Source organism: Marmota flaviventris, chromosome 11, assembly GCF_047511675.1.
Source record: "Marmota flaviventris isolate mMarFla1 chromosome 11, mMarFla1.hap1, whole genome shotgun sequence".
NCBI lineage: Eukaryota > Metazoa > Chordata > Mammalia > Rodentia > Sciuridae > Marmota > Marmota flaviventris.
In genome coordinates, this window is record NC_092508.1 from 94,005,415 (window position 1) to 94,149,593 (window position 144,179).

Below are 144,179 nucleotides of genomic sequence, written 5' to 3' on the forward strand. Positions count from 1 at the left end.
AGGATTAATGATTACAGCAAAAGCTGTGCCCTCTGAACCTGTCTGCAGCCAAATAAAACTGTTTCCTGCTATCTTTGGTGCCTTGCCTCGTCTGTCCCTACAACCGTCTTACATGATTTTGCCAATTTATATTAAAAATATACTCCTTTCTCTCTTCCATCCCTAGTGGTCGTTTTTTCTTGTGTGTTCTCTTTGCCACAAGGCTTTCATTTGTATTATTCCCTGTGCCTGGAATACTCTTTCCTCTACTTTTAGCTCTTGCATGTCTAAGGAACACTTTTGAAAAGTCCTTCCCTGACACTCTTATAGGATAAAACCCTTATATTAAGCTTTCTACTAGTGCCCTTATACATAGGTTTTCTGAGAACTGATACAGTCCTGAAACACCGCCCCCCGCCCCCCCCCCCCCGCCCCATTCTTGTGATCATGCCATAAATATCTTGGGTATCACTCAGTAACAGATGTGAGTTTATTACGAGCAGTAGGAATAGAGAAAAGGGGATATTTTCAAGAGAGAAGGAGAACTTTTGAAGCCAGATTTAAAGTTAGGTAGTCAGTGTAGTTAGATAAATCGGGTCTAATGAAATCTAAAATGGAGGCCATGCTGGCAATGATTCCGGGAAACGCAGGACAACTCATGGAATGTTAATGAAGTCCTGAAAAGGCCCTAGGCCAAAGTCCACCTCAAAGAAAGGTTAATGAACAGCCCCCAGCAAAAAGGTGCTGACTCAGAAGTCCTTCCTGACCAGATTACTTCTTTGGCCCACCTGTGTCCCACCCCTCGGTCCTTCCCACCTACATTCCATCACTGAAAGAACTATAAAAAGGGGAGACAACATCCCTTCCACGGATTCCACCTCTTGGGTCCCCTTCTTCCTCTGGGAGAAGTCTTTTCTGCTGTCCTTTAATAAACTTCTAATTTCTACTCTGACCTTGCCTCGGCGTGCTTCTTTGGTGTTATTCTTCAACATTGGGGAAGCAAGAACTCGTCACCGGTCAACAGCGGTAACACTTTCAGAGAGAAGGATTGCCCTCCAATTTTATTGAGAGTCCCAGGGAAGTTTCCAGAGTCCTGTCCAAATTTAACTTCTGACTGTTTTTAAACTTCTGACTTTTGACAGCATAGGAACTGCAGGAAGAGTCCCAGAGAGAATGTTATGGGCTCAGAGTTTGAGTTTTAAGGCTATTGAGTTCCCCAGTTTTTGTCTCAATTTCCTGCCCGCTTAATCGGTTCATTATCCTTTGAATATCCCTCATCAGGTTTTCTTTGTAAGGGTCCTGGCTATTGGGTGATGGGGGTATGACATAGTTTGGTGATAAGGGAGAGTCCTGCAGACTTGTTCAAGGAGAAATGAATGGTCCAGAAACAGTAGATTTATTTATTTATTTATTTACCCACCCACCCCTTGGGTACTGTTGGGAAAAGTATAAACGGCAGCCATACCCCAGAGAAAAAACCCCAACATGGCGCCTAAGCACCTCTTCTTCCTACCTTCTTCTTTTCTGCAGTGGCGCGAAAAGTTCCGGCCCGTGTGAACTCTCCCGCCGGCGCCAATTTCAAATCTCGCTGGCGGGGAACCTTAGCCCCAATGAGAACTAATTCCTGGGCTCCGGAGCTGATATCTGAAAGAACTTGCCAATAAATGGGTTGCCTGCCATTTATCTAAACCCTACCATCTCCCCCTTAGTTCTATATAAGCACACTGCTTTTTGCAATAAAATTGGAATTCTCCCGGCGAAGTGTCTTTGCGTGGGGAATTCTTTCAGGTACCAGGGATTGAACTCAGGGGCACTCAACCACTGAGCCACATCCTCAGCCCTATTTTGTATTTTATTTAGAGACAGGGTCTCACTGAGTTGTTTAGCACCTCGCCATTGCTGAGGCTCGAGATTCTCATGTCTCATCTCTCCAGCCGCTGGGATTACAGGCGTCGGCCATCATGCCTGGCAGTAGTTTTTCTTAATTAAGACTGGGGGAATGATGCACGAATGGTGCCTCTCTACATCGTGTACAGCTAGAGAATTGAAATATTGGGCTCCACTTATGTACGATGAATTGAAATGCATTCTTCTGTCATGTACAACTAAGTCAAGAAAAAAAAAAAAAAAGACTGGGGGAAGTCCAGAGTGTTGGTGCACACCTGTAATCCCAGAAACTCTGGAGGAGGATAGAGAATTCAAAGCCAGCCTCAGCAATTTAGCCAGTACCCTGTCTCTGAATAAAATATAAAAAGGGTTGAGGATGTGGCTCAGTGGTTAAGTGCCCCTGGGTTCAATCCTCAGTAAGTTAAAAAAAAAAAAAAAGAGTCTGGGGGAGGTTTTGACATACCAAGCCCCCATCTTCCAGGTGCTTATTTGTTAGGTTTTCAGTTGTTCCCCCCACCATTGTCTTTCCCCTGCTCACTCATTTCATGGCTGACTGATTATATACTTACCACCTCTTCTTCACACTCAGTCTACCACTAAGTGCTGTTTGTTCTACCTCCAAACACAGCTCACCATCCCTATTCTATTATTCTTGCCTAAGTCACCATCAATTCTTGCCTAGTCTCCCAACCTTAATTCTTGACCTCCTTTAAATAATTTTCTATGTAGTTAATACATTTTTATTAAACATAAGTCAGAACATGTCACAGACATATTAAAAAATTTCCAACAGCTTTCTGTGAAACAATGTAAACATGTAAACTCTTGACTATCATCTGCTAAACTGGCCAAATTTTTGGCTTCATCTCCTACCTCTCTCTCCCTTGCTCACAAACTCCAACCAGAAGTTCTTCCCTGCCTCAGTGCCTTGGTACTTTTTGCCTAGAAGGAAGGCTTTGTAAGGGTCCCGCGAAACGTCGGAGAAAGAGACCACCAAGTGACCACTCATGCAATTGGCAGAAGGGGGGATTTATTGAACCAGCATGCTGGGGCTCCGTGCCCACTCAAGAAGGGAAAGCAGCCCAGAGCCCCGAGCAGGGGCTGAGCACTGCTTAAGTACACTTTTTGGGGAGGGCGGAGGGCTTTGTATACATCAGAACAAATCATCATGAGGCGCGGGGAAAATTGAATAACAACTCCTAAACATGATTGGTTCATTCATTGGCAGGAACAGGTCAGGCTGGAGTGATAGGTCATTCCTAAGGAGAGTACACATTCAAACTGATTGGTTCAGGCCCTGCAAGGCCTGCGTGCAACCACACAGACCCCTTCAGTTATTCAACAATCAGACAATCAGGGGAAATGTTTACTGGGCGGTTCTAAGCATTGTCTTAACAGCTACAGAAATTTAACTCAGACCTTGCAGCTTAGAAACTTTTACAACACCGGGTCTTTTACCCTTTAACTTTTACGCTTTAACTTCAATTTCTTTTACCCTTACAGCTTCTCCCCTTCTAGCACTGGAGTCTCAGTTCAAAGTCCTCTTTATTATTATTATATTTAATTTTTTATTTTAATATCAAACCCTTGTGTGGAAGGCTCACTTCAATAGATTGCAGCCAGGGAGATGCTCTGCTACATACAATCCCCCTTAAACCCAGAAGCAGGTTCCCTTTAGGGCAACCACAAACATGGGTTGCATGATGGCAAGAGGGCAACCCCCCTTTTCAGCTACACCCTAATCAAAGTCCTCTAAAAAGAGGTTTTCCCTGGCCCTCCAATTTATTATTTTATCTCTGATCTATTTCCCAGTCCCTATCACATTTCCCTGTTTTATTTTTTTTAGTGCTTACCAATAAGTAAAAATTTCCTTCTTCCTTCATTCTGTTCATTCACTGTTTTTCCTCCCTCCTACATTTATTTATGTTTCTCACCCTCAAGATGAAAAACCAGCCTCTATCTCAGAGCAAAGCCTGTCCAAGGAAGGGACATGACCTTTGTCCTTGGAAAAACCCACAGAGCACTCCTAGGCACATTCCCACCCTGCTAAGTTGTTTATCTACAAATAACAGGAGAGATCTGCTGTGCCAGGTGTCCCTGACTCAGTCAGGCTAGGTGGGGATCCATAGCAGCCCCCTAGCAGCCACCAATCAGCATGAGACAGGGAAATACCTGGGATGCCTGATGACCCTCCCAGTAGTTTATGGTGGTTGATAACAAGTTGGGAAACCAAGTAGTTCAGCATGTACACCCCTCTTGGCTTAAACCAATCAGTTCAAATGAATACTCCTTTTGTACTGACCAATCACCCCTACCCAACTTGTTCCCGCCAGTGAATGTGCTAATCACGTTTTAGAGTTGTTATTTGATTTTCCCACGGTGTGTGATGATTTGCTATGATGTATGTGAAGTCCCTGCCCTCTTCAAAGAATGTATAAAACTGCTGCAAACCCTGGGCTCGGGGCCTCTCAGCGTCACCAGTTGCTGTGTGTGTGCGCGCGGAGGACCGAGCTAGCTCACAATAAACACCTCTTTGCTGCTTACATCGATCTTGGGTCTGTGGTGGTCTTTGGGGGTCCCGAATTCGAGCATAACAAAGACTGTAACCTTCGTTAGAGAAAGAATTTTATCCTTTCTGTTTAATTCCATATCCCCAGTGAAGGATATGAAAAATAACCCCATGAAAAAGGGGAATAACCTCCAGGGAGAAAAGAGGACAATGTGTGTGTAGAGGGGAGGCAAACAATGGACTCTGGGCTCTGGACTTTCCCAGGAAAAATGGGTTTAGAACTTTTGCAACTGTTTCCCCTGATTTGAGCTTTGAACTTGCACAACTGTTTTCCACTGACTACCCAACAGATACATTTTTGCCATTATTTAAGTCTCACTTGTTATGATTCCAATCTCACTTAAACCCTATAAAAATCAGACCCTAGTTGTAATCAATCGTCATTTTCTCCCCTGAAAACGTGCCATTCTGCTGCTTAATATAAGAAGCTTGCTGATCTATTGAGGTCTGTTCCCGGTTTTGGTTATTTCTTCTACCCAGTGCCTGTAGCATTCCTACAGACCTGGCATATTAGAAAATACTTTTGTGAATATGAATGGACCCATTCACTATATCATATGTGATATTGAATAAAGTTACTGAGTCCCTCTTTTAAAAATTTTATTTATTTTTTGTTAGCTACACATGACATTACAATGATCTTGGCAATTCATACATTTGAATCATTGGGGTATAATTTCTCATTTTTCTGATTGTACAGATTGCAGAATCACACTGGTCATAGAGTCACCTTACTGAGTCCCTTTTTATAAAACAGTCACTAAGTACTATATTCAAGTGGTTGAAATATGAAATATTTGAAAAGGAATAGACATTTCTCCCAAAGATTTGGGGATGAAAAAAACAAAAACATGCTTCATGCTGTTACTGTTACAGAGCATGGGCCCTCTGGGAAATTGAGGCAGCAGGAATCCCCCCACCCCCATACTTTTGGTGAGGCCAGAAAGATTTCAGATATGTTGCTCAGGAAAGGGGAAAGGGACACTCTGAAGGTAGGAAAAGGGTTCTCTCAGAGAGGAAAGGGATATCGGGCCTCTTCAGCCCTCCTGTTTTACTGGAAGTCCTAGGGGAAGTTTCCAGAGTTCTGTCTAAGTCCACCTTCTGACTTTTGACTGACAGCACAGGAACTTCATGGACCACCATCAAGAAAGGTATGGTATTCAGAGTTGAAGTGTTTTAGGAAATTCCCATAAGAATGGGAACTTCCTAAAGGAAGTTCCCCTGTTTTTGTCCCAATTACTTGTCCCCTTAGTGGGTTTGTTATTGATCCAGTTTTTGCCTCAATTTCCTGCCTTCTTAATCAGTTTATTAGCACTTGAATAGCCCCCATCAAGCTTTCTTGATGAGGGTCTTCTTAAATGTTTTAGTTGTGGTAGAAGGCAATGGAGTTGTGATAGGGTCCAGATACCTGGGAGGGAGTGACTTGGACATGGAACAAGTTTTACTTAAAGGAATGTAACTTTGGCTGGGGGAGGTTTTAACACACCAAGTCCCATCTTCCAGGTGCTTATCTGTCAGATAAGGGTCCCTGTGGCTTTTAGTCATCCTTCATTGTCTTCCCCTGCTTATCCGTGTGACTGACTAGCTGTCTAACATTACCTTGTTTAACCTTATTTTTCTTTTTAGACAGATTGAAGTAATAAGCAGAGAGGTTGCTGGGCAAAATCCTAGAAAGCTACAGGAGGTTGGAGGAGAGAGAGGGAGAGGGAGATGGATGAACTATATAAAGTAAAAATAATGGAATGGGAAGTTTAGTAAGAATTAGATCTCTTCTTCACCCTTAAGATTGGTCAACACAAATTATATGGCAATACTTTTGATTTTCTGTACTAAGGAAAGGGAAAGGAAGTATGAATGAACCCAAAGCAAGAAGATCATTTGGAAAAATTTCATTGATTTGATTTTGAAATTCAGCCAGATTTATATGAACCACAGTTGTTCATCACCCTTACCAGGATCTTTGCAACGGCCCAGGTGGGACCATAAATAGAATGAGTAGAACAAGGATACCCTGGTATTGGCCAGCTCACTCTTCATGGCTAGCTTTATACATTTTGATCAGTATTTTAAATTAAAAATTAGCCAAGTATGGTGAATTCCAGCTACATGGGAGGCTGGGGCAGGAGAATTTCAACTTCAAGGTGAACCTAGCAATTTAGCAAGACCCTGTATCAAAGTAAAATAAAAATGTAGAAGTGTAGCCCCATGATAGAGTGAGTGCTTGCCTAGCATGTGTAGGGTCCTGAGTTCAATCCCCAGTCCTTGGGACAGGGGTATTAAAAGAACTTCTGGTAAATTTATAGACTGGAACTTTTCTCCAGAATAGATAAATTTCATCTGGTCTGGAATCACATCTATGTTCCTGCAGTTTGCTTTTCTACCTGTTTCCTATCCTGTAACCCTAAAATAAGCCTTATCCATCCTGCTACACTCAACCAAAATTCCACTTCTATGAAGATTTACCTAACCATTTAAGACCAAAATGAATTATTTTTACTGAAATCTTTTTGACCTTCATGTTGCATTGCTCAGTAATTATTCCATGAACATGTACTTTGCTTCTTTAATTGGGCTGTAAGCTCTTTGATGGCTTGAATATCCTGTATGAACATCAGTTATTTTGTGGAGGCTAAAGCATTCCCAGCCAAATTATGGGCTAGTGAAAAGTGTTAAAAAGTGAATAAAACAGGTTATTTGGGCCCAATTTACATATCCTTGATCAAAATGAAGACCCCACCTGAGCCCTCTAAAATAAATCTGGTGTTAGTCTTTCTCTGTATAAATAATTAATGACATTTATTTTTTATCTCTTCCAGATTAATTAAAAAGGCATTGGAGGGCTGGGGATATAACTTAGTTGGTAAAGTGCTTGCCTTGCTTGCACAAGGCCCTGAGTTCAATCCCCAGCATCACAAAAAAGAAAAAAAAAAAGGCATTGGAAAAATAACTTCTGATTTTCATGTGAGATAATGTACTGCCTTTCAGAATGAAAGCATTTGTGAATCATTTTTGTTATGAATAATTTAGAGTATTTGGGATATTCTATTTCTAGGTTAAATAATTCAAAATAGGATTTTAGTAATGCATATGTGATACATATTTAAAAAACAAATGTGAAATATCTTCTTGAAAGTTTGTTTTTGTAGTGAATTCAGTCATTCAAATTGTTTTCTCTCAAGATCCAAAAATGCCAGGGCATTACCAGCTTTGAGTTTATCCTAAAAAAAGAAGAGAATATATTAAAGCATTATTGGTTGTTTTTAAAGTATTTTATTAAATGTCCTCATTGGGTTTTTAAATTATCAGTTCTCCAGTAGGAGAGAAAATTATTTGCAGGTTATATAGTGAGTCTCTTACCAAAATCCTCTGACCCATGTTTTGCCCCACTATATGAAATCTGAATCTGAAACTTAATGGATAAAGAAAATGTGAAATACACACACACACACACACACACACACACACACACACACACACACACACGGAATATTACTCAGCCAAAAAGAAGAATGAAATTATTGCATTTGGAGGGAGGATGCGAATAGGAAAGACAGTAGAATGAATTGGATATACCTTTCCTATGTTTATATATAAATACACGACCAATGTAACTCCATATCATGTACAACCTCAAGAATGAGAAGTTATACTTCATGTATGTATAATATGTCAAAATACACTCTACTGTCATGTATATCTAAAAAGAACAAATTAAAATTTAAAAAAAATCTGAAACTTGACTGTAGGAGTAGAGGAAAAGACTTATAAGGGGGAAAGTCTTTTTAGGGGAGTGCCCCTCTTTGGAAATCCTTATTGGATCTCCAATAGGTTTGAAGGATTATTTTGAGGCAAATGCAGAGAAAATGTACAATTTAGGTCTATGGGACAAGAGGGCTTGAAAAACAGTGTTGAGAAGTAAACTAGCCATTCCCTGGCTTCTATATATTGTCCTTTTATATTGCCCTAAATAAAAGGTGGGGTCTAGCCAGGTGAGGTGGTGCAGTCCTGTAATCCCAGTGGCTCAGGAGGATAAGGCAGGAGGGTCACGAGTTCAAAGCCAGCCTCAGCAAAAGTGAGGTGCTAAGCAACTCAGTGAGGTCCTGTCTCTAAATAAAATACAAAATAGGGCTGGAGATGTGGCTTAGTGGTCAAATGCCCCTGAGTTCAATCCCCAGTAACCACCCCCCCTTCCCCCTGCCCCCGAAAAAAGTGAGGTCTTTCAGAATAAGAGAAGTTTTTTTTTTTTCAATTTTTTTTTTTTAGTTTTAGGTGGACACAATATCTTTATTTTTATGTGGTGCTGAGGATCGAGCTCAGTGCCTCATATGTGCTAGGTGAGCCTTCTACCACTTGAGCCACAACCCCAGCCTGCAACAAAATAAGTTATATAGATGAAGGATCTCAGATTGGAGTACAAATCTGTACATTTTATAAATTTCCTATGAGGAAAGGATTCTGTCATTTTTTTTCCTCCACCTCTTTCCTGGCCATAGACTATCAACTCTGTAGAAAGAAATGATTGAAGGACAGCTTACTTTGTGATACCCTAATTGGTTTGTATCTAGTTTGCAAAGAACAGACATGTAGCTGAGGGTAGAGAGGGTAGAAGGAAACATGTATGACAGTTGTGTAACATCCATACTACTAATATATGGATGTCACACAGCTTTCCATATCATGATTACCTTGGGGCTCTTGAACAGCATTAATTAGTGGGTGATTTGGTATAAGGACCTCTTACGCAGAGTTCTTCATTGACGCACACTTGGGTTATCTTCCTTAAAGCTACATTTTAGAAGTGACTTGCTACTTAGAGAAATCATCTCTTTATCTTTTAAAATATGCTAGTTCAAAGTATGCTTCAAAAGTGTTACCCTTTTGTGTATTACTGAGTCAAGGGATTTGGGGTTACCTCTATATGCTATACCCCAAGTTATATCACTTTTGGCAAATCACTGAACAACTAAATTTTGTTTTCCTCTTCCGTATCTTCTTGGTGGTACACATCTGCCTGTATACCTCTCAGTGTTGTTGAACTCATCAAATGAATTTATTTATTACACTTTAAATTTGCCTTAAACTTAAGGGTATTTACCTGCTTGTGGTTAAAAAATTAAAAGATATAAAGGGAAAACATTTTTCCACTACTGTCACTTTACTACCACTTTTTCTTCCAAGAATTATCACTTTCTTATTTATTCTATCAGAATATTTTATGCATATTCAAGCAAATACTTTTACTTAGGTATATAGGTATTCTTTTTCATTAAATGGACAGTATAGTATCTACAAGTGGAAATATATAAATCATTTTGCATCTTGCTTTTTAAAATAATATCTTCAATATTGATTTCTAATATTTTTATGGCTGTATAGATTTTATTGTATATATTACTTATTTAACCATTCCCCTAAAGTTTGTTTTCAGTATTTTATTACAGTGTTGCAATGAGTACCCTTATAAAGAATGTCATTGTGAATTTGTGATAGTATAAAATTTTTATGGAAGTTATTTTAAAACTTCAAAGCAATAAACACCAAATAATAAACTAAAAGAGGCATAAAATAATAATTATAATTCCATTAAAGTCTTAATCAGGATACTTGTAGTAATATGATTTCTTTATAATTTTGATTAACATTATAAAAAGTTTTTCATTTTTAAACTGTTGTTAAAAAACCCAAAAACTAAAAGAAAGAAAGAAAAAAAATCTTAGCTTTCTACTAATTAGTAGTTTTTTGTTTTGTTTTGTTTTTGTGGTGCTGGGGATTGAACCCAGGGCCCTGTGCATGCGAGGCAAGCACTCTTCCAACTGAGCTATATCCCCAACCCCTCAAGAATTAAAAAAAAAATATTTTGGTTGTAGATGGACACAGTACTTTTATTTTGTTTATTTTTATGTGATGCTGAGGATCAAACCCAGTACCTCACACATGCTAGGCAAGTGCTCCACCACTGAGCCACAATTGCAGCCCCAACAATTCAAGGTTTTACTACCTCAAGGTAAATGCCAAAGGGGATACATCTTTGTTAAACAGTCTAAGGTTTCCTAGTTAATAACTGGCAACTAGCATACATCAGAATGAATTATCCACATCTGTTAATGTGCTTCAAGTCCACTCAGAAGATTTGATAAGTTATGTAAGGTAGAGAAACCTTGAGGAAACTTTTGGATTTTACATTAGAAGTCAATAAATATGCAAAAGGATTACGATTGAGACCTTTGTAAGTTTTTTAAGAGTTTATTCATCCCCTAATTTCAAATTTTGGCCATCCCTGACCCCTGGTAGTGACAGGTGGTGAAGCCCTTGGGAAGAACTTTCATTTTTAGAAGATGGAGTGGCAAGGAGATAGCAAAGAAGAGGAAATATGAGGACACTGTGTCTCATTTTAAACTCATCTTGATTCAGGAGTCTAAGGGATAGATTAGGTAGATATATTTTAGTATTATATACCCACCTTTAAACACTGAGGAGAAAAAAATCCAGTTACTTTAGGACTCTTCTTTCTCCTTGAAACCTTGACTTTAGTCTCAATAGCTGAATAACTAGAATCATTACAACTTTTGAGATTGGTAGATTTGTAACAGAAATATTAAAGAAAAATATTATTTCCCTTTCTAATCCACTTAACATGTAAGTTTTATTATTATTATATGCTTATTTACAGTTTTCTTTCATGGCTTTATGAATTCAGTTGTAGTAGGCTGACTTTCAGCTTTTTTAATGTTCTTTTGCCCTTTAATATTTTAGCTAGGAGGGTGTCTCAGTGGTACAGCTCTTGCCTTACATGCATGAAGCCCTGGGTTTGACTCCCAGAACCACCAAAAGAAAAAAAATAGTTTAGCTATTTCTGAAAATGAGTAGTAGTTATAGGAACATTAAGTTCAGTGGTTCCTCTGTTCTTTTTTATCGTGTGCCAAAGTGCTCTCAAATCAAACTCAATTGAACAGGAAAGCTCAGGAAAAGACTATGAAATGAAAGATACATACCTTTGTTTCTTCATCAAATTCTTCAATGGACTCTATTAATTTCCCAGGTTCTAGTTCACCTAGTGGAAAGGGGTAGTCAGTTCCCAAAATAACTTTATCCTGAAAAGAGAAGATGTATTTTCATTTGTAAATTTGTAAAACTTGATCAAAGATCCTCCTATAAAATATTTTGCATTTGCTTATTATAAACGCTCTTATTAATAATAAATTAATAAGTGTCTTTCTGATTAATAGAACATGAAACTGATCTAAAATTTTAGATTTTTGTTCAAATTTTCTTTTAACATTTTTCCAGCAGGTGTCGCTGTTAGATCTCCTAAAGTTGCAAATCAATCCTTTTTTTTAATTAATTGAAATGCAGAGCACTGAAATTTAAGACATTTATATAATAAAATTTATATAATAAAATAGACACATATTTGGATGAAATTAAGGATTATATCTTTCTTTGAATGATACATTGCAATCTATCCCACAATTACTGAAAGCATACTAGAGTTGAAAAGCAAAAATGAAAAACAACTGTATAAAAAGATTCTAAAAGTATGTGATCCCACTTGTCTAATAGCACTTATTAGACAAGTGGGATCACATAAAACTTAAAAAATTCTGCTCATCAAGGAAAAAATAATCAACAGAATGAAGAGGGAACCTACAGAACCGGAGAAAATACTTGCAAATTATACATCTGACAAAAAGTTAATATCCAGAATATACATAAAACTCTATAACTCAGTTGCAAAAAAGTATAATTGTACATTTTTATATTTTTACGTATCAATTAAAAATGAATTTAAATTTTAAATATTTTAATGTGTCTACCATAGTAATGTCTATTTCCAATTCTAGATATTAAGTAGCAACTCTGATTGGATTTGAATAACATTTTTGCCACTATTAATTGGAAATTGTATCTTGAATTAAATAGGTAGTTCCACAAATTCTAATTTCTGAGGCACAGAAGTTCTGGTATTCTATTGCATAGTAGGATGACTGAAGAACATGGTAAAGGACTATATATTTCAATAAGCTTGAGGAAAGAATTTTGAATGTTTTCACCACAAAGAAATGTTAAATGTTTGAGAAGATACATTAACCTAAACCTGTTTTTTCTTTTGCTCCAACACAACCCTGGAATTATGTTGGACTCATCCTGCTTCTTCACTCCTGGCATCTGATGAGTTACTAAGCTCTTGGGATCCTACTTTGATATCATTTCTTGCTTCCATCACCTTCTCTCCATTTCCTCAATTCCTCTATTAACTCAGAGTCAGACCCTTACCATCTCTTAGCTTAGTGTGACCTCTGTGGTACTGAAACATCCTACATACATTGTATTCAGAGCACTTATTATATTGCTATGAGACAATGTCTAAAAATAATAACAATATCTAACATTTATTGATTGCTTGGTATATACAAGGTGCTATTCTAAGCCCTTAGCATTTATTAACTCAATAAATCTTCACAACCTTCTTATGAGATGATTTTCATTATTATCTTCATTCAATAACTAGGGTAACAAAGATGATAATGAACTTTTCTAGAGTTGTGCAGTTAGGATGCAGTGCAGCCAGGTTTGTGCCTTCATCTCCACACTCAGCTAAGAACTGGGACAGAAACCATGTCCCTGGCTGTAAGCATGAAGCTTGGCATAGATTAGGTGTTTATTGAATTAAACTGGGCTGCTACTATCATTTTCTAATTGATCTTCTGATTTCAAACTCATTTACTTTAAGAAGTATTAATCACTGGAGAGAATTGTGCTTTTGTTTGTTTGCAATACTAGAGATTGAACGAGGGGTGCTTTACTACTGAATGAAGAATGTAACTCTGACTCATGATTGTGATCAATTTGAGAGTTGCTTTAACGTGTGTGTACTGAAGGAATAAATGCTTGAATGTACAAAGAAGGGAAGTATAATTGTAAATAGGCCTGGAATATTAACAATATTTAAAATAATCTAAATATGAGCTTTTGTGAGGGCAAATAACACTTTGATTTCTACACAAAAAAAGATTTTCCTAGGTTTTATGAATACATTCATGTGAAATAATATGGAAAAGCATATAATAAAGTTCAAAAGAAAGACATTATAGACTAACAAATCTATATTTAGATTTCTGTAATCATTACTATGTGAGACCAAGCAAATACACCTGCTGATAGAAGCCCTAAAGACCCTAAGTTATGCCTACTCGCATCTGTGCCAAGAGCTGATCTCGTTCTGAATTGTCTACTTGGCATTCTTTGGAGGTTCATTTGTCCTCATTTCTACTTCCTCTCACTAAAGCTGTTTACAATTCCAAAACACAACGTAATTTTTGAAGGTTCCACGCTTATAGTACATTTGTCAGGTACATTAACAGGAAAGTGAAATCTACAAATTAATTTTGCTTTCCGTTCAGGAATTCCTTCCCTCCCAATATTATGGCCTTCTCAGTAATAAATGCATTCTAAAAGGGGGTCTGATCTGTTTTAATGTGAAGAGAGCAAATGATTCTAAAACAGGAATGAAAATAACTCCTCTGCAATTCATCCTCCTGATTAAGATATGTCTCTGCCCCCCTCCCCAACTTGATTTTGGATGCTTACTGCAGAACATCAAATTCATAGTTTGGCAACACTTAATTATTATTTAGCAGTTATTACAACTCCTCTAAATAGGAGTTTAATTATCCACTTGTGATTATTTGATCAATGAATTTTTTTATTGATGATTTCTGGCAAATATTTGACCATCTCTAGCTTGCTAGTAATTTCATTTTCTAGTTTGTTAGTAACTTCATAGGGGAGAGGGAAGAAGGTATAAAAGGACCGGAAACGAAATTCTTGTTAATAGTGTTTCTTGTTCTGTGGGAGAAGAGATAGCAGCAAAGAGGAGATTGCTCAAGAGTTGTATGGTCCTGTAGAATGAAGGTCACACTCTTCTGTGCTTAATATCAGTCTCTAGTTAATATATTCTTAATAAATAATTGAGTTAAAAATACTCTTTCTAGTGCTGTATCTATCATCTATTATCTCATTGCAAATTGATTTTGTTTTAGATGAATTACATGAAGGATTCTGGGTTAAGAAAACATACAATATAGCCTTAGATGACTGTTGCTCACGTTTTCATGGGCCTAGGCTCCCTGGGATACTCAAGATTCTCATGAAATCTCAGGTTCTCAAGTCACAGACCTGATCCTAGTCTCTCCAAAGCTGAACTTTCTTATCTTCTTGACTGTGATCCAATATTCTATTCCCTTGGGATCCTCCATGACATGAACCGATTTTTAAAATGTACTTGTTCTAATGTGCTAATGTATCACTTCACAATATCTACATTTTGGTAGGCCCTTTGAAAGATTCTACTAAAAACAAAGGAATAATTCTAATGGTGGGCATTTTAGGTACCAAGCTGCCTCTTCTGGGATCTTCAAATTATACTTCTAGACAGGTGCTGGCTTGCCTTATTGGACAGTAAAGCTGTGGATAATCCTGATGGATTATCAGCACCAACACTATGTTCTAACATTCATTTTCCTCCCCAAAGCCAGCAATAGCGCATGTCTCTCTATGAGGCCAAAGACTTACTGAGCTGATAATAATTGTGATTAATATTCCTGCCAGAGAGAAGGTATAAACTACTCACCTGCTGGGAGTCATTCACTTTTTCACATTTTCAGGGAGTGCTACAAACACTGAAAGATGTGGCTTACTGAATAAGTTCTAATTGTGGACGAGAGTTTCATTTTTCTTTTGAAAAGGAACAATTAACTATATTCTCATTAACATATTTGATTAGTAACATTTGCAACAAATGCAACATGTAACATATCTTACTACAGAAATTCAAGTATATCAGGTATTTGGTTTGTTCCTTGACACAATTTCCTAGAAAAAGAGCCTGGTTTAATTCAATCAGTGTAAAATAGATAAGCCTTATGTCCCCAAGATTATTACACAATTTAATTAAACAAACATTAACTTAACACCTACTATTTTAAAGCACCAAAATAGATGATGTAAATCTCTGACATTTGTATAGTCCTTTGGCACAGCATTATATTGACTCTTTATATCAACTCTGACTGGTTATCAGCCCCATTTGACAGTTGTGGAAACTGGGGTGAGATGGGTAATTGACTTAATATTAAAGATCACTCACCTAACAAGTGATAGAGCCAGGACTTGAACTCTCATTGAACACAACTTCTAAGTTAAATTCTTGTCCTCAGGAAGCTTAAAGGCATCAGAGAAGTGTTCTGTTCTACTACAGACTGCAGTGCTAAGGAAGACATTACTTGACCAAAACATTTGGAGACTACCATATTAAAATAAATGTCAAGGTCAAGTTAGGTGAGAACTAGGCCAGAAACCCTGTTTGTTTTAAGGAATGTTGGAGTATTTCTAATACACATGGCATAGTCTATCTTCTTTCATAGGTCTGGAAATAGTAAAATCTTTTTTGATGATAAAGAACATTTTCAGTGCTTCCAGACTATTCTTTTAGAACCTCTTAAATAGAGTGTTAAAGATATAGAAGTCACAGAAAAGGGTTGGAGAAGCATTGGCCATTGGCCCTGACTGGCCTCCAGCTTAGGTTCACATTTTAGCCTAGATATTAAATGCCTAAGACAAAATCACATTTGTGCCTGTTGTAAAAAAAAAAAAAAGATACTTTTGCTCCTAAAACATTTACTATGAGATAAAACATTTTTACTATGAGATCAAGTATTTTCTATTTTGCAAAGCAGTAAATTCTGGTTTCTCCTTTAGCGTAAGAATATATGAATGGATATTTTGATTACAGTGCTAAAAATCTAATTTGAAGAGAGAGGCCTCTTCATTTTTTTTTTAAATTGAGGTGAAGTTCACATAATATAAAATTAAACAACTAAAAGTGTACACTTCAGTGGCATAGAACACATTTACAATGTTGTGAAATCATTTACCTCTGCCTTGTCTTAACCATATAAAATTATCTGAAAAGATCAACAACCCCAAGACTTAGAAACTAAAACATTTCACATGCCTGAAGTATAGACATGTGAGAAAAGCATTTAATTATGGAAGATTAGACTCGAAAAAAGACAGAAAATCCACTTGGAAGAAGATTTGTAAGGATATTTCCAAAAATTCTTAGTACATTCAGAGATTAAAAAGTATCCACCCAATAAGAACAGCATGTTAAAAAAAATTTAGAGTACATTTAGAAGAAAAATAAATTTAAGTTCTTGGATTAAAAAAAAAGCCAAAACTAAATAGAAGGCTTTATCAATAAAGTTGAAGAAAGTGCTGCCTAGTTTCTTCTTGATGCTTACATTAGAATGCAGAAGGAGCACCTGAAAGAAAGGGCAATTACATGTAAGGAGACAGGAATTGTTGGGTTGAAAATTCTCAATTCTGGGCTGGGATTGTGGCTCAGTGGTAGAGTGCTTGCCTAGCATGCACGAGGCACTGTGTTCATTCCTCAGCACCACATAAATGTAAAATAAGGATATTGTGTCCACCTAAAACTAAAAAAATAAATATTAAAAAGAAAAAGAAAATTCCCAACTCTTCCAATGACAAATGATGCTAAAACAAAGAAATTGCTTTCTGGTAAAGATTAAAAACAATGCACAATTGGAAAAACATAATATAAAAGTGAAGCCAAGATGTGACTATGTTTTTGTTATGACCTGAAATGACTTAGGCAGCATTCAAAGAACCATTTAAACAATAAGATCTTCTAGGGAGCTTAGTCTCAGAGATTTGTAGGTAAAATTTTTGCCCAATGGTGTGAAACTTAGTAAGATTCATAAAAGATCCACAAAGTTTTAAAGAGAATTGTAGTAACAGTTTGGGCTGAAAGAAAATGAAAATTTTTGAAAAGAGACATTCGCACTCCAAATCTTGTACAAACATGAAGCAGTCTATAAAAAGTACTCCATTATAAACTCAAGCTAACATTTGTGGAAAAAAGATGACTCAGATTGTAGAATCAAGAACCATGGTGAAACATTCCTATCCTTTGAGTTCTAATCAAGAAGATGACAACATGTTCCTGATGGGTTTCAGATTTGCTAGTGACTAGAGTCTCTGCTGAACCTCCTGTTTTCCCCCTTTTGAAACTGGAGGTTATATAGCAAATATCCTGTGCCTGTCCTATCATTTTTTATTAAGTATAGGGGGAGCAAAAGGATTTGTCTTTTTGGTTTGCAGTTCTTCAGCTTGATAGAAATTGTACATTATGAGCTTTATCTACAAGTTCTTTTAAACAATGACATTCTAGATTTCAAGGTGATACCATAAATGATCAGACTTTTGGAGCAGTCTTAGCAGGGGAAAGGATATTTTGCATTTATAAGGAATATAAGTAATTTGTGGCCAGAGGGTGGAATGTGGTGGTTTTAAATTAATACTATGTAGCTTCTGACTCTAGGTCATAAATGGATAGATTCTGTCTAGTGGGCTTTCTCTTTTCCCTTATCTGCTCCCTATTTTTCTCTCTCATTGATGGGTGAACTACTTGCCTGCCATATGTAAGGGCACTCAAGCAGATCTCCAGAGAGACCCACCTGGAGAGACACTGAGGAGTCCCACCATAAGTAAAATCTACCTTGGAAATAAATCCTTCAGTCCTAGTCAAGCCTTGGGTGACTACAGTCCTGACTGGTATTTTGCCTGCAGACTTTTAACAGACCTTGAGATAGTTATGCTTCTAAATTGCTGGCACACAGAGATCATGAGAGATAATAATTGTTATTTCAAGCTGCTAAGTATTGGAAGTGATTACTTATGCAGTGATAGATTACTAGATTACAAATGGGTCTAGCCAAAATTATGACATAATCATCATGAGTACATGAGTGACCTCTAAAAATCTGTCATTCACACACACACACACACAAACACACACACACACACACAATCATAAAAAATATACTTTAGGGGCTGGGTTGTGGCTCAGTGATAGAGTGCTTGCCTAGCATTTGTGAGGCACTGGGTTCGATCCTTAGCACTACATATAAGTAAATAAATAAAATAAAGATAAGAAAATATACTTTGGGGCTGGGATTGTGGCTCAGTGGAAGAGCACTTGCCTAGCATGTGCGAGGCCCTGGGTTTGATCCTCAGCACCATATAAATAAATAAATAAATAAATAAAATAAAGTTATTGTATCCAACTACAACTAAAAAATAAATATTAAAAAAAGAAAATATACTTTATATATATGTCTGTTTATAGATACTAAAAATGGTTGTTTTTACAATATGTAATATATATTTAGTTTTATAATATGGTTTAATATTGTGATTTATCCAAATAACACCTGTACATAGTTAAGCAAATATTACTAAAATATATTATCAAAAACAGTCCTGTGCCACTTTCTTAACTCTTATCCTTTAAAGTAGCCACTTTCACCTTTTTAACTTACATCTTCCAATAACTACATTCATATTCCCTGATAATATGCTTATCATTTTTTTTTTAAGAGAGAGAGAGAGAGAGAGAGAGAGAGAGAGAATTTTTTTTTAATATTTATTTTTTAGTTCTCGGCGGACACAACATCTTTGTTTGTATGTGGTGCTGAGGATCAAACCCGCGCAGGCGAGCGCGCTACCGCTTGAGCCACATCCCCAGCCCGCTTATCATTTCTTGATTCATTAGCTTTGAAGAATATTTACTGATTTCCCATTATGGTCATTGGAAATCTCTTCCTTATACTCAACTTCTCTATTTTCTTGATTGAATTACAATTTTAAATAAAGCCAATATTTAGTACTTATACATGTATGATGATAAGTATAGTGCTGATTGTTTAATGCTGAGTCAAATAATGTACAATGATTATCTGCCCCCATACAGATTTTTGTTTACTTGGAGTTACTTCCTTTTCTTTCATTGGTTTAATTTTCTATGTATGTACTGTTATTTTGTTCCTAACACACCAACAGTTCTATTTAATATTTGGAAATAATCATTTCTACCTCTTAAATGCATTACATAATCCATCAGTTTCATTTTTTTTTCCTTCCTGGGGACCTCATTCCTCAGGAACCTGTTTTCTTGTTGCAATCTGGATAGGTTACTCTCTTGCCCATATATACTGCTAGAACTTTTCTTAGCTATTCTCGATTTGGAGTTTGTTTTTGGAGTTTACACACACACACACACACACATATATAATATATATATATATCTTCTATGTCCTGAATTGACCAGCCTGTGAGTAAATGAGGCTACATTTACTTTTTTTAAAAATATTTTTTTTGGTTGTAGATGGATACAATACCTTTATTATTCTATTTCTTGATTTTTATGTGGTGCTGAGGATTGAACCCAGTGCTTCACATGTGCTAGGCAAGCGCTTTACCACTGAGCGACAATGTCAGCCCCAAGGATATGTTAACTTTTGATGTCCAAATTTTAGTAGTTCAAGCATTCACAATTTGAATGCAAAATCTCAGTATAATTATATTTGCAAAATGCCTTCTGAGTTTTACTAGGAGTACTACTAGAGATGTACTCCCATATGTTCACCAACTAGTCTAACCTCTGGTTATCCTAAGGTGCTTGTCATTTTCTTCCTCTTCTGCTTTGGCTCCCTGAATAATGTGTATTGCACTCAGTACTGTTTGAGATGCTAATGGTATTCCTCACTTCTGATGGTATTTCTCAGAAGATGGGCTTTGTATGTGCTAAAGGTATTTTCTTCTAATGTTTTCATTTCCAAGAATGCTAGGCTTGAAGGGATATCATGAGAATGGAACTTTCCCCAATTTCCCACCACTTTCCCTATTCCCCTCCTTCGTTGCTGAAAGTCTAGGGCCCAGAAAGTCTCTTTCAGCTTCTCTTCTGTGTGGTTTCCTGTTTACATACTTCCCTGTCAACCTCCATCCAAACGGAAAAAGAATCAATAATCACCATCAACTGCTGGCTCCACAGAGACAATACAGAAGCTAGATAGCTCAGAGGCACAGTTCAACTATGTACAGTAGTATCCCTTACCTGGTATTTTGCTTTCCATGGTTCAGTTACCCTGGTTATTTACACTAAAGTAATATTAAATGGAAAATTCCAGAAATAAACAGTTCATACGTTTGAAATTATATGTCATTATGAGTTGAATTATAAAATCTTGCACTGTCCCACTTTGTTCAGTCCAAATGAATTATCCCTTTGTCCAGAGTATCCAGGCTGTTTAGACTACTCGTAATAGTCACTTGGTAACCATCCTGTTATCAGACTGACTGCTGTAATATCTCAGTGCTTATATATAGGATTTGGTACTATGTTGGTTTCAGACATTCATTGTAGGTATTGGAATGTATCCCCCTTGGATAAGGAGGGATTAATATAATTTATTCCCAAACTAGAATTTTTAACAATCATATTTTAGTGATTTTCTTAAACCAGAGAAAGAGCATTAAAGTAGATGAAGTATCTATTCCAGAGATAGAACACTACTTGCAACTTTCTCTTTTTTCTAGAGAGCAAGATTTTTTTTTAAATAATTTTTTAGTTATAAGTGGACACAATACCTTAGTTTTATTTACTTATTTTTATGTGGTGCTGAGGATTAAACCCAGTGCCTGACATGTGCTAGGCAAGTATTCTACCACTGATCTACAACCCCAACCCCAAGAGCAAGATTTTTAAAGATTTAGATTTCAATTCAAGTACCATATTACAAATCTTTTACTATGTCCATGTACTTTTAAGAGAGTCCCCCAATTTTTTTCCATGGAAAAATTTGAAAACCTTCTATAGATAGCTGTAAGTAATAAAATGGAACTGAAATAATGGCTAGTTGGTCCTATGTATCCTTGGGTCCTATATTCTTGGATTCAACCAAGCATAGATTGAAAATATTTTGGAAAAAAAAATTGCTTCTGCCCTGAACATGTACAGACTTTCCCCATTGTCACTATTCCTTCAACAGTACAGTGTAACGACTATTTACTATATTAGCAAAGTATAACTATGCTGTTTACTTAGTATTTTCATTGTATTAGATATTATAAGTCATCTAGAGATGAGTTAAAAATATATAGGAAGATGTATGTAGGAAATATGCAAATACTAAGCCATTTTATGTAAGAGACTTGAACATCTGAGAATTTTGGTAACTCTGGTGATCCTGGAACCAATTCCTTTTGGACATCAAGGGACAACTATACTAAATAGTTAATTTTTTAAAAAATGAATTCACATTGGCCTTTACTTAACTTGCCAAGTAACTGGTTACAGATTTGTGCTCTGCATAAACCATCCAAATAGCAAACCTAGCTTACCTTTCCCATGACATCTACTAACAGCTTGAGGGATCGAGGATCATGAACCAAGGAATCTGTGTAAAAGGAGCCTAGGTATTTCTTCGGGTCAGTTGGATTGTCCAGGGCACACAGATCTGGACGCATGTTGAATCCGTGGGAAATTCTTCCCACTGTGAAAGGGAAAGCACCACCTGCAAGTAAAACTCATTACTGAGCAGCTAGCGTTGATTAAAAAGGATTCCTTTTGCTGGGTGCAGTGGCGCACACCTGTAATCCCAGTGACTCCAGAGGCTAAAGCAGAAGGATCGCAAATTCAAGGCCAGCCTCAGGAACTTGGTGAGGCCCTAAGCAACTTAGTAAGACTCTGTCTCAAAACAAACAAACAAACAAACAAAGGAATGAGCATATAGCGCAGTGGTAAAGCACCCTTGGGTTCAATCCCCAGTATTTTTTGAAAAGAATTCCTTTAAATCCTGATGTTCTAAGGAGAAGTTTCCATAGCCCAGCTGATTAGGTATTTATAAAGGACCTGCTGGGTTCCAAATGCTGGAAGATGACTTGGGAAAAATGGCATGAATATATCCAGAAATCCAAATTTCTGAAGAATTTGTGCCAAAGAGAGTAGACAAGTATGTAAAGATATAAGCTTTTCAAATTTAATGTGGTTATCATAGCAAAATATTGAGATGACCTATCAGTTGAGTGATATCAAAATCATGGTGGCATATTAGGGACTGGAGAGCTCATAGTCTGAGTAGAGGGATTTATTTATTTTTAAGAATATTTTATTAGTGCATTATATTTATACATAATAGTGGCGTTCATTTTGACATAATCATACATGCATGGAATATAATTTGCTCCATTTCAGTCTCTGGTACTTCTTCTTTCCCTCTGCTCCTCCTTTTCCATTCCCCTTCCTCCACTCTATTGGTTTCGCTTCTATTTATTATCTTTTAAATTGGTGCCTTATAGATATACATAAAGGTGGAACTCACTGTGGTATATTCATATATGTACACAATATACTTTTGTCAAATTCATTCCACGTTTTCTATTCCTCCTCTCTCCCACTCAATCTCCTTCCTCTACTGATCTTCCCTCTGTTTTCATGGGCTCTGCCCCTGCTTTTCCCCTTACTTTGCTTGACTAGAGGGATTTAAATAAAAAACAAAGTAAAATGAAAACCGTGCCAACCAAACTAAATTTGCTTACAGAAATGGAATTTGGTCCCCATACATCATATGACTAGAAAGGTGACTGGAAGGATGTTATGAATGGAAGTGTAACCCTCCAGGATTCCTGTGTTGAGGTTTTAACCTCCAATGTGATTATATTTGGAGACAGGACTTTAAGGAGGTAATTAAGGTTACATGAGGTCAGAGGGTGGGGCCCTTAATCCAGTAGGACTGATGTCCTTGTAGGAAAAGGAAGAAATATTAGAACTCTCCAATCACCCCACTCTAATCCCTGACCCATGCATGCACAGGAAAAGGGTCATGTGAGAACACTATGAGAAGGCAGCCATCTGTAACCAGGAAAAGAACTCTCACTAGACGCCAACCCTGCTGACTCCTTGATCTTGGACTTTCAGTTTTTAGGACTGTGAGAAAATAAATGTCTGTTGATTAAGTCACCCCATATATGGCATTTTATTATGACAACCTGAGCTGAGTAATGCAAACATGGTCTTACCTCCATGTGCAAAGCACACTTTCAGTTTGGGAAACTTCTCAAACACCCCACCCATGATCATGGAGCAAACAGCCATGGTGGTCTCTGCTGGCATTCCTGAAAGAGGAAATAGTCACAAAGTTTATGCTTGTCACCTTGAGCAGGAAGAAGCTTGGTAATATTAATGGCTGAGGAATAGTAGCTAATAGCCAGGGAATTATCAGTCCCAAGAAAGTCAGGGTCCTTGAGCTCCAGCATGATTTAGCTGCATACATGCCATTGCTTTGGCAAGGAGAATCATCTGAAGCTTCCTATTTACCCATTACAGAGAGAGTTGTCTAGTGGCTAGCGCTGTTGAGGACCTAGGTCTTGTCCTGATTCTCCTGACTTCACTTTTGGATGGAGTAGGGCAAGCAGAGTGAGTGTCAGGAGTCTGGGCTGAATGCTAGCTCCTGCAATTTTCTGCCTCCTGGTCTGTGATAAGTTATTTAATATTACTGGATCTGTGCTTCTTACCTGTAAAAATGAAGACCTTGCTGCCTATCTTGCAAGGCTTTTATGGAATTTTGGAAATATGATGTCAGCAAAGTTCCTGGATAGAATGTCACATTCTATCATTGTGCTCAGCAAAAATTAGTTACCTCTCTGTGTCTTAATTTCGTCATCTGTAAAATGAGGATAATAATGACTAGTTCCTGCCATAGGCTATTTTGAGGATTCAGCAGATAGCTCCTGGCATTCAGTTATTGCTCAATATTAACTATTATTGTTATTTATGCCAAATCTTTGCTGCCTTTTGGAGCTAAGGTTGAAAATCACAGGATTAACATAAGTTGTTTCAAGTGCTTTGTGCTCCTAGAAGAAAGAGCTGATCCATGTCTTATGCCTTCATCCCCAAGGAGCCAGTTTAGGCTACATTGCCAGATGACTGCTTTTCCAACTGTGATTCAAAAATATCTGAATGCTGTACAGCTGTGCCCTGCACCTTCTGAGGAAGCCTGACTTTGGCCTGCTGACTGAGGCTTCCCTGGATGCTCATTCTGCCCATTGATAAACCACAGGCAGAGATACCTCTAGCTCCCTGGCCTCCTGGGAATTTTGGAAAAATGATGGATTCATATCCATCTTGAATTGAGCTAAAGGCAGAGCTTACTGAAAGCTGGGGAATGGACAGCATTATTTCCTTCTGGTCCTGTGATTCTGCTTTCCATTAATTACTTCAATCACAGCCTCATAAGACATCCTTCATCGAGGAGCTAAAGTTACATTTACAATGTGAATTGGATTGTAATCCTTCCCGGCTGGAAATTGTACAATGCACTAACATCATTTTTGTATTCACAATAACTTTCTTGAAACTGACCTGTTTGCATGTTTATGATTGGTGTAGTTGTTTAAAATATTTTTTTCCTCAAGCCAGAATATAAGCTCCATGAGGGCAGAGGTTTTGTTCAGATGTATATCCCAAGTGCCTAGTATAAAGCTTGACATTTTTGAGGAGATCTATACACACACACACACACACACACACACAATACACATATGTGTGTTGCATAAATGAATGATGAAATGACTATATGTAAATAATGTTTTTCATGTGGAAAGTTGCAATATAAGTAAGTTTGTTGGACTTGTCAAAAGTTTGTGAATCAGGATGAGATTATCTTGGAAGCTGGACAGAACTGACTGAGCCTCTTAGGTTATCTCTTCTTCTTGTTATTCAAGAACTTGGTAGGGGTGGGTAGGAAGCTATCTTATTAAATACTTTAGTTTCCACCAGCAATCACAGGAGCATATAAAGTGTAAGGGCAGAAAGATAACTTTAAAGGAATCCAGATCAGTTTTGTTATTTTACAGATGAGGAAATGGAGCCCAAGGTGATGAAGTGATTTGCCTCAGATTATACAGTGAAATAGAAATTAAGCTGCAACAGAAATTCTGGTTTTGACTTACAATATATTGTTATTCATTTAACTCTTTATGGTGGTTGCCATTTGATTACTTCATAATTAATAATTATACTAATTAGACTGGAGAAACTGGAGAGAGAGAATGGATAATCCTCCTCTAATAAAGTCCAACACTTTTCACTGGGTTTTTTTTTTTCACTTGTAGCTCCAGAATTTTACATCTATTCTCCATCTTTCCTTCCTATTGGGACCAATACCAAGAGATTGGATAGGACAAAGGGAGGCTTCTTCTTTTTCTGTTTCCCTCACTTTCATGTGGAACCTTGAATAACTGTTTCAGGGGGAATAAAAAAGAGCAGAAGAGAGAGCAAATAACAGGGTCATCGGGAATACAGGTCTTCTATAATCTAAGGTTTCAGATCCTTGTGTGGAAGAAGTTAACTTTCTACTTATAATTCCAGGCCCTCATTTATAACAGCTGATGCTGTTAATTGTGCAATCAAACAGATATGTGCAAATTCCATTTTCTCTCATTAACTTTGTGATGCAGACAAATTACCTAACCACTCCAAGACTTAGTTTCTCCATCTGTAAAGTGTTCATTATAATATCAACCTTGTAGAGTAAATATGTTATTTATTTAGGATGTGACTTATTTATGATCATACTAGATATGATTAAAATCAAACAGTAATATATACAGCACTTCTTTGCTCAATAAATGGCAGTTGCTATTATTTTCAATCATGTTAATTATTCATATTTTCTCTCTTGACAAGAGGGTTTCAGAGATGACTGGAAAAACCCAAGGTTTGGTGTCTGTTTCAGACCCCAAGCTGACACAAACCTACAAGCCAAGGAAGCCAATATTTAGCCATCCGCCCATCCATCTGCATGTCCCAAGGGTGCACAAACAGGGAGCAGTTCAGCCGTTCAGCTGCCTTCAAAGAAGCAATGAGAAAGAGAGAGGTTATTTGAAGGAGCCAGCAAATACAAGGTACTGTTTTAGGGAAACTGTTTATCTGAATAAATAAACTGAAATATTGTTGAAATTGTTTCTTGATCTAAATAATCGAATCATTGATCAACTCTGCTCCTGTTTGGGAAATAAAAAGGACATTTAGAATTAACAAAGGGAATTGGTGGATTTACCATTGAGGTTGATGCATTTAATATATTGTTTGGCAGAACAAGTCACAGGAAATAGCCATCACTCACAAATGTTCTTTGGGGGCAAAATGTCTAGGAACTAATAATCCCACACCTCCAATGTGGGGGCACATTTCCCTGCTGGCTCCTACATGGTCCTCTCTTTGGGAAAGACAGTAGAGAGGTGATATTCTTGAAGTCAGGGCAGGAATGCTCCTTTCTTTTTTTCCACTTGGAAACCTGAGGCTATAGAAAATGAGACAATGATGATTGGAGACCAGTGTTTCAGGGCTGGGCTGACGCATGAACTACTGAGCCATTCAGAACCCAACAGTGGGTGGTGACTTCTGGGGTCTATAGGCACTCACACAGTCCCCAGAGCCCAGATGAATCCCTGAACAGTCTGCTGTGAATGAGATCACCTCAGAGAGGTAAGAGCTCTCAGTGCCTGAGCCTGGCAGGTTTTAAGATAAATGTCATGGACAAACCTGCTCCACGGACTTCTGGGAAATGGAAACACAATCTGGATAGAATGACCTTTATTCAACAGAATGTTTAATTAAGATAAGTTCCCTCAACAAGCATTGAATATTAGTGTTTACTAAGGTTCAAAACACATTTTCCTTAGAACATTTTCTTTTCAAATGTATTGGGGTGCTGGAGTGACTCATCCTATCTTCATGCATAAATATTTGTGCTAACTGGGCTGATGCAATGTGACTTGTGTACATAAGCATTTTAAAAATGGAAAAACAATTTTGGACAAAAGGGAATTCTGGAAATGGCTGACAAAGGATAAATTGAAGAAGATTTCTAACTCAACCGATTCTGGGGAGCAGAGAAATGCAAGCCTTTTGAAAGGAGAGGAGCTAATTGATTTCTGATAATGAATGCAGTTTGGAAAGAGAATAACATCTTCTTGGGGACAGTTTGGGTTTGGCAAAGGCACATCTCAGTAGTATTTGAGTCCTCATTAGATAACACTTTAATCTATGTGCCTATGATGGTTTACTTCAATTCAATTTAAATCAATATTTAAAAGATCTCCTTATGTACATAAGGCATTGTATCTCTACATAAAGTCACTTATACTCTCAAAAGCACAGCTAACATTCACTGAGAACTTACCATGTGCTGAAGTTGTTATAAGAATTTGACAATTATGGACTAATTTAATCCTTTATGAGATAAACACTCTTATTCCTCCTCATTTTACAAAGAAGGAAATTGAGGTAGATGGAGTCTAAGTAACTTACTCAGTATTCCTGGCAGAAAAATGGTAGAGCCAGGCAATCTAGTACTACCATTCCATCTGCCTTGTAGCAGTAACAATGTCATTTTTGTACCTAAAAACTGACTTGAGCATGTGTAATTTGGTTTACTCACTAGCAACAGAGATCTTGGAGATTAAGGGGACAGTTAGATGCTCTGGAGCACCAGGCTTACTTTAAAATGACCAAGCCAATTTGGCTCTCAGAAATTCCTCATTTGTTTGAGCAGGTTACTGACGCAAACTAGAGAGCAGTGAGGCAGGCAAGCCTTGCTAACCAAACAAATGTGCTGTCAACCCCAGGACATTACAAGTCCACTGGGGTCAGGATGTGCTCCTGAATCCTTCAGAGACTGGCAGCCCCTCAATATAGTTAGAATGATTGATGAGATAGTCACACAAATGAAAATATCTATGTGGACTCCAATTGGCTGCTATTACTTTCTAAGCCCCTTATTAATTCATATATTTGATTCCAATGAATAATAAAATGACTTGCAACTGAAGTTTCACTCACACTGTGCTGAAACAACTTGGATGCACAAGTAAATAAATCATTTTTCAAAGCTCATTAAGGTTTCCAGGAAACATCACTGTATCAACTATGCCACTGCAGCCAATAAGCTTCCTGGAGTTCAATATTTAGAGGAACATGAAATGTTTCAGGTCATTAGGAGGCAATTTAACAGGTAATCCCCCAACTGGTGAGCAGTTACCATAGATATTTTTGCAAGTAATTAGAGCTCAATAAATATTAAATGAATAAAAATGAATAAATGATAGTGAGTAGGGTGCCTGGTGAGTCCATAAATGTCTATTTAATACATTATTAAAGATTTTGCACTTACAATGAAAAGATTACAAAGTGAATCAGTCATTGTAATTCTAGGAGGGAAGTAAGGAATTTAGAAAATGCAATTGAGTAAAGAATCATGCATCTTGAATTCTGATATTGAGTATAGCAGGTTTAGTTACAGAAGAAACAGAAAGAAGAAGAAGAGGGCTGATAATAGAATTGTGAAGTGATACATGTTTGAAGTTGGGTTCTTCAAAAATGGATGGCACTGAATATTTGAAAGTTATTTTATTTTGAAGTAATTTAAATATAGAAAGCATAAACAATAGTTCAACAAACATTGATATTCTCACCATCTAATTTCATCAAATGTTAACAATTTCATGGCATAATTTTTCACTATGGATTTTTACTATACATTTTCAAAATATGTGGTTTTATAAGTTTCTTAATAGATTAGACACAGAAAAAGCATTTGACAAAATATAGCACCCCTTCATGTTCAAAACACTAGAAAAATTAGGGATAACAGGAACATATCTCAACATCATAAAAGATATCTATGCTAAGCCCCAGGCCAACATCATTCTAAATGGAGAAAAATTGAAAGCATTCCCTCTAAAAACTGGAACAAGACAAGGGATGCCCTCTTTCATCACTTCTATTTAATATAGTTCTTGAAACACTGGCCAGAGCAATTAGACAGATGAAAGAAATGAAAGGGATACACATAGGAAAAGAAGAACTCAAATTGGCACTATTTGGTGATGATATGATTCTATAACTAGAAGACCATAAAAGTTCCACCAGAAAACTTCTAGAACTATTAAATTAATTCAGCAAAGTAGCAGGATATAAAATCAACACTTATAAATCAAAGGCATTTCTGTATATAAGTGACAAATCCTGTGAAAGGGAAATGAGGAAAACTACCCCATTTACAATAGACTCCCCCCCGCCCCAAAAAAATACTTGGGATTCAACTTGGTGAAAGATCTATATAATGAAAATTACAGAACCTTAAAGAAAGAAGTCAAAATATTATCAAAATGACCATACTACCAAAATCACTGTACAGATTTAATGCAATTCCAATCAAAATCCCTATGATATTCCTCATAGAAATAGAAAAAGCAGTCATGAAATTCATCTGGAAAAATAAGAGACCCAGAATAGCTAAAGCAATCTTTAGCAGGAAGAGTGAAGCAGGTGGCATCACTATACTAGACCTTAAATATACTGTACAGCAATTGTAACAAAAACAGCATGGTATTGGTACCAAAACCAACTGGTAGACCAATGGTACCAAATAGAGGACACAAAGTCTAACCTACAAAATTTCAATTATCTGATATTAGACAAAGTTGCCAAAAACATGCATTGAAGAAAAGGTAGCCTCTTCAACAAATGGTGGTGGGAAAACTGGAAATCCATATGCAATAAAATGAAATTAAACTCCTATCTCTTATCATGCACAAAACTTAACTCAAAATGGATCAAGGACCTAGGAATAAAACCAGAGACCCTACATCTAATAGAAGAAAAAGTAGGCCCTAATGTCCATCATGTGGGATGGAGATTAACTTCCTTAATAAGACTTCTTTGGCACAAGAATTAAAATCAAGAATCAATAAATGGTACGGACTCAAACTAAAAAGTTTCTTCTCAGCCAAAGAAACAATCTGTGAGGTGAATAGAGAGCCTACATATTGGGAGCAAATCTTTACCCCTCACACATCAGATAGAGCATTAATCTCTAGGGTATATAAAGAACTCAAAAAGCTAAGCACCAAAAAAATAAATAAACCAATCAATAAGTAGGCCAAGGACCTAAACACACACTTCTCAGAAGATGATATATAATCAATCAAAAAACACATGAAAAAATGTTCAACATCATTAGCAATTAGAGAAATACAAATCAAAACTACTCTAAGATTTTATCTTACTCCAGTCAGAATGGCAGCTATTATGAAGATAAACAACAAGTATTGGCAAGGATGTGGGGGAAAAGGTACACTCATACACTGCTGGTGGGACTGCAAATTGGTGCAGCCAATATGGAAAGCAGTATGGAGATTTCTTGGAAAACTGGGAATGGAGCCACCATTTGACCCAAGTATCCCTCTCCTCAGTCTATACCCAAAGGACTTAAAAACAGCATACTACAGGGACACAGCCACATCAATGTTTATAGCAGCACAATCACAATAGCCAAATTATGGAACCAACCTAGATTCCCTTCAATAGATGAATGGATTTAAAAATGTGGTATATATACACAATGGAATATTACTCAGCAATTAAAGAGAATAAAATCATGGCATTTGCAGGTAAATGGATGGAGTTGGAGAAGATAATGCTAAGTGAAATTAGCCAATCCCAAAAAACCAAATGCTGAATGTTTTCTCTGATATAAAGAGGCTGATTCATAGTGGGTAGGGAGGGGGAGCATGGGAGGAATAAACGAACTCTAGATAGGGCAGAGGGATGGGAAGAGAAGGGAGGGGCCATGGGGTTAGAAATGATGGTGGAATGTAATGGACATTATTATCCAAAGTACATGTATGAAAACACGAATTGATGTGAATATACTTTGTATACAACTAGAGATATGAAAAATTGTGCTCTATATGTGTAATAAGAATTGTAATGCATTCTGCTGATCATAAATAAATAAAAAATAATTTAAAAAGTTTCTTAATTGAGGTCAGGTTAAATAAATAAAAATAAATCCATATATTAGAATATTCTGCAGTTAAAAATCATACATTAAGATAAATTTCATTTAGTTTGAGTTCTCAATTAGCATTTGAAAACACATGTGTAAAAAAATGTCAGTTTTGTTAAAGTATGGATATATGAAGTTTTTTTCTTTTTGTACCAGGGATTCAACTCAGGGTCACTTAACCACTAAGCCATACCTCAGCCCTTTTTTGCATTTTATTTAAAGACAGGGTCTCACTTAGTTGCTTAGGGCCTTGCTAAGTTGCTGAGGTTGGCTTAGGATATATGCAGTTTTAAAAAAACAAAATGTACTACAACGGTTGTTACTTTGAGTTGCAGGATTAAGGGTGACTTTTTATTTATTTATATTTTTCTGTATTTTCCATAGTTTCTTCAAATTTATTTCATATTTTTGAAATACATTAAGTATTTTTTCCCAAAGAAAACCCAAATTTTCTGGCATTGACATGGTACTATACACAATGCTTGTGATGAGGGTGATATTTAGGCTTCCAAATAAAAGATTAAAAAGAGAACAAGAATGATAGGAAGAAGAGATATGTCATCACTGAGTTAACTCAGAACTGGCTTAGGAAGTATTTACATTGCCCTTCTTCTGTAGAATGACCCATTCCTTTTTTGGGAGGAGTTTTGGTAGAGGATTTCCACATCTCCTGTCTACATATAAGTCATTTCTGTCTTCCACCCCGGTGGGAGGTGCCTGTGTCTTCCTACTAGCACCTAGCAAGATGCCTGTCCCCAGCTAGGTGTTCTGGGGCTACGCCTTGGTTGAGTGACAGCTGTGTACTCACTGCATAGACCGGGAAGAGTTCCTGCTCATTCAGGTTCCACTTATTGATGTGGGAGCCAATTTGGACCCCTGGAAACCCCAGCTCCTGCACACAGCGCTCCATCTCCTTGATGGCCAGCTCTGGAGCCTGCATGGGTAATGTCCCCAGACCCACGAACCTCCTGGGGTGGCTGGCAACAGTGGCAGCTATGTTGTTGTTTAAAAGTTGGCATAGATCCAAAGTGTCTTGAGGTTTGGCCTGGTGGAAACAGGAGAGGGAAAACTATGTTGTTCAAAACCTACTTCTTTAGTCATTTACTCTAAACAATGCCTCTCTTGGCTAAACTATTTGTCCTTCTCAATGGCTTTACCCATCATAAAGCTGAGGTACAGAATGAGAAAGGCACTCCCTACAGAAGACCCAATCTTTGTAAATATCAAAGAAAACTGCCAGTGTATACTGGTCACTTAGAAAAATTGAAGCTAGAATAGATTACTGGGACTGGCATCCTAATTACTGGGCCATTTCATATTAGAGACAAAATGAAAATGGGCCACCACCAATTGCAGACAGATTTTGATGGCTTCCTCAGTTAGGAGGCTGTATCTGGCCCAACTACCATCAGTTCACATTTTTGTCACTCTTCTTTTAGGGATGCTAGCCTTGCTCACAGACCTCTACCATCCCTGTCTGTCCTCTTATGTATCCTTTCTATTGGCTATGACACTTGGAGCTAGACTCAGCAAAAGGCTAAGACAGATAAATTTTGCTTTTGGTTTCTCTAACTCTCTCTTCTGCACTGTCTTCTTCCTTTCAACATCACCCCACTGCCAGGAATTCGGTACTCGCAATTCCAGTTGTCTTGTCAGAGTGATGCTTAGTTTGATAAGTTCAGGCATACTGAGGTTTTAAGGCATTTTATTTAAGTAGTGAATCTAAACACAGGAGCAGAGAAGGACTAAACCTCTAATACTGGATTTATGAACACAGGTTGGGGAAGTATATGGAATGGGTGGTATTTCCATTACTTCTTAAATCATAAGAGGAGTGAATATCTGCTTGACTGGGCAGGTATTTAGTACAACTTCAACTCTACACAGAAATTTCCCTCAGCAGGCTCCAAATCATGCCTGAAATTTTCAGTGCTTGAGATTTATTAACTTGAGGAAAGGGATTCAAGTTCAGGACTTTCACTTTGAATTATATATTTCCTTGGGAGAAGCAACACATTAGGCTGTGATCATCTTTTTTCAAAATCATTCTCACCTCAGAATAAACTGGCTTGTCAGTTCCCCAGCAAGGCATTGCAGGAATGAGTCACCAGACAGGTACATTCTGGTAGACATGAAGGTTGAGTTCTAGTGGAACTTTAATGTGAGTCACATACTCCTGGCTATTGTTCTGGAGCAAGGACATGGCTAAGAAGACAGGCCTGGGAGAGGATGCTGCTATTGTTGGGGGAGGGGGAGCCTTGGTCACTTGTTGGGGAGCTGGACATGAGCATTTCTCACTAGGGTGATGGTCTGAAGTTTCATACTCACCCAGTAGCTAAACATGACAGGAACGGTGGAAAGAGCTTGCACTGATACTCCTAGACACAGACACAAAGAAAAGCAAAGGTGGTGAGAAGAATAACCCAGGCACTACTGCCTTTCCCAGAGCGAAGAGACCAGCAAGCCTCTGCCCCAACCTCCTCCTGTCACCTCTCCCTGGGTGCTCCTCCCTGTGCCCCTTCTCTCAGGCCATTTCCCAGACCTACTCATCCATCAGCCTAAGATCTTGGGAGAGAGGTAAAGGTTGGACCAAAATTAGGTCATTCAAGAAAAATAAGTTGAATCATTGACCAGGAGTTTCTTCCACCCTCCTTTAAGGAAGACATTTTCCACTGTTCCCTGCCCCTCCACCCCTGCCAGGATTTTTCAACTTAGGTCATATATGACAATGTATCTCTCAGCACTCTTCCCTACCCTCTTAATTCAGCTCCTAAATCAGCCTAGTTGGAGCCTCATTGTCTGAAATATCCAGAATGGGATCCTGAGTTTGGCTCCAGAATCTAGGATGCCAAGAATCACTTGTCTTCAAGAATGCCTACCTCCCGGAGCTGTTGTAGGAATTAAATGAATCAATACCTGTTGGGTGTTCAGAACAGTGTGTGACACAAAGTAAATGTTCAGTAAGGATTAGTCATGACTATTTTCTCAATGATAGCAATGGATTGAAACAACAATAGCCAAAGAGACATGTACTTCCATCTATACTACAGCCATAAATGATTTCTGACACTAGTCAGCCAAGTCTCATTCCCACTAGTTTTCTCCTTGAAAGCATGGGCCATTTTTATCCATTCACATCTATAGCAAAGCCTTGCTTTTTATTGTAGATCTAGGAAGCATGTTCTTCTCCAGCTCTGCTTCTCTCCTAATGTACTCTTAGAACAGGAAGTGCTTCAGATTCTGAAAAGTTCCATTTAAATGCCACCTAGGGATATGTGTGTGTGTGTGTGTGTGTGTGTGTAATTTATATATAAAATTTATATAGAGACATATATATATTCCAGGAATTGGTACCCAGGGATTATACCCAGGGGCATTTAACTGCTGAGCCACATCCCCAGCCCATTTTTTAAATTTTGAGACATTTTTTATATTATTTTATATTTAAAATATTTATCTTTAAAACATATATGAAGTATTTATATTTAAAATATTTATATAAATATTTTATTTTGTTTTGCATTGCCAGGATTAGAAGTATGTGCCGCTATGCCAGGCTATAAAGGTATATTTTAAATTGTTAAAAAATATAGAAAGCAGCTTGGCGTGGTGGCACACTCCTGCAATCCCAGCAGCTTAGGAGGCTGAGGCAGAGGATTGCAATTTCAAAACCAGTCTCAGCAATTTAACAAGGCCCTAAGCAACTTACCCATGTCTCAAAATAAAAAATAAAAAGGGCCGGGGATGTGGCTAAGTCAGTCCCCCTGGGTTCAATCCCTGGTGCCAATAAACAAACAAACAATAAATGAAAAATGGAAAGCCACACCTAGACAAAAGTTTCCTATAGATTCTAACATACCAGAGACCACTTAGTCATTTTGGGCTGCCAGGTTGATTCCTTGGAATAAAATCAAAGTCTTCTACTCTCTCTCTCTCTCTCTCTCTCTCTCTCTCTCTCTCTCTGTATAAATATATATAAACTTCTAAATTTTTCTTTCTTTGATTAGGAAAATGGTAGTTCTAAACTGGTGTGTGTGTGTGTGTGTGTGTGTGTGTATGAGTGTGTTGTTTGTTTTCTGGTTCAAATTTAGATCACCAATGTCACAATTGAGGACTGGTAGTGCCAGAAGGGGTGAATTTCCCAGAATGGGCTTGGTTCGTGTAAGTCTGAAAGGTTTGATGCATTTTCTTGGAGCATGCTTTCCTCAGGGAGCATAGTCATCCAGGAAGTAATAAATGAAAGCATAATGTGGCCATCATATATTTTAGATAGTCTTTGAAATTCTTAATCGTGAGGACTTGTTTTCTTTTTAGATATAAGGAATGCAAGTAGTTCCTAGAAATTGTTAGCAATTCAGCTTTGAAACAAAAATTTCCTAATCCTCTTCTTTCAGATTCTCAGATTGCTTTCATCATAGAGTACTCTGAGATTGCACAATTACCTTTTTTTTAACCTTATACCCCTTTTGTGTCAGTAGATCTGTCTGTGTATCTATCTATCTATCTATCTATCTATCTATCTATCTGCCTACCTAACTACCTACCTAACTACCTACCTATCTAGTGCACTGAGATAAAAAGAAATTGGGTCCGAGCTGTGGCTGTGGCTCAGTGGTAGAGTATTTGCCTAGCATGTGTGAGGTACTGGATTTGATCCACAGCACCACATAAAAGTGAATAAATAAAATAAAGATATAAAAAATGTTGTATCTGTTAAAAAAAAAGAAAAGAAAGAAATTGGATCCCAAGTTTGACTAAGCAGACAATTGACATCCTTAATCTGTCATTTCTAATTTTGATTGATTCTACAATAATTTGAAGGAAAAGTTATAAATAATAAAATGCTACTATTATCTTTTTGATGATACAGTATTCTACTTTAAACAGAATTCAACTAATTGCAAAGCATTTTAAAAATCCATACTTTAAAAGCATTATAGTGGAAGCCTCTCTCTTCCCCACAGAAGCTGGAACAGCATGTCCTGGCAAAGAAAAAGATCAGAAGTTGTTCCTGGGTAGGTCATGCCAGTTAACAAACTTTAAAGGCAGACGTTGTTTTTATATCAGACACATACATTGGTAGCATTTCTTATTTTAAGTACCTTTTTGATCCATTTCTCTAATACGAACTTCTGGATCCCAACAGTTCTCTTGGACCACTCTGAAGACCTTCCCATCTTTCATCATCTTTGCTTCTCCCTGGGGCAGAAAATTCACATCAGTAAATGGGACCTTAAGCCCATTTGGATTAATCTTTCCTTTTTAGGTTTTGGAATATGTTTCTCTTCTAACATTTTTAGAGATTTTTTTACTTAATTCATTAGAAGTAGAAATTATTTATTTAATAGGATTCAGTTTTTCTTCCTCATGCTTTTCTTTGGCCTGCAGTTGAAGGGGTGTGTTCTGTGGGTATCAGCGATGGGACACAGAGAGAGCAAGGTCATGGTTATGGCCTTTCTGCCCTGCAAGACTGAGGAGAGATGATTACCTTGCTGATCTGAGCTACTGACTACAAGACCCAAGAGGATGGCCCAGTATCTGGAAAATGTTCAATTTAGAACATTTCAGAATTGGAAAGGACTTTTGAGATAGACCATCTAGTTCAACCCTTTGGCTTTATTGAGAGTAACATATGGATAGTGAAAGTAAGTGGTTTATTCAACAGAACAGGTCATACTGATGTCAACACCTGTAGAAGAATGGAGCAGTGAAATGAATCCACCTAGAAACAGGTGCAAAATTTCATGTTGAACTGCCCACTTCCACCACAAATCATGACTGCCTGTGTATACTATCTTTTAAAATACTATCTATTTTAGCCAGGCATGGTGGCATACACTTGTAATTTCAGCTGCTTGGGAGGCTATGGCAGGAGGATTATGAGTTCAAAGCCAGTCTCAGCAAATTAGTGAGGACCTAAGCAACTCAGTGAGACCCTGTCTCAAAATAAAAAATAAAAAGGGCTGGGAATGTGGCTCAATGGTTAAGCACCCCTCAGTTCAATACTGGTACAAAAAATTGTATATATATATATATATATATATATATATATATACACACACACACACACACAAACACACACACACATACACACACACTAAAAATCATAAATAATAAAATAATAAAAAGTTATAAATAATAAAATATATGTATATATATATTCTATATGTGTGTGTGTGTATATATATCCTATGGTTATCCTATGTGTGTGTGTGTGTATATACATATATATACACACACACACATATGTATATATACACATATATATACACACACATTATGTATATATATACATATACACACACACACATATATATATAAACCCACATATATATATACACACATATATATGTATGTATATAATTGGTAGATAAATATTTAATATATTTATGGCATATAATATGATGCTGTAATATAAGTATACATTATAAAATTATTAAATCAAATTAATTAATTTATCAACTTCTTCACATATTTAATTTTTGTGATGAGAACATTTAAAATCTATTCTCTTTGCAATTTTCAAGTATATAACATTATTATTAACTGAAGATACCATAAACTACAATGAGTCTTCTGAATTGTAACTGAAATTTTGCATCTTTTGATGATTCCTGTTCCTTCTTGTCCCCCACCCCCACCCCCAAGTAACCACCATTTTGCTATCTGTATCTATGAGTTTGACTTTTTTAGATCCATGTGTAAGTGAGATCATGCAATATTAATCTTTTGTGCCTGGATTATTTCACTTAACATAACAACCTCCATGTTCATTCAGGTTGTTGCAAATGATGGGATTTTCTTTATTTTTAAAGAATGAATAGCTGGGCATGGTGGCATGGGCCTATAATCCCAGAAACCCAGGAGGCAGGATGATCTCAACTTCAAGGCCAGTCTTAGAAATTTAGTAAGGCCCTAAGCAGCTTAGCAAGACCCTGTCTCAAAATAAAAAATAAAAAGACTGGGAATGTGGCTCAGTGGCTAAGAACCCCTGAGTTCAATGCCCAATACCAAAAATAAACAAATAAAACAAGAATGAATTGTATGGCAATATCTCTTCAACATACTGGTTTCATTTCATTTGGATATATATATATATCCAGAAGTGAAATTGCTGGATCATAAGGTGGTTCTATTTTTTTTTTTTTTAGGAAACCACATGACCATATCAATAGATGCAGAAAAAGCATTTGACAAATTTAAACATTTTACATGATAAAACTCTAAAAAATTAGGTATAGAAAGTATGTACCTCAATATAATAAAGTTCATGTATGACAATCCCATAGCTAAAGTCATATTCACTAATGAAAAGCTGAAAGCTTTTCTTCTAAGATCAGGAATAAAACAAGATGATACTCTTTCCACTTGTATTCAACATAGCACTAGAGGCTTTAGGCAAAGCAATTTAGAAATAGAAATAAAAGGTATCTATATCATAAAGGAGGAAGTTAAATTATCTTTATTTGTAGATATCATGATATATAATATATATAGATTCCACTAAAAAATTCTAGAATTAAAAATTAGTTCAGTAAAGTTTCAAGGTACAAAACCAACTCAAAGAAGAGTAGCATTTTTATGCAATAATTATGGATTATCTAAAAAATAAATCAAGGAAATAATCCTATTTATAATAGCATTTAAAAGGACAGAATACCTAGCAATAAAATTAACTTAAGGGGTAAAAGAGCTATATACTGAAAACTATTAAGAACTGATGAAAGAAACTAAAGAAGACATAAATGGATAGAATGATATCCTATGGTTATGGCTTAGAAGTTAATATACAGTATGTACCACTCAAGCAACCTACATGTTCAATGAAATACCTATCAAAATTATTTTTCACAGAAGTAGAAAATCCTGAAATTCATATGGATCTCATGGACTCTGAACAGCCAAAGCAATTTTGAGCAAAAAGAACAAAGCTAGAGGTACTAAAAACTTATGTGCAGAAAAAAAAAAAAATCAACAGGAAGAGACAGTCTATGGAATGAGGTAAAATATCTGAACCATACCTCTGCTAAAGAGCTAATAAATATCTTCCTCCATCATGAGTTATATCTGAGCCTTGCCACAACCCTTCTTTGTTTTCTACTCCATGGACAAGACCTTGCCCATCTCCCACAGTCCTGCAGCCCATTTCCATCTCCCTTACATAAGGAAGACCCCAGATATTCCCCAGGGGCTGGGGAACAGGTTAATGAGCAAATGACTTATGTAATTGTGATAAGGGTCCATATCCCTGAAGAGCTGGATCTCTGACACCAAAACATCAGAATTGATTTGCCTCATCTCAGATCCTCTGTTTACCATGCCAGCATCTGAACCACATTTCTAGGTTGGGCAATCTTCTGTAGGAATCCTGATGGAGGCAGGGCCTACCCTCCATCTACAAAATCCACTAAGCCTTTGCTCTCTCCACCCCAAGTTTGGCCATTCAGTGTTCAGTTTTTAATAAACAGCAAGTGATAAAAATCAGGTAAGTGAATTTATTCTGTCTAGTGGTCATGTTCATTGGCAGTAGTGGTAGTGTCCAGTGTCCAGTTGGGGGCAGCAGTTCCTGTGATGTGGCCTTAGCTGTGGCTTCAATTGTGTGACTTTCCTTAGTTTCTGCACATTTTATGAGCTTGGCTATCCAGATATTTTGTAATTTTTGACAGGCTTAAAATACTTTCAACAAACTCCTTTTCTTCTTAAACTTAACCATGTTGATTTCGTTTGCTTGTAGCCAAGAGTCCTGACTTATATGGATTACAAAAATGCGATGAAGGAATACATGTCTCTGAATTTGGCAAAGAAGGGAGTAGAGATGGGTAATGGTGAAAGAGAAAAAGTTGGGAAACAAACTTTCATCTGGAAAATTAGAGATTTTATTGTTCTCTTGATCCTTATGAGGAAAGCTTAATCACCATAAAGTACCCATATAGCAGAGTGTCAAAGAGTATCTTTGCAATCAAGAAAATCTAGGTATAAATTTTATTAAATTACTTAGGAGCAGTATAACTAGTTAATCTACGGGTACTTTAAGTTTCAGCTGTACTTTTACTATCTCTAAAATATGAACCAAAAATTTCATTTTCTGATTCTTCCTTCCTGAGGTAGAATCCAAAAATTTGTTTCCCAGTTTCCTCTTGTAGCAGGACTACTGGTAGCTACTCTAGGTGCTGCTGATCAGAAGCATCTGTCTTGGACTGGTTTGAAAGTGAGCAGTGTGAGGTGGCAAAGATGTGCAGTCTACCTGTAGACTATGGTGTTGTTTGAAGTGTCACATGTGACTGATCCAGCAAGGGCAAAGCGTCTGGTCTCTAGTCTCAGCAGCAACAATGTGAATGTAGTCTGACTGGGACTGGTGACTCTCTACAGGACCAGCTCATCAGGTGTGATGTGGGCATTGTTCAGGTAAGCACAGCCTCTGAGCTTGATCTCTGGCTTTCCCAAGAAGTCTCTGCGCTGGTTTTCTAAACTAGCTCTATTGTCTCCAAGTCAGAACAATGAGTGATACAGAAGATTCATTAATACATGTTTGTAAAGAATTTAGCACTATGCCAGATAGCATGCTCAATAAATGACAGCCAGATTTTACCATTATTTTCAATTTCAAGGGAAGAAATTGGTTTTCTCTGGGAGCTGCCAAAGAATTGATGTAAGACAAAGTTCAATTTTTGATTTTATTAACGATTCCATACATGTTGGTGACTTGTTCAAGGCTATATACTTAGTTGGTATAGAGCTCAGACAAGAACCCAAGTATATGAAGCCATTTTCCACCCCATTAGGCTGATATTTGGCAATTGATATCTATCTAGTAGGCAAAAGTTAATTACCATAATTTTCTGAAGAGTTTGATATTTTTCAGAGAAAGGATGCCCTCTTTACATGATAAAAATTTACACGGTAGGAAAATCTGATTCACTAAATTTCTTTTTCTACATTTCTAAATTTCTCTTTCCATGCTGAATCCATGGTAAGAAATGAAGGCTGTGGTTAAGTCCTTTTTTTTTTTTTTAACACTGACCTCTATATCAACTAAGATCTTAAATTAAACTAATAAACAAGCCATTCTAATTAATGTAACCAGAATCCAATCTCATTTTTTCTAAACTCTCAAAAGGAAACCAAGTTTATTTAAAGAATTTTCCCAAGCCACCATTACTATCCAGATAAACATTTAAGAATTACTTCTAATATTTTTTTAAGCTAGAGTATCATGGTATAATGCAAAGTGGGATACTATGGCCTTCAGGAGTCCTGTATCCTATGTGTGAACCCCTTATCCTTCTGGGACATCAGGTTCTAACGCTTTAAAATAAGAGCTTAGGGTAAACAATATTTAAGGTCCTTCTCAAGGCAGATGGCATGTTGTGCCACTCACATGCCTCTTCAGAAAAAAGGACTTAATTTTCTCAGATGCTGGGAGTATTGGCAGCAGACAACTCCTGACCCACATGGGGACTGCCTTGGTTTAGGAGAACTGCTACTCTTACCGTCCTGCTCCATGTCCAGGGCAGCTCAATTCCAATGACTGATTTCTGTGGAGGTATAAAGCTCCCCCCCCCCCTTTAAAAAAAAAACTATATATTTTTTAGTTGTAGATGGACACAATACCTTTATTTTATTTATTTGTTTATTTATTTATGTGATGGTGAGGATCAAACCCAGGGCCTCACACATGCCAGACAAGCACTCTACCACTGAGCCATAACCCAGCCTTAAAGGCCCCTCTCTTTTGCTCTCTCCCCCTGCCAACTTGGAACGACTCTGAATGTTAGCTTTAGTGCTCCAAGTAGGTTCAGCTGAGGCCTCTATTGGGATTACATAATAGCTCAATGTTGCCCTCTAGTTGATCCTTTCTCCTTCTCTTCCCTTCTACTGATGTTTATACTAAGAACACTTCCTGATATACTTCAGGCATGCTAATTTCAGTCCCAAAGTTTGATTCCTAGAGAGTGTAACCTGTGGAGCTACTGATTCTTAAGTTCAACTCCTATTATTATTCACAAATAAATACAAATAATGCTCTTTCAATATCTGGTACTGCAAATGTTATCAGAAATGCATCCTCAAACTCAGTATTTCACCATCATGTTTCCATTTTCCTCCCCTATCCCCAAAGTCCATTCAGGCTACCCCTCTAGACTATGCAAGCTGCCATGTTGGTGGGGCTTGAGATGTAGAGCTAGCAGGAATGGACCCAGACCCTGTCAACAGTAAGCAATCTCTAATCATTCCACCTCCCAGATACTACCATTTGGTAGGACAGCTTCACAGAAAGGCCCCACTGCAACTACCTCAAACTTGATGTGTTCAACCTGTTCATTTCTCTCTGTGATTTGCTTGTCTTCTTGGTGTGGTCACTTCTATCTTTGATGCCTGCATTATTTTTCTCAGCATTGAGACAATTTCAGTTCCCTTTGCCTGATATGCCACCACCCAATCCACTTCCCAATATCTTTGATTCTGTCTCAAAAATATAGCCTGAAGTGGTCCACATTTCTCTACTTCCACTGCTCAGCCATGGTCTAAGCCCACATTATCTATGCTTGAACAACTGCTCAATTGGATCTTCCTGCTCCCTCTTTTGACCCCTTTAACCAGTGTCCACATAACAGAGTAAGATTTTAAATCCCCAGCTTGCCACTATCCCATTTAAAACTCTTGAATAGATTCCCATTGCCCTGAAGGTAAAGTCTAAACTCATTAACCCAGCTGGTAAGACCCTGCATGAACTAACCTCTGCCTACCTCTGTAATTTCCTCACATGCCTACACCTTTACAAATAGTCTCTTAACTACTTTCAAAGTATTCTAATTTAATTGTCCCATCTGTTTTCTGTTTGGAACCTGATTGAAATAGGTTTTAAAAGAATCTAAACATATTAAAAATACTATGTCATTTCTATAGGTGCACATATATGTAAATAAAATCATAGGAAAAGATCTAGAAAGATAACCACCAAATTGTTAATGAGGATTACTTTTGAGAATGCAGAGTATTGGTCCAAAGGAATTGTAGGTTTATCTCTAAATGCTCAAGTTTAAAAAAGGAGAATTTACACAAATACTCATTATAAAATAACTTAATTTTAACAGTAAATATATGAGATGAGAGCATTGGGCTAGATCAATGGCTTTCAGTCAGTGTTGGCTGTGAGCTCACATTAAGAGATCTTTCATTGCGACCCAGAGTACTCATCCAAATCTATTTCTACAGATACAAATTGAGACAAAAATTTCATGAAACAATATTTACTCTTACCATGAGCAACGCATTTTGCTATTTTGTTTTATGACCTATTTTCCTTTTTTTTAAGCTTGCCTAACTCACTCCATTGGTATTATGATTTATTGTTGTAGTGTAACCCATGTTTTCAAACACTAGACTGGATCATTAGCACTATAGTTATATGATACTTCATCTTCCTGAAAATTGCTCCCTGCCTTGGGCTCTCCACCTTCTCTGAGCTCTCTTACTATTTATTATTTCTTTTTCTCATTTAGCACAAAGTTGCTGCTGACTATATATTCTTTATTCATGTAGGTGAAAAGGAAAATCCTGGATAGGTACCCTGTGAATGGGTTTCTTAGCTTGGGCTGCTATAACAAAATACCCAGACTGAGTGGTTTAAATGACATTTATTTCTCATAGTTCTGGAGGCTGTGGAGTTCAAGATCAAGGTGCCCATTGACTCAGTTCCTGGTGGACCCTCTTCCTGCTTGTAGATGGCTATCTTCATGACGTGTCCTCATATAGTGGTGAGAATACAAGTTCTCTGATATGTCCTATAAGTCACTAATCTCATCATGAGGGCAGCCCTTATAACCTTATCTAACAAAATTACTTTTCACTCAGATACCATGTTGGGGGTTAGGGCTTCAACATGTGAATTTGGGGGGTGGGACACAAATATTTAGTCTACAACAGTGGGGAATCAGGCAGAAGTATGTGTTTAAAAATGCTAAGTATAATGTATATTTTTATGTGTTGGGGGTGGGGTGTTTGCACATGTATATTTGTGGCCTCAGATTTCTGAGAAACAGTTGATTTTTAAGATGTTACTGACCTACAGATTTGAAATGGGCCTTATGTTTACCTTTCTGAGTAACAGCTTTTAAAATAATTTCAGGTGTTCTTGCCACAGTTTCACCTCCATCCTGTGTAGCTTCTGGCAGGTTATCATACTAATCATTGACTTGTTACTTGTCTTTTTGTAAATGTTCAACCAAAAGGCAAGTTATATTTTACAATTCTGAGCAAGGCTTTACCTCCCCTGACTTTATTCTAGGAGCACTGAAAAAACTAAAGGTTAAAAACAGAAATAGGGCAAACCAGAGAAATATTTTGGAATGATCTTCCAGAGAACAGAAATCTCTAAGGTAAATCAATCATGAGGGCAGAATATATTTGTTCACCAAAGGAATGTAGCAGCATCAAAAGAGTTTTAAAATCCTAAATACTGGATTGTCTCATTGCTCTTGGTTAATTTACATAATGGTATACATTTTCATGTTGTTTTCTAGTGACTGTCATCCCTCACTTCTGTTATTATAAAAAATATAGATTTGGCTATGTTTTGCTTTGCTTTTTCCCTGAGAGAAAAGAAAAGAGTTTCCTGTTTGGTTCTATTGGGCAACCATTGTACTCAGTTTTGCCAGAGATAAGTAGGTCAGTAGATATGACAGGAAAATATTTTCCTTCTTGTTTTCTTTTGGAGATCTGGTAAGTTTATGAAATCTCTTGACATTAAAACAAAATGAAATTAAAGTCATTCATATCTAATATTGAGGACAAACTGCAACCTGGGACATGGAGTAAGGAAAAACATATCTACAGGCTGCCTGTTCCTCCAGTGGGGGTTTCCTTGTACTCAGCTCTACTCATATCATACCTTCCCTTGGAGATACTTAAGACCAGCAGAGAGAACCAGCTCTCCAGCTAGCAACTAGTATTGGGAATGGGAGAGTGTGGCAGTGTTGAAAACTCTTTCATGATTTCCCACTGCCTTCAGGGTCAAGTACAAAGGCTTAAACCAATTTTAGGACCTAAACCCCTAAGTCCTTCAAGGCCCCGTCTGATGATGCTTCAACCTGCCCTTCTCCAGCTCATTCCCACCACTTTGTTCCCCAAACTTTTGCCTGCCTCTGTCTATGCTCCATAGAGCAAAGTTTTAAAGTCATTAAGAATTTAAAGTCATTAAGAATTTTCAAAGAATTTGCATTGTTTTGAGAATGAATTCCAGATTTAAGTCTTAAGTCCTTAAGTCCCTATATAATGGATCCATTTCCTGCCATCTCTTCCTCACACAGCATTACAGACGCATTGCCCTTCTTTCTCATTCCTTGAACACATTGACTGTTCCCCATTTGAAGACCTTTGATGTTCCTTCAGCCAGGAACATTTTTCAGGTTTTGCTTTCCTTTCTTCCAAGTCTTTTTTTTTTATTTTATTTATTTTAGTTGTTGATGGACCTTTATGTTTTATTTATATGTGGTGCTGAGAATTGAACCCAGTGCCTCACACATTCAAAGCAAGAGCTCTACCACTAAGCCACAACCCCAACCCTCTTCTAAGTCTTTAACACGTCACTGACCAGCCAGCCAGCCTGTCACTCTTTATTGAAGCATCATTTTTTATTCCATTATCTAAATTTCTCATGTCCCCTTAGAATTTTTGCACCATGAGGGTAGGAACCATCTCTGTCTTGTTTATCAGCATATTCCTATTTCCTTGGTGGATGGGCCTGGCATAAAACAGGCTTCAATAAAAATTATTAAGTGAATATATGAGCCAGGGGTACTCAAACTTGAGTGTGCAGCAGAATCACTAGGAGGCTTGTTAAAATGGACAGCCCCTTTCCCATATCCCCCCCAAAAGTTCCTGATTTGGAAGGTTGGTGGTGTGGCCCCCTGATTTGTATTTCTCCTGGGTTCCCAGGTGATGCTGAACCTGCTAGTCCAGGGACTAGCAGGTTGTGCCAGCTATAGCTTAGTGCTTAAGTTCTGGGCTTACAAGTTTAATATTTCCATGACTTTGGTCCCTGACTTCTTTTTTTTTTTATGGAAAATTGTTTCCTTTACTCATTGAGCAACCCTGCCTGTACCCCTGCTTCAAGAGTCAGGATGGGTATCACTTTCTCCAGGAGGCCGTTCCCAGTCTTTGGTGTTCAAATCTGTGCCCTTTAGCAAAGGCAGTCTTATCCTTACCACATTGCTTTGGGTTGACCCTGTGCATACTCTTTCCAGACCATGACTGCACCAGGGCATGTTAGTCATGTCCATATTCTAGCTAGAAGCTCAAGAATGTTTCCTTTGAACTCACAGAGGGCATCTGAAAATGAGGTCAGACCTGAACTTTGTGCAGGTCTGGATTCCCAGATCACTCTCAGGCCTCATTATTTGCAGAATGCTTTGCTCTGTATCTTCCCTTTTTCGTATCAATCTCAGCCCTTAATAACAGTGGCTTCTCCCTTTTGTCTCCAATGTTTAATTTCTCAAGCTTGTGCTCAAACTTAATTGTTCCATTTATTTGGTCAGCCTTAATATACTGTGATAACCCTTGAGGCATAGCAATAAATGCCAAAATTGGTTCTAGGCCAAAAGAGAGAGGGGCGGGGAAGTCATTTCTCAATGTGTTCTCGAGTTCCAATTTTATCTTCCTAAATACCACTATTTGAAGTCACCCCCATTTCTCCTAATAATTCTGAAAAATAGTGGTACTGTTTCCTTCCCTACTACAAGTTAATGCAAGGGCAGGAGAACTGAGTTCCCTGAAGCCCCAGCCTGCAATAAAGTATCTTAATACTCAGGATGTCCCTGGGTCCTGCTCATACTCATGCTTTGGGAAAAACTCACCTTGCCATGGTGTTGGAGCTGCACCCAGCCTCCATAGCCGAATCTCTGTAGTGGAGAGAAGTACAATTAGGCTTGAAAAGCAAAGAAGAGACGATTGCAATAAAGGACACATCCTCAGGGCAAAGGAGCCTAAACGCCATCCTTTTAGGCATTATCTTTCCATTTGTCCCTCCATGCCCATGTATCATTTATTCAATATTTATATTTCAAGCTGGGTGAGGTAGTGCACTCCTATAATCCCAGCGGCTCAAAATCTTGAGTTCAAAGCCAGCCTCAGCAATTTAGCAAGGCCCTGAACAACTAGTGAGACTCTGTCTATAAATAAAATACAAAAAGGACTGGGGATGTGGCTCAGTGGTTAAGTGCCCCTGGGTTCAATCCCTGGTACCAAAATATATATATATATATATTTCAATATACATTTTCCTTTAAATATATTTATACAGAAAGAAAATTGTACATTTCATTGGTTTTATCTTTTTTCCTAATATAGTTTGAAATTTTAAATCAAAGATTAACACAGAATATTTGGGTATGTACTATCAGATCATTTAATGCAGTACTGGGAGTACATGGACCATAAGGACTACTCTTTAGAACATATACTGCTCTTCAGACTGTGAGTTGCAATCCATGAATAGATCATAAAAATAATTCAGTGACTAGGGGCCTAGACATTTTAAAATCATGAGATAGTATGTGTTGCAGATACTAACGGCATCCCACACATATTCCTTCCCCTTAATACTCTGGGGTACAACAGCCCACCTCCAAATGCTAGTGTCTATACTTCTTTAAGAATCTCTCTTCTTCCCCTGAAAGCTTCTTTGATACCCCATTCTAACAGGTAGGAAGTACCAGGAAATTAGTCTACCCTTGCCATCTGCCCAGCAGCTCTCAACCAATGACTGAGAAAATTTGAATGTAAATATACTGAATACACTAGTACTCCAGTCCTGGGCAGGATAACTTTGAGGCAAGGTACACATTCTGTAATGGATAACAAACCTTTTATTGGTTTCCTGGCTTTTCCTATCTTACTTCCCCACTTGTGTTTTCCTGAGATCATCTCCAAAGTAAAGTACTTGCATTTGAATCCTTGATTCAAAGTCTGCTTCTTTAAAAACACAAGATAAGATAGTAAAGAAATGGAATAGAATGAAAAAGAATAGAATAATATCTCCCATGTAGTATTAGTTTCATAAAAATTTCCTGTTACATACGTAAATGTTTGCATGATTTATAATATACAAAATATATCTCTTCCTGGGAGTCATAAATTTAAAAAATTGAAAGCCTAATAATGTATCACTTATTCAATATTTATTGAATTCCTAAGGATGTAGGTATATATGACTCATACAATATTTTATTTGTTCACTCATTCTTTGTTCAAGCTCTCATGGAGTCTCATGACCAGTCTTACTGGGGCAAAGAAAATAAAAGTGGAGGACAATTTCTGTCTATGTGGAGCAGAGTGTTGAGAGGGTGGGGTCAAGTGGAAAAGTGATGGAACAGCTGTACAAGTGTATGAGATGCACTGTGATAGTGCTGCCCATGTTCTCTGGGAGTCTGGAGGAGGATGCTGATCCACACCTTGGGTCAGGTGGTATTAGGGGAGGGAGGTTGGAAAAGTAGACTGGTATCAGATTGGAGAGAAACTTCTTATTCAGGATTTCTATGCTCCAAAGAATGACTCATAATACATGATATAAGGAGGGAATGTGTAGAAGCAAGAGACAGCTAGATGAAAGAGCTCATCACCAGCTCCTTAGACTATCAGCAATAATAAGTAGATGAATAAAGCAAGCTGAATTTCATTTCCATTTTTCACTTGTAGTTGGGTAAGGTCAGGTAACAGTGGTTAGCTCTCATGTCATGGCACTAGAATGTTACCTGAAGAGAGTGAGGTCTTGATGGATCCCTCTTCCTAGCTTCCTTCTAACCTCCAGATTGACTGGGAAGGTCTGAGTCTGGACCACAGTATAGCATAGAGGTGTTCATCTGTGACAAGGATCTACCTCAACAGGCTTCTGTTCTTGAGGTTAGCTCCAAATAATCATGTTATCTTTGGAGATCTGTATGCTTCCTCCCTAGTGACCTGATGTTTATCAGGTTGAACATGCAAGGAAAACTGCACCAGTTTGCTCCTCTGCCTATGCCCCCAACCCCTCACTTTCCTCTCTTTGTGCATTCGATACCTTTATACCCTTCTCTTCCCTTGGAAAAAGCTGCCAAGAGACATATGTTGGAGGAGGGAGTAGAATATGACTTCTATCAGTTACACTTTAGAGTAAATTTGAGACTAACAATGTGCTCTTGAACTGAACATTTGTCATTGACATCTTATCTTCGGTGTAGAAGAAAAGGTTGTATTTCCTTCTTTCTTCTCTCTCGCTTTACTTCCTTTATTCTTCCCTCATTGTTACTGTTTCTTAATTCTCTAGAGAACCTTAATCCATATGTGACCAGGTTAGAGGTGTATTGCATTTGGAGAAGAACAGGGAGGCAGAGCAGAGGGATGAATCTGGCCACATCCAACAAATCATGTCCAAGGTACTTGACTTTGTTGAAGTAATTTAACATCTCCAAGTTTCTGTTTCCTTGCAGGTAAAATGGAGACTAACAAGCATAGCTGAGATATAGGGTGTTATGGGAATTAACTGAGATAATGCATATAAATCTACTGACATCAGGTTTGGCCTTTATCAAAGCTAATTATATGGGTGGTGATCATGGAGGTGGTGGAGGGGAAGTGGTGGCTGCTAATAGTGTTGCTAGAGTTGGCAGTGGTTGCAATGGCAGGGGTAGAGGGAGTGAGATGGTAATAGTAGTGGCAGTGGTTGTCAGTATGGTGGCAGTGGTGGTACCAGTGGTGGTGATGGTGGTGGTCATAGCAACAATAATCGCAGCAGGAGTAGTAGTAGAGGAAGAGGTGATGTGTGGCAGTTGGTGATGCTGATGGGGATGGCAGTTATGATGACAGCCTTAGGTAGAATACACTGAGGTCAGACACTAAGGAAGGTTATGAAAGGAGACTTTGTCACTCTGTGTTTTTCCCTCACTTTCCTAAAAAGCTTAAAGTATTGAAGTTATTCTACCAACCAATAACCTATTTAGGGCAACTCTATTCTGCCCAAGATCTGGGCTCCACACAGTCTTCCATCTCTCATTCTGGATTGTGTCAAATTTGGGGTCTCAAGTATGACTCTGGAAGTGGTTTAGTCAGAGCATATGCCAGGTGACATTTACAATCTGAAAGGGTTTGATTGACACTGACCAGTGTTCCATAGGTATTTATAGCATGACAAATGAAAAAGCAAGTTTTTAAAAACTAAGGGAATTTAGTTTTATGTGCAGGACACACACACACACACACACACACACATCAGAGTGGATGGACTGAATGACTTTTTTTTTTTTTTTTGAGACAGGGTCTCACTGTATTGCTGAGACTCTTGGGCTCAAGCAGTCCTCTTGCCTCAGTCTCCTGAGTAGCTGGGATTTTAGTTGTGTACCACTGATCCTGGCTCCTGAATGACATTTTCAATGTCCTTAAGACCTCACATCTTCACATGGTGAATAATGAACCTCCTGGGTAGTCAGTTACCTATTTCCTGAGAGCAGTTGTTTAAAAGTCAAATTATGCCTGGGATTTTTGTCTCTGAAATTTTTACCTTGAACAAGTGTAGTTAAATCATTGCCAATGAAAGGAGATACACATATATGCTTTTAAATTAAAGGCCAGATTTTTTTTTACCCCATTTAAAATTAGAAAAATCTTTGCAAGTCCTACTATTGCACATAGAGTAGGGGGTCAACAAAGCCCAGCTGAAGAAAAAGCCAAAACCTTACCATAATCATTGTTGTTATGAATAATCTCATTGTAGATCAACCTGAAACATCTTTCACTATGGCTTCTTGGATCAGGATCCTCCTTTTGTGACAGCAGAGAATGTGGGTCCTGATTCATCAGAAACCATTTAATTAAGTTCCCCTGAATCTATTGACTTCCCACCTCAAATTTTTAAAAAGGATCCTGACTTGTAACTCTGACTAAAATCATTGTTAGCAAGTGAAAATGAAAGATATCTTAAATCCTGGTTCTTTGTAACCATTAGTTAATCATCAGCATGAGTGTGTTTATTCGCTTTTTTAGTTTCTTCATTCCATGAGGTCAAAGTTGTGGAGGTGTGTCTATTAATATTTAAAAAAGAAAGGTAGGTTTGAAAGGAGACATTACTTTTTCTAAAGGGACTTCATCATCTCAAATAAAAATAGTTCTGGCTTTTTCTTTTCATTTTTTTTTTTATTGAAAGTGAGAAAAGATCAGAGATTGATTTTTAAAATAATATTTTCACCACTAAAAACAATTTGAAGATGAAACTCTGCTATAGTTAATATCTCATTACTACACATTCTTCTCTGATCATATAGACTAAAAATGAGGGGTCAGGGAGAAAAATCCTAGTCCCATTTAGATGTGTCTCTATTTACTTCACTGATCTTGGTTGGTCAATGTGGTTGTTTGGGGCTAGTAGTTTCATCACTAACTTTATTTTTTTTTAATGTTTATTTTTTAGTTTTCGGCGGACACAACATCTTTTGCTGAGGATCAAACCCGGGCCACACGCAGAGCGCGCTACCACTTGAGCCACATCCTCAGCCCTCATCACTAGCTTTAAACCTCTAACACATAACAGATTTAATTGCTTGACCTGGGGCTGGAAGCCAGGTTCCAATGACCCTGTGACAAAGCTGCCCTCGGTTGGTTTATGTGAAAGTGACGAGTTGCGGGGGCAGGCTGGTTGTCAAGGGGAGAAGTGGGGGAACATGGGGAAGAGTGGACATCCCTTAAAATAGTAATATGCTCCCTTTTCAGCTTTTTCAAGTTGGACGGAATGGTGATGCTCTGGAAGAACTACTGTGTTCCCATGCAGCTCTGGGTTCATTTCTGAATATCAAGTCCTTCATCTCTATCAAAAAGGGTTAATGACATAGACATCCATATGCAACAAATCAAACCTCTATCTCTCACCATGCATAAAACTCAACTCAAAGTGGATCAAAGACCTAGGAATTAAACCAGAGACACTGCATCTATTAGAAGAAAAAGTAGGCCCAAATCTCCATCATGTTGGATTAGGCCCCAACTTTCTTAATAACATGCCTATAACACAAGAATTAATATCAAGAATCAATAAGTGGGATGGATTCAAACTAAAAAGCTGGTTCTCAGCAAAAGAAACAATCATTGAGGTGAATAGAGAGCCTGCTAATTGGGAACAAATTCTTACCACACACATGTCAGATAGAGCACTAATCTCTAGAATATATAAAGAACACAAAAATCGTAACACCAAAAAAATAAATAACCCAATCAATAAATGGGCTAAGGAACCGAACAGACAATTCTCAGAAGATATACGATCAAATCAACAAATACATGAAAAAATGTTTAACATCCCTAGCAATTAGAGAAATGCAAATCAAAACTACTCTAAGATTTCATCTCACTCCAGTCAGAATGGTAGCTATTAAGAATACAAACAACAATAAGTGTTGGCGAGGACGTGGGGCAAAAGGCACACTCATACACTGCTGGTGGTACTTTAGATTGGTGCAGCCAATATAGAAAGCAATATGGAGAATTCTTGGAAAACTGGGAACGGAACTACCATTTGATCCAGCTATCCCACTCCTTCTTCTGTACCCAAAGGACATAAAAACAGAATACTACCGGGACACAGCCACATGAATGTTTATAGCAGCACAACTCAATAGCTGAACTGTGGAACCAAACTAGATGCCCTTCAGTAGATGAATGAACAAAGAAAATGTGGTATATATACACAATGGAATATTATTCAGCATTAAAAGAGAGTAAAATCATGGCATTTGCAGGTAAATGGATGGAGCTGGAGAATATAATGCCAAGAGAAATTAGCCAATCCCCTCAAACCAAATGCCAAATGATTTCTCTGATTAAGGGTGCTGATTTATAATATGATGTGGTGGGGGTGGCGGTGGGAGAATTAAATGAACTCTAGATAGGGCAAAGGGGAAAAGGGGAGGGAGGGGAAAGGAGGGGGCATGGGTGAAGGAAAGACGGTGGAATGCGATGGTCAACATTACCCTAAGTACGTGTATGAAGATATGAAAGATGTGATTCTACTTTGTGTACAACCAGAGATATGAAAAATTGTGCTCTATATGTGTAATGTGAATTGTAATGCATTCTATTGTCATATATAATAAATGAAAATTAAGAACAATATAAAAAGGGCATTAACCCTTTTAACATAAATATTATATACACGTTACAAGGTTTTATATGAATTGAATATTCATCTCTGGTCTCTGTCCCTGGAAGCACAAAGTGTCATGACCATTATTATTGTTATTGTTATTTTGATGAAGCATGTCATCTATGTGTTTGCAGCATGTGAGACTGATGGATAAGAGGAAGCCTGCATATTGGGCAAAACACCTCTCCCTGTTTCAAGGCAATGGCTGAGAACAGAAGGGGAGGCAGTGTCAAGAGTCAGCAGGACAACTGCTTGGGAAATTTTTAGGGCACAATCTATGTACCACGTGCTCTTCATCCCATTGTTTAAAGTAGTTTAAACAAGGCTTTTAGGGCCTTGCATAAGGCAGGATACCGAGAAATTGTCAGACCTAGGTGCTCAGGTCTTGCTTAAATGGAGCAGGTTTGGGAGTAGGAGGTAGGTTATGGAAAGTGAGCTTGTGGCCCAGAGTACAGATAGAAAACTTTCTCTACTCTGCAAAGAGGAGGCACCATTCTAGGCCCCTGTGAGTCTTCTAGCTGGGGAAAAAGGCCTTTATACATGTGGCTTATTTAGGAACAGCTTCCAGTGTTCAGAGGGAATGTCTCATTGGGGCCTAGTTTAGTAAGAAGACAACCATTTTTCCCAAGAAGGCTGGAGCTTATGTTCCCCAGAAAAAAATGAGCAATGATTTGAAACAGTTCAGGGGTTTCTGAAGCTTGGTTTTAAGTCCACATTCCACACTAAGAATGCGACAAGTACAGACAGAACAGACTGGTTCCTCTTTTTACGACTACCACATACTTGCCTCTGAAAGAAACTGAAAATTTTTCCTTAGTGATAAAAACATTTTAACTGTGACGAGCTAGCTCCCTATTGTCCATTTGAGCTGCTATAACAAAATGCCATCAAGTGATGGCTTATAAACCACAGATATTTATTTCTCACATTTCTGGAAGCTGGAAGCCCAAGATACATCTCTGGAAGATTTGGTGTCTGGTGAGGGTTCATTCCTGGTTCCTAGATGGCACCTTCTTGCTGAGTCCTCATGGTAGAAAGAATAAGCAAGCTTCCTTGGGCCTAGTTTGTAAGAGCACTGTTCCATTCACAAGGGCTCTGCTCACATGACATAATCACTTCCCAAAGGCCTCATTTCCTAGTACTATTGCCTTTGGAGCTAGGATTTCAACATATGAACTTGGAAGAGACACAAATATCCAGCCCATCTCACTTTCTAAGCCTCAAAATCCTTGTTAGGACAAGGAGGTGGATGCCATAGAGCTTGGGATCCCTGTTGCTGTGACTTCTCTAGGTGGATGGGTTATGCTGGTTAGTTCTCTCAGGTACAGGTGGGCAATGTCTTCTGGAGACCGCTAAGGTAACTCCCAAAGCATTTCATGTAGGTGTTCTTTGATATTAATAAAGAGAATAGCTGGAATGTTGGAGTTAACACTCTTTGGTGGGAATAGATCAAGAGCTATTTATAAAATATCACATGCTAAATACCTAGAAATTTTGAAAACTGTCAGATTAAGAAGTATAATATATTCCTTTCATTATATGTATCATAAATTAATTTATTGATTGTGCCATTCCTGGTAACTACTCATAAGTGAGGGGAAGAAAATGGCAAGCACCATAGGAAATAAGAAACTGCATCACAACTTCCAAACAATCCAGTGCTCCTGTGAAGTAGCTGAGTGCTTGCTTCATAAAAAGATTAGCATCATGAGGTGGTATTTGTGCTTTAATAAGATAGGAGGATGACAATGGCGTGGAGAACAGCATGTTCCCATGAAAGCATTTAGACTCCTTTTGTGGGGGGAAGATTCGTAGGGTTTGCTTTTACCACTAGCTGTAGTAGTTCAGCATCATTTGTATTTTTTGGTCTATGTTTCTGCTACACATTTTACCTAAGATACCAATGAACAAAGAAACACTTAAGATCAACAATCATGTAGTAGACAACTATGGAAAGATTGCTTGTACAACAGACCACATTTTTTTTGGGGTGCAGGGATACTAGAGATTGAACTCAGGGGCACTCAACCACTGAGCCACATCCCCAGCTCTATTTTGTATTTTATTTAGAGACAGGGTCTCACTGAGTTGCTTACAGCCTCACTTTTGCTGAGGCTGGCCTTGAACTTCTGGTCCTCCTGCCTCAGCCTCCTGAGCCACTGGGATTACAGGCATACGCCACCATGCCTGGCCAACAGGCCACATTTTAATTAGACTTTGGGTTAATTCATTTTTCCTCATTTGGGATAAAAAAGATGAAATGTTATCAGGGATATAAAAGTACTAGCAGAATGCTGAAGATTGGCTAACACCTGATAGAAAGCCTGAGTAAACTTCTAGCCAATTTAAAGTTTTCTTCATGTTCCCTGCTTTTCTTTTTTAGTACTCATTCAAAAGTCCTTAATCAAAAAAAAAATTTCCATGTATGGAGCAACCTAGAGAATACTCTTTAGAGATACTCTCGTGCAAAGATTTCATGTCATTTATTCTAAGGTTTTTGATATACCTACTTCCCAGTTCTTCATAACAAGAATTTACAGCTTAAAAATCAAAAAGGAAAGGTTTCAGACAGTGTCCTAAAATAGACTAAAAATTTTTCACAAAGCTATTTCCTGGTGCTTCTAAAGCTTATTTTAAACATTTTGGAAAAGAGAGAGAGAGATTTTGGAAGTCCTTGAAACTTATCACATTCCATTTTTAATAGTAATTATAACATTAGATTCTGTAATCAGCATGTATCTTTCCAGCAGCTGAATATGTGATTTAAAAGGAAGTAAATCTGCCTAGTTTAAATTGTCCAGAATGTTAAAAAAATACTTTATTTGAGGGGAAAAAGAGATATTGAGAAGACAATTATTTCATTGATCTGATGCTTTTTCAAAATAGATATGAAAGTCATTTTTTTAAAATGAGGAAATTAGAGCTCCCAAGACATTTAAAATCATCCCTAGAGCAAAGAAACACAACATCTAATTTCCCAAATAAGAGAAAGGTCTATAAATAGAGGCATTGAGAAACCTTGGAGAAGTTCCAGAAATAATTCAGCAAATTGGTTATAATTACCTTTTCTAGATCTGGCCATTCTTTTGGTAGAATATGACTATGGATGTCAATTTTCATCTTCACAGCATCAGAGGGGACTGTGTAAAAGAAGAAGAAAATTTGGTATCAAGAGATCTCCACGAAAGCGATGGAGTTGATTGATTTACTCAGTCTCTTTATTGCTACCTTCAGGTACCAGTCAAGAGGCCTGGCCAGCCCTATCTTGGTTTGTTGGAACTGCCCTATTAAAGTTTAAAATTTTGTTTACCAACCTGGCTTTGGATCAACACTCTTTGGTAAGCAGAACTCAGCACAAAATTAAAAGAAAAGAGAAAAAAAAGAATCGTACTCAACCTCTGAGTTCAAAAATACTTCAGGCTGCTCTGGGCTACAGTAAGTCAATAGTAAGACTAGTTTTATATTTAAATACTATGATTTTATTAAGGTATATGGTTAAAACTCAAATAGTACATGGTTAAAAATAACACAGAAGGCTTCTGATTCACATCTTCTTTAATTTGTTTTTACTCCCTAAAAGAAACCAATTTTACTGCTTTTGCTTTTTTGTTTAGTTATTTCCATGTCTTTAAATAATATTTTAACAAATGGTTTGTTCATGAAAATTTATCATGTTGAAAGGAAGTTTCATCTTTATTTTTAAATTATAGAAAGTATCCACTCTTCCTATATGCTTTCCCTGTATTGTTTCTTCACTCACTTGTTCATTCATTCATTCTTGCATGCATTTAACAAACATATATTGAAAGCTAACATGCACTGAGGATATAAGGCTGAAAGAGAGATAAGCTAATACATATTCTATAGCAGATAATTGTACACAGCCAAAGCACAGGGGAAAGAAGACAGTAGCTATTTCTATTGGGGGTTATCTTGGCAGCTGGGGAGAGCTTTTCCTCTTCCTGGAAAACTTAACATGTTTAAGGGAGCCCAGGGTTCCTGGCAAAGCCTTAAACCTGCTTGGAGATGTTCTCCCCAGCTCAGTCCCTATAGTATAAGACCAAGTAATCAAAAAGCCTTCCTGCTATAATTTAACTAGATTGTGGGTAAATTATAACTTATGTATTTGTAAATGATTCTCAGCTTGAAAGGAAATTCTCAAATTCCATTTTTAAAAAAGTTTGGTGATTTAAAACCCAGTGAGTGAGCCTTTAGTACAGAGGCACATGCCAAAACCCAGAGTAAGTGCCAGCACTTTTAGAGCATTTCCTATGGAACAGGCACTGTTTTAAGCATTTCAATTATATCAGTTCATTTAGTGCCCATAACATTGTTATGAACAATATCCATTTTATAGAAGAGAAAACTGAAGTACAGAGTAGTTGCATAACTCATTCATGGTCCCACAATAGTATATGGTAGAGACTGAATTTGAACCCAGTGTGGCTCCAAAATTTATATCATTAAGAATAAATAAAGAGAAATTCATATATAAAAACTTTGTAATGAAACTACAGAACACCAGTAATTAAGATAAGATCCTAGAGAGAAAGAGAATGCCTTCAAAACTGCAGCAATGATGGGAACCATGGAACAATAGGATAGTTTGTTCAAAGGCCAAGAGACATTAACTGTCAAGCTACATTGTACACCTTGTACAATTTTATATTAACAATGCGGGAAGAGTAAAGACATTTTCAGATTAGAACTGAGTTTGCTTCCAAAAGACTCTCACATAAGGAATTTCTAAAACTATGTTCCAGAAATAAGGAAAATGACTCTAGAAAGATAGTCTGAAATGCAGGATTGAAGGGGGAACAACAACAACAAAAAACCCCTGTGTAATCATATAAGACAATCTGGATAAGTTAAATACTAAAAATAATATTAATACTACTACTAATGTTTATCCTAGGCATTAGCAAAATTTTGTGCAGCCATAGCCTTGCCTTTTATTTCCAGCGCATGCTCTATTGACAGTGAATGTCCTAATATTATCTTTTACCAATATTACTAATATTATCTTTTACCAACATATCTTTTACCAATCTGAATGATCTGAAAATTTCAATCATTAAGTCCTGGTTCCTTTGGGCAAACCAGTTTTTCAGTCAATCCTTTCCCTCTTGCATTTACAATAAGCAGCAAGAAAAAACAGGAATGTACCTTTAATTATTTTGCTTGGAAATATTCTCAGGTAAACATCCAATTTCATCACTTACAAGTTCTGATTTCCACATAATTGTAGGGTACACAATTGAGCTAAGTTTTCTGCCACTGAATAACAAGGAGTCCCTCTCTTCCAGTTTCTTATGCATCTCCATTCCAATCTGAGCCCTTACAACTGTTGATATATATATGTATATATGTATATACATATATATTATACAAACATATGTATTTCTTAACCAATGATATGATTTGTGATGTTTGTGATGTAAGTATTCTCTGAGACAGTGCTTTCCCCTGTATCAAACTCCTCACTAACATTTGAGCCCTGACTGGAGGAACCTTTAACATCCACATTTAAATTTCTACTAACAGTCTGCTCAAGGCAATCTAGGATTTTAAATAAACTTGTTTGCACTTATTTTATACTAAATCCATTCCCATGCCATAAGTTTTTGTTTCTTCAGTTTCTTCAGGGGATGTCTTCCCATCCCCCACCCCCATGCAATCTCCTCCTCTGGTTTGGGACAGTTTGTCCCTTTTCAGTGAGGATCATCTCAATTTGGCTTGGGAAATTCATGTATGGATTAATCTGACCCTGAACCCTGTAAGTTTGGCAGTCATCTTGGGCACTTTGTTCACCAGATTGTGATCTATGACCAGAGAATCTGCGTCTAAACCCTTAAGTTCAACATTTCTCTGCATGTTTAAGAATGTGCAGGACAAATTCAGCACTCTTTTTGGGTCACTGACCCTGAGTTCAGCTACACTGTTTGACCTGGGTGTACTTCTCAACTGCCCTGTTGTAATGCTGAAATCACACACTGCTTCTTTAAGTGACAACTTTCAGATATTTGGTGTTTTTTCAGATATACATACCCTCAATGGCGTGGGCAGTTTCACTGGTGTTCTTAAAGTGAACGTGAAGATTTGAATCTCTCAATCTGCATGATTTTTCAGGGTTTTCTTGGTCAAGAGAGTAGCGAACCACAGATTACCTTAGGCCACTTATAGAAAAAGGTGCAATCTAGGATTTTTATATCAGGCACTCAGTATTCTTCCACTCTCTGCCCAACTCCAAAGCTGCTTGCACATATTTTAAAAAATATTTTTAGTTGTAGATAGATACAATAACTTTATTTCTTCATTTTTTTAAATGTGGTGCTGAGTATCAAGCTCAGTTCCCTACACATGCAGGGCAAGCGCTCTACCACTGAGCTCCATCTGCAGCCCTACTTGTGCATTTTTGTGTATTTGTTATAGCAGCACCTCACTTTCAGGTACCAGAACCTGTATCTGTATCTGTGTAACAAGGATCCTCTCTCCTCCAGTTTCTAATTGTCCTCATTCCCTTTTGAGCCTTCACCACTGTTGCCCAGAACCTTTGACATCTACAGTTTTCTACTAGTAATCCACTCAAGGCATTTGTTGCTAACAAATTGCCACAATTTTAGTGATTTAAAACAGTACATATTTATTCTTACATAGATCAAGAGGTCAGAGGTCTTAAATAAATGAGCAGGGCTGTGTTCCTACTGAAGTCTGTCTGTCTGTCTGTCTGTCTGTCTCTTTCAGTACTAGGAATTTAATTCAGGTGCTTAACCACTGAGCAACATCCCCAGCTCTTTCTATTTTTTATTTTGAGACAGTATCTCACTAAGTTACTTAGGGCTTTGCTAAATTGCTGAGGCTGACTTTGAACTTACAATTCTCCTGTCTCAGCCTCCTGAGCTGCCGGGATTACAGGCATGCTCCACCACACCTAGTACCTGCTGAAGTCTCTAGAAAAGAATTCATTGTTTTTCTAACTTCTAGAGACTATCTGTATCCCTGGCTTGTATATCTGTGCTCATCATCAAAGCCAGAAATATAGCATCTTCTATTCCTTCTCTGCTTCTGTCAACACATTGCCTTAAAAAAAATTATAACCCTCATGCCTCTCTCTTGTAAGGACCCATGTAATTACATTGGGCCCCCCTAGATAATCCATGATAATTTTCTCATCTCAAAATTCTTTCTTTTTTTTTTTTTTTTAGTTTTCTTTTTATTTTATTAATTTTTATCTCTGGTTGTATACAAAGTATATTCACACCAATTTGTGTCTTTATACATGTACTTTGGATAATAATGTCCATCACATTCCACCATCATTTCTAACCCCATACTTCTCAAAAGAGCACTGATGGCAATGAGACCCTACTTTTCTTAAGTGAATTATAATGGTCTCGTGTAGAATCACTTTAGTATTTCTGTATTAGCTGGGAAAACTCTGCATTAAAAAATGACAAAATCATAGAATTTGCAGAGAAATGGATGGCATTAGAGCAGATTATGCTAAGTGAAGCTAGCCAATCCCTAAAAAACAAATCTCAAAATTCTTTCTTAATCACATTTTAAAAGTCATTTTTACCATGCAAAGTAACATGCTCACAGGTTCTGGGGATTATCACGTGGACATTTTTGAGCAGGGGGTGGGAGAGCATTATTCAGCTTACCACAATTAGGCATGATGAATTTCCAGAGTAGCTACTGAAAGAATTCAAATATGGTACCTAACTTGAAAGCCAGTTGGATAGAAAGTGGAATAAGAAAAAATAATCAATCCAAAAGAAGACAATAAAAGAAGAAAAAAGAAAGCTAATAAAAAGTAAGCCAAGTAGAAAGCACAAAATAAAAATGCCTAAATAACAAAATCCAAAAACTCTGTGTGTTTATAAGGAACACATTTTAAATATAAGGATATAAGACCAGGCCTGGTGACATAGGCCTGTAGTCCCAGCTGCTCAGAAAGCTGAGGCAAAAAGACTACTTGAGCCAGGAGTTTGGGACCAGCCTGGGCAATATAAACAACAACAACAAAAAAACAAAAAACAAAAAACAAAAAAAAAGAAAGGAAGGAAGGAAGGAAGAAAGAAAGAAAAAAAATAGGAAGGATACGGAAAGTCAGAAAGTTAAGAGAACTCAGAAGGAGAAAATACTGGGCTAGGGTTATAGCTCAGTGGTAGAGCACTTTGCCTTGCAAGCATGAAGTACTGGGTTCAATCCTCAGCACTACATAAAAAAATAAACAAGAATAAAGATATTGTATCCATCTACAACTTAAAAAAATTTTTAAAAAGGAGAAAATATTAACCAACAGAAAGCTATGATATGTCATTTTGGGAACTGAATTCCTCAACAAGACTATTAAAGCACAAGATGTAAAATCAAGAATCAATAAATGGAATGGTATCAAACTAAAAACTTCTTCACAGCAAAGGAAACAATCAAGAATGTGAAAAGAGAACCTACAGAATGGGAGAAAATCTTTGCCACCTGTACCTCATAGCATTAATCTCCAGGATACATAAAGAACTCAAAAAACTTAACACCAAAACCAAAAACAAATAACCCAATCAATAAATTGGCAAAGAAACTGAACAGACACTTCACAGAAGAAGAAATACAATCGGTCAACAAATACATGAAAAAAAATTTTAACATCTGTAGCAATTAGAGAAATACAAATTTAAAACTACACTGAGATTTCATCTCACTCCAGTTGGAATGGCAATTATCAAGAATACAAGAACCAATAAATGTTGGTGAGGATGTGGGGGAAAAGGTACACTCATATCGCTTGTATATTGTTGGTGGGACTGAAAATTAGTACAACCACTTTGGAAATCAGTATGGAGCTTCCTCAGGAAGCTTGGAATGGAACCACCATTTGACCCAGTTATCCTACTCATTTTATACCCAAAGGAATTAAAATCAGCATACTACGGTGACACAGCCATATCAATGTTTATAGCAGCTCAATTCATTATAGCTAAGCTATGGAACCAACATAGGTGCCCTTCAAAAGATGACTGGATAAAGAAATGTGGTGTATATATACAATGGAATATTACTTAGCCATAAAGAAGAATAAAATTATGACATTTGCTGATAAATGGATGGAACTGGAGACTAACATGCTAAGCGAAATAAGCCAATACCCCATAACCAAATTTCAAATGTTCTGTCTCATATGTGGATGCTAACCCACAACAAAAGAGGGTGGAGAGGGGAAGGATCAAAGTCTATTGGACTGGACAAAGGGGAATGAAGGAAAGGAGGGGGATGGGAATAGGAAAGTTGTTAGAATAAACTGGACATAACTTTCCTATGTTCATATATGAATAGGTGACCAGTGTAACTCCACATCATGTACAACCACAAGAATGGGAAATTATATTCCATGCATTATGTGTCAAAATACATCTACTGTCATGTATGTCTAAAAAGAACAAATAAAAAAAGAAATTATAAAAAAGGAAAGCTATGATAGCTGTTTATCATTAACACTTCAGGGAAGTAAGAACATATATCGGATAAATGAAACTAGCAAATGAAAAGCATTTTTAGGGTAAAAGCAGATCACTACATAATAATAAAAGGATAACTAAATAAAAAGCTATAGTAATTCTAAATTTGGTAGAACAAATTGCCTCAAAATATATAATGCAGAAATATATGTGTGTGTATAACAAATCTTCCAATACATGTCTCTTAATTACTGATAAATCAATCAAGTAAAAGTTATCTATAGGGAGCTGAAGAGGAGGGTCTCAGTGCGGGGGAACCACCAAAGAACTTCAAAAGTATCCCACAAGCCAAAAGGGAGAGTTTTGTCAGTTCCAACCTGGTCCATGGAGCTCTGAGCCATCTTAACACAGGGTCAGTCAAGTGAAGACTTCCCTATAGCCCTTACAATTCCTCCCTCCCCTTGCTTTGACTTCGAAGGGAAAAAGAGATCAAGATCAGGGAGGGGAAATGCCAGTTGGGGAAGAAGGAGCAAGGATGAAGTGCCCACTTTTAGGAAGAAGAAAAACTTTACCTTCCAAAAATAATTAACAAGATTATTAACATTGTAGGGGACAGTTTTTACTTTCTGATCTGAGACTGGGCTTGCAGTTTAAAACAACCTTAGGAATTTTTATTACATGAAAGTGAGTTGAGATGTCTTGGAGGCTGTGCAGGTTTTCATAAAGAGGGAGGAGAAAGAGTACATTTACTAAGTAGAGTTAAACTGAAAATGGGGGTTTTAAAAAGTTGTGTATATGACTATACCCAATGTACCTATAACAGAGCAATGAGTTTTTAAATTTTGAATACTTTTTTTGTGTGTATGTGCTGGGGATTGAAACCAGGGGTGCTTTACTGAGCCACATCCAGAGCCTTTTTTTATTTTTTATTTTGAGAAGGGGTCTCACTAAAGTTGCTCTGGGCCTCGTTGAGGTACTGAGGTTGGTCTCAAACTTGTATCCTCATGCTCCAGCTTTCTGAGTCACTGGGATTACTGGAGTGCTACCATGCTTTATTCTTGCTCATAAAGACAGGCAAACTTTTTAGCTAAATAAACAGGAGTTTAATTACAGGGTAATTTAGAGCAAACAGGACACTGTTTCAATTCCCACTGGGGGGAAAAATCTAGAAAAATGAAAACAAAAAGGAAAATTGTATAAGATCTTATCTTCACATTTAAAAAGTGATTCATAAATCAGATGGGTTTATACTGAGCATTCCTTTATGGAAAAAAGGCAAGAAGTCCTTAAATTGTCAGTAGTTGGGTTGTATGAAAAAAAAAATGGTCTAAACCAAGCCTGAGTAAATACTTTCTCAAATGTAACCTAATCTATCGGCTACAAATCAGCTCAAATACCAAGGTTTGACTTTTGTCCACACTGCTTATTAGTTGGGTGGCTTAGGGCAAGTTACTGTAATAGGCCTGATAGTACAATAACTGACATCATAGAATTGTACTCTTAATTTGAGTGCCATAAAATGATCAGCTGTGAATTGTAACATGACACACAATCCAATTATTGCGTAGTCTACCACACACCAAGATAGGCATGGAGTCTAGTATCAGTCAATTTAAGGACCCTCCCTTTCTTGGATTATACAAGGACAGGAATTTATGTAATCCGGGAATGTTGAGTGGGGGCTGCCTTCTGTGATGGTCATCATATTGTGTTTCTTCTTGGTCAGTCTGTGTAGTGCAGTTGAAAGTGGACAGCCCCACTGGTTGAAAGGATCATTTCTGGAAATGCCTATTCCAAATGGAATTCTTTGCTCTTACATCTGCTTCTTTTCTTGTATTTTCTCTCTCAATGGGTGACACCCCACCTAAGCCAAACTCTTCCCTCTCTGCTTCTTTCCCCCACCCCCATGATTAATAAATCACCCAGTCTTTTTGTTCTAACCCTATCGCATCTCAGAACCTTGCTTCCTCCTCTCTCACTTTTAGGACCTCATTCTCTCTCTCCAGGATTCTTTAATTGTCTACTAATGGCCTGTAGCTCCAGGCATGGCTCACTGTACTAAGACTCTTGGTTGTGGCAATTTCTCCAAAACACAAAATGAGGTAATCTTCTTCTAATGCTCTTCCAACCTACCCCATTTTGAGACATCCCCTTATATCAGAGAAGAAATTATTAAAACAAATAAAAAATTATTAAAAAAATTACAACAGGAAAAACAAAACAAAACACAAAATGATCACATCTCCTTCCAGCTTAACACTTGTGTGGTTTTTCACTAAGTCCAACTACCCAAGAGAAACAAGACCCCAGATATGCTTGGCCTCTTGTGTCTATACTTTGTTACTGTGTCCCATGCCCCAGCCACGAGGAGCCCTTCATGTCTCTCCACATGTAATGCATTCCCTTCTGTCTTTATGTATGACTTCTTTCCTCTGTAATATCTGAAATGACCTTTCTCTTCCCTTTCTTTTTTGGCCACCAATATTCATAACAAGCACTCAACATTTAGCTTCATCTCCTCTGTAAAGTCTCTCTTGACGACTCCCATAGTCCAGTGTTAAGGGAACCACATTCTATTGACCACTCAGCTTGGGGAGTGAGTAATGACCCTGGAAATGACCCTAGAAAAGCCCTTTAAAGGTACCAGAGTCCTTTTTCTGATACCTTTCCCCCACACCCTTGTTTTCAGCATCCAGGAACCCTTTTTTCCCCACTTTTGTATTTTTTTTTCTTTTTCAGGATGATAATTGAACCTAGAGGTGCTTTAACTCTGGCTATATTTCCAGCCCTTTCAAAAATATATCATTTTAAGACATGATCTTGTTTTGTTGCTGAGACTGGCCTCAAACTCGTTATCCTCCTGCCTCAGTCTCTACAATTGCTGGGATTACAGGCATGGTCCACCACATCCAGGTATCCAGAGACTTCTTGATCTTTCTCTTCCTTATCAAACATTGTTATTTGAAGAGGAACTGGTTCCAGTGTTTTAGACTTGAATTTATCTACACCCAGGCACCGTTGATTTAATGAAGTTTTGAGTAAGCACCACAGGAACAGGGATTGTGTTTAACTTATTGTCTATTACATAATCAGTGAAAAGCTATTGAGTAGGTAATTGTGGTGGTTAAGTTTATATGTCAACTTGGGTGGGGCATAACAACTCAAATATTTCATCAAAAACTATTATGGATGTTTTTCTGTGAAGGTATTTTAAAAGTGGAATTAACATTTAAATCAGTAGACTTTGAGTAAAGCAGTTTATTGTCCATAATTTGGGCGAGGCTTATACAATCAGTTTAAGACTTCATTAAAATAGACTGACTTTCCTCAATTGGGAGAAATTATGCCAATAGACTACCTTCAGACCCAAATTGCACTGTCAGCTCCTCCCTGGGTCTGTCTACTCTGCAGGGTTTGGACTTCCCAGCTTCTAAAGTCATGAGAGCCAATTCCTTAAAACAAATCTCACTGTGTGCTTCTGTCTATCAACCTATTTACCCATCTATCATGCTTAATGATAGGGAAATATTCTGGGACATGTGTTGTTAGGTGATTTTGTCACTGTGTGAACATGATAGAGTATACTTACATAAGCCTGGAAGATATGGGTCAATCGAAAGACTTGGTAAACACAAGATGTAAGAGGATGCTGCTCATGTAACATGGCATACTATTTTATGGTAAATGTTTTTTTTTTCCATAAGTAGGAGTACACTGTAAAATAATAATGAAAATATATAGTGTAATACATACATAGACCAGTAACACAGTAGTTTATTACTACAGTCATGTACTCTACATCATTGTATTTGCTGTACTTTTATACAATTGGCAGCACACAAGGTTCATTTCCCTCAGCATCACCACAAACATATAAGAAATGTGTTGTGCTTTCACATTAGGACAACTACCACATCAATAGGCAATAGGAATTTCTCACTGTAGTATTGTGGGCCACCATTGCATATGTGGTCCCTCATTGAATCTAAGGTCCTTATGAAATGTGTGGTTGTACAGCCTATTGGTTGTGATTCTCTGAAAAATCCTGCCAAATATAGTGTTTATAAATGTTTCACAAATATTGGGTGAACTAGTTAAAAATAAAGTGAACATGAATAAGTGGACACAATAGCTTTTCCAGGAACATTTATCAAAGCCTCCCGTGGAACCATTACATGAAAGGCTTTGGGTTTTAGTCAATGCTAAGGAGCAACAGGTACCATTCCTAATATTTATTGAATACTTTGGCCCCTAGAGGGGGGAGTGCCCTCTACTCTGGGTGCCAACGGAGGTCCCTCTCCACGACACCCAGGTTAGAGGGGCCTCCGCATAGAGGAGGGAGTGCCCTCTCCCCTGGGTGCCCTGGAAGCTCCCCCCCACCCAGGTGAGAGAAGCCTCCCCCCTAGAGGGGGGAGTGCCTTCTACCCTGGGTGCCCTGGGAGCGCCCCACCCCACACCCAGGTTAGAGGGGTCTCCCTACAAGAGGGGGGAGTGCCCTAACCCTGGGTGCCCTGGGAGCTCCCCCACCACACCCAGGATAGATGGGCCTCCCCCCTAGAGGGCTACCCACTGCACTCACGGTAGAGGGACACTCACCCATTCTAGGGGGGAGGCCCCTCTCACCTGTGTGTCTGGGGGAGGGAGTTCCACACCTCACCCGGGGTAGAGGGACCCTCGCCCCTCTAGGAGGGAGGGTCCCTCTAAGCTGGCTGTCTGTGTCAGCTCCCCACCGCACCCAGGTTAGAGGGGCGAGGGCCCTAGAGGGGCGAGGGCCGCTCTAACCTGGTCGTCGGGGTCAGCTCCCCACCGCACCTAGGGTAGAGGGTCCCTCGCCCTTCAAGGGGGCAGGCCCCCCTCTAACCTGGGTGTCAGGGGGAGCTCGCCACACCACCACGCATCCCGGGTAAAGGGGCCCGCGCCCCTCTAGGTGGGAGGTCCCCTCTAACCTGGGTGTCGGGAGTGCTCCCCACCGCACCCAGGGTAGAGGGGCCCTCGCCCCTCTAGGATGGAGGGTCCCTCTAACCTGGACATCGGGGTCAGCTCCCCACCGCACCTAGGGTAGAGGGGCCCTCTCCACTCCAGGGAAAAGTGCTCCTCGAACCTGGACGTCAGGGTCAGCTCCCCACCGCACCCAGGGTAGAAGGGCCCTCACCCCTCAAGGGGGCAGGCCCCTCTCTAACCTGGGTGTCGGGGAGAGCTCGCCACACCACAACCGCACCCAGGTAGAGAGGCCCTCGCCCCTCTAGGGGGAAGGGCCCCTCTAACCTGGGTGTCAGGGGAGCTCCCCACCGCACCCATGGTAGAGGGGGGCCCTCGCCCCTCTAGGGTGGTGAGCCCCTCTAACCTGGGTTTGGTAGTAGTGTGGGGAGCTCCCCACCCCACCCAGGGTAGAGGAGCCCTCGCCCCTAGAGGGCTCTAACCGGGGCGTCGCCGTCAGCTCCCCACCACACCCAGGGTAGAAGGGCCCTGGCCTCTCGAGGGGGGAGGATCCCTCTAACCTGGGTGTCGGGATCAGCACCCACCGCACCCAGGGTAGAGGGGCCCTTGCCCCTCTAGGGCGTCGGGATCAACTCCCCACCGCACCCAGGTTAGAGGGACCCCTCACCCCTCTAGGGGAAAGGGCCCCTCTATCCTGTGCGTCGGGGTCAGTTCCCACCGCACCCAGGGTAGAGGGGCCCTCGCCCCTCGAGGTAGGAGGCCCCCCTCTAACCTGGGTGTCGGGAGGAGCTCCCCACACCACCACCACACCCAGGGCAGAGGGGCCCTCGCCCCTTGACTGGGGAGGCCTCTCTTCAACCTGGGAGTCAGGGGGAGCTCCCCACACCACCACTGCACCCAGTGCAGAGAGGCCCTCGCCCCTCGAGGGCGGAGGCCCCCCCTCTAACCTGTGTGTCGCGGGGAGCTCCCCACACCACCACCGCCCTCAGGGCAGAGGGACCCTTGCCCCTAGAGGGGGGAGGCCCCCCTCTAACCTGGGTGTAGGGGGGAGCTCCCCACACCACCCCCCCCAGGGCTGTGGGCCCTCGCCCAATGAGGGAGGAGGCCTCCCTCTAACCTGGGGGTCGGGGGGGAGCTCCCCACCTCTCCCAAGGTAGGTGGGCACTCCCCCATTCTAGGGGGGAGGCCCCTCCCACCTGTGTGTCTGGGGGAGGGAATTCCACACTGCACCCAGGGTAGAGGGACCCTCGCCTCTCTAGGGGGGAGGGCCCCTCTAACCAGGGCGTCGGGGTCAGCTCCCAACGGCACCCAGGGTAGAGCGGCCCTAGCCCCTCTACTGGAAAGGTCCCCTCTAACCTCGGCTTGGGGTCAGCTCCCCACCAAACTCAGGGTAGAGGGGCCCTCGCCCCTCTAGGGGGGAGGGCCCCTCTAACCTGGTGGTTGGGGGGAGCTCCCTACCACAGCCAGGGTAGAGAGCCCTCGCCCCTCTACTGGGGAGGGCCCCTCTAACCTGGGCGTCGTGGGGAGCTCCCCGCAGCATCCAGGGTAGAGGGGACCTCGCCCCTCTAGGGGGAAGGGCCCCTCTAACCTGGGTGTCAGGGGGAGCTCCCCACCGCACCCAGGGTAGAGGGGCCCTTATCTCCCTTAGGGGGATGGCCCCTCTAACATGGGTGCCATGTTGGTGTGGGGAACACCCCACCACAACCACGGTAGAGGGGCCCTCGCCCCTTAGGGGGGAGGGCCCCTCTTAACTGGGTTTGGGGTCAGCTCCACACAGCAAGAATACCCTCACCCTAAACCTAACCCTTACCCTAACCCTAATCCTTCCCTAACTCTAGGCCTGGACTTAGTCCTAGCAATTACCCTAACCGTAATCCTAAGCCTAAACCTAACTGTAGCCCTATGCTGAGCCCTAGCCCTAAACTGAACTTTAGCCCTAGCCGTAAGCCTAACCCTCCACCTAACATTAAACTCAGCCCCAAACCTAGCCCTAACACTAGCCCCAACCCTAACCCTAAGTCTCATAAAAAACCTAACCCTATCCCTAACCCTAGCCCTAGCACTAACGTTAGCCCTATCCCTATCCCCAGTGCTAGCCCTAGCCCTAGCCCTAGCCCTAGTACTAACCATAGCCCTACACTTCACCCTAAGCCTAACCCAAAACCTAACCCTAACCCTAACAGTAAACCTGAACCCTAAACCTAACCTGAACCCTACCTCTTTCATTTGCCCTAACCCTAACCCTAGCCCAAACTCTAGCCCTAGCCCTAACACTAGATCTAACCCTAATTCTAACTCTAACCCTAATGCTAAGCCTAAACCTAACCCTATCCCTAACAGTAACCCTAACACTACCATAACCCTAACCCCAACCCAAATGCTGACCCTAACAGTAACCCTAACCCTAAATTTTACCCTAACCCTAAACCAAACCCTTACATTAACCTTAAACCTAGCCCTAACTCTAGCCCTAAAATTAGTCCTAGCTCTAACCCTAACCCTAACCCTAAGCCTAAACCTAACCCTAGCCCTAGCCCTAGCTCTAAACTTAATACTAGCCCTACCCTTAACCCTAACCCTTGCCTTAACTCTAAACCACCTCTAACCCTAGCCCTACCATTAGACTTAAACATAACCCAAAGCCTCACACAAAACCTAACTCTAGCCCTCACCCTAGCTCTAGCACTAACATTAGCCCTAGCCTAGTTCTAGTGCTAACCTTAGCCCTAACACTAACCCTAGCCCTACAGTTCACCCTAAGCATAACCCTAATCCTAGCACTAGGCCTAGCCCTAACCCGAACCCTAATACTAACCCTAACCCTAATCCTAATACTAGACCTAGCCCTAACCCTGATCATAAATCTAGCCCTAACTGTAACCATAGACCTTAAATTAACCCTAACTCTAGCCATAGCCCTAACCCTAACCGTAACCCTAGACCTAACATTAACCCTAAACTTATTTCTAACCCTAACCCTAGCTCTAACCCTATTCCTTACCCTCATCCTAACCCTAGCACTACCCTAGCCCTGACTGAAGCCCTAACCCTAGCAATAGCCCTAACCCTAGATCTAAACCTAAATCTAACTCTAACCCTAATGCTAAGCCTAAACCTAAACCTAACCCTAACTATGGCCCTAACACTAGCCCTAACCCTAATACTGAACCTAACCCTAACCCTCAATTTTACCCTAACCCTAAAGAAAACTCTAATCCTAGCCCTAACACTAGCCTTGGACTTATTGCTAGTCCTAACCCAAACCATCAATCTAACCCTAGCCCTATACCTAGCCCTAGTCCTAAACTTAACTCTAGCAATAGACTTATCCCTACTCTCGACCTAATTCTAAACCTAGCCCTAACCCTAGCTCTAACGTTAGCCCCAATTCTAACCCTAAGCCTCACACAAAACCTAACCCTAGCCCTAGCCCTAGCACTAACTTTAGCTTTATTCATAATCCAAGCACTAACCCTAGCCTTAATACTAACCCTAGCCCTAACATAACCCTAAGCCTAACCTTAATGTTAGCATTAAGCCAAGCCATAACCATAACCATAACCCTAACACTAACCCTAATCTTGACACTAACCCAAAAGGTGAAACTAACCCTAACCCTAACCCTAAATTTTACCCTAAAACTAAACCTAACGCTTACCCTAACCCTAATCCTAGCCCTAACTTTAGCCCTGAACTTAGTCCTAGCCCTAACCCTAACACTAACATTAGCCCCACCCTAAACCTAAGCCTCACACAAAATCTAACCATAGCCCTAATCCTAGCGCTAGCACTAAATTTAGCCTTATCCCTATCCCTAAGGCTAATCCTAGACCTAACACTAACCCTAACCCTATACTTCACCCCAATGCTAACCCTAACTCTAGCAATAGGCCTAGCCCTAACCCTAAAATTAACCCTAATACTAACCAAAACACTAGACCTATCCCTAAATCTGACTGTAAAAAATAGCCCTAACCATTACCTTAACCATTATTTTAACCCTAACTCTAACCCCAGCCCTAACCCAAACACTAACCTTAGTCTAATCCTAACCCTAACCCTAGCCCTAACCTTAAACCTAACCTTAGCCCTAGAACTAACCCAAGATCCAAACCTATCCCTTACCCTAACACTAACCCTAGCAATAACCTTAGCACTAACCCTAGCCCTAACCCTAGCCATAGCCCTATCCCTAGATCTAAACCTAACCCTAAATTTTGCTCTAACTCTAAACATAACCCTTACCTTACACTAATCCTAGACCTGACACTAGTCCTTGATTTATTCCAAGCCCTAACCTCAACTTTAAACTTAAACCTAGCCCTAAAATTAACTCTAGCCCTAGACTTAACCTGAACCCTCGCCCTAACCCTAAACCTAGCCCTAGCCCTAACACTAATTCTAACCCTATAGCTTACCCTAACACTGACCCTAGCCCAAACCCTAGCCCTAACCCTAGCCATAGTCCTAACCCTAGCTCTAACCCTATCCCTTACCCTAACACTGACCCTAGCCCTAATCCTAGCCCTAATTCTAGACCTAACCCTAGCCATGGCCCTAACTGTAGATCTAAACCTAACTCTAACACTAACCCTAATGCTAAGCCTAAACCTAACCCTAACCCTAACTGTAGCCCTAACCCTAGCCATAACCCTAACCTTAACCCTAATGCTGACCCTAACACTAACGGTAAATTTTACCCTAACCCTAAACATAACCCTAATCCTAGCCCTAACTCTAGCCCTGAATATAGTCCTAGCCCTAACCCTAACCCTAAGCCTAACCATAGTCCTGTCTCTAGCCCTAGCTCTAAACTTGACCCTAGCCCTGGCCTTAACCTTAACCCTCACCCTAATTCTAAACCTAGCCCTAAACCCAGGCATACCATTAGTCTCAACCCAAACCCTAAGCCTCACACAAAACCTAACCATAGCCCTAACCTTAGCCCTAACACTAACTTTAGCTCTATCACTAGCCCTTACATTAACCCTAACTCTAACCCTAGCCCTAAAATGAACACTAACCCTAGACTTAATCCTTTTCCTAAACATAGCCCTAACACTAACCCTAACCCTAGCCCTAACCCTAAACCTAGCCCTATAACTAACCCTAACCCTAGTTCTAACCCTATCCCTTATCCTAACCCAACCTTAGCCCTAACCCTATCCCCAACTCTAGTCATAGCCCTAACCCAACATCTAAACCTAACTCTAACCTTAATGCTAAGCCTAAACCTAAACCTAACCCTAACTGTAGCCCTAAACCTAGCCATAATGCTGACCCTGAACCTAACCATAACCCTAAATTTAAACCCTAACACTAAACATACCCCTAATCCTAGCCCTAACTCTAGCCCTGAACATATTCCTAGCCCTAACCCTAACCCTAACCCTGGCCCTGGCCCTAGCATTAGCTCTAAACTTAACCCTAGCCCTAGTCTTAACCATAACTGTCAACCTAATTCTAAATTTAGCCCTATTTTCTAGCCCTAACATTAGCCCCAACCCTAACCCAAAGCTTCACACAAAACCTAACTCTAGCCCTCACCCTAGCCCTAGCACAAACTTTAGCCCTATCCTAGCCCCAGCACTAACCCAAGCCATAACAAAAAACCTACCCCTACACCTCACCCTAAGCCTAACCCGAATCCTAGCACTAGGCCTAGCCCAAACCCTAACCCTAAACCTAAACCTAACACCAGAACTGGCCCTAACCATGACCATAAAACTAGCCTTAACTTTAACCCTAGTCCTTATATTAACCCTAAATCTAACCCTAACCCTAACCCTAGCCCTAACTCTAGCCCTAACCCTAGCCCTAACCCTAGCCATAGCTATAACCCTAGATCTAAATATAACTCTAACTCTAACCCTAATGCTAAGCCTAAACCTAACCCTAACCCTAACTGTAGCCATAACCCTAGCCTTAACCCTAACCCTAATTCTAACCTTAATCTTAACCATAGCTCTAAACCTAAACCTAACCCTAACCCTCACCCTAATTAGAAACCTAGCCCTAACCATTACCCTAACATTAGACCCAACCCTAACCCTAAGCCTCACCCCAAACCTAACCCTAGCTCTAACTCCAGCCCTAGCAATAACTTTAGTCCTATACCTAGCCCTATAGCTAAGCCTAGCCCTAACACTAACCCTAGTTCTACACTTCACCCTAAGACTAACCCTAATCTTAGCACTAGGCCTAGCCCTAACTCTAACCCTAACCCTAACCCTAAGCGTAACCCTTACTTATCCCTAGCCCTAACCCTAGCCCAAACCCTAACACTAAACCTAACCCTAATCTTAGCCCTAACCCTCACTCTAACCATAACACTAACCTTAACCCTAATCCTAGCTTTAAACCTAACTCTGAACCTAATCCTAGCCCTAAACTTAACCCTAAACCTAGCACTAGCCCTAACCCTAACTCTAACCCTATCCCTTATCCTAACCCTAACCCTGGTTCTAACTCTAGCCCAAAACCTAGGCCTAACCCTAGATCTAACTGAAATACTAAGCCTCAACCTAACCCTATCCCTAACCATAGCCCTAATTCTAATGTAACCCTAACCTTAACCCCAACGCTGACCCCAACTGAAACCATAACCCTAAATTTTACCCTAACCCTAACCAAAATCCTTACCCTAACCCTAATCTTAGCCCTAACTCTAGCCCTGGACTTAGTCCTAGCACTAACCCTAACACTAAACCTAAGCCTAAATCTAACTCTAGCCCTATCCCTATCCCTAGCTCTAACCCTAGCCCTAATACTAACCCTAGCACTACATGTCACCCTAAGCCTAGCCCTAACCCTAAACCTATCGGTAACCCTTACCCTAACCCTAACACTAGACCTAGCCCTAAACCTGACCTTAAAACTAGTCCTAACCATAACCCTAGCCCTTACATTAACCCTAACTCTAACCATATCCCTAACCCAAACACTAACGTTAGCCCTAATCCTAGCCTTAACACTAGCCTAACCCTAACTCTAACCCTAGCCCTAACCCTAAACCTCATCCTAGCAAGAGCCCTAACCCTAGCTCTAACCCTCTCCCTTACCCTAACCCTAACCCTAGCCCTAAACCTAGCCATAACCCTAACCCTAGGTCTAAATTTAACTCTAACACTAATTTCTAACGCTAAGCCTAAACCTAAACCTAACCCAAACTATAGCACTAATCCTAGCCGTAAATTAACCTTAACCCTAATGCTGATCCTAACCCTAACCCTAAATTTTAACCTAACCCCAAAATAACCCTTATCCTAACCCTAACTCTTGCCCTGGACTTAGTCCTAGCCCTAACCCTAACCCTAAAGCTAACCCTAGCCCTATCCCTATTCCTAGCCCTAAACTTAAACCTAGCCCTAGACTTAACCCTAACTCTTGCCTTAACCCTAAATCTAGCCCTACACTAGCCCCAACCCTAAACCTAAGCCTCACACAAAACCTAACTTTACCCCTAACCCTAGCCCTAACACTAATTTTAGTCCTATCTCTAGCCCTATCTAGTGCTAACCCTAGCACTAGCACTAACCCTAGCCCTATACGTCACCCTAAAGCTAAACCTAATCCTAGCACTAGGCCTAGCTCTAACCCTAAACCTAACACTAGCCTTAGCCCTCGCTCTACCCCTGAACTTCACCTTGACCCTGACCCTGACCCTAACCCTGAACCTGAAACTGGCCCTAACCCTAACTCTAACCCTAACCTTAATACCAACTCTTACCCTAACACTGAACCTCATCCTTACCCTGACCCTGACTCTGAATTTAACACTAACCCTAGCCCTAAACCTGACCTGAAGCCTAAACCTAACCCTAACACTAGGCCTAGACATAAACCTAACCCTAACCCTAACCCTAACATTAGCCGTAGCCTTAACACTAATTCTAAAACTAGCCCCAACCCTAGTCCTAGCCCAAAACCAAACCCTAGCCCTAGCCCTAGTCATAAACCTTAACCTAACATAAACCCTAACTCTACCCCTAGCCCTAAACATACTCCTAATTCTAGCACTAACCTTAACCCTAACCCTGACCCTGACGCTCAACTTATCACTAACCCTAGCTCTAAACCTGACCTTAACCCTAAATCTAACCCTCACACTAGACCTAGCCCTAACCCTAACCCAAATCTAGCCATAACCATAACCCTACACCTTACATTATCCCTAGCCCTAACACTAACACTAACCTTAAGATTAACCCTAGCCCTAATACTAGCCCTAAACCTGGACCTAACCCTAACTCTAACTCTAGCCCTTACCCTAACCCTAACCCTAACCCTAGCTCCAACCTTAGCTCTGTCCTTATCCCTTATCCTAACCCTGACCCTAACCCTTGCCCTAACCCTATCCCTACCTCTAACCTTAGATCTAACCCTAACTCTAACTCTAACCCAAATACTACTCTTAAACTTAACCCTAACACTAACCGTAGTCCTAACCCTAGCCATAACCCTAACCCTAACTTTAACACTTACCCTGACCCTAAGCCTAACCCTAAATTTTACCATAACCCTAAACCTAACCATTACCCTAACCCTAATCCTAGCCCTAATACTAGTCCTGGACTTAGTCCTAGACCTAACTCTAACCATAAACCTAACCCTAGCCCTATCCATAGCACTAGCCCTAAACGTAACCCTAGCCCTAGCCTTAACCCTAACCCTCACCCTAGCCCTAAACCTACCCCAAACCTTAGCCCTAACACTACCACAAGCCTAACCCTAACCTTAAACCTAACTGTAAACCTAGCACTAAAACTAGCCCTAGCCCTAAACCTAATCCTAAAATAAGCCCTAAGCCTAACCCTAGCCCTAAACCAAACCCTTGCCCTAGCCCTAACCCTAACCTATAACCTAATCCAAAACCTAACCCTACACCTAGCCCTAAACCTAGTCCTAATTCTAAAACTAACCCTAACCCTAACACTAACACTGACCCTGACTCTGACCCTAACACTAACCCAAGCTCTAAAGTTGAACCTAACCCTAAATCTAACCCTAATACTAGAACTAGCCTAAACTCTAATCCTAAAACAAGCCCTAACTCTAACACTAGCCCTTACATTAGCCCTAGCCATAGACCTAGCCCTAACCCTAACACTAACCCTAGTCCTAACCCTAACCCTAAACCTAACACAAGCCCTAACCCCAGCCCTAGCCCTAACCCTAGATCTAATCCTAACTCTAACTCTAACCCTAAGATTAAACTTAACCCTAACCTTAACTGAAGCCCTAAACCTATCCCTAAACCTAACCCTAACCCTAAACCTAACCCTAACCCTGACTCTGACCTTAACACTAATCATAGCTCTAAACCTGTCCCTAACCCAAAACCTAACACTAACACTAGAAATAGCCCTAAAACTAACCCTAAAACTAGCCCTAGCCCTTACATTAGCCATAGCCCTAACCTAGCCCAAACTCTAACACTAACCCTAGCCCTAATCCTAGCCCTAACACTAGCCCTAAACCTAACCCTAGCCCTAACCTTAGCCCTAACCCTAAACATAGCTCTAACCCTATCCCTTATCTTAAACCTAACCCTAGCCCTAAAGCTAGCCCTAAGCCTAATCCTAACCCTAACCCTGGGTCTAACCCTAACTCTAATCCTCTTACTAAGCCTAAACCTAACACTAACCTAACCGTAGCCCTAACCCTAGCCATAACCCTAACCCTAACCCTAAATTTTACCCTAACCTTAAACCTAATCCTTCCCCTAACCCTAATCCTAGTCCTAACTCTAGCCCTGGACTTAGTCCTAGCCCTAACCCTAACCCTAAACCTAACCCAAGCCCTAACCCTAGATCTAATCCTAACTCTAACTCTAACTCTAACCCGAAGACTAAACTTAACCCTAACCTTAACCGAAGCCCTAAACCTATCCCTAAACCTAATCCTAACCCTTACTCTGACCTTAACACTAACTGTAGCTCTAAACCTGTCCCTAACCCCAAACCTAACCCTAACATTAGAAATAGTCCTAAACCTAACCCTAAAACTAGCCCTAAATGTAACCCTAGCCCTTACATTAGCCATAGCCCTAACCTAGCTCAAACTCTAACACTAACCCTAACCCTACCCCTAACCCTAACCCTAACCTTAGCCCTAGCCCTAAACCTAGCTCTAACCCTATCCCTTATCCTAAGCCTAACCCTAGTCCTAAAGCTAGCCCTAACCCTAGCCCTAGCCCTAACCCTAGATCTAACCCTAACTCTAACTCTAACCCTTATGCTAAACCTATACCTAACACTAACCTAACCGTAGCCCTAATCCTAGCCATAACCCCAACCCTAACCCTAAATTTTACCTTAACCCTAAACCTAACCCTTTCCCTAACCCTACTCCTAGCCCTAACTCTAGCCCTAGACTTAGTCCTAGCCCTAACCCTAACCCTTAACCTAAGCCTAAACCTAACTCTATCCCTAACCCTAGCCCAAGCCCTAACCCTAGATCTAACCCTAACTTTAACTCTAGCCCTAACCCTAACACTGGCCCTAGCCCTAACCCTAATCCTGAAATAAGCCCTAACCCTAGTCCTAGTCCTAAACCAAATCCTTCTTCTAGCCCTAACTTTAACCCTTAACCTAACCCAAATGCTAATCCTACCCCTACCCTAACCCTATTTCTAATTCTAGCCCTAACCCTAAGCCTAACCCTAACCCTGACCCTGAGTCTGACCCTAACACTAACCCTATCTCTAAATCTGACTCTAACCCTAAAACTAACCTTAACACTAGACCTAGCCATAACCCTAACCCTAATACTAGCTGTAACCATAACCCTTACATTAGCCCTAGCTCTAACCCTAGTACTAATCCTAACACTAACCCTAGCCCTAATCCCAACCCTAAACATAGCCCAAGCCCCAAAACTAACTCTAGCCCTAAACCTTGGCCTAGCCCTAATGCTAACCCTAGTCCTAAACCTTTAAACTAATTCTAAACCTAACCTTAACACTGACTCTAACCCTTACCTTAACCCTGACCCTAACCCTGACCCTGACCATAATGTGATCCCAACTGTAACCCTAACCCTGACCCTGACCCTAACCCTAAAACTAAACCTAACCCTAATGCTGACCCTTACACTAACCTAACCCAAAATTTTACCCTAACCCTAAACCTAAACCTTACACTAACCCTATTCCTAGCACTATCTCTAGCCCTAGACCTAGTCCTAGCACTAACCCTAGCCCTAATTCTAATCCTAGCCCTAAACCTAGCCCTAGCTCTAGCCCTAACCGTAACCCTAACCCTAACCCTTGCCCTGACCCTAGCCCTAACCCTAACCCTAGCACTAAACCTAACCCTAACTCTAGCCCTAGCTCTAACACTAACCATAAACCTAACCCACACCTTACCCTAAGCCAAACCCTAGCTTTAACATTAGCCCTAGACCAAGCCCCAACTCTAAATCTAGCCCTGACACTAACTCTTAACCTAGCCCCAAACCTAATTCTAACCCTAAACCAACTCTAACCCTATCTCTAGGCCAGACCCTCTCTCTGAACCTGACCCTGACCCTAACCCTAATCCAAACTCTAAACCTTATCCTAGCCCTAGCCCTAAACCTAACTCTAGCCCTAGCCCTAACACTACCCCTCACCCTAAGACTTAAACTACCCTAAGCTTAGCCCTAACACTAGCACCAACCCTAATCCTAAGCCTCACAGTAAACCAAAACCTAGCCCTGACCCTAACCCTAACCCTAACACTAACCCTAAACCTAACACTAACCCTAGCCATAACCCTACATCTAAGCTGAAATGAAGCCCTAGCCCTAATCAAAAACCTAGATCTAACCCAAGCCCTAACCCTAGCCCTAGCCCTAAACCTAACCCTAGCTCTAGTCCTAACCCTAACCCTTAACTGAACAGAAACACTAACCATAAACCTAGCCCTAACCCAATACCCTTGCCCTAGCCATAACCCTAAACCTAACCTTTCCCAAAAGCTTCCAAAGGAAGTTGTTCCCTTCCTTTGAAACCCTAGGCCTAATGGTATCCCTAACCCAACACTAACCCTAAGCCTAGCCATAACCCTATCCAGAGGTGTAATCCTAGCCCTAACCCTAACCCTAACCCTAGCCCTATCCCTAACACTAACAACTAACCTACCTCAAACCTTAACCCTAGCCCTAGCCATAATCCTAACCCTAAGCCTATACCTAACACTAGCCCTAACCATAACCCTACACCTAGACCCAACCCTAAACCTAAACCTACCCATAGCCCTAAAGCTACCTTTAGACCTAACTAGCCTTAGACCTAGTCCTAGCCCTAATCCGAGCCCTAGTCCTAATTCTAAACCTAACCCTAGCCCAATCCCTAGCCCTAACACTAACCCTAACCCTAATCCTAACACTAGCCCTAGCCCTAACCCTAAAACCAGCCCTAACTCTAGTCCTAGCCCTAACCTTAACCCTAGCACTAGCCCTAACCCTAACTCTTAACCTAACCCAAACCCCTAAACCTAACCCTAGCCCTAACCCTACGGGAAAACAAAATGAAACCTAAAAATTAAAAGTGTTCCTGCAAGAGAACATTTCAATGTAGAACAACAAAATTTGGCGGGCAAAGTGGGACTGGTGTGTTCCTTAGAACATTCCTGCCCAGTATCAACAAAATCCAGTGAAAAAATATTTTCAGAGTTTTCAGTACACTGGAGTTTGTGCAAGCTTCCCAAATGCTTTCAAAAGAAGGTGTTCCTTCCTTGGCTTAGAAGTGCCTCTGCTTAGGGCTACTTCATTGGGGAACAAAGCATAGAGTGCCCACAGAGAACAAATTGAATGGGTGAAGTTTGAAGCAGCTAGCACAAACCGTGCTTGATTTCCAGTTCCAACTACATCCATCCCTATAGGGGAAAACGAAGTGAAATCTAAAAATTAAAAGTTTTCCTTTAAGTGAACACTTAAACTTGGAGAAAGAAATTCGGGGGGGGGGGGGGCAAGTGAGACTGGTGTAAGGATCATTCCTGCCAAGTATCAACAAAATTCGTTGAAAAAATATTTGCAGAGTTCAGTAAACTGGGAGTTTTGTGCAAGCTTCCCAAAGGCTTTCAAATGAGGGTGTTCCTTTCTTGGCTGAGAAGTGCCTTTGCTTAGGGCAACTTCAACAGGGAACAAAGAATAGAGTGCCCACTGAGAACTAATTGACTGGGGGAAGTTTCAAGCAGCTACAATAAACCATGTTTGATTTCAAGTTCCAACTTCATTCATCCCTGTAGGTCAAAACGAAGTGAAACCTAAAGTTTAAAAGTGTTCCTGCAAATGAAAGCTTCAACCTAGAAGAACCAAATTTGGGATGCCAAAGGGGACTGTTGTAAGGATCATTCCTGCCAATTATCAACAAAATCTGGTGAAAATATATTTGCAAAGTTTTCAGTAAACTCGGAGTTTTGGCAAGCTTGTGAAATGCTGTCAAATGAAAGTGTTCCTGCCTTGGCTGTGAAATGCCTCTTCTTAGGGCTACTTCAACAGGGAACAAAACATAGAGACTCACTGAGAATTAATTGTGTGAAATTTCAAGCAGGTTGAAATAACCAATCCCCACAGAGCAAAGTTAACTGAAACCTAAAAATTAAAAATTTTTCTGCAAGTGAACATTTCAACATAGGAGAACCAAATTTGGGAGGCAAAGTGGAACTCATGTAAGGATCATTCCTGACGAGGATCAACAAAATCCAGTCAAAAAATATTTGCAGAGTTTTCAGTAAACTTGGAATTTTCCACAAGTTTCTCAAATGCTTTCAAATAAAGGTGTTCCTGCCTTTGCTGAGAAATTCCTTTGCTTAGAGCTACTTCAAGAGGGAGCTAAACAGAGAGTGCCCACTGAGAAATAATTGTGTGTGTGAAGTTTCAAGCAGCTACAATAAACCGTGTTTGATTTCCAGTTCCAACAGCATTCATCCTTATAGGGCAAAACAAAGTGAAACCCTAAAAATTTTACAGTGTTACTGCAAGCAAAAGCTTGAAACTAGGAAAACCAAATTTGGGGGGGCAAAGTTGGACTGGTGTGAGGATCATTCCTGCCCAGTACCAAAAAGGTACCATGAAATTTTTTTTCAGAAATTCCAGTAAATTAGGACTTGCCTGCAAACTGCTGAAATGCTCCCAAGTGAAGGTTTCCTGCATTGGCTGAGAAATCCCTCTGCTTAGGGCTACTTCAATGGAGAAGTTAACTGAGAGAGCTCAGTGAGAAGTAATTGAGTGTGTGATGTTTCAAGCATTTGAGGCCAACTGTGTTTGATTTCCAGTTCTAACTGCATTAATCCCTATAGTGAAAAACGAAGTGAAAGTGTTCCTACAAGCAAATACTTCAACCTAGGAGAACCAAATTTGGGGGGAAAAGTTGAACTAGTGTGAGGATCATTCCTGCCCATTACCAACAAAATCCTGTAAAAAGATTTTATCAAGTTCATCTTGCAGGCAGTAGAACTTGCCTGCAAACTGCTGAAATGCTCCTAAATGAAGGTGTTTTTCCTTTGGCTAAGAAATGCCTCTGCTTAGGGCTACTTCAACAGGGAACAAAACAAAGAGTGTTCACTGAGAAGTAATGAGTGTGTGAATTTTCAAGCAGCTAAAATAAACCACGACCCTATAGTGCAAAACTAGTGAAATATTAAAGTGTTTCTGCAAGTGAACCTAGGAGAACCAAATTTGGGGTACAAAGTAGGAATAGTGTAAGGATGATTCTTGCCCAGTTTCAACAAAATCCAGTGAAAAATTTTTTTCACAGATTCCAGCAAATTCGGACTTGCCTGCCAACTTCTGAAATGCTTTCACATGAAGGTGTTTCTTCCTGAAGTGAAAATGCCTCTGTTTAGGGCTACTTCAACAGGGAATTAAACAGAGAGGGCCCACTGAGAAGTAATTGAGTGTGTAAAGTTTGAAGAAGGTAGTGAAACCTGTGTTTGATTTTCAATTCCAACTGCTTTCATACCTATAGGGCAAAACAAAGTGAATTCTAAAAATTAAAAGTGTTCCTGAAATTGAAACCTTGAACCTTGGAGAACCAAGTTTGGGCCACAAAATTGGACTGTTGTAAGGATCACTCAATCAGTTCTCAGTTCACACTGTCTGGTTTCTTTCTGTTTGAAGAAGCAAGCATTAAGAGGTTTCTCTGGTTATGCTTTAGAAGCTAGTAGGATAATACCTATGTATTGAAATAGCTCCAAAACTTTTTTGTCATATTTGTTTGATACTGGGCAGGATTCATCCTTTCATTAGCTCAACTTGGTTCCCCAGGTTTGGGTCTCCTAGATTCAGTGGTTCACTCACAGGAAGAGTTTGAATTTTCACATTTCACTTCATTTTGCCCTATATAGATGATTGGAAATGTAGCTGGAAATCAAACACGATTTGTGCTAGGTACTTGAAACTTCACACACTCAATCAGTTCTCAATGTGCGCACTCTCTTGTTTGTTTTTTGTTAAAGTAGCCCTAAGCTGAATCAGGAAGGAACAGGTTTCTCTGGGAGTGCTTTAGAAGCTATTAGAGAATACCCATGTGTTCAAACAGCTCCAAAAAATTTTTCATCAGATTTGTTTGATACTAGGCAGGATTTATCCTTTCAATAGCCAAACTTGACTCCCCAAGTTTGGGTCTTCTAAGTTCAGTGGTTCACTCACAGGAAGAGTTTGAAAATCTGGTTTCAGTTTGTTTTTCCTTACAAGGATGAATGCATTTGGATTTTTAAATCAAACACTGTTTGTGCTAGCTGCTTGAAATTTCACACACTCAATTAATTCTCAGTTGGGGTATAGTGGTTTGATCATAGTTTAAGTAGCCCTAAATATAAGTATGCAGGAACAAGTTTTTCTGTGCTTCAGTAGTGAGCAGGAGAAGACCCATTTTCTAAAAAATCTCTAAAACCTTTTCATTGGATTCACTTTATTTTTGGAATCTTAATCCTTTCACCAGCCCCACTTGTCTCCCTAAGTTTGGTGTTCCTAGGTTCAAGGGTTCCCTGGCAAGAACAGTTTAAAATTTCAGGTTTCACTTCATTTTGCCCTATAGAGCTGAATGGAATTGGATCTGGAAATCAAACACAGTTTGTGCTAGCTGTTTGAAATTTCACACAATTAGTTCTCAGTGTGGGCTCAGTGGTCTGTTCCTAGTTGAAATAGCCCTATGCACAAGGACACAGGAACAGTTTTTTGTTGTTGTTGTTGGGGTCTTTTTAGTGCTTCGGGAGCTAGCAGAAAACCCACTTACTGAAATTGCTCCCAAAAATCTTTTAGTTGGATTCATTTGATACTGGGCAGAATTGATAATTCACCATCCCCACTTGTCTCCTCAAGTTTTGTTCTCCTAGCTTCAACGGTTCCCTGGAAGGAACAATTTGAATTTTCATGTTTCACTTTGTTTTGACCTATAGGGTTGAATGGAATTGAACCTGAAGATTAAATACGGTTTGTTCTATCTGCTTGAACATCACTAATTATATCTGTTCTTAGTGAGTACATTCTCTTTTTTTCTCATTGATGTACCCCTAAGCAGAAACTTCACAGCCCATATGTTGGAACACCTTCTTTTGGGAGTGCCTTAGATGCTGGCAGGTTATTCCAAATATACTGGAATTTCTCTTGAAGATTGTCTAATGGACTTCATTGAACTTTGGAAGAATTGATCATTTTGCAAGTCACATTACTCAAGTAATTTGGTTTTTCTAGGATCAAAGGTTTACTGGCAAAGAAACTTTTCATTTGGGGGTCACTGCATTTTTACCAGTATGAATGAATTAATGGAATTGGACCAGAAAATCAAAAATATTTTGTGTGAGCTGCTTGAAATCTCACAAACTTAACTAGTTCTTAGCTCTTTTTGCTTTCTTTCTCATTAAAGTTCCCCTAAGTAGAAACAGTTCTCAGCCCACATGCAGGAATACCTTCTTTTGGGAGTACTTTGGCTGCTAGCATAATACAAATTTACTGGAATTTCTCCATATTTTTAGACAAATTTTTTTGAAACTTGGCATAATTTATTCTCTTACCATTCCCATATGGCTCCCCAAATTTGTTTCCCTTAGGTTCAAACGTTTGCTTGTAAAACTCTTTTAATTTTGGGGTTTCATTGCATTTTGCCCCATATGGAAGAATGAATAAAATTGGAACATAAATCAAGAATGTTTTGGGTAGCTACTTGAAAATATTCAATTTGATTTTAGTGAGCACATATTGCCTTGATTCTGGTTGAAGTACCTCTAAGCAGAATCAGTTCTCAGTCCAAATGCCAGAACACCATATTTTGGGAGTGCTTTAGCTGCTAGCAAGATATTAAAAATTTACTGGAATTTCTCCCCATTTTTCAGGCAGATATCATTGAAACTTGACAGAATTAATCCTTTCTCCAGTCCCAATGGCTCCCCAAATTTGATTCTACAAGGTTCAAAGGTTTGTTTGCAAGGAATTTTTAATTTGGGGGTTACATTGCATTTTGTCTCATAGGGATGAATAAATGGAACTGGAACTGTAAATCAAAAAAAGTTTGGGTAGCTAATTGAAATTTCATAAACTAAATTAGTTTTTAGTGAGCACACTGTGTCTTGATTCTGGTTGAAATATCCCTAATCAGAATCATTTCTTAGCCCAAATGCCAGAACACCTTATTTGGGGAGAGCTTTAACTGCTATCAGGACATTACCAATTTACTGGTGTTTGTCCCCAAGATTTTCATATGAATTTTATTGAAACTTGGAAAATTAATCAATTCACTATCCCCACATGGCTCCCCAAATTTGGTTCTCCTAGCTTAAAGGGTTCACTTGAAATAATACTTTTTTATTTTTAGGTTTCACAGCATTTTGCATATGGGGTGAATAAACGGCATTTGAAATGGAAATCAAAAACAGTTTATGCTAGCTCCATGAAATCTCAGAAACTCCATTAGTTCTTAGTAATCACAGTCTCCTTTGTTTCAGGTTTGATGAACCTTAAGCAGATGCAGTTCTCATCCCACATTCATGAACACCATCTTTTAGGAGAACTTTAGCTGCTACTAGTACATTACCATTTACAAGAATTTGTCCCCAAGTGTTTCAGATGGATTTCATTGAATCTTGACAGAATGAATCCCTTCACCAGTAGCACATGGCTCCTCAAATTTGATTATCTTAGGTGAGGGGCTCTCTTGCAATAACACTATTCATTTCTAGGTTTTACTATGGTTTTTTGCCCTAAAATGTTGAGTGAATGGAATAAGACCTGTAAGCCAAAAACAGTTTGTGCATGCTGCTTGAAATCTCACAAACTCAATTAGTTCTTACTGAGCACACACTGCTTTGTTTCTGGCTAAATTAATCTTAAGCAGTTGCAGTTCTCATCCTACATGCATGACCACCTTACTTTGTGAATGCTTTAGGGGCTAGCAGGATATTACCAATTTACTCAAAATTCTCCACAAATTTTCAGATGGGTTAAATTGAAAATTAGCTGAATTGATCCATTAACCCATCCCAAATGGCTCCCCTCATGTGGTTCTCCTAAGTACAAGGGTTTGCTTGCAAGGACACTACTCATTTCTAGTTTTCACAGCATTTTACCTCGTGTGGATGAATTAATGGAATTGGACAAAAACAAAAACAGTTTGTGTTAGCTTCTTGAAATCCTACAAACTCACTTGGTTCTTACTGAGCACTCTCTGCTTTGTTTCTGGTTGAAGTAACCCTAAGTAGAAGCAGTTCTCAGCACACATGCCAGAACACCTTGTTTCATTAGTGCTTTAGCTGCTAGCAGGACATTATCAATTTACTGAAATTTGTCCCCAATATTTCAGATGTATTTCATGAAACATGGCAGAATTGATCCTTTCATCAGTCCCACCTGGCTATAGAAATGAATGAATGGTATTGTAAATGGAATTCAAAAACAGTTTTTGCTAGCTACATGAAATCTCACAAATTCCATTAATTCTTAGTGAGCACACTCTCCTTTGTTTCCCCTGGTTGAATTAACCTTAAGCAAATGCAGTTCTCATCCCACATGCATGAACACCATCTTTAAGGAGTGCTTTAGCTGCAAGAAGGACATTACCAATTTACTTGACTTTATCCTTAAGATTTTTGGAAGGATTTTATTGAAACTTGGCAGAATTGATTCCTTAAACAGTCCCATATGCTTCACCAAATTTGGTTCTACTTGGTTAAAGGGTTCGCTTACAAAAACTCTTTCAATTTCCAAATTTCACTGTGTTTTACCCTGTATAAATGAATGAATAATTTGGACCTGGAAATCAAAAAAAGTTTGTGCTAAGTGCATGAAATCTCACAAACTCAATTAGTTCTTAGTGAGAACACTCTTCTTTGATTCTGGTTGAAGTTGTTCTAAGTAGGAACTGTTCCCAACCCACATCAGGAACATCTTCTTTATGAGCCCTTTAGCTTGCTAACAGGACATTACCAAATTACTGGAATTTATCTTTAGATTTTAAGATGGAACTCATTGAAATGTGGCAGAATTGATCCTTTTACAATACCCACATGGCTTCCCAAATTTTATTCTCTTGCAAGGACACTTTTCATTTTTATATTTCACTGAGTATTGTCCTATAGGGTTGAGTGAAACGAATAGGAAGTGTACATCAAAAATAGTGTGTCCAAGCTGCTTGAAATCTCACAAACTAAATTATTTCTTAGTGAGCACACTCTGCTTTGTTCCTGGTTGAATAAACATTAAGCAGTTGCAATTCTCATCCCACATGCCAGAGCACCTTCAGTTGGGAGTGCTTTAGGTGCTATCAGGATATTACCAATTTACTGAAAGTTCTTCTTAAGATTTTCATACAGATTTCATTGAAACTTGGTGAATTGATTATTTCTTCAGTCCCACATGGCTCCTCACATTTTGTTCTGATAAGTACAAGGGCTAGCTTGCAAGAACACACCATATTTAGGTTTCTCTGCATTTTGCTCTATAGGGATGAATGCAGGGATTTGGACCTGGAAATCAAAAACCGTTTTGCTAGCTGCTTCAAATCTCACAAACCAAATTATTTCTTACTGAGCACACTCTACTCTGCTTCTGGATGAAGTATCCCTAATCAGAAATAGTTCTCATCACATATAGTACCTCCTTATTTTGGAAGTTCTTTAGATGCTACCATAAAATTACCAATATTTACTGATATTTATTTTTAAATTTTTAGATGGAGTTCATTGAAACTTGGCAGAATTGATTATTTCACTAGTCTCACATAACTCTCCAAATTTGGTTCTCCTAGGTATAAGGGTTCACTCGCAAGGACACTATTCATTTCTAGGTTTCACTGTGTTTTGTCCTGTATGGATGAATGAATAGAAATGGACCTGAAAATCAAAAACAGTTTGTGTTGCCTGCTTGAAATCTCACAGACTCAATTAGTTCTTAGTGAGCACTGTCTACTTTCTTTCTGATTGAAGTAGCCCTAAGTAGAAACAGTTCTCAGCTCACATACAGGAACATCTTTTATTTGGAGCACTTTAGCATCTAGCAGGACATTACCAATTTACTGAAATTTCTACCCAAGGTTTTCAGATGCATTTCAGATGAAATCTTGGCAGAATTTATCCTGTCACCAGTCCCACATGGCTTTTTAAATTTGGTTCTCTTAGGTTAAAGGTTCTCTTGCAAGGACACTATTCATTTTTAGGTTTCACTGTATTTTGCCCTACAGGATTGAATAAATGAAATGGGACATGTAAGTGAAAAAACAGATTGTTTAAGCTGCTTGAAATCTTACAAACTCAATTAGTTCTTAGTGATCACACTCTGCTTTGTTTTGAGTTGAATGAAACTTAAGTTATATGCAGTTCTCATAGCACATGGAGGAACACCTTCTTTTGGGAGCACTTTAGTTTCTAGCAGGATATCATAAATTTAGGGGAATTAGAGTGATTTTATGAAAATTTGCAGAATTAATCCATCCACAAGTCCCACATGGCTCATCAAATTTGGCTCTCTTAGGTTCAAGTGTTTACTTACAATGACACTTTATATTTTTAGGTTTCAGTACATTTTGCCTATAGGGATGAAAGAATGGAATAGCTCCTGGAAATCAAAAATGATTAATGCTATCTACTTGAAATCTCACAAACTCAGTTAGATCTTAGTGAGCACTCTCTGCTTTGTTTCTGGTTGAAGTGACCCTAAGTAGAGCACCTTCTTTTGGGAGCCCTTTAGCTGCTAGCAAGACATTACTAATTTACTGGAATTTCTCCCAAAGTTTTTCAGATGAATTTTGTTGAAACTTGGCAGAATTGATTCAAGTTTTTCAGATGAATTTTGTTGAAACTTGGCAGAATTGATTCATTCACCAATCCTACATGTCTCCCCAAATTTGGTTCTGCTAGGTTCAAGGATTCTCTTGCAAGGACACTTTTCATTTTTAGATTTCTCTGTGTTTTGCTCTATAGAAATGAATGAATGGAACTGGATCTGGAAATCAAAAACTATTTGTGCTAGATGCTTTAAATCTCACAAACTCAATTATTTCTTAGTGAGCTAAGTACTGCTTCTGATTGAAGTAGCCCTAATTAGAAGCAATTCTCATCCCACATGTAGGAACACCTTCTTTTGGGTGCACTTTAGATGCTATCAGGATATTACCAATACACTGAAATTTCTCCCCAAGATTTTCATATAAATTTCTTTGAAACTTGGCAGGAATTAGCTTTTTACCAACTCCCACATGACTCTGCAAATTTATTTCTCCTAGGTTCAAAGGTTTGCTTACAAGGGAACTTTTCATTTTTAGATTTCACTGTGTTTTTCCCTGTAAGGATGAGTGAATGGAATTTAAAATCAAAAAAGTTTTGTTATAGGGATGAGTGAATGAAACTGAAAATCAAAAAAGTTTTGTACTAGCTGCTTGAAATTTTACAAACCTAATTAGTTCATATTGAGCACACTCTGTTTTGAACAGAATCAGTGTGTTTTAGCAGATTCTACTTGGATGAATTCACTCTGTTTTAAAGGAGAACCCTCTGCTTTGTTTTTGATTGAAGTAGCATTCAACAGAATTCTTCCCTGCATAGGCAGATTCAGTTTCAGTTCACAGGAAGCACAAAAAAATGCAATTTAAGTGAGTATTGTGAAAAAATTGGACCATAGAATTTCAAGGATATATTGTTGAATGAATCCTCTTAACATTCTCTCTTCCTCCCTCCAAGGTTTTCCTGTGTTACTATCTCAAAAACAGGTTTCTATTTCTAAAAAAAAAAATTTGATTGTCCTCACTTATTTTTATCTCTATAATGCAGTTGTTGACACATCATGATAGCTTTATTAAAATAAGCAGGCACAATAGGTAGACATGAGCAGATGGAGGGAAAAAATAGAGATCACCTCAGCTTGAGCAATGTAAAATAACTCCACCTTGGGTGACAGCAACCCCACTCACAAACTGGCCCCCTTCATGCTCAGGAACGACTTTTTAAACTAGATAAAATGGGTTTAACCAGCTTAAGGTACAATTCCACTTTCAAAACATGCACAGAGCACTAAAGCATCCTCATTTGAGGGGCCTCAGCTCATTGTAATTCACAACATGACTTAAAGCTGCATAGATTTTACTTAGATATAAGTGTAAAGTCTCCAACATGATAAAACCTGTGTAAAGAACCTACTGATGCAGATTTTCCAATGTGGCCAAACTAGTGAAGATTCACTACACCATGGCCCCCAAACCATAGTAACCACTCCAATACATAATACATGAGGAGAGAGACTCCCAGACCAAATATAAAATCTTGCCATTTGGAAAGACACAGGCCCAGTCTTCTCTGGATGAGTCCCAATTTTATAAAAAAGCCACATTTTTTTATTCCTATGTTGCAAACATGGTTTCTCTGTAGGCATGCAATTGATAAAGCCTCAGTTTCTCAAACTGCATGCTCTTCTCTTTCTGTGCCTGTCTGTGTCATCCCTTTAAAGGATCTGCCACTGCCTATAGCCATTCCAGACACTCCCACAGATACATGGCTTCCCTAGGCGATTTACTGCCTTTGTCTTTAAGTGCGCTTCTAGCAACAGCCCTACTCTCAGCTAATCCAAGTTAATTACTACTAAGTACATCCAAGTGAGGCCTTCTAGGAGCAGGAGCCATAGCTCAGTTGGTAGAGTGTTTGCTTTGTGTGCACAAGGGTCTGGTTTCAATCACCAGCAACAACCTTTAAATGAAAGGAGAAAAGGTTAGATTCTACTGTTACTGGAACATGCTTGTCAGTTACTGAAAGTAGACCTAAATTAATTTTGTTTTATTTAATAAGCAGTTAATTACAGGATTATTGGACACAAATATTAATGTCATGGTAATAAATACTTTTATGGTATGTCATTATGTGTGGCCTCAAGAGACGATTCTGATTTTTGGAAAAGAAAATAAAAATAAACAAGTGTCCATTCATTCATGGCCTCAAGGGGTCACCCAGTTTGGGGAAAAGGAAACAAAAATAAACAAATATCCCAAACCTCCCTGTGGCTACCATTCTCTGCCCCTTCCAATTCATAAGAAATCATTGCTTATGTTGAACATAAGTGGAAACCATATGTGGAAACAGTTACAAGATTTTCAAGGTTTAATATAAAAAGAAAAAAAACAACAACAACAACTCTCCAAAAACAATATAAACTTCAACACCATGCTTTAAAGAAATAATCTTATAAAAGAAAGAATGGTACAATATTTTTTCTTACCTTTTAACTTCTGCTGGATTTCTAACTTTCCTAACCTTATATTAAAGATGTGAATTACAGCTCCTAGGCGATTTACTAGGGTTGAAAAAACCAGTTTAGACAAAAAATTAAAAATAAGGGAAAAAGTGTCCCCTTTAAATCCAAGCCTCTTGGCTGGCTATCTTATCTATTTTTCAGCCAGCTTTCTTAGATAGCTCCTCCCTCTCCCTAATGCTGCAGCACAAATAGAAAGAAAAAAGTAGGAAGATTTTAAATGTGCAACTTTTCTTTTTTCAAAAAAGTTTTTTTTTTTTTTAATTTCAACTGATTCTTATCTGAGTTAAAGATATACTCTGACCTGATAAAAAGGTTGATATTACTACAATGTAAGTTTTTAAATACTCTATATAAGTTTATGTGTTTTCCTGGTTAGTCTTGTCTTATCTAACTATAAAGGTTTATACATTCTGTCTGTTATAGTTAAAGTAACATCTCAGAGTTTCATAAATTGGCTTCCAGACCACTCATGTATAATTGAATCAAGCCTTTATTGAAGCACACTGGTGGTGACTCACCATGAACATAAAGTCTGTTCCCTGATCAGCCCTGAATTGCAAGGGCACTCCTTTTAAACCTGAAAACCACAAAAGGGATGTTTAAGGGTTTAGCAATGCAAGCAAGCCAAGTTACAGAAGCAGGAGATTGCAGTCAGGTGGTGGGAAGCTTAACAATTACAATTAGCCCAGTCACCCCAATTACAGAAACACAGCTCCATTACCCTAGTTTCAGAAACAATGCCCCATTAGATAGTTTCATGTTCTTAAGGGTTTCTACAGCAAAAGTTAAAACAAAACAAAACAAAAACCTTGCCCAAGTCATGACCATTCTATTTGGCATGGTTGTTTTGCAAAATGGAATTACTAAACAAAATGGAGTCACTTTGGCTTGATTATCACACTGTCTTTATGTAAAGGCTGATTTCTCCAGAATTAACTGTTAAATACATTCAAAAGATTTTTTAAATAAATCCTAGGAAGATACAAATATGGTTATGTTGGAAATGAATCTGATAAGTATCAAGGACAACATAGCTGGCAAACTGAAAATTTTGATTTCAGTGTGCATGATATCTGTTGGATTTTATACCTTATCCAATTACACAGTCCTGTCATGTCTATATTTTATAAACATAATATTAAATTGACATTTCACTCACCTATTAAAATTTTAAAAATTAAATGAATCCAAATAACTTAATTCAAATCAAATAATTACATAAATATATAGATGTCTTTAAGGTTATGGCTCATGAGTTTTTCTAGGTGGCCAAACAATAAAGTCTTAATTTCTTAAAAAAAAAATCTGAAATATAATATATTATTTATTACTTTTAAAATTTTTCTTCTTGGGGCTGGGGATGTGGCTCAAGTGGTATCACGCTTGCCTGGCATGCGTGCGGCCTGGGTTCGATCCTCAGCACCACATACAAACAAAGATGTTGTGTCCGCCGAAAACTAAAAAATAAATATTAAAAAATTCTCTCTCTCTCTCTCTCTCTCTCTTTAAATTTTTTTTTCTCCAACAGAAAAAAGATAATTAATAGCATTAATTGTTGGGAATTGCCCCGGCTCCAAAGACTAACTTCCCCATCCCCCAAGAAGAGCCATCCAATGGTGAGCCCTGCTGGCTCACATGATCCTTACCCACCAATCAGAGCCCTGCTGGCTCACATGATCCTTACCCACCAATCAGAGCCCTGCTGGCTCACATGATCCTTACCCACCAATCAGAGCCCTACTGGTTCACATGATCCTTACCCACCAATCAGAGCCCTGCTGGCTCACCTGATCCTACCCACCAATCAGACTAGCCCTGCTGGCTCACCTGATCCTTACTCTCCAATCAAAAAGCACCCCATGCCAACTGTCAAACCACCCCTGGCTCTATAAATATGCAGAGCTATTCCTCAATAAATGGGCATTTGCTACGATGATAAGCCTTGTTCATTCTTTCATTAATCATTTTTTTTCTTATTTTTTATGTTACAATTAAAATGATTAAATTAAGTTTAGCATAAATGGGATTAGTCGTCGTAAGTAGGGTTTCTTAAATAAATAAATTAAAAATTATAGCTGATGCCAAGAGAGCTCTCCCTTTGTTTCTAGTTATTAAAGTAACAACTTTCTTTATTTGACTCCTCCTTTAAAACAAACTTTACAAAGAATTAATAAAATTCTAAAAGTTATAAACAGTAGTGGTGGACTAACTTTCAATATCTAATATGCCATTATCATTGATAGTTTTTGTTGGAAAATCTTATGATTATCAACAGTAGTTGCCAATTATAATCAAGAATTATGTATGTTAAAATAATTATATTGTCCTCATTTTTCAGGCTGTAATATTTGTCTTTTACTGATATGTATACTCAATTGCTAATGGTCATATTAAAATTTTATCCCTAACAGGCATCATGGACATTCATATTTTATACCTTACGTATGAAAAAAAAACTTTATATCTCTAATATTTACATTTTATCCTATTATAAAGTTGTATTAATAGATTTTTTAGCACCTATTGATTTCCACATGCCTCATGATGGATAATTCTCTTTGTTATATCAGGTTTTGAATTATATACCTTTTTCTTAAATTCTACTGTTCCACTTGCAGATGGAATAACAATATACACAGATGGAGGTAAATAAAGAAGAGTAGTGTCTTATTAATAGTAAATGAATTGACTACTATACACTACCTTAAATTTCTCTACAGTGAGCTGAGTTAGCCACCATTATCCTGATGCTGAAATTGTTTTCTACTACTTTAAATGTTATTACAGATTCTCAATATATAACTAAACCTTTTCCTCACATTTCCATGTCTGTGTTATCCCCTCATTTGGATTCTAATTTACTAACTTATTTTAACCCTTTAGACTCTTTTATAGCATCATGCATCTCCTACCTTTCTTGCTTATGTACACAGCCACACCAAGATTTCTAAACTTTTGATAGAGGGTGATGCTCACACAGATAAAGCTATGAAATCCCTTTATTCTTTGTTTTTAGATACTGTGGAATCTTGTGGATTTTTTCATCAAAAAATACTTGATCACTAATGGAAATGTTTTCCATATATTATCAGCAGGTTCATGCTATAGTTAACAACTCTTCTTACAACGTACCCTTATGGGGCTCTCTATGGAAATTTACAACTAGTTTTCTGCTTTGGATAGACATTTTATTCCTAAACAGTCATTACTAAAAATATATGTAAAATGTAGGGTTCCAGACCCAGGATAACAAGACTCTATGCCTCTGATCACATTGGGAAAAGGATAGACTGCTATGCTTACACCATCAGGTCCTGTTTGGACTCCAGCTCAATGCATGAGATCTATCAATTATAAATAGATTTCAGGGACTTTACAACCCAATTTCCAAGTTTTGTTTGATCCTGGATGAGGAGAGTAACACAAAACAAGAGGACAATAATAACTCTCCTTGAAAGAGAAGAAACATTAAAGAAGGACAGATAAGAAACACCAAAAGAGGACCCCAACCTACTAGACTTTCAGTGACTTGAGGGGATATATAATCATTAAAAGCCTCAGCTCAATAGATGTTGGCTCAAATGGGGTTAAAGTGTACTCTGGGAAACTTAGTTACATCCTTGTTTGCTAAACTCACACAAAACTCTGTAAATGTTTTGATCCTTATGATAATATTATTCTGCTGTTGTACTCCAGTTGTGAGAAACTTAGTTTAGTCATACTCCTGGTCCTCTAGAACCCATTATAATATCTGGGTTCACTTGGATGAAATTGTTATATATCTGCAAAATTGTTATATAACTGTTGCATGGTACCCATTGTTGTCTTAGCAGATTAACTGTGTTCTCACCATCCTCCCAGGATTTAGTGGGTCTCCATCTTACACAATGTATTCATAAGAGGACTATTCCCTTGATAAGAGCTGTGATGATTCAGTACATCTTCTCTCTAAGGCAGAATCTGATGCTTTGCCGTTTTCCTTAGTGGGTATATCTGGACTAACTGTCAGGGCTTACAAAACCACTATGAAACTGGCCTGTGCTATGGTAAAAAATATTAATCATACCTCTATGGCCATTAATATGATTAATGAAGAACAAAAACAACACCGTCAAGCCATTCTTGACAATCATGCTGCTATTGATTATCTGTTGTTATACCATAAAGGATGTCAGGAGTTTAATAATATGAATTGCTTCAATTTAAGTGATTTTAATCCACGGTCAGTGCAGATGGTAAACAGTTTGGTCACGCAGGAAAATTCTCAGGGAGTTTAAAATAAATACACAGACACACAGTTTTACCTTTAAATCAGCTCGAGGACAGATCCTCGAGCTCTCTGCCTCAAGCTCCCCAGGGGGGGCAGTGAGGTTTTACAGAAGAAGGAGAAGAAGAAGAAGAAGAAGAAGAAGAAAGAGAGAGAGAGAGAGAGAGAGAGAGAGAGAGAGAGAGAGAGAGAGAGAACACGGGAGTGGGCTTTTATTGGGAAACTAAGAATTCCGGGAAAAATTCCTTCCAATGAAGGTCAAGGGGGGCAGTGTTGCAAGATCAGATGAGGTGATTGGGTCTTTGGGGTAGTAGTGAGACATGCCTCTACATGGACACTGTCCTCCAACCCTAGAAGGGTGGGGAAAGTCCTGCCACATCTCTGTGACTGGAAGCCTCAGCACCCAACTGGAGAGTGACTCAAGTCATGTGCGAGGTTGGTCTCCCACATATTCCCCCTTCTTTCTTTGCAAAAACTGGTGATAATTTACTCTCTTGAGTCCCCAAATTCTTGCTTTGAAGACTCACCATCCTATAATTACAACATAAAAGAGGATTAACAGCAAAGAGAACAATGCAAAAATATACCATGCCGAGTGTTTAAAAATGTTTCTGGGGTTAAAGCCATTTAATTCTTTTAATATTTGATTAGCTAAGGAATAAGGATCCAAAAAATCAGCTCTATTATTCCTAATATTCTGAATATGATGATGGAGCTCCAAAAGATCCAAGCTGCTATTATTATTTTGCCAAATACCCAATAAATGGTTTTTAAACTTCTCCCAATCCCATAGGGAGATATTGTACCTGGTGGCTGTAACACACATATTTATAACTTGCGTGACATTTAAGACTTTCTTTATACTTAAAAGCTGAAAGCTCATTACCTATATTTATGACAGTTACCTCTAAAGCATTTAACATAGCCTCAATCCTTTCTTCAATATTTATTTGATTGTGAAGAGCCTTGGAAGTATTCTGAGCCAAATTATTAAAAAAAAATTTTGCATGTTGAATATTTTGAGATAAGGCCATGGAAGCTGTAACTATTGAGGCAATAAAGGAAACCAAGGCAACAACTCCCACTATTATAATTCCAATGGCATGTTTAGGTCTCGCTAGCTGGGCATGTATCTGTTGTAAAACTTGAAAACTAGCATCAGCGTACTATGGCTCTGAAATATTAGTTGGCAATAAGACAAAAGAAGGCAAATGAAGTATCAGCACTCCTTTTCTTCTATTACATCTGGTAATGCAATTAGTTAGATGACATTTGTTACATGTTACAATATATCTATCGTCTACCCATTTAACTTTCACATTTCCAATAATTAAAACATAAGGAGATTGAACACAGGCTCGTAAGCCATAGCAAGAAGCTTCCTTATAGCTCTTGCCAACAAATTCTGGTAAAGGTTTGTCTGTAAATGTAAAAATTCTGAGGCAGCAATTAACTGCAAACATCCTTTTGAATACCACCTTTACTGTAGGTAAAAATATTTCTAACAAATCCTGCGGGGGTCATAGCAGAACTTTATCATAGTTGTCTTTTATCAATTTTTGGAGACCAATCTAAAATATACCCACTATCTTCAGACACCTTATGTTGTACTGGAAAGGTATTTATACAATCTATCCATCTAGGAAAGGTGCCAATTTCTATTGCAGAAGTGTTAGGACAATGAGGTATTCATGGAGGTTTGGCAGAAATGACTGGTTTGTTATGAGAAAGTCCCATTTTAATAACTGATCTAGTATAAGATTTTAAGTCTCCATTAATAGTACGAATAATCAGTCTAGGTCTCCCAATTGCTGTCTTTTTCTGAAATGATACTCTTAGACAGCCACCATGTTTATCATGGGACCAATACAAAGGTAATTGGGCACTATAGCCAGAATAATTAAAGCTAGTCACCGGATTGGGAGTAATATGAGTGTCTGTAAATCCTCCCATCATAAATGAGTCATTTGTAAACACTGGGATGGATTCTCCAGTCCACACATAGATCCAATAAGTGTCTGCTTGACTCCCTTTTACCTGTCAGCCCAGTAAGTTTATTACAGCTGCAAGCATCATCATTGGAGTCTTATTTCTCCCTAGGAGCTGAATCATTCATGAAGTGTATGTTGTCAGCTCCTTTAGGTATTCCCATGAGATCAGCTTTTCTGCTGGGTCTTTCTGGGTCATCTTCTTTCTTTTTCAAAATCTCTTCCTTTTGAGGGAAGGCTTCTCTGGGTCTGTCTTCAGTCGTTGCATCTTGGTTCTATTTTCTCCATGTCTGATTGCACATTCAGGCACCCTAATAGGATGAAAAGCACCTTCTGGAAAAATAAAAACATGACCTTCACCCCACATAATCACTGGATCTGGGCCTTTCCATTGGCCAGTCTGTAAGTCTTTCCACAAAACTCGGCCTAAAGGGTCTGTTGCTGTGGAAGACATATGTCGCTCAGCTGCATTGTGACCTTCTGTGTCACAATTTAAAAAATTTAAAACAACAGAGCATGATTGAGGCTATTTGGGAGAGTCATAATCCTATCTCCCCCTTTTAATTTCTGTAATTGTAGCTTAATAGATAAATGAGCTCGTTCTACAATGGCTTGAACTTGGGGGTTATAAGGAATAGCTGTTTTATGGTCAATTCAAAACTCTTGGCAAAACTGTTGAAAAGAAGAGCTTACATAAACTGGTGCATTACCTGTTTTAATCTGTAAAGGACATCCTAATACTGCAAAGACAGCTAAGCAATGATAAATGACATGCTGAGCATTTTCCTTTGCATGGGCTGTAGCAAAAATAAATCTGGAGTATATGTCTACTATTACATGGACATAACACTGTTTGTGTTGAGGGATGTGAGTTACATCCATTTGCCATAATAGATTTGGTTTTAATCCCATGGGGATTTACCCCTGATGGCAGAGATGGAGTGTGTATAACACACTTGGGGTAGTGACTCACAATTTGACGAGCTTGTTCTCTGGTAATATTAAATTGTTTACATAAACTAGAAGCATTTTGATGATGTAAAGAATGTGAGGCTTATGCACAAACATTTGGAGACATTTGCTGATAAACAGCTACCAATTTATCAATTTTGTCATTACCTGAAGTCAGAGGTCCTGGAAGATTAGTATGAGCCCATATGTGACCTATAAAACATGGGTGCTTTTGCATTTGCACCACCATTTGTAAGTTATGAAATAATTTAAATAACTCTTGTGATGATGTATACCAAATAACTGAAGTTTCAATATTTTTAGTAACTCTGACTGCATATAAGCTGTGAGAATAAAAGTTAATAAGCTCATTTGTAAAGTAATCTAAGGCACAAATGAGAGCTTGTAGCTCTGCTCTTTGGGCAGACGTATATGAGGTTTGTATCATCTCTGTATGAACACGACTATAAAACCTGCTTTACCTGAACTTGAGCCATCAGTGAACACTGTTAGGGCACCATCTATCGGTTGTGCACGTACAATCTTTGGAAAAATAAATGGCATTATTAATGCAAATTGAATAATTTTATCATGAGGATAATGGCTTTCTATCTGACCAGGAAAATCAGCAAAAGCTATTTGCCATAAATTGGAAGCTTGAAAAAGCCAATTATTCTGTTGAACAGAAAATGGAATGATAATAACATCAGGTTCTGATCCGACTAGTTGAAAACTCTTGTTCTGCCTTTATTACTAATTGATCAATAGAGTCATGAAAAGGAATTAATGTCTTTTGGGGAAAGTGGGCTAAACGAATCCACTCAATAACTCCCAATATTTGCCATATAGCTCCTGTGGGGGCATGAGCAGTTAGGAATATTAATAAATATACCAGCTTCTGAGAATTAATTCTAGTAAGCTATGCATTCTTAATTACAATTTCCACTTTTTTCAAAGCTGCTCTAGCCTCTATTATTAGCTAGTGAGGAGAAGTTGGAGAAGGATCTTCTTGTAATATCTGGAATAAAGGACTTAAATCAAAAGTAGTTAACTTTAAGGATGGCCTTAGCCAATTAATATCTGCTAATAATTTTTGAAAATCATTAAGGGTATTAACTCTTTAACTCTTATCTATAAGTTTTGAGGATGAATTGTACGTCCTTCAACTACATGGCCCAAATATTGAAAACGAGGCATCCTTTGCACCTTTTGAGGCGCAATGCACAAACCCATTGCTGAAGTGAAGTCTCTAATTGGGTAAAAATTTCTGAAATTGCTTCTGGATTAGTATGATCTAATAATATATCAACCATGAAATGAATAATATATGCATCAGGAAAATTGTTTCTTACAGGCATACTTGCCTGAGCCACAAATTTATGACACAAAGTTGGACTATTATGCATTCCCTGAGGCAATATTTTCCAGCAATATCTCTTAACTGGTTCTTTAAAATTAATTGCTGGGACACTAAAAACAAATTTTTCATAATCCTCAGCATGTATTTTTATTGAAAAGAAATAATCTTTCAGGTCTATTACCATTAAGCTATAATCCAAAGGAATTGCTGTGGGGGAAGGAAGTCCAGACTGTAATGATCCCATAGGCTGAATTGCATGAATTATTGCCCTTAAATCCTTAATAACCTCCAACTACCTGATTTTTTCTCAGTAACAAAAATTGGGGTGTTCCAAGGACTAAGCATTGATTCTATATGACCAGCTTGAAGTTGTTCCTCAACCAACATATGAGTTATCTAAAGTTTCTCCCCTAAGATAGGCCACTGAGAAATACATATAGGCCCTTATGTGAGCCAGGTGATTTTTTTTTGCTGTCTTCTGGATCGGGGAGACACTCAGGGCCCCTAATAAAAATTTTGGTCTGGAGCATTTATTAATCTCTATCAAGGAGACTGGTTTTAAACAGATATTCATCCTGCAAATTTCTTTCACTATCCCTAGAAAGAAACCCTTGATTAAATTCTTTAAAATACCTCATAGGATTTGAAGTTATCAATAATAATCCTAACTTGTTTAGTACAACCCTTCCCCATAAATTTACTGGTAAAGAATCTAACACATATGGCTTAAAAACTTCATTATTTCCATGTTGGTGCTTCCAGCAAAGATATTGGGCACTCTGAGCAGACTGTGAAATATGTCCTATTCCTTCTAAATTGGCTGGTGCTATATGTAAAGGCCAGTTCTTAGATTAGAATTGGTGAGACAGGACTAATCTGACCCAGCCGGTGTCAATCACTCCTTTGAATTTTTATGATTAATTTTGAGTTCCAGTAGGGGCTCTCCTGTCACACTAATTGAGCCCAGTACACTCTGGTGGTTTGGGAGCTGAGGTTTTATCCAGACAATCAGCGGAATTACAGAGCAAAAGAATTAATTGAGCTATTGTATTCTCAGTAGAAAGCTGGATGGCATAATCTGATTTTACAGTAACTGTTATCTCACTCCTAAAATAAGAATCCACAGTTCCTGGTAGTACCTCAATTGCCTGCTTTAAATTGCTACATCACAAAATATACCCTATATTTTCTGTAAGAAGTGGCCCAAAAACTCTGGTAGGAATTTGCAGTGGACCCATTTTAGGTGTTAAGTCAGTCACCATGGCTGGTCACAGAAGGATTCTCTGGGCGGGTTGCACCAGTAAAAATGGTGGCTGGCCATGGCCAGCTGTGATGACCTCAGGCCTTGTGATCTCTCTTCCATTTCCCATTTTTTTCAGCCCAGGGAGGGGCCAACCGGAAGTTTTTTGACTCCCTATTAGGCAAAAGCGAAGGCCAAGATGGAGGTAGACTGATGCCATATTGGTCAATTTCTTCCCCCACTACTTGGCCTCTCACCCTATGATAGCACTGATGCAAAGCAGAAAGAGCCCTGGCCTTATGGTGCCGGGTTTTGCAGTCTCGCACAAAATGACCATTTCTCCCACAATTAAAACACCGCCTGCGGGATTGGAGTACGGCTGTGGTTGAAATGCTTGTTTTAAGGCAGCCGCAATGGTAAAACCGTGTAATTCAGTTGGAACAGTATCTGAACACAAACCAATAAATTCTGAAATTGTTCCTTTCTTTCTATGGGTCTGAGAACATCCTGACAAAGTTTATTTGTATTTTCTGTTTTTTTTTTTTAAAGAGAGAGAGAGAAAATTTTTTAATATTTATTTTTTAGTATTCGGCGGACACAACATCTTTGTTTGTATGTGGTGCTGAGGATCGAACCCAAGCCGCATGCATGCCAGGCGAGCATGCTACTGTTTGAGCCACATCTCCAGCCCCAGTTTATTTGTATTTTCAAATGCTAACTGCTTGACAATAAATTCACAAGCACCTGGGTCTCCAATTGACCTGTTAGCCATCTGATACTGTTGTAGGGACAAACGAGGCAAGGAACCGAAGATAGCAGAAAACAGTTTTACTTGGCTACAGCCAGGTTCAGAGGGCACAGCTTTTGCTGTAACCAATTAATCCCCTGAACCCCAAGTTCAGGTAGTTTCAGAGTTTTGTACCCACCATGTAAGGGGAGGGGCTCAGAAGTTCACAGTCTGCAGAAGTTCACATAAAAGCAGCTTTTTATTTCACTGTTTTGGGCAAGTTAACCCTTCAAGGACAACACCTGAGAAGGGGAGAGCTGCTTCTCCCCTCTTTCCTCCCCCTGCCAGCTGTTACCATGTAGCCCAATTGTAACTTATCTTAAAAATATAGACATTTCTGTGAAGCCCCAGCTCAAGGCCAGAGGTCTTGTTTGCACATTTCTTCAAAGTACTATACTGGATATGTTTGTGAAAAACTAGTAGGGGGGTATCCAGCACCTGGAGTGCTGGTATCTTCTTAGCCAGTGGCCAAGTAAAACAGAGTGACATGAAAATAGGAAGTTTATCTACATTGAACTCTTTTGTAGAGACTCTTTTGTTGACAGTCCTGAAATCAGTCTTTGTGAAGATTTCTGGAGAGGCCCAATTAAGATTTTTCAGTGGAGAAAGGGGGTGCCACTTCAATACAGGCAGTCTATAAAGTCTCAGTTAAAGCTTGTCTGTGCCCCTGTTTAATGTTGTCACCATGCATGCTTAGCACATGCAGTTATGTGATCATAGACTTCAAATTCATAATTCACTGTCTTTCCAAGTCCATGAATTCATATGTCCCCAAAAGCATCTCCAAGGGGATTTCAATATTTTGCCTTTAATTTCTCTCTGCTTGCTCTGAACAATAATTGGACTAATATGACCTCCAAAGTAGGAAGTCCCCACCACTTAAACAAGACTATATAATAGAGATCCAGTCAAAAGGTGGAAGAGGTTAATGACAAATTGTCTTGAACAAGCTTTGCACAAATGGTGAATCAGGACCATATACCTCATAAGCATTCTTTAACTCCTTGATAGTTTTAAATGGTATTACAGCATGGACATGGTCACATTGATCTTGGTCATTAACCTGTTCAAAAACTGGGAAAAACTGAAATCCACTAATATCATCATCTGCCTCCTAAGCCTTCCTAAATCCACGTTGTAATGGTGTAAGGAAGGTCATTGCTAGCTCAGAGTACTTGTTAAAATTTGTCCTCCTAACTGGAAGTGGCTGAATCTGAATAGCTGGAGCAGGCCCTGCTAGATGTAATATGTAACAATTTCCTGGTAATTCCTGGATTTCACTGTCTGACTCATCTCCCTTGGTCTGAGACTCATCCGTGTGTCCTTCCTCACCTAATCTCTCCCAAGTACATAAATCCGGTAAATCTTGATCACAAAACCATGACAAAACTCACCAACTGTCTTTAAGAACTGTGCTAGCTGACTTTTTTTGACCTGTTTTCCTTTTTGATTAAGTACTGTCTCCAAAATAATCAGATACATGTCCTTATCTGTTGAAGCTGAATTTCCCATTATTAATCTTTAACGTCCTTGGCTCCGAACTGTCTGCTACCTCTATGACCCTACAAAAATTGTCACGATCCACTAAATTTATATAGTGCGCTTCTCCACTCAACCTAGGATTTAACCTGTTGGGAAAAGTATAACGGCAGCTGCACCTCAGAAAAAAAACCCCAATATGGCGCCTAAGGACCTTCTCTTCCTACTCCCCCCCTCCTCCTGACCAGTGGGAGAAGCAGGGAAAGCATGCCCCCCCACCAGGACGAGCCAAGAAACTGACTGTCCACACCCAGCCCTCCCTTGCCTGAGGACAATCAGACATGCCAGGGAGAACAGTCAAAGCAGGATCTCCTTTAATGAGGAAGTACACACAGCTTATATACTGCACAGGAGCCAATCAGAATAAAGGTCAGAGGGGTGGAGCAAGTTCACATCACCCATCCCATAGTCTGTAAGGGAAGGCATGAGCTGTCCACTAGGGCGGAAGAGTCCTGGACCTATCCTGAGGTGGTCCACCTCCTCTGTCACTGCCCACAGCACCGCCTCCTGGCTGATCACCAGGAGCTGTCTCAGCCACATGTGCGGCCTCAAGACCAGGAAGTGGCAGCCATGCCCTACAGGTTGTGAGAGTCTTAACCCAGTCAATGAATTAATCCTTTTGTGTGATTCACTGAGTGACAATTGAAGACTGGTAAGTTATGGTTAGAGTGGATGAGCAGCAGGAGCATGGCTTTGGGTATATATTTTGCTTCTGGTGAGTGGATTCTCTCTCACTGCCTTATGATAACCATGTAAGCTGCTTCCCTCTGCCACACTCATCTGCCATGATAATCTGTCTCACCTTGAAGTGGTCCCAAGAAATGGAACCTGCTGTCTACGGATTGATACCTCTGAAACCATGAACCCCTAAATAAACTTTTCCTTCCCTAAAATTGTTCTTGTCAGTTACAGCAGTGAAAAAGCTAACTAAGGGGCTGGGGATATGGCTCAAGCGGTAGCGTGCTCGCCTGGTATGTGTGTGGCTCAGGTTCGATCCTCAGCACCACATACAAACAAAGATGTTGTGTCCGCCGAAAACTAAAAAATAAATATTAAAAAATTCTCTCTCTCTCTCTCTCTTTCTTTCTCTCTCTCACTCTCTCTTAAAAAAAAAAGTTAACTAAAACACAAATTGGTACCAAGAAATGGGCTCATTGCTGTGACTAATCTTGCCATGTGGTTCAGAAGTTTTATGAGCTTTCTGGAATTAGTGGGAGAAATTTTGAGATGCTTAGCAGTGCAAACAGGACATGTTCTAGGTTGTTGTAAGCAGAGCTTCATGGCCAATTCTAGTGTGTGCCTAGAAGGCCCAAATGTCAATGGGATTGTAGACAGTGGAGACAGGGCTCAAGAGAGTTTAGAGGAAATGGAGGACACTGTTTATAATTGGACTAGAGGCCATATCTGTTGTGTTCTGGCTGAGAAGTTGTCTGTATTATGCCCATGTCCTGAGAATTTCTTTGAGGCTGATTTAAAAAGCAATGGACTTCTTAATCTGGTGGAAGAAATGTCTAGGCAGCATAGCATTCAGACTGTGGCATGAATATTGCTGGTGGCTTTTAGCCAAATTTATTATGATAATCAGGAACAAAAAGCAGATCAGAAATATTTGAAAAACTTGGACTTGAAAGGTGGGAGTAAAACTGGGGCTAAGGAAGTTGCAATTGTTAAAGAGATTAACACCACTAAGATAAATACTTATGGCTTTGCTCGGAGACAATGAGAAAGATGACTTGAGGTCATCTCAGGAGCTAGCAACACCAAATCCATCGCAGACTCCGGGATGTAAAAGTAAAAATTATTTTGAGAAGAGACCTGCAGGGAACTCATCCTGTACAAGAGGGTCTAGGATGTTTTTACAACATGCTTAGCTACCCAGATGCTCAAAAGCTGCTGTAGCCAGGGTGCCTGGAGTCTTGGCTACTGCTTGGCTACTTGGCATCAACAATGTGATGCTAGTTCTGCAGGAATGAAGGAAGTTGGATTTGGGGGTCATAGAGACTTCCACCAGGATTTCAAAGAAAGGCCTGGCAAGCCAGGCAAAGTACAGCAGGGTAAGTGTCCTTGCAGGAAGCCCCTGAGAGGGCAAATCATGGAGATGTGAGGAGAAAGCCAAAGCTTCAATGGAGATCCCCAAAATGGTCAATCTAGCAGGTTCCAGTGAGAGGTGAAGGGGGATAAGAAAAATAAAGACTCACAGATGCAGATTGTAAAGATATAGCTGGGTGGAGTATCTGATGGAGAAGCAGATCTAAAAAATTGTGCCAGCAATATTTATTTATATGTCTCATTATCAGATTAAAGATCATGCAAGAATTATTCTTTGTATTCATGAAAGTTACAGAGTTAACAGGATTATGAAACTTATTCTGCAGTTACATTCTACAGTTGCAATGTGCAATGTTAAGAGCTTTATGTAGTTCTCAAGAAAGTCCGTTGTTTAAAGTTACTGTTATGTAGGCAGGTTCAGGAGCAACTGAGCTTGGTGAAACACCGTGGTTGTCAAGCAAGAGAATTCCTCTATTCCCAGGAGCTGTGTGCCTGAGATCAAGGTCAAGGCTGATAAGACTCTAGCATAGAGCCTCCTCATGCAGGGCATTACCACAGCAGCTAGGCATCCTGCACCTTTTCACAGAAGCTTTCCCAGGCACCAAGAAGTTACATTCTTGTAACAACCATAAGGCAATCAGAGACCCCAATCTCAGACACCGCTCTCCCATTCTCTGTCACTGCTCTCCACACACGATTAAGAAATGCCAGCAATGTGGGACATTATCTTAGGAAAGCTACAGGAATTGAGTAGAAATAAGCCAACAGAAAGGCCACTTGTACTGCAACCATCAAGGCCATAGGGGTGGAGATACACAAGCCCTTTGGAGAGGACATCATTCCATTTGATCCAGATGCTGGGCACAGAACTACAGGATTTGTTTGCCCAGCTGGATTTTGATGTTGTTTTGGTTCTATCCCTTCTTTCTATGCCCCTAATTTTGTGAATGGAAATGTTTACTATATACCTTTATATATTGGATACTGGTAAATTTCTTTTAATTTTACATGAGCTCACAGTGTGAGATTGCTTTGCACCTCAGATAAGACTTTAGAATTGACCTTGAGCAGTCTTGGAACTGCTGAGACCATGGGGACTCTTGGAAATGGACCAAATATATTTTGCCATGTGAGATTGTCTGAGCTGTGGGGGTCAAAGGTTGAAATGTTGTGATTTGGATGTGAGGTGTCCCCCAAAAGTTCAGTATGAGCCAATACAAAATTGTTCAGAGAAGTAATGATTGGGTTTGAGAGTCTTAATCCAATCAGTGAATTAATTCTCAGATGGTATTAACTGAGTGATAACTGAAGACTGGTAGGGTGTGATTGGAGGAGATGGGTGTCAGCAGCATGACGTTGGGGTATATATATTGTATCTGGCAAGTAGTGTCTCTCTCTCTCTCTCTCTCTCTCTCTCTCTCTCTCTCTCTCTCTCTGTCTCTCCCTCCCTCCTTATCACAATGTGAGCTACTTCCCTCTGATGCAGTCTTCTGCCATGTTGTTCAGCCTCAAGTGGAGCCCCATGGGAATGAATTTGGCTGTCTATGGACTGAGACTTCTGAAACCCCGAGCCCCTAACTAAACTTTTGTTCCTTTACAATCATTCTAGTTAGTCACAGCAGTTGTTCCTTTAGTCACAGCAGCAAAATACCTAATGAATACCTGTTCTTCCTCAGTCTTAAGTCTGATAGCTTTTGAACTAGAACTAAAACCATTAGCTCTCTTGAGTGTCCTGTTTAATGTGTCCTGCAAATCTTTGGACCTCTTGCCTCCATAATTATGTAATTTTTTTTCCTTGGAATAGATAAATCTGTGAGGAAATCAGATTTGTTTTGCATCTAGCAAATATTTATGGAGTGCCTAACAAGCATTTGTCATTGTTTCTAGAAGGTAGTAATATAGATATGATCAAGATTAGGCCCTTGGTCTCAAGAAGCTGAAATTCTAGGGGCAAGATGGATGATAAACACACACACACACAAAGCAACACATGAAATGAAGCAAGATAACGTGAACATGATCCTAAGACCAAGACCCTAAAGCATGGTGCTTGGTAGACTGACCTGTACTAACTACATCTTTACATGTTTAAGTGGCATCCATCCAACAGTGTGACTCAGGGGTGGGTCAGGGAAGGTAAACTGGAAATATTTGAGCTGGTACCTAAATGGCAAGATGAAGACAACCTTATGAAGAACTGAAAAAGTGTTACAAGGTAGAGGAAATAGCAAGCTTGATAGTCCTAACAAATGACATATTGATTCTGACAGAGAAACAGATCAGAGTACTTGAACATAATAAATTAATACTGAATGTGAAGCTTTAGTAACACAAGTCATGCACTAAGTGTAGTTTCTGAATATTAAAGTTGAGGCAGCATAAATTACAACTAGTAACTATGTAACAGGTTTCTAAGAATAGGCTCAGGGCCTGGCATAATGGTGCATGCCTATAATCCCAGTAGCTCAGGAGGCTGAGGTAGGAGGATTGCAAGTTCCAAGCCTAGCCTCAGCAATGGGCAAAGTGCTAAGCAACTCAGTGTGAAAATATTATCATTATCATTATTATTATTGGGAATTGGGAATTGAACCCAGAGATTATTACCACTGAGCCACATACCCAACTCTTTTTTATATTTTTATTTTGAGCCAAGGTCTCACTAAGTTGCTTAAGGCCTCTCTATGTTGTGATGCTGGCTTTGAACATGTGATCCTCCTGCCTCAGCCTCCCAAGCCCTGGGATTACAAGCATTTACCAATGAACCAGGCTTATCTTGATGTTTTTAATAATTTTTAAGCAATGGACCTGCCTTTTCATTTTGTGCCACAAATTATATGCCACTGGTATGTATTGTTTATTGTGTTTTGCTTTGCTATTTAAGAACCAAGGAGCAGAGATCTTACCTATTTTTTCCAATATCATAAATATTGTGTTGTCCAGTACTTGAGACACTTCATGAAATACAGTAGTTTCTCAATCAATATTTAAGCTAAGCAATTATCATATGACCCAGTATTCACTCGTAGACCCAAAGGAATTGTAAAAAGGCTGGGGCATGGTAATGTAGACAGGTAAGTCCGGCTACTCCAGAGCCTGAGGCAGGAAGATCACAATTTTGAGGCCAGCCATGCCAATTAAGCAAGACTCACTCTCTCTCTCTCTCTCTTTCTCTCTCTCTCTCCGTGTGTGTGTGTGTGTGTGTGTGTGTGTGTGTGTGTAGCTAAGTGGTAGGGCATCCCTGTGTTCAATCCCTAGTACTGAAAGAAATGTACTAATCTCACTATTTATCGGTCAGAATCCAAGTACAGAGGAATGGAGTCCCTGTGAACAGGGCTCAGGGACACAAAAACTTGGGGGTGCATTAGCTTAAAGGGTCACTCATCATCCTTCAGGTCCTTGGTTTGACTCTGGGGCAAGGCTGCCTGGAGAAGGTTGTGTTCCTTGTGGTCCTTGCTATAGTTCTTTGGGTTGGCACAGAGTGGAAGAGAAGGTGGGGCACCTCTGCAGCAGAACCTTGACAGAGGTTCTTCACATATGCACTGAGAGGCCCTGCACATGCGCACTAGGCTGCCTTGGCCCTCTAGTGGCCTTTGGAAGCCAGAGCTGCATCTGCGCACTCCAAGAGGTGCACGTGCACTGCTGTTTACCCGTCATAGCTGGGCAACCATTACTGGTTGGCCCATATTGGACACCAAACTACAGACTTCCTTGTGAAGACCCTGTGGCATGTCTTGCTTGGCTCCTACAGGAGTCCTACTTCGGGGGTCCTTAGGCGGCTATTAGCCAAGGGAAGTGAGGAGGAAGGTGCCTCCGTAGCAGGAGCTCTGAGAAGGTCATCTTTGACTTTCGGGCATCTTTGATGAAGGGCCCTGGCCCTGGTCTCCTTCACCGACCCTCACAGGGCCAGTGCCGGCTTTGCACGTGAGAGGGCTTATAGCTTCAGCTCCCAAGTACCAGCGCCAGGCAAGGATATGGGCAAGATCCAGGACACTGCGAAGGCAGGCAAGGTCGCGAAGGCGCAGGACATGTTTCTAAAGGGAAAATGTGGCCTGAATGACAGAGACAGGAAAAACAGGTAACCGAGGACCAGTGAGCCAAGGTCAAAGGTGGTGTTGGGCGGTACCTTGGGGCTAGGCCCAGGTGAGAGGACCTGAGGGCTGTGTTTTTAGGGGTGGGTGGTGTTGGAGGGGTGCAGTGGGGGTGAGGGGCGGGCTTCGAGCCAGGGCCCTGCAGGGGCAGGCAAGGCGCTTTTCCTAACACAGACCCCTCAGACCCCTCAGAACCCGAGCATCTTAGGAGGCATTTCCAAGTGATTTTCCCAGCCAAATTCAGCAAATACCATGTTTTCCTTTCAGTTTCCACTTTTTAAACATCTGCCACATTATTGCTGAAGTGGCACCCCCTTTCTCCACTGAAAAATCTTAACTGGGCCTCTCCAGAAATCTTCACAAAGACTGATTTCAGGACTGTCAACAAAAGAGTCTCTACAAAAGAGTTCAATGTAGATAAACTTCCTATTTTCATGTCACCCTGTTTTACTTGGCCACTGGCCAAGAAGATACCAGCACTCCAGGTGCTGGACACCCCCTTACTAGTTTTTCACAAACATATCCAGTATAGTACTTTGAAGAAATGTGCAAACAAGGCCACTGGCCTTGAGCTGGGCTTCACAGAGATGTCTACATTTTTAAGATAAGCGAAGTTACCAATTGGGCTCTCCCCTTCTCAGGTGTTGTCCTTGAAGGGTTAACATGCCCAGAACAGTGAAAGAAAAAGATGCTTTTATGTGAACTTCTGCAGACTGTGAACTTCTGAACCCCTCCCCTTACATGCTGGATATAAAACTCTGAAACTACATAAACTCGAGGTTCAGGGGATTAATTGATTACAGCAAAAGCTGTGACCTCTGAACCTGGCTGCAGCCAAGTAAAACTGTTTTCTGCTATCTTCGGTGCCTTGCCTCATTTGTCCCTACAACATTGCCACTGTAGACAAATGCGCAGTGAGCTTTCTACTTACCACCACGTAGCCACCACACCTAGACATTCTTCACACAAAATCTACTATCCATTTCAAATCACTTTACCCGCATGCAGATGGGTTCTCCACTGAGGAGCACAACAAAGAATTTGGCCAGTGGTGCTACTGAGAAACTAGCCTCTACCTCAGAGCAAAGCCTGTCCAAGGAAGGGGGCATGACCCTTGTCCTTAGAAAGACTCACAGAGCACTCCTAGATACATACCCACCCTGCTGAGTTGTTTGTCTGCAAATAACAGGAAAGATCTGTGAGCCAGGTGTCCCTGACTCAGTCAGGCTAGGTGAGGACCTGTAGCAACCCCCTAGCAACCACCAATCAGCATGAGACAGGGAAAATACCTGGGATGTCAGATGACCCTCCCAGTAGTTTATGGTGGTGGATAACATGTTGGGAAACCATGTAGTTCAGCACGTACTCCCCTTGTGGCTTAAACCAATCAGTTCAAACGAATCCCCCTCTTGTACTAACCAATCACCCCTACCCAACTTGTTCCCACCAGTGAATGTGCTAATCATGTTTTAGAGTTGTTTATGATTTTCTCGTGGCCTTTGGAAGCCAGAGCTGCATCTGCGCACTCCAAGAGATGCACGTGCACTGCTGTTTACCCATCATAGCTGGGCAACCATTACTGGTGGGCCCATATTGGACACCAAACTACAGAATTCCTTGTGAAGACCCTGTGGCATGTCTTGCTTGCATCTAAGAGATGCTATGATGTATGTGAAGTCCCTTCCCTCTCCAAAGAATGTATAAAACTGCTGCAAACCCTGGGCTCAGGGCCTCTCAGCATCACCAGTTGATGTGTGTGCAGAGGACCGAGCTAGCTCGCAGTAAATGCCTCTTTTCTGCTTACATCAATCTTGGTCTCTGGTGGTCTTTTTGGGGTCCTGAATTGGAGCATAACACTACCACCAATTATCATTATTTGTGAGGAGTCTTACTTTCTCACAGGTTGAAGTATAACATTGGAGAAGCACAAGGAGGCAAGCAAATAAAGCAGGGCTTATTTAAAAAGGGGTGGGTGGAGGGGGCCATAGCTGGTATGCTGGTATCCCAAGAAACATGGTGTTCTGCCCTTTTTTTGTAAGTCCTAGGCTTCCTTTGTTCTCCTGCCCTCCTCCCCTTATCTCTCTCCTTCCTGTATACATACATGACTAGGCCTAGGAAATGCTCAGGGGAATGGCTCAAAGGTGGGAAACAGATGGGCTGAAGGGGGAAGGGCAGGATGATGCAGCCAAGGACACATTAACAACCTTATAGCTCCCTGTAGGGAGGAGCAATTCCTGGGACAGGTTACCTTGGCTACAGGTTGGAGCCAGGGCAGGTTCTTGATAAGGGTGGAGAAAGGGCTCTGAAGGAATTAACATTTCAATCTTTCAGGGGATAGTCTCCAACTTCCCAGACTCAAAATTGGCCTCCTTGATCCAACCTGACTTGATTTACCTATCTATGCTGACTGCCTGTCTAATTCTGGCTTCAGTGGGAGAAGGGCTCCTGTTCCTCAATTGGAAGACTCCTTCTTCCCAGAAATGTCAGCTCTCTGCACAAGCTCAGTTTTATGGACACTCCATAATATTATCACAGTTTGAACGTTTTTGAGTTCCACTGCTGGCCTTGACTGTTGTGACCACACAAAGGAAATTTCTGTAAGTGCAAGTGCCCTATGAGACAGCCCAATTTGCCTGCTCATTCTCACCAATGAATAATTGGATGCTAACAGACAAATTAATAGGTAACTGAAGGGAACCCAAGAGAAACTTCAGAGACCCCTGAGTACATGCCAGAAGGTTCATTGTGATGCTTCTGACATTCCACAGTTGTAGAAACAACCGATTATTCACCAACAAGTTGCCTTGTTAACAGTTTTGAGAAAGCTGTCTGGGTTTTACGATGCAGAAATAAGTTCCCTGGGAGAAGTTAATCTTAACCATAAGGAATAATGTAAAGTGAGGATCATATCATACTTCAAGGAAACCTAAATGCCTATTTGCACAGGCTTTCCTTAGCAAGGATGTCCTGGGGCTTGACACCAAGGCATGGGATACCCCAAGTGGAAATTTTCCACCTGATCTTCACCCCTTGATTAATAGCAACTATTCAAAAGGCTGATTTGTCACAGGGAAGATGTGAAACCCCTGAAGCATGAGAGAAAATGAAAGCAAACAACAGTATAGGTGCATAGGAAAGCATGGATTCCTCTGTGTGTATTTATGAATTTATAGGTAATTTATATATGCAATGCAACCTAGTTTACAGAAACTTGTTAGTGCTTCAGCTTGTAACCCTGTCACAGTTTTAAATTATTTCAGACACTATGGTTTTCAACTTTGAGATTTGTCTAAAGAACCTCCAATCAAACCACCATATGATCCAGCTATTCTACTTCTTAGTATTCACTGAAAATATTTAAATTCAATATACTGTAGAGATGCATTCATACCCATTTTTGTAGCATCAATTCAGAGTATGCAAATTTTGGTACCAGCTTGTGTGTGTGTGTGTGTGTGTGTGTGTGTGAACTGATGAATGAATAATGATAATAGGGCACATATACTCAGTGTCATTTTATTCAGCTATGGAAAAAAAAGAAAAGAAAAATCGTATCATTTGCAGAAATTTTGATAGAACAGTAAAGCAACTTGTTAAGGGAAATAAGCCAGACTCAGAAATTCTGTGGTCATAAATTTTCTCTGACATGGGAATGGTAGATAGAAAAAAGGGGGAAAATAGAATATTCAATGAAAAGCAAAGTGAAACTGGGTCTGAAGAGATATCAGGGATTAGGAAAAAGGTAGGGGTAGGGAAGGTACTAGGGAATGTGAGTGATCAAACTATGTTATGTGAATTTATGAATATTCCACAATGAAACCAACTATAATATATAATTATTATGTAAAAGTATCTTTAATGTCTTTGAAAAATTACAATAATATTAATTATTGTCAATAGGCATTAGAAACATCTGCTTTTCCATATATTTTAAATGTCCAAATATTGAATGAGACACCCATTTCAATGCTAAGTTTTCTTTGTGTTAATGTTTCTTGGAAAACAAATAATTAGAGTGTTTTGTTTTGAGTATCAGGGATTGAACTCAGACACTGGACCACAGAGCCACATCTGCCCTATTTTGTATGTTTTGTATGTTGCTGAGCCTACTTTGAACTTGAGATCCTACTGTCTCAGCCTCCTGAGCCACTGGGATTATAGACATGCACCAACTCCACTGGTTTAAAAACAAATAATTAGTTTTTTACGTGTGTGTGTGTGTGTGTGTGTGTGTGTGTGTGTACACTAAGGTCTCTTCCACTTTTAGTACAGATAAGAATCACAATTTCTATAAATGCCAAACAACTGTCTGATTGCTAAAGACTTATCAATTTTATCATACTTTATTTTATGTAAGGCACCATGGATTATGTGAAAGCACCATAATTTTTTCTTATGAATTTTTTAAAAATTTTGCCAAGTATAGTTTTAACACCTCACAAATGCTAAGTGGTATTCCAATGTTAAAAATCTTAAAATGTGAGAAAAATAGCATCTTAGACTCACTGAAATTTATATTCTTCAAGATATATCTGAAAAATAGATATAATTGGATTGTTTTACTTAGCTGAAATGTTGTCTTTGTTAAGTAGCAATAACATAATAATTATAAATTATGATTATTGAGTTGTTATTGAAGACTTACAAACCTTCTAAATACTTAGCATAAAAGCATGTTAAAGCATCACAGTAGTGTCCTGTGAGTTAACTAGTATTTTTAATGCCCATTTTTTGACAAGTAAATTGAAACCTTGAAAAAAATATATCTGCTTTTAAGTAGCAGAACTTATAGTAAAATTTAGACTCAAGTTTAACTAAATTGAAAGGCCATATTCTTTCTATTCAATTAGGCTTCTCTGGGCTTGAGATATAAATCAGTGGTAGACTGCTTGCCCAGTTTGTGGAGGATCCTGGTTTCATATCCAGCACTGCCAAAAAAAAAAAAAAAAAAAAAAAAGACACCACATTAATATAGTAATAAAATAAGAAAAGAAACCTTCATTAATAGAGCAATTAAAGGTACTACTACATATTGCTAAATATTGTATTTTCCTCAGAAGACATAAAATATTTTTTAGGCATAAGAATTACATACTATTTAATATTTACAACTGCATAAATAATTGTATATTTTGAGAGAGTGCTCTAAAATTTCCTAACAAATCCTCTTGCTTTTATAGAACTGCTCTACATTTTGCCTGTTTCTCTGGACATCCAGAAGTGGTGACTCTCCTAGTAGATAGGAAATGCATCATTGATGTTTGTGACTGCAAAAACCACACAGCTCTTATTAAAGTAAATATCAGCTTAGAAAAAAATAAATTTTCTGATTTAAAGATATCTAATTGATGAGATTTTTAGATGTTTATTGTAAATATAAAATCTATTTCTCATTACAATACCAACAGGCCATATAATGCCAACAGAGAGAATGTGTGACTATTCTTCTAGAACATGATGCAGATCCAAAAGATATGGATGCAAGTGGCTTCACTCTGCTTCACCATGCTGCCTTTAGGAATAACATACCAATAACAGAAAAATTACTTTCATATAATGCAGATATTGAAGCAAAAAACAAGGTATAGATCCACTAAAGCTTTGTTTTCAGAATATTTGTAATGCATATTTTAATAGTTGCATATTGTAAGTTCTATTTTCTACTTAAGAAGTTCAAGAATTCTCTGAATTAAAATATTAAAATAACTTTATTGTAGAAGATTTTGCTTTAAATCTTGATATTTTTTAAAAAGAATTGAGGAGGAACATAGGCTTATTTTGCATTCATAGAAAATATTTGTGAAAATTATAAATTTGTTAAAGGTGAAAATTTTCCTTTTGTTCAAAATTTTGTCCATTAAGGCTCTTCTCAATTAATATACAAAAACACAAGAAAGCAAAATTTGCCTTAGAAGAAGACTTTATATTAAAACTCTGACAAGTGTTTTTCAATGGAAATCTTGCTCTTGATAACTTATATAAATGAAATTTATCTCTTAGTGGTAAAGCATGAAAAAGGGAAAATGAAGAAGGAAAGCAATCAGAGGTGTGCCAGCCAATTTGGAAATTAGATAATCAAGGGAAAATGACAAGAAAATCTTGCTCATTTTTTAAAAAAATGAATTTCCATAAATATGGAAGTTTCTTAAAAGACTAGGCATGGAACTACCATATTACCCAGCTATACCACTTCTCAGTATTCTAGAAGTTTAAATTATCATACCATGGTGAGACATGCATACCTATGTTCACAGCAGCACAATTTAAAATAGCCAAACTATGAAACCAGCCTAGGCATCCATCAACAGATGAATGGATAAAGAAAATGTGATGTATACACACACTGGAATTTTATTCAGCCACAAAGAACAATGTCCTTTGCAGGAAAATGAATGGAATTTGAAAACATATTGTTAAGCAAAATAAGTCAAACTCAGAGGCCAAGTGTCATACTTTTCTCCCAAATGTGGAATCTAGAGAGGAAAAAGTAAAAGAAATGTGGGGGTGATTCATGAAATGAAAAAAGAGATCAGAAGAATAGATGAAAGGGATCCAGGGGAGTGAGATAGGAAGGGAGGAGTGACAAGAGAAGAAAATGTTAGGGAATGATATTTGCCAAATTATATTGATATATTGTGTGCATGTGCTAATATGTGATACCACATCTGAACACATTTTTATGTACAACTCTAATGCACCAATAAAAATGTGAAGGAAAACTGTAGTTTATGCTGATATATGAGATGCTCTTCAATAATTCTTATTTGGGGGAAAAAGTTATTTAATCATAAACTTGTCTTGGGAGATCAATAATGGCACCAGATTTTTATTGACTAGTTCATGATTAAATATGAAACAAGAGGGAATGATTAAATAAAGTTAAAGAGAATTCTTTAATAGGAGACATAAAATGCAGTTTTGTATTCTTTCTCAAAGTGGTGGTCATGGAATATTACTGTTGGGTCATGGTACTTCTGGAAAGGTAAATATTCCAGAAATTGAGAAATATTTCAGATTGAGAAACCCTGATCTAGAGATGATAATTTAGCTCACTAATTCAATAAAAGTGCTTCAATCCTTCAACTTTACTACTATAGTTTTGGGGTTATTGAGATAACAGGTATAACTTTTGCCCTCAAGAAGCACTTGGTTTAGATGAGGAGAAATCATGTATCTCCAAAACACCCAAGGTAAATGCTATGATAGAACCAAAGTTGCTTAGAATCATGTCACTTTTAAAGTGCTAAACATAAATAGGAAATTGGTGCAGCCAATTTGGAAAGCAGTATGGGAGATAACTGGTGTCCACAAGGGGCAACTCTAGGCAGAGGAGAGGGATTTCAAAGAGAAAACAAGCAGCACATGTGAAAATACAGTGGTGTGAGAAGAAAGAGACTACTTACTATTCCTTTACTTTTTATTTGATATGTTTTGTTAAGCAGACCATTGATATGATTTTCAGTTCAGTTGAGACATATGTATTTTATTGCAAATCATTTTATTGTTTCATAGGATGGCCTCACACCAATATCATTTGCTCTGAAACACAAGAGACAGGAAGTAGAAGCATTTTTAACAGAGAAGAAAAAAACTATGCAGTTGAACAAGAAAGGTACAGTAGTTTGTTTTGTGGGGTTCTAGAGTGGTTACCATCATTTAAGTTAAATATTAAATTAATAGGAAAAAGAAAATTAACTTATAATTATTGGAATTTAATGAAAAATAGCAAATAAACTATCACTTCGGTAGAAAAGCAATAATTTGGGCAACACAAGAACAAACAGTATTGGAGCTGAAGTTGTGGCTCAGCAGTAGAGTGCTCACCTAGCACATGGAAGGTGCTGGGTTTGATCCTCAGCACCGCATAAAAATAAAGGTATTGTGTCCAACTACAACTAAAAAAAAAAAAAAAAAGAACAAACAGTATGAAGTAATATTCATATCCCCTTATAATATTGGCTGGTGTTTCTTATTTGTAATCTGATTCTGTGGGCCATATGATCTTATATTAGTTATAGATCTTATATAGTTTGGTGGTTATTGAGGTAACAAGTATAATTTTGCCCTCAAGAATCCCTTGGTTTAGATGAGGAGAAATCTTGTATCTCCAGAACACCAAGGTAAATGCTGTGATAGAACCAAAGTTGCTTGGAATCATCAACTGTTTGAGTGAGTTTGGGAGATGACTGGTGTCCACAAGGGGCACCAGTCATTAGTTAAAATGTTTTATTATTTGTTTCATATAAAATATAGCTTAGCATACTTTTTGATTCAGTATTGAACTTAACAGTTTTATAGTCATTTTTATTACTTTTCAAAAGTTTAATTATATTATGCCTTGATATGTGTTTTTTGGTATTTCTTGTTCAGGGTCTTATCAACTTTTCAAGTCCACAGATTTGACTTTTACAAAATTTTGAAAGTTTTCAGCTGTACTTTGAGTAATTTTTAGGCCCACCTGTTGATCCTCTTTCTCTTGAACTTCTATAGCTTAAACATTAGATTGTTTGTCATAGACCTGAATGTCTCTGTGACATATTCAGTAGGGAATCTATAGCCTGGTGAGAGTAGAAGTCTAGACTCATGTAATGTAATGTTTGGCTGGAGACAAAAATTTATTGTCTAAAAGTTTCTTGCTAGGCTTTTCCTTTTCTGGTCATTTTACAACTTGATCTTACATAATCTTCCTTTTAAAGTGCTAAACATAAATAGGAAATTGGTGCAGCCAATTTGAAGAACAGTATGGAGATTCCTTGGAAATCTGGGAATGGAACCACCATTTGACCCAGCTATTCCTCTTCTCAGACTATACACAAAGGACCTAAAAATAGCATACTACAAGGACACAGCCACATCAATGTTTATAGCAGCACAATTCACAATAGCTAAACTGTGGAGCCAACCTAGATGTCCTTCAGTGGATGAGGATAAAAAAATGTGGCATTTATACACAATGGAATATTACTCAGCAATAAAAAAGAATAAGGTCATGGCATTTTCAGGTAAATGGGTGGCATTAGAGAAGATTATGCTAAGTTAAATTAGCCAATCTCCCCCCAAAAAAAACCCAAATGTTCTCTCTGATATAAGGGGGGTGACTTAAAGTGGGATAGGGAGGGAGAGCATGGGAGGAAGGTCATTTCTAGATAGGGAAGAGGAGTGGGAGGGAAAGGGAGGGGGAAGGGGAATAGCAAGGATGGTGGAATGTGATGATCATCATTATACAAAATACATGTGTGAAGATTTGAATTTGGTGTCAACATACCTTATATACAAAGAGATGAAAAATTGTGGTATATATGTGTATTAAGAATTGTAATGCAAAAAAAGAGTACATGTATAATGGCATAACTTGATGTGAACACACTTTATATACAGAGTTATGAAAAATTGTGCTTATATAGGTAATAATGAGTGTAATGCATTCCACTATTGTCATGTATTTTAAAAATTTTTTAAAAACATTAATAGGAATCAAAAGTCATTTTATATTGGATGACTTGCTTTGAATTGCTTTCTCTGATGAATATTGATGTCATATTATCCATAAGTGACTATAAATTGCTTTTACATAGTGCTGTTTGGTTCCATTCCCTTATCTAGTGCATTTTGATGCTTTCTTAATTAGCATGGGCAGTAATGGCTTTAATTGGAAAGAATTTTGTTTAATGAAGATTAATCATAAGTGGGTTACAAAGAGAAAATGATAAGCTTTAAATTCAAAAGGGACAGGATTTAATTCCTAGCTTTCACACTTGCTAGGTGTGTGACATTGGAAATATTACTTATAACCAAATACGTTTCCTGATATGAAAAGGAAGATGGTATATTCTTGATGGGTGTTTGTGTTAAACTATCACGCAAAGAAAAGACTATCAACTCCAATTTTAAATCAAATTAAAGCAAGCTTGTATTGTGTGTACAAAGAAAGCTGGTTACCAGCAACTGTCTCTCCCAAACCTGGGCTAGAAATCAGCATATCAGCTTTTCAGGAACAAGATTTTATTGCACAAAAAGTTGCAAAGGGGTGGTGTCTTGAGAACTTACAGATGACAGGATTTTGACAAGCATAATACAAAGGCAGATAGTAGATAATGATCTATATGGCATGATATTTCAGGTAGGGAGTAAATTCAGATCCCCACATCAAAATTTATGAGGCACTGCTGAGGTTTAAGGGAGGGTTGTTATCTGGTCAGGGGGAGCCAGGATTTATGAGGTGCCACTAAGGTTTTAGAAAAGGTGGTTATCTGGTCAAGGAGAGCCAGGCATGGGTAAGTTCAGAGCATAGGCAAGAATTCCAAACAAGGTTAGAAATCTCAGTAATTTATAGTAAAACAGAAATTAACTTTTTATGACTTTGTAATGAGATGGTTCCCAATCTTAAGATGGAATTAGGCTGCATTCATAATTTGTAATATAATGTATATGGCATTTAATTCAGTGCCTAGCACATTCTTTTTGCATCATTAACTGAAAATACTGTGACTATTAGTACTATTATTTTTATTGATCTTATTTTTTAACATTTTATTTTTTAGTTGTAGTTGGAAACAATACCTTTATTTTATTTATTTATTTTTATGTGGTACTGAGGATCAAATGCAGGGCCTCACATATGCTAGGTGAGCACTCTACCACTGAGCCACAACCCCAGCCCCCCCAATCTTACTATTTTAAGCCTGCAAATAGTTTCTACTTATTTGCCCATTAGATGACTATGAGTTAAAACATATTATTTCAGGCTAGAGAGGAACTGGAGACTTAAAAATGCCGCAGTCTGGCTGGGCACAATTCAGGAGCCACTTGTCAAAAGAAACGAACTTTATTTTTAGAACCACACAGGCCAAACAAAACAGCTCCTCAGGAAAAACCTTGAGAGCCCAACTGCCACCACTGGCTTCCCACAAACCTCTCCACCTCCCCCACTCCTCCTGCTCTTGAGGCCGATTGGCTGGGTCGTGTGGGCGGAGCCAAAAAAGTCCCCCAGTGAGCAGCTCCGTAGTCTGAAAGGGTGGGTAAACAGCCCAATGAGCATCACCACAGAGGAGCCAATCAGCTAGAAGTTGCTGGGGCCGCTGTGAGCCAATCATCAGCTGGCAGTCTGAAAGTTTGCTGGGGCCCCTTCAGCTGTGGCTCTCAACATCTCCCCCTCTCTGTTTAAACAACAAGCATGTGGCTTAGGGATCGTGCCTGCCTTAGGTTGTCCAATAGTACATATGGTCCTTACCCGTTATCGGATGAGCTGACCTCAAGGTGTCAGCCTCCTGTCTTAGGTTGGTACCATTGCAATTGGATCTTACCATCACTGACTACCGGACCAGTATACAGCCACACCTGTGGATAGGTCTTTGTATCAGTGGGGGGGTGAGGTTCTTTGCCTCACCTCTGTTGGCCCCCAAATTTTAGCTGAACGATCACAGAAGGGAGGAAGATACACCCAGCCAATTGACGGCTCCTTTTGGAAAAATTGTACCACCGATGACATCATCAGCAAAAATACCCCAACACTACCACAAGTCGCGGCACCAACAGATAGTTCACAATGCATACAGGTGAGTTCACAATGCATACAAGTGATACATAGTCCAGGCAAGTTCTGCAAGCAGTCCAGTGATGGCTATTGCAGAAGCTGTAGATTGGTTTTATCTTTGTCTTCACCAGCACTGGGATGAAGATAGGAATTCTGGCAATAATGGCTAAAGAAAAAATTATGTAACATTCCAGAAGGCACTAAAAGAAAACAATTTTCTTAACAATTTACATTATCTTTAAGAGAATTATTAAATATAATGAAAAGGAAAGGTGAAAGTAAACAAACAGATCTGTTAACTTCCTTTTTTGTTCACATATTAAAACAATCCTCAACAGTTGTTTACCCAATTTAATTTAAATCACGTGAATAAAAAAAAAATTGGATCCATTTTTTCATGAGCACTCATCATATATGATATATGGACATACGTACATTCAAACATATAACACAAAACACAAGTGTGCACACATAATATAATACATACAACACATAACATAATAGTAAAGGCCTTATAACTTTTTACAGGTGAAATCTCCATTGCAATGTTTAAAAAATCTATAGTCAAAAAATAGAACTGATCAGCAAAATATTAACCTAGGTCTGTATGAGCTCAAAAAACAAAATAGAACTTCATGATGTGGGAAAGGGTAATAATAAAATAGATATTGAAAAAAGCATCCTGGTTCTGTCACACATGTAAGGATATCAGTTGATATGGATTTGAGCCAAATCATCTTCTTTTTGGTCTGTAGAAATCGCTTTAGTTAATCTTTCTGGAATCCAAATCGGCTGCTGTTCTCCATGTGGAAACACATAAACAGACCCCCGACTCCAGGCAATCACTGGGTCAGGACCTTAGTTAATCTCTCTGGAATCCAAATCGGCTGCTGTTCTCCCTGTGGAAACACACAAACAGACACCCGACTCCAGACAATTACTGGGTCAAGACCTTTCTGTTGTCCTGTTAGAATATCCTTCCAAAGTACCTTGGGCTTATGTACATTTTTTGGACACATATGCCTTTCTGCAGCACTAAGCCCTGATGAATCCAAATTTAAAAAGTTTAGAGTAAAAAGGGTTATTTTAAGTTTATCTTTGGGGAATATATACCCCTTCCCAATTCCTTCTTTTTGCTTTAATAAGTACATTTTAATAGTTTGATGAGCTCTTTCAACTATGCCTTGTCCCTGTGGATTGTATGGGATTCCTGTTATATGAGTAATGCCAAATGTTGAGCAAAATTGTTTAAAAGAGGTAGAAGTATAACCAGGGGCATTATCTGTTTTTAACTGTTTTGGAATGCTCACAGTGGCAAAATTTTGAAAGCAATGAGCTATAATATCTTTAGTTTTTTCTCTGGCATGAAGGGAGCCCATCAAAAATCCAGAAGAAGTATCAACTGTAACATGCAAATATTTTAATTTTCCAAATTCTGGCAAGTGTGTGATGTTCATCTGCCAAATATGGTTAGGTATCAATCCTCTAGGATTGACTCCAAGATTAACTTGTGGTAAAAAGGTCACACAATTTTGACATTGTTTTATTATTTGTCTAGCTTGTTCCTTAGTTATTTTAAAATGCTTTTGTAAAGTATTAGCATTGACATGGAACGTTTTATGAAAATTCGTAGCTTCTTCTAGTGTAGAGAAAATATGTATGTCATGTGTAGTTTTATCTGCTAAATCATTGCCCAAACTAAGGGCTCCAGGAAATCCTGTATGTGCCCTGATATGTCCTATAAAGAATGGATCTTTTCTGTCCCAGATTAGACTTTGTATAGTGGAAAGCAAAGAGAAAACAGTAGAGGAAGGGGAAATTCCACCAGCATCTTCAAGGGATACTATAGCATTAACTATATACTGACTATCGGAAAATAAATTAAATACAGAATCTTTAAGCATCACAAAAGCTTGTAATACTGCATTAAGCTCTACCTTTTGAGCTGATTGTTTGGGTACTAAAAATGTGAAAGTTTGATCAGGTGTAACTATTGCTGCTGTACCATTATTTGACCCATCAGTGAATATATTTGGAGCATTCATAATAGGTGTTTTTCTTGTCATTTTTGGAAAAAATTACAGGATGCAATGACCAAAAAGACAATAAAGGATTAGATGGTAAGTGGTTATCAAATGAAACATTAGATTTGCACATGATTATTGCCCAAGTATTTAATTCATTAGCTAACTCATCAATTTGATTCATAGTATATGGAGTAATAATTTTATTGGGAGAAATTCCAAACACTCCCTTTGCTGCTTTTATTCCTTTGAGTATTAATTGTCCTACAGCCTCAGGATACCTAGTAAGAATAGTGTTAGGAGAATAAGATAAATGTATCCATAATAATGGACCTTCTTGCCAAAATACTCCTGTAGGAATATTTTTTGTTGGTAGTACAATAAATAATAAAGGCAAACTTATATCAATTCTATCCAAATGCATATTTTCCATATATGTTTCAATGATTTTTAATGCCTTTCTTGCTTCAGGCATTAACATGCGGGGTGAATTTGGATCTGATGGACCTTTTAGGATATCAAATAAAGGTCCCAACTCTCCTGTTGGTATACCTAGATAAGGCCTTATCCAATTTATGTCTCCTAATAACTTTTGAAAGTTGTTAAGTGATTTGAGTTGATCTACTCATATTTGAATTTTTGGTGGACGGACCATGGTTGAGGATAATAGAACTCCTAAATAATTAATTAGAAAATTTAATTGTACTTTATCTATTGCTATCTCTAGATTATAATTTTTTAATAAGTTTGTAAGTGTGGCATAACATTCTAGCAATGTGTTTTTATCTTTGTGTGCTAATAATACATCATCCATATAGTGAAATATTTGTAGTTCAGGATTTTGATTTCTAAGTGGCTGGATTACTTTGTTAACATAAATTTGACACATAGTTTGGCTGTTAGCCATCCCTTGAGGGAGTACTTTCCATTCATATCTCTGATCAGGACCTTCATGATTCAGTGCAGGGATAGTAAATGCAAAATGTAGACTATCTTCAGGATGAATTGGAATTGAAAAAAAAAAACAATATTTAATATCTATAACTAAAACATACCAGGTTTTTGGCAAAGCAGACAATTGAGGAATCCCTGATTGAGCAGGTCCCATAATAACCATCTCATTATTAATGGCTCTTAAATCTTGCAATAATCTCCATTTACCAGATTTCTTTTTGATGACAAAAATGGGAGTATTATAGGGAGATACAGAAGGTTGTATATGTCCTTCCGCTAATTGTTGTTTGACCAGGTCATGGGCTGCTTGTATCTTTTCTTTAGTCAGGGGCCACTGAGGAACCCATACTGGTCTTTCTGATTTCCAAGTAATTTTTATTGTTTCAGTGGCCCTTTCTGAAAATCCAACCCATGTCTGTCCATTCCTTGATCTATTTGTATTGGTGCTGCTATACCTTGTTCTTGTTTTTCTAATCTTTTTCCTTTCCTAAAAGCTTGTCTAGTCATAATAGTGGGTGCATTTTGGTTGATGTTATTTGTTAATGTCAAACCTAATTGATCTAGGACATCTCGTCCCCATAAATTTACAGGAAGATGATCCAATACATATGGCTGTATAGTTCCTTCACATCCTTCAGGATCCTTCCAATCTAATACCATTGCACTTCTATGGGGATTAGTTGCCACTCCTAGGCCTCGAAACATTTGAGGGGCTTGTTGTAATGGCCAGTGTTTTGGCCATTCTTGACGAGAGATGATGCTAAGGTCTGCACCTGTATCCAGTAGTCCATTAAATTTGTGTCCTTGAATATTTAGTTTTATCATGGGGCGAGAATCTAAATTTAAAGAAAGCATAGCCCAATCTACACCTGTGGAGCCTAATCCCTTGGAACCTCTTTCTACAGTACGACTGAAAAATTTATCATGTAGGCTGGGTATTATTAGTAACTGTGCTATTCTATCTCCTGGTGAAATTACTGATATACCCTTTGGAGAACTGGCTATAATTTTTATTTCACCTTCATAATTGGGATCAATTACCCCAGGACTTATCATAAGTCCTTTTAGAGTAGAAGAGCTGCGTCCCAATAATAAGCCTACTGTTCCTTTGGGAAGAGGTCCTTTTACCCCTGTGGGAATGATTTGAACTCCCATCTCTGGAGTTAGTACTGATCTGGCGGAGGTGCAGATGTCCAACCCTGCACTCCCTCTGGTTTGTCTGATAAGGGATCTGATGGACAATGTGTCCTGGGCACTACCCTGATGGGGTTGCTGGGTTCCTCCAGTGCTCCGTATATTTGTGGTTTTGGGCCCCGGAGCATTGGGCCCCCCTGTCCATTTTTTGGCAATGGAGCCCGATGCCTTTCTCCACGATATTGTGGATAAACACCTGGTCCTTGTTCGTTTTTTGATAATGGAGTACCCTCTATGGTGGTTTGAGAACGGCATTCATTAGCCCAATATCTCCCTCTATGGCATCGTGGGCAAATACCCGGTATTCTACTCCTTTGATACCTAGTTTTGTTAAACCCTCCTCCTATGGGGCAATTCCTTTTAAAATGTACTGTTTGTTCACAATTGTAGCATGTTCTTGGCCTGGCATCTAAAGCCTATTTTACTGCAGGTGCCACGATTTGCCCTTGTACATTAATGTCTCTGGCATCTAAAGCCTGTTTTACTGCAGCTGCCATGACTTGCCCTTGTTCATTAATGTCTCTACATAATTTAATATATGTGTTTAAATCTTCATGTTTCCATGGTCTAATGACTTCTCTGCACCAATGATTCGCTTGCTCATAAGCCAGTTGTTTTATTAATGGCATTGCTTGTTCTGTATTCCCAAAAACTCTGGTAGCTGTTTGAATAAGCCTATCTACAAATTCAGTGTAAGATTCATTAGTTCCTTGTATTACCTTAGATAATTGACCTTGTAAACCTCCATGCCCTTGTAATGTCTTCTATGCCCTAACCACATCTGCAGCAATTTGTGCGTATACACCAGGATCATATGCAATTTGTTGCTGCTGATCCTCATAAGGTCCCTTTCCTAACAACATATCTAGATTTCTCTGAGGATAACCAGCTGCTGCATTTTGCCTAGCCGTCTCCTTGCAAAATTCCTCATTGGCAACCTTCCATAACAGGTATTGTCCTCTATTTAGCACAGCTTTACACATATTAGCCCAATCTGCTGGCGTCATGTTCAAGTTGGTAATGGATTCGACCATGTTTACAGTGAAGGGTGCTTGAGGACCATAGGTTGTTACAGCCTCTTTTAGCTGCTTCACTGTTTTGAAATTTAAAACATGGTGAATTTGCTGCCCTCCTGCCTCAAATACAGGGCATGTTAATATTTGAGATCCTGTCTCAGGATCCCAACTATCAACTGCGAGGGTTGGGAGCCTCCCAGCATATGGAGGTGGCGCTGTTGGTTGGACACTTACGCCCTCTGGTGATAGAAAGGTGTTAGTAGCAGTCTCCTGTTGTAACTTTTCCCCTGATGGCTTTTTCTGCTCTAAGCTTTCTTCCTCTATCTGACTAGCTCGATAGACCTTCTCTTTTACTTGAGTCTTTTCCTCTGTCTGACTAACTTGAGAAACCTTCTCTTTTACTTGAATCTTTTCCTCTGTCTGACTAACTTGAGAGACCTTCTCTTTTACTTGAATCAATATGTCTTCTCCTTCCTCTACCATTGTCTGAACTGAAGGCTTTGGACTAAGCAAACAAGATATGAACGTCCACAATGGCAATGTGCCAACTGGCAGAGTCCCTGGGCTTTTCTTTTCAAATCTTCACCATGATGGTTCCATTGTGATATATTCAACAACTCCTCCTTAAAAAGCCATGGGCTACATTTTTGTATTGTATCAATATATGCCCTGACTGCTCTTGATTTTACTGGGATGCCTCCTTCCTCTAACAATTTACTTAACACTCTTTCAGTTTGTTTTTTACTAATTTCTGATCCCATATTTCTACTATAATACAACCCAACAAGATGACGCCAAACAAAACCGAGACAGAATGAAATAAAAATGGAACAACAAAAAATCATTATAGCCTTTCTATCCTCCTGAAATGTGCATCCGTCCTTTCTCCCTATCTGTTCCTCAGACGTAAATAGTTTTCCCTCAGATGTGAGTGGTTTTTCTTCCGTCTCACTCATCTCCAGGGACAGGCAACTTAAAACAAAAGTGAAGCAAAACAAAAGAAGAATCTTAAAATGGCTACCCATCCTCTTGCCCTGCCCTCAGGGAGCAGTTTACCTTATCACTTACCCTCAGTTGTTCCCCTTGCGGCCCACCAAATGCCGCAGTCTGGCTGGGCACAATTCAGGAGCCACTTGTCAAAAGAAACGAACTTTATTTTTAGAACTACACACGCCAAACAAAACAGCTCCTCAGGAAAAACCTTGAGAGCCCAACTGCCACCACCAGCTTCCCACAAGCCTCTCCACCTCCCCCACTCCTCCTGCTCTTGAGGCCGATTGGCTGGGTCACATGGGCGGAGCCAAAAAAAGTCCCCCAATGAGCAGCTCCCTAGTCTGAAAGGGTGGGTAAACAGCCCAATGAGCATCACCACAGAGGAGCCAATCAGCTAGAAGTTGCTGGGGCCGCTGTGAGCCAATCATCAGCTGGCAGTCTGAAAGTTTGCTGGGGCCCCTTCGGCTGTGGCTCTCAACATAAAAAAAAAATTACCTATTCCAGATAAATGACATCAGCATAGTATTGTCCATCAGAGGACTTTAACTTGGTTACATCTAGCTCATATACGCCATCAGAACAAGAGGTTACCATTTTACTTACAGCAATGAATACTTTAACTTCCAAGATGCTTAGGTCTGTTATAATGTGTAAATGGTCAATTGTACATAGAAAGGAAAGATATTAAATAGACAAAATATATCAAATTAGCTGTTTAAATTACTTTATTAAAGTGCCTAGGTGTGATATCTCTGTTTTTTTAGAACAGCCCTCATGATCACTGCAAGATGTCAATCAAAAATAGAGTCAGGCTTCTTATTGAGTGAGAAATTGATGCTTTCTCTAAAGATGATTGAGGATGGCTTACATGAGTTCATGCTCTCGCTAGTTATAATCTGTTCTTGTTTACATAAATATGCTAGTTACAATGAAATTGAGCTATGGTATCATATACAGCAGGTGAGGTTTCCTAGTTTGAGGTTCAAGTATTTCTGAAATGGCAATGTGTTATTCCATCCATCAGACAAAACCAAGCAATAGGCTAGGCTAGAAGAAAAAAATGGGTACAGGACTTTTGTTTTTGGCAAGTCAAATGATCTATGAGTTAGCTAAACCCCTGCCTTTGCCTTAGGTCTTTTAAGACATTTATCCTAGGAATCCCAGAAATTTTTATTTCAATACAAGTATAACTTCTATGAAGGGGGTGCAAATAGGTTACATTTTGGATTTTTCTGATTAGTGCATTGGGTCCTAAAATGTTCTTTAAGCAGCAAATCATGTTCCTTCCTTCTGGGAGCTATGTTCTGTACCCTGCTCCTTGAATTTCCCAGGAACAAAAGGAGAGTCTAAAGTCCATGGAGGATTATCCACTTTCATGTCACATGGAGGGGGAAATGTGACCACTGTAACCATTCTTGGTTTCTGTTAATTCTTTTTCTGTGATGTTGCTATTAAAACTGATCCTTCAGTCTAGTAACAATTAATCTTTACCACCAAGTTTGAGTTTTCAGGGTTTTTCACACTTAGACTTCAAAGATATAACTGTTTTAATTCAGAAATGCATTTGCTTCAAGCTCACACAGTACTGCAAAAGCACCCACACATTGCTTTGGCTGCTTGGCCTTCAAGCTTCAGTGATATACATAATGAGCACTCTGACCCTGACCACACCTGCTAAGTATTTTATATGGAGCCTAAATGTTAGCCTAAACCTTTATGATGAGTCTTTCTTTTTTATATTAGAGCATTATTTATACATAACATAATATTGGCACAAAAGTAGACATGAAGACCAAAGGAATGAATAGAAGACCCAGAGACAAACCCACAGAACAATAGTTATCTGATACTTGACAAAGTTGTCAAAAATATTTCTTGGAGACTAGGCACCCTTTTAATAAATGGTGCTAGGAAAACTGGATAGATACATGTAGAAAAATGAAATTAGAACCCTTTTTTTACCCTGCACAAGACTAGAATTGAAATGCATAAGGAGATACAAGTTCCTGTGATGAAGCTCCAGTATCAATATATGTAGATGAATATATATATATATATATATATATATATATATATATGAATACATACATAGATATATGCATATATATATATATTCATCAATATATGTAATTGTATATGTATATGTATAAAGTAATAAGAGCAAACATGTCACTTGTATGAGTTAACAACTTTGGATTTCTACCTTTTGCTCACTACTCATAATTGAAAATCTTCTACAAAATAGATTCAGGAATTAGACCAGTTCAATTTAGTACAGTTCTGAATTCAAATGAATTATTTATAACTCTATGAGTGTAACTACCAAAAGCATCTTCCAAACACAAATACTAAGTTATCTCTTATAATTGATATGGAGTTGACTTTCCCTTTACTACCTGGGAATCATTGAGAATTTTATATATGGTAGCTCATTAAATGTATCCACATACTCTATCACATTCTTTAAAGGAATGATAAATATTTCAAAAGGATTATTGGTATTAAGGAGTATTATGTCATTGAAATTGATATATGAAAATCTAGATGATACTGGTGGCACATTCCTATATTTCTAGCTACTTCAGATGTTGAGGCAGGACACTTGGGCCCAGTAATTCAAGACCAACCTGAGCAATGCAATGAGACCCTGCCACTTAAAAACAAAATTAGAAAATCAATTTAATTCTACTAGGGCACCCAGTTTATTAATTAACTGCATCTCATATGTGTTCCATTTTATGTCCCACTTAATTCAGTGCTGTAAGTCAGTCATATGATCATGTCTTAGGCAATCAATAATGCTATAATATTGTATAACATGTATTTTCTTTTAGTCCCTATTCTATAGAATTAACATAGTATTTTATAGAAGATTTTCAATTATGTCTTAGAGTAGTGACTAAAATGTTGAAATCCATAGTTACTAACTTAAAAAGTGAACATGTTTGCTTTCATTAGATAGTTATAAATACATATATCTATGGGTACATATATATGCATATATATATATATATATATATATATATATATATATATACATACACACACACATATATGTGTATATATATATATATATATATATATATATATATATATATATATGTATATATATACATATATAGAGAGAGATGTATTGATACTGGAGATTCATCCCAGGTACTTGTGTTTCCTAAGCAGAATCTCTATTTATCTCATCTCTACTTATCTCCTCTCCAGGTCTGCATAATTTCTTCATGATATGGTAGATTGGAGAAGAAGGACATTTAAGACAAAATACCTAAGTGAGTTTTAATCTAAAAAAAATGTAAAACAGAAGAACTACACAGTAAATGGAAGCAACATAAACAGTTCCTTAATTTTACTTCACACCTATTTTTTGTTTGGTGAAGAAATAGACTGTTTCTCCAGAGATTTGGATTTGTAATTATTAATTCATTTTTGTATAATTAATTTAACAGCAATCCTTTCTCCATTAAGCACTGATAATTTTATATTCTAATAATTCTGGAATTGTTCCCACAATACAGACCTGTACCATCTTCATTTTGCACTGTTCACCTCTGTTTTGTTCTGCCTCCATTCAGTCATATACTTGTCAGAGGTTTGAGTGATTTCTTTCCAATGAAATATAACCATGAATGATTTTTTAAACATCAACACCCAATGATCTTAAGGTTACAAAAAAAGGCTTTCATAGTCTGACATATGTTCAACTTTCAATCTTTAGCCCTTTTCTCTGTCCACACCTTTGATACTAACTTGCTGATGATACTCTCCACATCCATCCCTTAATTTTGAGACAAATACATACCCATTTAAGACTTCTATTTCTCTTTTGCTACTGCCCTTTATTTTCTCACCCTTTCCTGCCTACTTTCACTAACTCTCTGAACAGAAAAAGCATCTTGGAAAACTACCTTTGCCACCTTTTATTTCTGCTCTTTAAACTCCAGTGTTTAACTCTTAGCAAGAACTTATTGTAGGAAAAATAAAGTCATTATACTACAATGATTTGAAAGATTGATCCTCCAATGAAGAAGAAGGAGAGAGAGGTAAAAAATAATTTCCAGTTGATAGGTAATAATTTAGTAGAAATGGTGACAAAGTACCAAGGTAAGAGACACTTGACTATCTTAGAAAACATGGCCATAATCAAGGAAGATTTCACATATCAGCCTATGTCTTAAAAAAAGAGAGAGAGAGAGAGAGAGTTCCTTTACCCATTTACTGATTGGGTTATTTGTTTGGGGGGTGGTAAGGTTTTTTACTTCTTTGTACATCCTGACCAGTGTAACTCCACATCATGTATAACCACAAGAATAGGATTCAAATTGAAATGGGTTGCACTCCATGAATGTATAATACATCAAAATACATCCTACTTTCATGGATAACTAAAAACAACAAATAAGAAAATATGAACAAACTGAATATCACAGTAAATATAAAGAATTGCACAACTTGAAGGAATAAGAGAGAAGAGAAAAAATATTGAATGAAGCCATTTCAGATGTAAGGAATAGGCTATTCACAGATGATGGTGAAAAAAGCAGTAATTTCAGAAATTATTAATAACAACACATTAATGAGTTATATTGTTATCAAAATGGACATGAAGACCAGTGGTATAGGAAAAGGAATAGGAGATAAATCCATATAAACACAGTTATCTGGTTCTAGTTGAAGATGCCAAAAACATACATTGGAGAAAAGATAGCCTTTCTAACAAAAGATACTTGGAAAGAAATGCATCCATATGTAGAAGAGGGATACTAGATACCTCTCTCTCACCCTGCACAAAAGCAATTCAAAGTCCATCAAAAACCTAGGAATTATACCAGAAACTTTGCAAAAACTAGAAGAAAATATAGGGTCAACACTCCAATGTATTAGTGCAAGCACTGACTTCATTAACAAGACTCCAAAAGCACAAAATAAAACCAAGAATCAATACATTGGACAGCATCAATTTAAAAAGCTTCTGCACAACAAAGCAAATGGGGGCATGAAGAGAGAGCCTACAGAATAGGAAGATCTTTGCCAGCTTTTCTCTGACAGAGGTTTAATATCCAGCATATATAAAGAACATTAAAATCAAATAACCCAATCAATAAATAGGCAAAAGAACTAAACACACACTTCTCAAAAGAAGAAATATAAATGGCCAACAAATATATCTTTTAAATGTTCAACATCCACAGCAATCAGAGAAATGCAAATCAAACCACCTTGAGATTTCATTTTGTTCCAGTTAGAATAGCAATCATCAAGAATACAAATAATAAGTGGATAGTGAAAATGTGGGGGAAAAGTACAGTCATGAATTGTTTGTGGGATGGACTGCAAACTAGTAAACTCTGGAAAGAATCATGGAGACTACTCGAGACTAGGATGGAACAATCATATGACTCAGATATATGACTCCTCAGTATTTATCCAAAAGAATGAAAATCAGCATACTAGAGTGACACATGCACAATAATGTCTATAACAGCAAAATTCACAATAACTAAGTTATGGAACCAACCCATGTGTGCATCAACATATTATGTATAAAGAAAATATATATATATCTTCCACTGTATATATACACATACATACACAATGGAGTTTTAGTCATAAAAAAATAAAATTATGGCAATTGCTAATAAATGGATGGGTCATTTCAAGCTAAGAAAAATGAACTAGTCAAAGGTCAAATGTTTTCTTTCATATGCAGAAGATAAATCAAAATGAGGAAGGGGGGTCCCATGAAGATAGAAGGGAGGTCAGTGGAGAAGAGGAAGGAGATTGAGGGGGGTGGAGGAGGGATGGAAAAAGGGAGAAACTGAAATGAAATTAACAAAATAATGCTATGTACATATATGAATATATCATAGTGAATTTCCACTTTATATCCATAAAGGAATAATTTTAAAACTAAATAAATAGAAGGAAGATCAGTAGAGTAGATAAAGAAAAACAGAGGAAGGAGGGGAGGGATAAAGCAAGTACTGGGGACTAAAGTAGAGCCAATTTTATGCAATGCTTGTATGATTATGTCACAATATCATGTATAATTATAATGCACTAGTATAAACATTAAAATATACTAATGTGAGGTGGATAAAAGTGTACAGTGTGAATTTACATGGTTGAAAGGTATATTTTAATTTTTATGAGGGTTTGTTCATGAATGTTGAGAACATCTACTATGTTTCATGGGCAAATCTGTGATGTTTGTACATGTTAAACCTGGTGATAATAACAAGTTCTTAGTGTCTCTCCAAGTGGTTTCTTTATGATTTGTATATTTAAAATTATTTCCTAAAGAATATTCAGCTAAAGATTGAAGTCCATGTAAATCTTCATTGGGAGAGTAAAAAATAAGTTTTTATGATTAGTATTATTTTTTTCTTATTTTCTGTTGTTTCAAAGGAAATTTTCTTTTTTAATATTTACTTTTTAGTTGTAGTTGGACACAATATATTTATTTTATTTTAATTGTTTTTATGTGGTGCTAAGGATCAAACCCAGGGTCTTGCACATGCTAGGCAAGTGCTCTACCACAGAGCCACAACCTCTCAAAGGCAGTTTTCTTTTTTTTTTTTTTTTTTTTTTAATTTTTTATTGTTGGCTGTTCAAAACATTACATAGTTCTTGATATATCATATTTCACAATTTGATTCAAGTGGGTTATGAGCTCCCATTTTTACCCCATATACAGATTGCAGAATCACGTCAGTTACACATCCATTGATTTACATATTGCCATACTAGTGTCTGTTGTATTCTGCTGTCTTTCCTATCCTCTACTATCCCCCCTCCCCTCCCCTCCCCTCCCCTCCCCTCTTCTCTCTCTGTCCCCTTTACTGACATTCGTTTGTCCCCCTTGTATTATTTTTCCCCTTCCCCTCACTTCCTCTTGTATGTACTTTTGTATACCTCTGAGGGTCTCCTTCCATTTCCATGCATTTTCCCTTCTCTCTCCCTTTCCCTCCCACCTCTCATCCCTGTTTAATGTTAATCTTCTTCTCATGCTCTTCGACCCTACTCTGTTCTTAGCTACTCTCCTTATATCAAAGAAGACATTAGACATTTGTTTTTTAGGGATTGGCTAGCTTCACTTAGCATAATCTGCTCTAATGCCATCCATTTCCCTGTAAATTCTATGATTTTGTCATTTTTTAATGCAGAGTAATACTCCATTGTGTATAAATGCCACATTTTTTTTATCCATTCATCCATTGAAGGGCATCTAGGTTGGTTCCACAGTCTTGCTATTGTGAATTGTGCTGCTATGAACATCGATGTAGCAGTGTCCCTGTAGCATGCTCTTTTTAGGTCTTTAGGAAATAGACCGAGAAGGGGAATAGCTGGGTCAAATGGTGGCTCCATTCCCAGCTTTCCAAGAAATCTCCATACTGCTTTCCAAATTGGCTGCACCAATTTGCAGTCCCACCAGCAATGTACAAGTGTACCCTTTTCCCCACATCCTCGCCAGCACTTGTTGTTGTTTGACTTCATAATGGCTGCCAATCTAACTGGAGTGAGATGGTATCTTAGGGTGGTTTTGATTTGCATTTCTCTGACTGCTAGAGATGGTGAGCATTTTTTCATGTACTTGTTGATTGACTGTATGTCCTCCTCTGAGAAGTGTCTGTTCAGGTCCTTGGCCCATTTGTTGATTGGGTTGTTTGTTCTCTTATTGTCTAATTTTTTGAGCTCTTTGTATACTCTGGATATTAGGGCTCTATCTGAGGTGTGAGGAGTAAAGATTTGTTCCCAGGATGTAGGCTCTCTATTTACCTCTCTTATTGTATCTTTTGCTGAGAAAAAACTTTTTAGTTTGAGTAAGTCCCATTTGTTGATTCTAGTTATTAACTTTTGTGCTATGGGTGTCCTATTGAGGAATTTGGAGCCCGACCCCACCGACTGTAGATCGTAGCCAACTTTCTCTTCTATCAGACGGCGCGTCTCTGATTTGATATCAAGCTCCTTGATCCATTTTGAATTAACTTTTGTGCATGGCGAGAGAAAGGGATTCAGTTTCATTTTGTTGCATATGGATTTCCAGTTTTCCCAGCACCATTTGTTGAAGATGCTATCCTTCCTCCATTGCATGCTTTTAGACCCTTTATCAAATATAAGATAGTTGTAGTTTTGTGGATTGGTTTCTGTGTCCTCTATTCTGTACCATTGGTCCACCCGCCTGTTTTGGTACCAGTACCATGCTGTTTTTGTTACTATTGCTCTGTAATATAGTTTGAAGTCTGGTATCGCTATACCGCCTGATTCACACTTCCTGCTTAGCATTGTTTTTGCTATTCTGGGTCTTTTATTTTTCCATATGAATTTCATGATTGCTTTCTCTATTTCTACAAGAAATGCCGTTGGGATTTTGATTGGCATTGCATTAAACCTATAGAGAACTTTTGGTAATATCGCCATTTTGATGATGTTAGTTCTGCCTATCCATGAACAGGGTATATTTTTCCATCTTCTAAGATCTTCTTCTATTTCTCTCTTAAGGGTTCTGTAGTTTTCATTGTATAAGTCTTTCACCTCTTTTGTTAGGTTGATTCCCAAGTATTTTATTTTTTTTGAAGATATTGTGAATGGAGTGGTTGTCCTCATTTCCATTTCAGAGGATTTGTCGCTGATATACAGGAATGCCTTTGATTTATGCGTGTTGATTTTATATCCTGCCACTTTGCTGAATTCATTTATTAGCTCTAATAGTTTCTTTGTAGACCCTTTTGGGTCTGCTAGGTATAGAATCATGTCATCTGCAAATAGTGATAATTTAAGTTCTTCTTTTCCTATTTTGATGCCTTTAATTTCTTTCGTCTGTCTAATTGCTCTGGCCAGTGTTTCGAGAACTATGTTGAACAGAAGTGGTGAGAGAGGGCATCCCTGTCTTGTTCCAGATTTTAGAGGGAATGAAAGGCAGTTTTCTTAATCAGACTATTCTAAGTAGTTTGTTTTAACTAAATATATGGCTTTGTCAGCAGAATCAGACACAGAAGTTACATCTGATCAACAAAAGAACCTTGATAGCAGTGAAAGTAACAAGCTGCTAATATATTTGCTTTGCTTTCCAAATGTAGCATTTTGACAAAAGAGTGTACTTTTCAGATTAGCTTTTTAGAATTAATAGATATTCATTTAATACTTAATTTTATATTTTAAATTATTTTAAGTAGCTGCAAAACTTAAAATATTACTGTTACTTAGAGCTGAATTTTATCCTCAGAATTGAGGTTTAAAAAACCCTGAATATTATTTGTGTTTTCATTTGTGTAATCTCCTTACATGACCAATGAATTAAGATCAAATTTCAATCTTATGATTGAGCAGGTAAAATTGTGAACAGTAGATAGGAGGAAGAACAAGGCGGCGGGTGGGGAGGGAGCACTCCCGTGACTTCCTCAGCTACATCGGCAGAGAGAGACTTCAGAACGACTGGATGCTGTCTGCTCAAGAACATCCAACAAAGTTGGGGTGAGGTGAAACCTAAGCGAGAAGCTTGAGCTTCTCAGAGGCTGTCACAGCATGCTCGGGAGCGGGTAAATCCAGGCCACCCTGTGCACAGACTGGCTGGTTGATTGGCCACCCGCCAGCAAGCTGCCACCAACCCAGCGCGACTCAGCACTACGGAGACCCTCTAGCGGTGTAGAGTAACAAAACTTCGAATCTTTTGAGGAAGTGCCAACCAAGCCTCCATGGGCCAGCGGACCAAGATCTGAGGTAGGGACTTAGGAGAGACCGACCAGACCCACAATTCCCATGGGACACCCGGGCAAGGAGACCCGCGTCCACCTTGGCAGAGAACTGATGTCATCAGAGTTCGGCAGATGGGATCGCTCCACAGTGAAATCGGCAACAGCAGGTGTGTGACCCTCGATCTTCAGCCCTCCCTCTCCATACAGCTGGGAAATCTCAAAAATCTCTCCCCAGCTCTCTGTGGGCATGATTATCAGAGCTGAGGGAAACAGGAGGGGCAACTGACCTCCAACTCCCTCTCCCACCAGCGGCAACAGCCGAGGCCTTTTTTGCCGGGGGAGGGGGGGGGTGGCTACCGGAGGGAATCAGGCAAAATAAGCTGACGGCCCCCAGCCCACGCTCCACAACCTTGGGGTCTGGGTGAATGGCAAACAGAGTTCCCAGTCTTTCTAGAGAATAGGGCACCCAGGGGGCTGCAGGCCCAGAGTGTAGCTAGATCTGTGGAGAATGGCCCTGGTGAGTGGGGCCTGGCTGCCAGGAGAAGGGGGGGGGGCTGGAGACCAGGAATGGCCCTGGGCGACCAGGATTGGAGAGCCACCCAGTTGGGGAAGAGGAGCCACCTCACAGGGATTTTTTTCCTATGTATTGAGGGCAGAAGCTTGGCCCAGAAGGCACAGCTCCACCTACTGGAAGAGAAGATAATAGAACTCTAAGGCTGCATTTATCTTTTTTCTTTTCTTTTCAATTTTTATTTTTCCCTTTTTTATTCTATCTATTTCTCTCTCTCTCTTTCTCTTTAGTGACTTATTCCTTCCCCTTCCCCTACCTTTCCTCCCAAGCATTACAACTTCTATTATGTGTAATTTACTAAATGCATATAGGTGAATGTTCTGAGGCTGTCTATAGTGCTCCCAATTCCCTAGCTACCCCCAAATACTCCGGGCCATTCTCCTGTTAATATCCCCCTTCAGTAGATCAATCTTCCAAGGAAGCTAAGATATACTAACCCCCATACCATCACATCACCCGACCTAAACCAAGTCCTAAGATGAAACCGCAGATCGCTATATGCCATCAGAATCCGTATGCCTTTTATGAAACAAATAAATTTGCTTTAAAGTACAATAAAACCCAACATCTCTAGACATAGTCTCCCATCACAAAGGAGAGATCCCGGAGATATACAAAACCAAAACAAAATTATAGGGGTGAATAGTAACACAGCAGTCAAACAGAGCTGGAAAGTAATGTGAGCATCATGAAAAAACAAGGAAAATAAGGATTACAAACAATCCAGAACAGCTTAAATTTACAAGAGAACCTAGAGGCATCAGAAAAATGGTCAGATAAAGAACTCAAAGCATACCTGACTCAGATAGAATGGAATCTTAAAGAGGTCATTAGACAGCAAATGCAAACAATGAAAGATCACTTCGACAACAAATTACATAAACAAATTCAAAAAGCAAAAGAACAACTCTCCCTGGAGATAGAGGTTATAAAAAAAAATCAAACAATAATCCTAGAAATGAAGGAAACTATGAACAAAATTAAAAACTCAAATGAGAGTATTACCAGTAGAGTAGATCAAGTAGAAATCAGAACATCAGACAATGAAGACAAAATATATCATCTCGAAAAGAGTCTAGTCAACTCAGAAAGGCTGGTAAGAAACATGGGCAAAACATCCAAGAGATATGGGATATCATTAAAAAAACAAACTTAAGAGTCATTGGGATAGAGGAAGGTATAGAGGTCCAAACCAAATGAATGAGCAATCTGTTGAATGAAATAATTTTAGAAAACTTTCCAGACATGAAAAATGAAACACATGTTCAAATCCTAGAAGCCTACAGGATGCTGAACATCAAAACCACAATTGACCAACTCCAAGACGCATTATTATGAAGATATCCAACATACAGAACAAGGAGAGAATATTAAAAGCTACAAGAGAAAGGAGGCAGATTACATTCAGGGGTAAACCAATTAGGTTAACGGCTGATTTTTCATCACAGACGTTGAAAGTGAGAAGATCCTAGAACAACGTATTTCAAATGCTGAAAGATAATGGGTGCCAACCAAGAATATTGTATCCAGCAAAATTAAGCTTCAGGTTTGACAATGAAATAAAAATCTTTCACGATAAACAAAAGTTAAAAGAATTTGCAGCCAGAAAACCAGCACTGCAAAGCATTTTGGGCAAAACAATACACGAAGAGGAAATAAAAAACAACAACCAAAACCAACAGTGGGAAGTACCTCAGTAAAGGGGGGGGGGAGCTAATCAAAGAGGGAAAAACAAACCAAATTAAAAATAAATAAATAAACAAACATGACCGAATGTACAAACCATATATCAATAGTAACCCTAAATGTTAATGGCTTAAACTCACCAATAAAGCGACATAGGCTGGTAACCTGGATTAAAAAAACAGATCCAACAATATGCTGACTTCAGAAGACTCATCTGATAGGAAAAGACATACACAGGCTAAAGGTGAAAGGTTGGGAAAAATCATACCACTCACATGGTCCTCAGAAGCAAGCAGGGGTGGCCATCCTCATATCAAATAAAATCAACTTCAAGCCTAAGTTAATCAAAAGAGATAAAGAAGGACACTATATACTGTTAAAGGGAACCATTCATCAACAAGACATAACAATTATCAATATTTATGCACCAAACAATGGTGCTGCTACGTTCATAAAACAAACTCTCCTCAAGTTCAAGAGTCAAATAGACCACAACACAATAATTATGGGTGACTTCAACACACCTCTCTCACTATTGGACAGATCTTCCAAACAAAAGTTGAATAAAGAAACTATAGAACTCAATAACAATTAATAACCTAGACTTTATCTACATATATAGAATATATCAACCTTCATCAAGCAGATATACTTTTTTCTCAGCAGCACATGGATCCTTCTCAAAAATAGACCTTATATTATGCCATAGGGCAATTCTTAGAAATTATAAAGGAGTGGAGATAATACCATGCATCTTATCAGATCATAATAGAATGAAACTGTAAATCAACGATAAAAGAAGGAAGGAAAAATCCTACATCACGTGGAGAATGAACAATATGTTACTGAATGATTAATGGGTTACAGAAGACATAAAGGAGGAAATCAAAATATTTTTAGAGATAAATGAAAACACAGACACAACATATTGGAATCTATGGGACACAATGAAAGCAGTTCTAAGAGGAAAATTCATTGCTTGGAGTTCATTCCTCAAAAAAAGAAAAAACCAACAAAAAATGATCTCACACTTCATCTCAAAACCCTAGAAAAAGTAGAGCAAAACAACAGCAAATGTAGTAGAAGGCAAGAAATAATTAAAATCAGAGCTGAAATCAATGAAATTGAAACAAAAGAAACAATTGAAAAATTTGACAAAACTAAAAGTTGGTTCTTTGAAAAAATAAATAAGATTGACAGATCCTGAGCCATGCTAATGAAGAGAAGAAGAGAGAGAACTCAAATTACTAGCATATGGGATGAAAAAGGCAATATCACAGCAGACACTACAGAAATACAGAAGATAATTAGAAATTATTTTGAAACCTTGTCTTCACTATCTTCTATTTTATTGGAATATATCGATAAATTTCTTAAGTCATATGATTTGCCCAGATTGAGTCAAGAGGATACACACAACTTAAACAGACCAATATCAATGGAATAAATAGAAGAAGCCATCAAAAGACTACCAACCAAGAAAAGCCCAGGACCGGATGGGTATACAGCAGAGTTTTACAAAACCTTTAAAGAAGAACTAATATCAATACTTTTCAAGCTATTTCAGGAAATAGAAAAAGAGGGAGCTCTTCCAAATTCATTCTATGAGGCCAACATCACCCTGATTCCTAAACCAGACAAAGACACTTCAAAGAAAAAAACTACAGACCAATAACTAAAATGAACATAGATGCAAAAATCCTCAATAAAATTCTGGCAAATTGGATACAAAAACATATCAAAAAGATCGTGCACCATGATCAAGTAGGATTCATCCCTGGGATACAAGGCTGGTTCAATATATTGAAATCGATAAATGTAATTCACCACATCAATAGAATCTTGATAGACATAGAAAAAGCATCTTATCTTCAATCTTAAAGATAAGAACCATATGGTCATCTTGATAGACATAGAAAAAGCATTCAACAAAGTAACAGCATCCCTTTATGTTCAAAAACACTAGAAAAACTAGGGATAACAGTAACTTACCTCAAGTAAAAGCTATTTATGCTAAGCCTCAGGCTAGCATCATTCTAAATGCAGAAAAATTGAAGGCATTCTCTCTAAAATCTGGAAAAAGACAGGGATGCCCTCTCTCACCACTTCTTTTCAACATAGTTCTCATAACACTGGCCACAGCAATTAGAGAGTCAAAAGAAATTAAAGGCATAAAGATAGGAAAAGAAGAACTTAAATTAGCACTATTTTCAGATGACATGATCCTATACCTAGAAGACCCAAAAGGTTCTACCAAGAAACTTCTAGATCTAGTAAATGAATTCAGCAAAGTGGCAGGATATAAAATTAACATGCATAAATTAAAGGCATTCCTGTATATCAGTGACAAATCCTCTGAAATGGAAATGAGGACAACCACCCCATTCACAATATCCTAAAAATAAATAAATAAATAAATAAAATACTTGGGAATCAACCTAACAAAAGAAGTGAAAGACCTATACAATGAAAACTACAGAACCCTAAAGAGAGAAATAGAAGAAGACCTTAGAAGATGGAAAGATATACCTTGTTCATGGATAGGCAGAATTAATATCATTAAAATGGCCATATTACCAAAAGTACTCTATAGGTTTAATGCAATACCAATCAAAATCCCAACGGTATTCCTCACAGAAATAGAAAAAGCAATCATGAAATTCATCTGGAAAAATAAAAGACCCAGAATAGCTAAAGAAATTCTAAGCAGGAAGAGTGAAACAGGTGATATAGTGACACCAGATTTTAAACTATATTACAGAGCAATAGTAACAAAAACAGCATGGTACTGGTACCAAAACAGGTGGGTAGACCAATGGTACAGAATAGAGGACACAGAGACCAATCCACAAAATTACAACTACCTTATATTAGACAAAGGTGCTAAAAGCATGCAATGGAGAAAGGATAGCATCTTCAACAAATGGTGCTGGGAGAACTGGAAATCCATATGCAACAAAATGAAATTGAATCCCTTTCTCTCACCATGCACAAAGTTAACTCAAAATGGATCAAGGAGCTAGGAATCAAACCAGAGACTCTGCGTCTAATAGAAGAAAAAGTTGGCTCTAATCTCCATCTCGTGGGATCGGGCTCCAAATTCCTTAATAGGACACCTATAGCACAAGAGTTAAAATCAAGAATTAAAAAATAGGACATACTCAAACTAAAAAGTTTTTTTCTCAGCAAGAGAACTAATAAGTGAGGTAAATAGGGAGCCTACATCCTGGGAACAAATTTTTACCCCTCACACTTCAGATAGAGCCCTAATCTCCAGAGTATACAAAGAACTCAAAAAATTAAACAAAAAATTAAAAAATAACCCAATAAACAAATGGGCCAAGGATCTGAACAGACATTTCTCAGAGGAGGATATACAATCAATCAACAATTACACAAAAAAATGCTTACCATCTCTAGCAATCAGAGAAATGCAAATTAAAACCACTCTAAGATACCATCTCACTCCAGTAAAAATGGCAGCCATTATGAAGTCAAACAACAACAAGTGCTGGCGAGGATGTGGGGAAAAAGGTACACTTACACATTGCTGGTGGGACTACAAATTGGTGCAGCCAATTTGGAAAGCAGTATGGAGATTCCTTGGAAAGCTGGGAATGGAACCACCATTTGACCCAGCTATTCCCCTTCTCGGACTATACCCAAAAGACCTAAAAAGAGCATACTACAGGGACACAGCTACATCAATGTTGATAGCTGTGGTGAGCCGTTCCTATAGACCGTGGCCGCCATTAGAAGATGGCGCCGGCTTCCACTGTGGCCTGTGATAAACAACTCCTTTTTTGGAGAGTTGGCACGTAATCCCTTATCACCCTATGAGAAAGCTCCACGTGGCAGCTTTGCATTGGGGCTTGAGATGCTTTATTAAGGCTGGGAGGGGCATCCGAGAGGGAGAAGAAGAAATATCAAGGACCTGAATAAACTGCTGAAAGAAGATTCCTGAGTTGCGTCTTCCTTGCGGGCAAGGGGTCGTGACAGATAGCAGCACAATTCACAATAGCTAGACTGTGGAACCAACCTAGATGCCCTTCAATAGATGAATGGATTAAAAAAAAGTGGCATTTATACACAATGGAATATTACTCAGCACTAAAAAATAACAAAATCATGGCATTTGCAGGGAAATGGATGGCTTAGAGCAGATTATGCTAAGTGAAGTTAGCCAATCCCTAAAAAACAAATGCCGAATGTCTTCTTTGATATAAGGAGGGTGACTCAAAACAGAGTAGGGAGGAAGAGCATGAGAAGAAGATTACCATGAAACAGGGAAGAGAGGTGGGAGGGAATGGGAGGGAGATGGGGAATTGCACAGAAGATGAAAGGAGACCCTCATCGTTATACAAAATTACACATACGATGGGGTGAAGGGGAAGAAAAAAAAGAGAAATTTATGTGTCACAGTAGATTGGGTAGAGAGAGGTGATGGGAGGGGAGGGGAGGGGAGGGGGGAATAGGAAGGGCAGCAGAATACAACAGACACTAGTATTGCTGTATGTATATATGTGGCTGTATAACCAATGTGATCCTGCAATCTGTACACGTGGAAAAATGAGAATTCATACCCCATTTGAGTCAAATGTATGATATGTCAAGATCATTGTATTGTCTTGAGCAACTAATAAAAAAAAAGAAAAGAAAAAAAAAAAGGTTTTGGTACCATGTATTGAACCCAGGGATGCATAACCAACTGAGCCACATGCCCAGCCCATTTTTTAAATATTTATTTATTTAT

At 38.7% G+C, this 144,179-nt stretch overlaps 1 protein-coding gene across 2 annotated transcripts; it reads right to left on the reverse strand.

The window, feature by feature from the left end:
* Nucleotides 1-7,590: 7,590 nt before the first annotated feature.
* On the reverse strand, nt 7,591-56,494 carry Acmsd (aminocarboxymuconate semialdehyde decarboxylase). 2 transcript variants are annotated; one of them, XM_027936871.2, is made up of 10 exons: nt 56,438-56,494; nt 47,067-47,111; nt 36,315-36,411; nt 33,541-33,590; nt 32,021-32,257; nt 26,114-26,207; nt 23,378-23,473; nt 21,701-21,873; nt 11,428-11,526; nt 7,591-7,653 (listed from the first exon to the last, which is right to left on the reverse strand). In XM_027936871.2, exons 1-10 carry the CDS (start codon nt 56,492-56,494, stop codon nt 7,591-7,593), a joined length of 1,011 nt encoding a protein of 336 aa, XP_027792672.1. The 2 variants fall into 2 exon arrangements, with proteins under 2 accessions (XP_027792672.1, XP_027792673.1); XM_027936872.1 differs by lacking the exons at nt 33,541-33,590; nt 47,067-47,111; nt 56,438-56,494 and having other exon boundaries at nt 36,315-36,389.
* Nucleotides 56,495-144,179: the final 87,685 nt, after the last annotated feature.

Bases quoted from the DNA above. Each gene is read 5' to 3' on its own strand.
- Acmsd (XM_027936871.2), bottom strand. From the start codon at position 56,494: ATGAAAATTGACATCCATAGTCATATTCTACCAAAAGAATGGCCAGAT. The intron at 47,112-56,437 runs GTAATTATAACC...TCTCCACTACAG, and splicing joins AATGGCCAGATCTAGAAAAG to AGATTCGGCTATGGAGGCTG. The intron at 23,474-26,113 runs GTTTGTGTCAGC...TTCCTCTTTCAG, and splicing joins TTGGCTTCCTTGGCTTGTAG to GAATGCCAGCAGAGACCACC.